This window comes from Salmo trutta, chromosome 10 (genome assembly GCF_901001165.1).
Source record: "Salmo trutta chromosome 10, fSalTru1.1, whole genome shotgun sequence".
Taxonomy (NCBI): Eukaryota; Metazoa; Chordata; class Actinopteri; order Salmoniformes; family Salmonidae; genus Salmo; species Salmo trutta.
Window position 1 is genome coordinate 13,145,569 of NC_042966.1, and position 119,611 is coordinate 13,265,179.

At 43.8% G+C, this 119,611-nt stretch overlaps 2 protein-coding genes across 7 annotated transcripts; both read right to left on the reverse strand.

Moving 5' to 3' along the window:
* Nucleotides 1-17,545: 17,545 nt before the first annotated feature.
* On the reverse strand, nucleotides 17,546-110,007 carry LOC115201133 (serine-rich coiled-coil domain-containing protein 2). Of its 5 annotated transcripts, none has more exons than XM_029764458.1 (12): nucleotides 109,417-110,007; nucleotides 75,563-77,077; nucleotides 75,096-75,301; nucleotides 62,813-62,915; nucleotides 60,724-60,808; nucleotides 59,892-60,051; nucleotides 52,386-52,472; nucleotides 50,760-50,846; nucleotides 43,278-43,403; nucleotides 32,728-32,815; nucleotides 31,171-31,199; nucleotides 17,546-23,737 (listed from the first exon to the last, which is right to left on the reverse strand). In XM_029764458.1, the coding sequence occupies exons 2-12, from the start codon at nucleotides 77,034-77,036 to the stop codon at nucleotides 22,982-22,984; spliced, it is 3,201 nt and encodes a 1,066-aa protein (XP_029620318.1). In that variant the 5' UTR covers nucleotides 77,037-77,077; nucleotides 109,417-110,007; the 3' UTR covers nucleotides 17,546-22,981. The 5 variants fall into 5 exon arrangements, with proteins under 5 accessions (XP_029620318.1, XP_029620317.1, XP_029620319.1 ...); XM_029764457.1 differs by having other exon boundaries at nucleotides 59,892-60,054; XM_029764460.1 differs by having other exon boundaries at nucleotides 23,542-23,737; nucleotides 31,171-31,210; nucleotides 59,892-60,054.
* An 800-nt stretch (nucleotides 110,008-110,807) lies between these two features.
* On the reverse strand, nucleotides 110,808-113,975 carry LOC115201135 (zinc finger protein 501-like). Of its 2 annotated transcripts, none has more exons than XM_029764463.1 (5): nucleotides 113,604-113,975; nucleotides 113,188-113,365; nucleotides 113,033-113,088; nucleotides 112,758-112,860; nucleotides 110,808-112,673 (listed from the first exon to the last, which is right to left on the reverse strand). In XM_029764463.1, exons 1-5 carry the CDS (start codon nucleotides 113,793-113,795, stop codon nucleotides 111,625-111,627), a joined length of 1,578 nt encoding a protein of 525 aa, XP_029620323.1. In that variant the 5' UTR covers nucleotides 113,796-113,975; the 3' UTR covers nucleotides 110,808-111,624. The 2 variants fall into 2 exon arrangements, with proteins under 2 accessions (XP_029620323.1, XP_029620322.1); XM_029764462.1 differs by having other exon boundaries at nucleotides 113,033-113,091; nucleotides 113,604-113,974.
* Nucleotides 113,976-119,611: the final 5,636 nt, after the last annotated feature.

Genomic DNA, 119,611 nt, shown 5'->3' on the forward strand with positions numbered 1-119,611 from the left:
ATGTATTGGATAACGACACAATCAATTGGGCTTTTTTGGGCATGGGCTCATTAAATGTCAATAATGTAAGGCTCATAAAATGTATTTAATATATGGCTCGTCAGGCTCAAGTAAAATCAGGTTTGAATTTTCATGCTGATCAAAGCTCTAATCAAATCCATACATTTATATGCTTTATAATGCTTTTAAATGACACTTCTGGTTTTGATGGGAAATACCAGGTTACCCAGGAGAAAAGTGATTTATTTTCAGGATGGAACATTTGTAAAATACCAGGAAAATATTCAACCCTAACCTGTACTGATAAAAATATTCCAAAACATGCATCCTGTTTGCAACAAGAAATTAAAGTACTACTTTTAAAAAATGGTGAAGCAATTCACTTTTTGTCCTGAATAATAAGTTATATTTTTGGGGCAAATCCAATACAACACATTACTGAGAACCACTCTCCATATGGTTCTCAGTGAGCACTCAGGACCTCAGATCTTCCAACAGGACAACAACCCTAAGCACACAGCCAAGACAACGCATGAGTTGCTTCGAATGTCCTTTAGTGGCCCAGCCAGGCCCCGAACTTGAACCTGATCGAACATCTCTGGAGAGACCTGAAAATAGCTGTGCAGTGACGCTCCCCATCCGACCTGACAGCGCTTGAGAGGATCTGCAGAGAAGAATGGGAGAAATTCCCCAAATACAGGTGTGCCAAGCTTGTAGCGTCATACCCAACATCATACCCAACCAAAGAAATTTGGCTTGTCACCTAAAACCTTGACAAACTTTTACACATGGACAATTGAGAGCATCCTGTCGGACTGTATCACCGCCTGGTACGGCAACTGCATCGCTCACAACCGCTAGGCTTTCCAGAGGGTGGTGCGGTCTGCCCTCCAGGACACCTACAGCACCTGATGTTTCAGGAAGGCCAAAAAGATCAAGGACAACAACCACCCGAGCCACTGCCTGTTCACCCCGCTACCATCCAGAAGGCGAGGTCAGGTGCATCAAAGCCGGGACCGAGAGACTGAAAAACAGCTTCTATCTCAAGGCCATCAGACTGTTAAACAGCCATCACTAACGTTGAGTGGCTGCTGCCTCAATACAGACTCGAAATCATTGGCCACTTTAATAAATGGATCACTAGTCACTTTAATAATGCCACTTTAATAATGTTTACATATCTTGCATTACTCATCACATATGTATATACTGTATTTTATACCATCTATTGCATCTTGCCTATGCCGCTTGGTCATCGCTCATCCATATATTTATATGTACATATTCTTATTCCATCCCTTTACTTAGATTTGTGTGTATTAGGTAGTTGTTGTGGAATTGTTAGATTACTTGTTAGATATTACCACACTGTTGGAACTAGAAGCACAAGTATTTCGCTACACTCGCATGAACATCAGCTAACCATGTGTATGTAACCAATAACATTTGATTTGAAGAAGACTCGAGGCTGTAATCGCTGCCAAAGGTCCTTCAACAAAGTAAAGGGTCTGAATACTTATGTAAATATGAAATTTGTTTTTTGTTATGTTTTTTTTCAAAACTGTCTAAACCTGTTTTTGCTTTCTCATTATGGGGTATTGTGTGTAGATTGATGAGGGGAAAAAAACTATAGAATCATTTTAGAATAAGGCTATAACACAACAAAATGTAGAAAAAGTGAAGGGGTCTGAATACTCTCTGAATGCAATGTACTTGACAATCTATGGCAAGACCTGAAAATGGTTGTTTAGCAGTGAACAACAACCAATTTGACAGAGCTTGAATAATTTTGAAAATAATAATGGGAAAATGTTGCACAATCCAGGTGTGGGAAGCTCTTAGAGACTTATCCAGAAAGACTCACAGCTGTAATCACTGCCAAATGGGCTTCTAGAAAGTATTGACTCGGGTGTGAATACCTATGTAAATTAGATATCTGTATTTAATTTTCAATAAATGTGCAAACATTTCTAAAAATATGTTTTCACTTTGTAATTATGGGGTATTGTGTGTAGATGGGTGATGAAAAAAAAAGATTTAATCAGTTTTTAATTCAGGCTGTAACACAACAAAATGTAGAATAAGTCAAGAGGTACTGTATGAATACTTTGAAGGCACTGTATCTGCTACAGCGTTTCAAAGGGAATAGGTGACATGCCTCACCAACCTCCATGTACTTTTACCACACCTCCAAGACCTTCATTTATTGAAAGAAGAATACAGTAGGCAATACATGCTAATTTGTTACACTGCTTGTGGAATGCAAGAACGATGCAATATGAGTCCTCAAAAATATAACCTCTCCCTTAGGCCTACAGTTTTGCAGTATAGAGATGGGTTGAAAATCAAGAGGCATTCTATGGCATAATATGACATATTCAACCACCCAAGGACAATTTCAGCACTCCTCTCCAAAGGGAATCGTGCTGAGCCTGTCACCTGGCGATTAGTGGGTGGGGTGGAATTTTTTATTAAATCCCAGAGTTCCCCTGCCTGTCCAGCACTACTGTCAGACTGGAGTGTGTCGACATTGAAGACATTTTCCAATTTTAAACTTTACAGAACCTTGTGAACCACTGATTGAAGTGTATTGAAGTGTTTCTAGCTGCCAGGAATAAGAAGCACTTGAGTTTACTTCACGGCCTGAGAGGCTTTAAACAAGATTTGTTTTGTATGAAGCTGAATTATTTCCGATGTTTCGGCAAATGGGGATGGAAATATTTTCAGAATCAAGGTCTTTAGGGTATGTAATCGTTTTAGGTTGACCACCATCTAGTACATTGTGAGTCCAGTGGAGGACGGGGAGGACCGTCCCCCTAAGTGAATTTCATAAAAATTGAAAAACACTGAAAACTATAATAAATATATTCAAATGTCAAAGAATTGATTAAAACACATTGTTTTGCAATGCAGGTCTACAGTAGCCTCAACAGCACTTTGTAGGGCAGCACCATGGTGTAGCCGGTGGACAGCTGGCTTCCGTCCTCCTCTTGGTACATTGACTTCAACACAAAACCTAGGAGACTCTTGGTTCTCACCCCCTTCCATAGACTTACACAGTAATTATGACAATTTCCGGAGGACGTCCTCCAACCTATCAGTGCTCTTGCAGCATGAACAGACATGCTGTCCACCCAATCATGGGATCAGAGAATTAAAATAGTACTGAAAGCATGCTACAACTAGTTAGCACTGCAGTGCATACAATGTGGTGAGTAGTTGACTCAAAGAGAGAGAAAGACAATAGTTGAGCAGTTTTTAACAAATGTATTTATTAAAAAATAAAGGAGAAGCAAGAGAGTGAGAGAGAGTCATTTGTTTTCACTTTCACTTACTTAGCCAGCAAATGCAGCTGGCTAGTTTGGTTACCCAAACAGAGGGATGCTATGTTAGCTAGCTGGCTATGAATATCCAACACAACACTGGAACTCTTCCAAGTCAATGTAAGCTTTTGGTTTTCTAAATGTATTGCCACCGGGGCCCGCCGGTGTAACTGCTTACTGACTATACACTGTAACGTTACTGCATGATTGTAGCGGGTTTACTAACGAGTTCGTTATATTAGATATGTTGACTAGGACGCTACTTTAGCTGATATGGGGACAACGATGTTGGCTGTGTGTAGCAGTTATGACCTGGTTTGGCTTGGAAAGGTTTTTTCGCCTGGTCACATACAGCTGATATGTTGTTTATTGAAGTCCACAAATGAAGGGAAAAGGTGAGAGGAGGAGAGTGCATAAAGGTGAGAAGGAATACAACGTGGCTGATATGAAATTGAACTGTGTCTATGCGTGATCGGGGTGTATTCATTTCACCAATTATGTTGAAAAACATTTCTTGAGCGGAAGCAAACAAAACAGGGATAAAAAAAAATACCTGAATTTTTCCAATAGAAACTCTTGTTTGCAACTGTTGGAAAAATGATTACACCCCAGATAAGCTAGATGCAGGCAAGTGTGTGCAAGGCAGGACTGAATGTGTCACTGTCCCTCCATGTGTCACTCTGTTATCTCAAATTTCTCTCGACCTGTGTGCACCTACGTTGTAGGCTAGGTTGTTGCAACCTCATGATAGGTATAGGGAAAATTTGAGTATCATGTAGTAGCCTAAACCTACATTTAGCTGGGTGAATGGAATATGAATGACAGTCATCCAACATGCTGTAATAGAAATAAGGCCATGCTCATGCTCAAACGGGACTGACCGCCATCATAAACGGGACTGACCGCCACTGTGAGTCACATCATTAAACTCGTATTAGTAAGAGGCACCAGTAAATAAAGATCTGTGGCATTTCTCAGGATCACAGTGAATGTTGTCTGTGTGGAGACTTTTGTAGGCAGAAAAAGGTTAGCTTCCAAAGAAGTTGAGAAACCAGAGTGAACATTGTTAAGTATCCTCAAGCTCTTGAGGTGAAAATTAGGTTTCCACCATATAAACCCTCCCTTTTCCCCTTTCCCCAACCCCTACAAATGAGCCCGAGTGAGTGGAACCCTTATGATGTAGCCACCATAACAAGACATCTGTGCAGCTAGAGAACTCTCCTGTAATAGAGTGAATCTCCTCGTCCCCCTCCTCCCCTACTCCAAAGTACAGTAGAGTAATTAGTGCTACATGCAGTGCCGTGTTCCAGTTTACGAGCCTCTGAACGTTCCTTTTGATTCCTTACGGCTTGATTCCCTCGATCTCAATCCTGCTCTCATTAGCGCTCGTCGCAGTTACACACTGCTTCATCAGATCATACAGAACTGCGGGCTGTGTAATTACACTCGGTAATTATATTTCATTACGCATCGACGACTTCCACCTGAACAATACACACGGTCACGTGACCCCACCTCAAATTAGGGATGTGAGGCGCTTGGTATCCACATGGAGGCTTCTTGATGGGCTCGGAAGGAGATAGAGTTTGTGTGAGTGCTGTATCGTACGTGTTTGGTACTTGGTATTACCGTTGGTTTTCCTTTGGGAATGCTGGCTGTCAGAAGCATCGGAAGCATGGCTTGTCTTGTCGCTCCTTGTTCAATCAGAGAGTCGGGGAGAAAAAAAAAGAATGTTTGTACCAGAAGAGCTCCCAGGGCATTATTTGTTTTCCCCAAATAAACAAGTGGATTATCCATTCGATAAGCAGGGAAAGAAGACCGATCTGGCACTCAGGGCGCTGATTACAGCAGAATTACAAGAGTTGGGACCTGTTTCCGCAGTGGGTTCCAAAAGTCTCTGCAACTGACTGTGAGGCTCACTCACGGAAAACAGAGATGCATTCATTCCATATATAACATCAAACATGAGGTGTGATTGCGAACATCATCATATGAGGAGCTGTTTTCGCATCAATCGCGTTAATCTAACCAAGACTGTAATGGGTTTTGGTATACAACACCCACCACCCAGCAGATCCAGACATCCGCACTCATAACATCCTAGCAATATTCTCTGACGCTCCAGGGGTCAGCAAACAGCAGCTCCCAGGAGGCCACAATGACACTGTACTGTATGAAGGTGATCAATGATTCAAACCCACTAGATAAAGCCACAGCCTACAAAAATAATAATAAGCTCTTTAAAAACATGTATTGAAACTATTTTCTATTCAGAGATACTCCAGGGGAAGAAAATTACTCAGACAGGGGGGAACGATTTCTAGTCCAGGCTTCATGCTTTTGTAATACAGATATGGACTGAATATTAAGGGACCATTAACGACTTGGAGAGAGTCCCCTATGTGGATCACTGCTCCTATGTCCCTTCCCCACATTGCGCCTGTGATATCGAACTCCGGAATATTTATCCCTTACACTTTTTACTATCGTCATATTTTACCTTTCGTTTTATTGCCGGATCTGGGGTGTTAATGCTATTCCCGCTGAGGTGAGGCCAATTATACCCAATCAAGCTTATGAGATGAGAATAGAAAGCATCATTAACAGGGTTCTTCATTAGTGCAGGGTGCAGCCGGGAGAGAGGCGCATGGACACTGGGTATGAATCAGGGTGATGCTGAACAGATGAGTGTAGGAGTCTCTGTAGGTGATTTACAGTGGTCTGTGGTATAGGCTTGCAGTGTGTGGCAGAGGCTGTAAAGGTTGTGCGTGTGTGTGATTTCAATCCAGCAGGATACCATCGCAGCCTGGGGGAAGGTGAGCATGGAACCTGCCTCACTCCCTGGGTGCTTCAGAGGCCACAACGGCTACCAAGACTCAGTGGAAAGCAGAGTGGGCCTGCCTGTCTGTCTGCCAGGCATGGATGGAATACCTCAAAATAACTTACACTCTCTGTGACACATGACAAGACCATCCATGCACTTCTGAAACGGTATGGGCCTGGCCACTAACCACTAAGCCTACCAACACATGGAGGTACATGCAGACTAGGTTGGGGTTTCCCAAACTCGGTCCTTGGACTCCAAGGGGTGCATGTTTTCGTTTTTGCCCGAGCACTATACAGCTGATTTAAATACATCAACTAATCATCAAGCAGTGTAGTGTTAGGGCAAAAAACTAAACGTGCGCCCCTTGGGGTCTCGAGGACCAAGTTTGGGAAACACTGGATTAGATCCACAGCCCAGGGGACTGATTCTGAGTGAATGCAGGAGGGAAATGGGGAACATCTATCTTACCTCATGTGCCGCTGCTCTATGGAAAACATCTCAATGAGGTCGATGGATTGTCTCAGGGTTTCACTGGATGAATGAGCACTCTTCCAAAATGGGGAAAGGGCGGATACCTAGACAGTTGTCCAACTGAATGTATTCCACATTTAACCCAACCCCTCTGAATCAGAGAGGTGCGGGGGGCTGCCTTAACCGACATCCACGTCTTCAGTGCCCGGGGGAACAGGGGCAGAAAGACAGATTTTTACCTTGTTAGCTCGGAGATTCGATCCAGCAACCTTACTGGCCCAACGCTCTAACCACTAGGCTGCCCAAATGCTACATATACCAATCAATGCTATTTATACAATGGGTGGGTCTAATCCGGAATGCTGATTGGTTAAAACCGCATTCCGGTGTCTATTCCATAAGTTACCATCAGCTACAGTAAATCTATGATGTTAAAATGCCTATTTACTCTGTTCCATCTGACTGTGCAATCCACTGTCTCATCAGCCCAGCCAGTCAATTTATAAACTTGATCTCCACTATAAAAAGCATCTAAACATTATCTCACATTTCTTTTAGACTAACATTTAGTTTTCACCAGCGCAGATTTGTATAAACCTTGCTGTCTGTCTCTCCGACATTTGCAAAATTGTTTCAATATTCAAATTCGATATCATGCTGTCCCATAGTAATGAATGAGTCGGGACGAGACAGACAGGCAGGCAGCGTTTATCAGCCAGTCGAAATCATGAATCAGCTGGCATAATTCTGATGGATACAGTGGGGGAAAAAAGTATTTGATCCCCTGCTGATTTTGTACGTTTGCCCACTTACAAAGAAATGATCGGTCTATAATTTTAATGGTAGGTTTATTTGAACAGTGAGAGACAGAATAACAACAAAAAAATCCAGAAAAACGCATGTCAAAAATGTTATAAAATGATTTGCATTTTAATGAGGGAAATAAGTATTTGACCCCCTATCAATCAGAAAGATTTCTGGCTCCCAGGTGTCTTTTATACAGGTAATGAGCTGAGATTAGGAGCACACTCTTAAAGGGAGTGCTCCTAACCGCAGCTTGTTACCTGTAAAAAAGACACCTGTCCACAGAAGCAATCAGATTCCAAACTCTCCACCATCGCCAAGCAGCTTGGTGAGAAGGTGACAACATTTGGTGCGATTATTCGCAAATGGAAGAAACGCAAAAGAACTGTCAATATCCCTCGGCCTGGGGCCCCATGCAAGATCTCACCTCGTGGAGTTGCAATGATCATGAGAACGGTGAGGAATCAGCCCAGAACTACACTGGAGGATCTTGTCAATGATCTCAAGGCAGCTGGGACCATAGTCATCAAGAAAACAATTGGTAACACACTACGCCGTGAAGGACTGAAATCCTGCAGCACCCGCAAGGTCCCCCTGCTCAAGAAAGTAAAGTGAAGTTTGCCAATGAACATCTGAATGATTGTGTTTGGACACATCCATTATCATTATTTGAATATGTTGGTAACCCGTTGTATAAAAGTGATAATGCCCTCGAAGCCGGTGTTCGGAGGATATATTGGCACAGTTTGCCGTTCCTCGACTTTGTCTCGGGCCTAACACCCGTGCCAATACATCCTCCAAACACCGGCTTCGAGGGCATTATCACTTAAGTTTGCACTGCCAATTAAGCTCATGTGATGGACACTTTACAATTACCTTTTGTTTCATGTTCAGCCTAGAGACGTTTTACATCTGCTTTAGATTCGCATAATATATGTTCTCCCTGTGTGGATGACAGCTCACCAAGACGCAAAACAGATGTAATTAAAACACATTCAATCATTGTGTCAACCACATTCGCTCCTATGTACAGTAGTAGCACTTGGCTCTCTCATGGTTCTGGGGGGGGATCAGGGGAGCTGTTATACACAACATCATTGTATAGAGAAATAGCCAGACAAGGATTAATCTGTGTAATATTGTGTTGTGATTGTCTCTGCACCAGTATGCTTACTTTATGGAAAGTTTCCACTGCCAGTACTTTTCTTATCTCCCTCACACAACACTGCCTCCCTAAACAGCATCTCCCAAATAAGCACCCCCTCCCTCCACCTTCCACAGGATAGATAGGTCAATGTGCAAAAGTTGCAGAAAAAGCAAACGAGGGAAATGTTGAAATAATAAGGAGGGAAGGAAGGAGAGGCCTGGCAGTTGTATCTTGGGAGATGATTATAGACGTGTTGTTCTGCTCAGCGCTACTTGTGGAACCAGCTCGCCTGCAGCCGCCTGAATATTTGAAAGTACAGCCAGAAGGTAGTATTGGAGATCTGGGGGTCTGTTCCAACGGTGCAGAATTATACAGTACATGCTGCAGGTGATGAGGATATTCACAGAAAATAGCCAAAACAGAGGCAGTTGCTAAGGTGTGTGTGTGTGTGTGTGTGTGTGTGTGTGTGTGTGTGTGTGTGTGTGTGTGTGTGTGTGTGTGTGTGTGTGTGTGTGTGTGTGTGTGTGTGTGTGTGTGTGTAAATGAACAGCTGTGATGTTGTGGAAGTAGTTCAAAACATTTGAAGATTAAGCTCTAGCGAGATGAACGTTTTTTGCACCCAACATTGTCAAGGACGCCAGCAAGATGGAGCGTCAGGACACAGAACCGTTACTTTTTGTCATCCTCAACCTGTCACAGCGAAATTGAGGCATTTTTCAGAATTTGGTGAGATATTAGGGACATCATGAAATGTAGGGCTACCTTGTTGTTGTTGGATGACCAGCATGTCTAGACAGAGGCTCTGAGTCAAAGTGAAAAAGCATGTTGTCTGAGTTTCTAACCTCTCTCTCCAGTTCCACACTGAACGCATAATTGCTAACTACTGTGTGTGCGCGTGTGTGTGTGTAAATGTAAATGAACAGCTGTAAAAATGGCAGGAGAATAGCTACTTCAGTAACCAGAACCTCCCATTTCCTGTTGTTCCATCTTGTTATTATCTTCTCTTCTACCACAAATGAGAAATTAACTCCAGGATCTTTCTAACTGTACTTCCCAAGGGGCGCTACTGATTAGCCTAAACACAATAATTACAGCTTCATCACAGTTCTATTGGAGTCCTACCCTCCTCTTGATAGCCTCCTAGACACACTGTGGAGAGGGAGATAGGTGGAAAGGCAGAAGGGACACAGGCAGGCATGGAGGCCCTGATCTCAATCTGTCAGTGGCGGCACCATCAGCCCCAGAACATCTCAATCTCTTCAGCTTGTCTCCTCTGGTCTCTCGGAGGGGCATTAAAGTTATTAAAGTGGATGTGGGGCCATGCGGTGGTGGCGATCGATAGCCAGCCCAGCCCTAATGGGAAGGGGAAATGTATGGAAGGGTGAGGATTAAGGAGGGGGTTTGTAAGTGCTCATGTCACAAGCGTTGAGAACAAAGGGAGACTGATCGACAGATGGCTGAAGAAGGCTTCATATAAACTTGTGGTAGATGACACAGTAATGATTGTTTGTCGGTGTTTTATGTTGGTACTGTATATGTGCAGTATGTGGAGTGGACTACGGGGAATCATTCGATATTTGCACTGGATTCACCAAAAACTGAGACTTGCTAATTGAGTACATCATGCATCCCCTTACGGAGAAAAATCTTTAAAATCCATTTTAGCCTTCTTGGAAATGGCACAGTGCTTTAATACATGCCATTGTTAGTCTGAGTTAATGATAATTATGTGTGTTTGTATTTCAAGTCTCCCTCTCATGCTGCTGAGAGGGGGCTACACGCCTTGGCCTCTTTGAAACATGATTTGCTGCAATCATGGAAATTGTTTGGTTTAATTGCCCAAAAATCCATTCATTCATTCAAGTTCTGGGTTAAGAAGTGGCTTATTCTGGGACTTGAGATTTTCTATTTCCAGACTGGACGTGAAGCATTCCAAAACATCCTCTTTCAGGTTTGTGATTTACTCCAAACAACCTGCTTTGCCTTCTGTAAAGACATAGATATATTCATGGTTTATCTGCTGATTTATTTTGTGTGTGTGTGACTGTCTTGTTACATGTCAGTTACCCAGGCGTTATATAAACTGACTTTACCAGTGTCTGACTGGACTGCAGGGCTGAATTCCCATGTCCGCTCACAGTGCTTGCTCTTCTGAAAATTAGAGCAAAACGAAAAGTGGGCCCTCATACAGTAGCACTCACTCATGACTCTTAACACTACTGTGCCACAGTAACCTATCAAAATATCGCTGACTTCTCAACTCATTTTCCAATCCACTGAAACTTTAAAAGCATATAATTCAACTGAAACTCTCGGGACACGGATTCTCTCTGGGTTCGAGCAGGGAATACGAAATGTGGTTTCTCATGTCAATCTATTTAATATATATGAGGAGCCCAGACCAGATCAATCTTTAAAGGCCCAGTGCAGTCAAAAATGTGATTTCCCTGTGTTTTATATACATTTCCACACTATGAGGTTGGATAATACTGTGAAATTGTGAAAATTATGATAATGCCCTTTTAGTGTAAGAGCTGTTTTGAAAATACCATCAGAAAATGTGTTAACCTCAAAGTCTAAGCTGGGCGGGACCCCTTTAGGTATCCATTTTTTATTATTATTTGATAAAATCAAGAATTTGGTCTTTACTACTATAGCCCATAGAAACGCATTGAATAACACATTCATAAATGTCAAAGAAAAGAGTAAAAAAATACATCATAAGGAATAAGGTTTTGAAGTGTCTGTCCTATATCTTGGTGATATATTAAGTTGAGGAATTATTTTAGTTTTTTAACTCCTTATTTTTGTTGACATGCTTCTATTTGTTCGTGTGGGTTACCTTCAGATGAGTCCCATGACACTTGTAGGGGTCGTAGATCAAACAGAGAACACCATCATTTTTATGAGTCTCCCTTTCCATAGAGTGGTCATAATAGTTTGGATGCTACAGACGTTTTCATGAGAAGACAGATTTTCGAGATGACTCATGGTCTGACAAATACTGCTGTAACTCGGCCACCTTCCACCGCAAATGCGGAAAGCCAACATAGGCGGATGCTGTGGATTGAGACGCAGCCCATGCAACAAATATCTGATATCTCTAGCTTAAACTGAAGGATTTTGATGGAGACCGTTATGTTACTTAGATTGACCAATAAGAAAGAGTTCCAAACCTCTGCCAATAGCAGATACTTTTTTGTTTCCCTCCCCACTTAGACCACTCAGACTGTCCTAGCAAAATTCTTGCTTGAGAAATTGCTCTTTGCTAAGAAGCTATTTTTGTTACTTTTTGACCATTTTCATTTCAACAATCACAGTTGTTACCCAGAAATGATTGATATAGAGATAAAGACAGCTGCATTGGACCTTTAAGGCCCATAGCACATCTGCTATGCTTTGGCCAATGGTGAGAAAGATAAAGCTAGTGAGTAATGGGAGCACTATGTGGGTTTTATTGCTCAGAGGTCTCCATTTAGCTTGGCCTCTTGTAAATCACCTGTACTGCTGAGTGTGGTGCCTGGGTGGCTGATGGCTTTGCTCTGTATAAAGTTAAACCAGATTTACACTGAACCAAAAAATGTAATCGACATGTAATGTGTTGGTCCCATGTTTCATTAGCTGAAATAAGATCCCAGAAATGTTCCATACGCACAAAGTTTATAATTATTTTCACATTCCTGTTTGGGCATTTCTCCTTAGCCAAGATAATCCATGCACCTGACAGGTGTGGCATATCAAGAAGCTTATTAAACAGCAGGATCATTACACAGGTGCACTTTATGCTGGGGACAATAAAAGGCTACTCTAAAATGTGCAGTTTTGTCACAACACAAAGCCACAGATGTCTCAAGTTGAGGGAGCATGCAATTGGCATGCTGACTGGAGGAATGTCCACCAGAGCGATTGCCAGAGAATTGAATGTTCATTTCTCTGCCATAAGCCGCCTCCAACATCTTTATAAAGAGTTTGGCAGGTCCCGTGTGGCTCAGTTGGTAGAGCATGGTGTTTGCAACGCCAGGGTTGTGGGTTCGATTCCCATGGGGGACCAGTACGGAAAAAATAATAATAAAGAAAATGTATGAAATGAATGCATTCACTACTGTAAGTCGCTCTGGATAAGAGCGTCTGCTAAATGACTAAAATGTAAAATGTCCAACCGGCCTCACAACCGCAGACCATGTGTATGGCGTCATGTGCATGAGCGGTTTGCCGACGTCAATATTGTGAACAGAGTGTCCCATGGTGGCGTTGGGGTTAGGCATAAGCTATGAACAATAAACACTTCCATTTTTTTGATGGCAAGTTGAATGCACAAAGATACCGTGACGAGATCCTGAGGCCCATTGTCGTGCCATTCATCTGCCGCCATCACCTCATGTTTCAGCATGATAATGCACGGCCCCATGTCACAAGGATCTGTACACAATTCCTGGAAGCTGAAAATGTCCCAGTTGTTCCATGGCCTGCATACTCAGACATGTCACCCATTGAGTATGTTTGGGATGCTCTGGATCGACGTGTACGACAACGTGTTCCAGTGCCCGTCAATATTCAGCAACTTCGCACAGCCATTGAAGAGGAGTGGGACAACATTCCACAGGCCAGTCAACAGCCAGACCACCTCTATGCGAAGATGTTTCCTGCTGCATGAAGTAAATGGTGACACACCAGATACTGAGCGGTTTTCTAATCCACAACCCTACGTTAAAAAAAGGTATCTGAGCAACAGATGCATATCTGGATTCCCAGTGATGTGAAATCCATAGATTACGGCCTCATTAATTTATTTCAATTGACTTATATGAACTGTAACTCAGTAAAATCTTAGAAATTGTTGCGTTTATATTTTTGTTCAGTATAATTCCTTTTACCATTAAACCTAGTTATTGGTTTACTTCCAGAGGTGGTGGCGTGGTGAAAAGAGACCTCCACTGGCACACCACACTCATGGGAACTTCTGGGAACAGAGAAAGTTAAAAAAGACCCTACAGCACTCTATTGAAAGAGAGGGTTTTCAATGACAACTTCCCCTCTTATGCCGAGATAAATATGCAACAGCTGAGTCCCCCTTGGAACTTTGCCCTCTTCCTGATATAAAGAATCGACCTGAATGCAAAACAACTATATAAACTTCTTATGCCTGTGGCAGTCAGCACGCCATTTCATTAGAGCTGGCAGGTAGAGCTGCAGAGAGAGCACTGTGTGTGAGTAGTATTGCTGCTCTTTGGGCTGTGTGCAGACCTCGTGCAGTTGTTGTATTTTCAAATCAAATCAAAGTTTGTCACGGGCGCCAAATACAACAGGTATTTCACCTTACAGTGAAATGCTCACTTACAGGTTCATACCAATAGTGCAAAAAAGGTATTAGGTGAACAATAGGTAAGTAAAGAAGTAAAAAGACAGTAGCGAGGCTATAAAAGTAACGAGGCCACATACAGACACCGGTTAGTCAGGCTGATTGAGGTAGTATGTACATGTAGATATGGTTAAAGTGACGATGCATGTATGATGAACAGACAGTAGCAGTAGCGTAAAGAGGGGTTGGTGGGTGGCGGGACACAATGCAGATAGCCCGGTTAGCCAATGTGCCGGAGCACTGGTTGGTCAGACCAATTGAGGTAGTATGTGCAGTGGGCTCCAAAATTACTGGCACCCCTGACTGGCAATGCACAAACAATACTTTAAAAAATATAAACAATATAATTATAGAGAAACTCAAAAATACCAACATGTGAGAAATACTGTACTTTAATGTTTCAATGGAACCAATAAAAAAATCATACAATTATTTAATACAAAATACATTTATCCAAAATCAAGGTTTCATAATTATTGGCACTCCTCATTTAGTACTTAGTGCAACCACCTCTGGCAAGGATAACAGCATGGAGTCTCTTCCTGTAATGTTTGACAAGGTTAAGGAACACATTTGGAGGGATTTTGGACCATTCCTATGCAGATCCTTCACATTCTTGGGTTTGCGCTTATCAACTGCCCTCTTCTACTCAGCCCACAGGTTTTCGATTGGATGGAGGTCCGGCGACTGAGATGGCCATGGCACAACATTGATTTTGTTGTCACAGAACCATTTCTGTGTGGATCTTGAGGTATGTTTCGGGTCATTGTCTTGTTGGAAAGTCCACCTACGGCCAAGTCCCAGCCTTCTGGCAGAGGCAACCAGATTGTCAGCCAAAATTGCCTGATACTTGGTGGAATTCATTATGCCATTAATCTTAACCAGTGCCCCTGGACCTCTGGAATTAAAACAGCCCCAAAACATCACTGACCCACCACCATATTTCACCGTGGGTATGAGGTTCCTCTCTTTCGACGTCAAACATGCCCATGCTGTATCTGACCAAAACGTTCAATTTTGGTCTCATCTACCCAGAGCACCTTCTTCCAGTCATAATTTAAATGACGTTTGGCAAACTGCAAGCGCTTGCATCTGTGTCTTGGGGGGTGAGAAAGAGCTTTCTTCTGGAAACCCTTCCAAAGAGCCTGTGGTTGTGAAGGTGGCGCCCGATGGTGCTTTTTGAAACCTGGTGACCCGAAGACGCCACCAAGGCCTGCAATTCTTTCACAGTGATTCTTGGGGATTATGTTGCTTCTCACCATCCTCCTTCCCATCCTGGGGTGCAAAATGCATTGTGTCCTCTACCCGTGAGGTTTAACTGTTCCATATCTTTTGAATGTTTTAATAATTGCCCTGACAGTGCTCAGTGGTATATTCAATCGTTTGTGGATCTTCTTGTAGCCATCACCAGATTTATGAAGGTCTACGACCATCTGTCTCTTTTGAACTGCCAGTGCTTTTGTTTTCTTCATGGTGTTGGATGACAGCGGGATATTGCATGTGTTACCTCATTTTTATACCCTAGTTAAACAGGAAGTGATGTAATGGCTCAATATAGTTCCTTAAGACTTAGATAAACTTAAGTGGAATTTAATTTGTGGTTTAATTTTGGTAGATGTCATTTACAATAATCTTTAAGGGTGCCATTAATTGTGAAACCTTGATTTGGAGGACATTGATTTTTAAATCAATAAATGATTTTGGTTGGTTCCATTGAAACATTAATAAAGTACAGTATTTCTCACATGTTGGTATTTTGAGTTTCTCTATAATTATATTGTTTAAGCATTGCCAGTCAGGGGTGGCAGTAATTTGAGCCCACTGTACATGAATGTATAGATAGTGACTATGCATATATGATAAACAGAAAGCAGCAGATTACCTGTTCAGGAATCTTATGGCTTGGGGGTAAAAACTGTTGAGAAGCCTTTTTGTCCTGGACTCTGGTACCGCTTGCCATGCAGTAGTAAAGAGAGCAGTCTATGACTGAGGTGGCTGGGGTCTTTGACAATTTTTAGGGCCTTCCTCTGACACCACCTGGTGTATAGGTCCTGGATGGCAGGCAGCTTAGCCCCAGTGATGTACTGGGCCGTACGCACTACCCTCTAGTGCCTTGCGGTCAGAGGCCGAGCAATTGCCGTACCAGTCAGGATGCTCTCGATGTTGCAGCTGTAGAACGTTTTGAGGATCTCAGGACCCATGCCAAATCTTTTTAGTTTCCTGAGGGGGAATAGGCTTTGTCGTGCCCTCTTCACGACTGTCTTGGTGTGGTTGGACCATTCTAGTTTGTTGTTGATGTGGACACCAAGGAACTCGAAGCTCTCAACCGGCTCCACTACAGCCCCATCGATGAGAATGGGGGCGTGCTCGGTCCTCCTTTTCCTGTAGTCCACAATCATCTCCTTAGTTTTGGTTACATTGAAGGATAGGTTGTTATTCTGGCACCACCCGGCCAGGTCTCTGACCTCCTCCCTATAGGCTGTCATGTCGTTGTTGGTGATCAGACTGTTGTGTCGTCTGCAAACTTAATGGTGTTTGAGTTGTGCCTGGACGTACAGGAGGGGACTGAGCACGCACCCCTGTGTTGAGGATCAGCGTGGCAGATGTGTTGCTACATACCCTCACCACCTGGGGGCGGCCCATCAGGAAGCCCAGGATCCAGTTGCAGAGGGAGGTGTTTAGTCCCAGGATCCTTAGCTTAGTGATGAGCTTTGAGGGTACTATGGTGTTGAACGCTGAGCTGTAGTCAATGAATAGCATTCTCACATAAGTGTTCCTTTTGTCCAGGTGGGAAAGGGCAGTGTGGAGTGCAATAGAGATTGCATCATCTGTGGATCTGTTTGGGCGGTATGCAAATTGAAGTGGGTCTAGGGTTTCTGGGATAATGGAGTTGATGTCAGCCATTACCAGCCTTTCAAAGCACTTCATGGCTACGGATGTGAGTGCTACGGGTCTGTAGTCATTTAGGCAGGTTGCCTTTGTGTTCTTGGGCCCAGGGACTATGGTGGTCTGCTTGAAACATGTTGGTATTAGACTCAATCAGGGACATATTGAAAGTGTCAGTGAAGACACCTGCCAGTTAGTCAGCACACCTCCTGGTAAGCCGTCTGGCCCCGTAGCCTTGCGTATGTTGACCTGTTTAAAGGTCTTACTCACGTCGGCAACGGAGAGTGTGATCACACAGTCATCCGGAACAACTGATGCTCTCATGCATGCCTCAGTGTTGCTTGCCGCGAAGCGAGCATAGAAGTGATTTAGCGCGTCTGGTAGGCTCGTGTCACTGGGCAGCTCGCAGCTGTGCTTCCCTTTGAGTGAATAAATACAGTCATCTCTACCTCTAGACCCATCTCACCCCACCCTTGCCCATCGATCCCTACACTCTCTTACTACCCTCACCCAAAAACCCATCCAAACCACTCATGTTCCACCACTTCTCTTACTGTACAAACCACATCTCTCTTCTCAGCCATGCGTCTCATCCCCTTATCCCCATCCCAAACCACCACTGACTGCATCTCTCCTTGGTTCCTACCCTCTCATGCCAACCCCAGAGACCTAACCACTTCATTTTCCCACCACATTGTCACTGTGTACACACACACACACACAGTAGATTGAGTGCAGTCTTTATTTGAGTGCAGTCTTTATTTGAGCGCTCAGCCACTCCGTAGCCTCAGAGACATCACAGCAAAAAGGGTGGGGAGCAGAATCAAAACGAAAAGTAGTTCAACACGTTTAAGTTCATTCATTCATATTCAGTCTCACCACAACCATTTAAAGTGCATTTCAGATTGAGATGTTTCTTTTTTGAAAAGCTCACAAGAATTCAGTGACAATTACACAGATATAGATATTGGATATCATAGACATAAATAATTAGTATTGTGTACAACAGTATGCTCTCAATCGTTATCATATTGCACATATTAAATAACAGTATAGCAAACATGGAATTAAAACAGAAGTGGCAGGAAGATAAACACAAACACATGAGGAAACACAACCGATCCTCTGAGCAGAGTCTCTGTTTTAATTTCCTGTCATAGGTGAGGAAAATAAGTTATACAGTACAATGTACAGTCAATGTGATGCTAGCGAGGTGAAAGAAACAGGACAGTAGTCATACAGTACATCTGCCATATTGATTAGTGTATTTCAAAACAGACTCATGTTATGGAGTTTAAGTTCACAGCAGTGATATCAGACAACAACAAAGCAGAAGATTATGGACCTGAACCCAGTCCTCACTGTCCATAAGATAAGTGGCCAGGACTTTGTAATTACCAAGTGACCTGACCAAAAGAATAAAAATAACATAAAAAAAACTGGGGTAGTGATAGCCCAATTTTTCCTTGGCAGGTCACAAGGTCGGGAAAAACTCCAGGCCGCAACATCTGTGAAATGGTGATTTACTTAAGGAGAGTCCTACTTCTCCAGAATTAAGGAGCAGTGCACGGAGGGAAGGGGGACAACTGCGTTCCAAATAGCACCCTATTCCCTATATAGTGCACTACTTTTGACAAGGGCTCATAAGGCTCTGGTCAAATTTAGTGCACTATAAAAGGGTGCCATTTGAGATAATGAGGAACATTAAACATGAATTTAACAGATCGTTATGAGCAGCAAACACATGCCTCTGTTTACAATGTAATTACATGAATAAACTACTGTTTCAACATTTCCATTTAAAAAAAAAAACTGAGGAAAAAAAGTAAAATGAGCTTAAAACAGATTTGTTCTAAATTCGGGAACAGACGAGCAGCACAGCGGCAGATCTACTTAAGACTACTCACAAGGACAAGGGGGCACACCAGAGTGCATTGAGACGGCAGCAAAGCAAATCTGAACACTTGAAATTCAAAACGTCAGAGCTGAGACAACACTGGAAGCATAGCTTGGCCTGCTTTTTGAATACAGAGGATGCTTCTGTAGTGAGACAGACAAACAGGTTTGCCCTTCCCAGTCAGAACGGGTTGACTGTGTGAGTCTGGGACAGTGAATACTAAGTGAGGCTGGCATGCTCACATCTGATAGCCTGGGAGAGCATAATGCATCCCTGTGTTGAACCCTGTAGAGGGGCGGAGGGAGCCCCACTGGCAGCCAGATGCAGCAAGGAGTGGGATTCACCTGTGGAACCCAAGGCAGACCTCCTTCATCAACACAGCCGGGCAGTGGGACCAAGCTCCAGAACCACACTCATCTACATACCAAAATGTTACGTTCAGGACTGTGGGAAAGGAAGTCACAAAAGCAGGCACTTCTGTAATACACAAGAACAGCAAGAGTGCTTTACGGTGAATACTGCTACGTGATGCTATCCCATGCAGTCATTTTGAGGGCAAGTTACGTATTTGACATTTGTTTAATCTACATACCATAATATGGTAAGCCAAGCAAAGCTAGACAACCGAAAAAACAATAATGATGCATGACTAACAAATCGCAACCCTTCTCCATAACTTTAAGTCACTCCTATTTTGGGGGTTTTGGGTGAGAATTTCTCAGAGATAAACATGTTAGGGTTTCTGTTAAGATCTCGTTAATATATTTAAAAAAAATATCCTTCCCCCTGAACATTCTAAATCCTTTAAGTCAAGGACTGACTGTCAAACAGGAATTGATTAAATTAATCTCTTCCTCATCCTGACAAACCTCAAATAGTTTGTTTGTTCATCATTGAAGAGATTAAATGTATAAAAAGTTTTGGGTTCTTATCTGGGTGGGACTGGAAGCAGCCGTGCATTCCAAATAGCAGAGTTGATTCGGGGTGCCGTTTTTCAGGTCCTGAGGCAGATTCAGATCAGGGTGATGTTGTACGCGTGCGTTGTAGGGTTGCTGCAGAAAGCACTTCAAAACGCTTGACAAAAACATATAAGGCGAGTCCTCGTGATGACCATTATGGGGCATGGCTTCTAATCATTTAGGAATGGGAAGACAAATACTTGGTGGCAGCAAAACAAGTGCTTTAGATATCAAGTACACTTACATCTGGCTTTACATATGCCCATAACGAGAAGGGTTCATGGAGGCAACCAGCTCATTGCCCATGACTATGTACCACTGTGACTTATCTTCCATGACTAGGGCACAACTGTGTTGCATAGAAAAACATGTAAAGCTTTAGTTGGGGAAGAAGAAATGCCAAATTAAGTTACAGAAATAGGCATTTTTATTCTCGTCTTTGAGACCGTTTTGACTGGGTGACGTTCCGCTCATTCTACAACGTACTGTCAGCCAACTGACTTGGGATCAAAAGATCAGTTATGACATCACCAAGGAAATAAGGACCTGATAGGTCAAGGGTAAAAATGGTGCCAATTGGCTACTACTTAAAGCTCTCAAGGACTAAACATAGTAACAGACCAGGAAGTAGTTAGACATGACTTTGAAGAAAAGCAAATGAGTCATTGTGTCCCTCTCCACCCTCCTTGACACTCTGACCCACCGTGATGCACTCATTGTAAGTCTATCACCTTTTGAGGAAGGAGTGAGAAGTAGTAGTGAACAATTTTTAAAAAAAATGTAAAAATGGAAGGTTAAGTCTTAGCAGATGTCAAAGGAGCATGCCTGGCCCTGCTGTCGACAGGGACACACTGAGCGTGTGCGTAACCCACTCGACATCCTCGTGCCACTCAGCCGTGTTACCATGCCAACTGGATCCGACTCAGAATCATTACGGATCACGTGGAAGTTGCCACCAGCCTCTGCATTACACCAGCAACATTGTTTCATGCTAGGAAATTATTTATCTTTCTTTCTGTCCCCTTCTATTCAGGGACCTGGCCTGAAGCACGTCTGCTGTGTAGTTGGGCTGAGAGGCTGAGCTCTTCTCTGGTGCAGCCTCATTAAGGTAGCATGTGGGTGACCCTCTACCCACAGACCAAACTAGACCTGCTCATGATGGAAGCACGAGGGGAACAAAGAAGGCTCAGAGAGCACCAATTGCACAAGATGGCTCCTCTGATCTCTTTGTTGTCCCTGTGTCGCAATCAAACTGCACCACCACACAGACAAAGACAGATACAGACTCTCGGTAGACAGAAGGGTACAGTGCAACATACAGCTACTTTTGAGAGTGCACTTAAAAACGTAAGGCATTCTCAGGGTACAAGGCAGAAATAATAAAGGTGTTTCAAAACCAGAGAACACAGGAGGCTGCTGAGGGGAGAACGGCTCATAAACCATGTGTTTGATGTATTTGATACCATTCCACTGATTCCGCTCCAGTCATTACCACGAGCCCTTCCCCCCCCAAATTAAGGTGCCACCAACCTCTTGTGAGAGACACACACAATACTGGCTGTGTAGCAAGGGGAACTTTAGAACATCACTCAGCAAGTAGAATCCCCCCAGTTTAGCCAGAGGGACAATATCTGATGTAACTAACTATATTCTCTAGTCTATACAACCAAATGTTCCCCTTCAAGTAAAAAGGGATTCTCTGTTCCTGTAACCGCTCAACTGTGTTATATTGTCTTAATCCCTCTACCACACTGCTACACAGAGATTATATCAGGTAAATGAAGTTCCTGTCTATAGAGAAATCAAAGTTAAACTAAGCCCAACCCCTACATACAGGCAGCTGTTTAGTAAGTTAAGCTCGGCTTGACATTAACTTTCTTAGCCACTTGGTCCTTCAGACAAGTAGGACTGATTTTTTACTTGTCCGAAAGCTCACGTCACTTGTTTATCTATTTGTAAGGTTAAAATATTCAGTGTTCAGGGAAAATCTTGACAGCATAGGAATTACTTGTCAATTAGGCTATTAAAAAAATATATTCTTAGACTTTGGCAGAATTACATGGCCAGTATTGAATAGGAGAGAATTTTTGCGCTTGCGAGACGGTTTTACAACCGGAGTATGCAGCATTGGTTTCATCAACTGCGCACCCATATCAACTGCGTGTCTTCCATTTGCGGTTATACACTAGCGCGGGTGGAAATAAGTTTTAAGCCATCAGACATAACATTAATACATGCTAATAGCTAAATAGTTAAGTAGTGAGAACAAGCCAATCTACACAATATGGCTGTTGTATATCATTGCTTTACCTGCTGCGTAAATGTCGCTCTCCTCTGACAAGGTGATGCAAAATTTTCCAGCATTTTCATTGTCGACCAAAAATGAGCTATAACTGGGCAAATAACTCACTAACTAGCAATGAATATCAACATGTGCACATGCGGCTAGGCTTGCTTTGATCTCAAAAACACATCTCGTGACTGCATGACTGAAAGATCGCTTGTGCCTGTCAATGCAGGCCTACAATAATTATACTCTAAAGCACTCTGCAGAGATTAGGAGGACTCATCCAATTCTGATCGGATTCGTCTAATTGTTTCAGTGGTTTTTTTTAATACTACATTTTTTTTTGTAGTTGTCCATTCGGACAACTTAAATCTATATTCTTCATAACCGATTTTTTAAAATATTTTTTTACTTGCCCTGGGAAAGCGGACAAGCGTTAATGTCGAGCCCTGTAAAGTTCAACCCAACTGAGTATGTATAAATAACCCTAAATGCTATATTGAGGCCAGATAATGCCGTGTTCCTACGCATGTTCATTATCTTGCGAAAAGTTTTGGCCAGAAAGTAAAGTTGTAATTGTAGCTTGTTGGGGCTGGAGGGAATATAAAGTTAAGCATCCTGCCAGTTCCCCACTTTGAAACAGAACTTCACAAAAACGACAACAATCTATGTATCTGCGCACAGACAGTGTTGAAGCAACTTTTTTGGAGGGGAAAAACAATAAGATGTTATGCTTGACTTCTTTATCTGAGACGATATCAAATGTGTACATGGGCCAATTTTTTTTCTGACCTTGAGTGATTCTTATTGGAAGAGGTTAGATAAAATATTATTTTGGGTTATATATTAAAGGATATAGTCTATTAGTCTGCATGTCATCCTTTCTCACAGGGTAGACATGGTAACCTTACTAAGGGGAGGTCGGAAGCCTCTAGACGAAGTCTGATCTTTTGGGTCTGAGTGGGTAGAGGGTGGTGCTGAATGGTCTTACTAGAGGGCACTGAGAATTAAGAGAGAGCAATCAGTGGCCTTTTGGCTTGGGGAGTCGTAAGAGGCTGGGAGGGCCTAGACCTCTGGCCTTGAGCCCACCACTCTCTGGTTCTCTGAGGCCTGGAGTCTGTCTGGGTGCTCTGGTCCGGGGGAAGGCGGGTAGGGCAGGGCCCAGAAAGGAGGCAGAGGGCTGGGGTGCGAAGCTGTAGCAGGGTTGACCTCTGGAGGCAGGTGGGAGCAGACTCAGCCTGGACTGTGGAGCTGTGTGGCCCGGCCTGAGACCACCCCGACCCTGGATTCCTCTCACCACCCTGGGGAAGCCTGCCATGGATGTCTGGGTGGTGGTGGTGGTTGTGGGGGGGCCTTCATGTGGCCTCTTAGGGATGGAGGCTTTCTTCAGAGAGCCGGGGGTCTGCGGGAGACAAGGGGGAGGGATCCTTTTGGCTGAGTCCAGCCTGAGTCTTGATCCAGGGTGGGGAGGAGAACATGTCCGGCCCTCCGGACCCTCGGAGTCACTGATCTTCAGTTGGGTGCTGAGTGAGAGGCTGAGTTCTTCTGGACCAGGGAGACAGCCAGCAGGAGGGGTGGAAGCAGGGCTAGAGCAAGCCAGGCCAGAGCAGGAGCTGTGCTGGGCCCTGCTGGCCAGACTGTCCCCCCAGCCACAGCCAGGGTTAGAGGTGGCCGGCTCACTGGGGGCCTCGGTGTGGGCTGAGTTTGTTAATCTTTCCTTGGAGTTGGGTTGGTGCACCCTGTTGGGCCATGGCCTGGTCGGCTGTAGTATTTGAGGCTGGGGGAGGAGAGAAACATACGTTAAGCATCTAAAACGGTATATTAACAAAACTATAGCTAGAATCATTGTACTCCATCATAAAAATAATCAACTCTAAATAATTTCTGTTCTTTGGCTTTTGAAACAAAATATTTTGTACAGTCTATTATGCCTAAGCAATGTTTTTCCCAAAACAGCAGTGTCAGTCTCTTGACAGTTGCACAACAAGCCCACAATTCCCACGAGGCTGTACAGTGTGTACCGTAACGCCTCTCCCTTTTCTTATGAAGGTAGAGAAAGAAACAAACTGCGCCGCATTCAACCATGAAACGCCGTCGGAGATGGCGCTTTTGATTCCGGGGACTCTTTGGAGTCTGCAGCCAGGCTTGTCACAGTGCTGCTGCGTGCTCCAGTACAGTAGTTGCAGTCTCTCTGCACTTATTAGCCATGATGTACCGCTGCAGAGGCTGGGTAGGAGAGGTCACCAGCACCATCAAAAGAGCCCTCCTCCTGCCTGCAGACTCGCTCGCTCACCTGACTACACGTTGCTTCCTCCGATGACAAATAAGGCAGACATAGGATGGCAGTAGCTCTCCCGGGCCGTGTCTGGCCACCACATACTTTGGCTAATAATAATACTTTTTTTTTTAAATAAGAGAAGCAGTAGACAGGCTAGCTGACAAAGGGAATTATTCTGTCATGACTCGTCTGTTTGGAGGGTGGGAGTTGGAGGCTGGCCAGGGCAAGAGGAAGATGTGTATTTAACACAGCTGAAAACATCAACAAATCCCCATGGAGAAGGAGGTAAGGAATTAACTGCCATTTTCAGGCGTTTATCGGCATGGCCGATTAATTAGGTCCGATTTCAAGTTTTCATAATCGGTCATTTTTGAACGCCGATTATGGCCAATTATATTGCAATCCACGAGGAGACTGCATCGCAAGCTGATCACCTGTTACGCAAGTGCAGCAAGAAGCCAAGTTAAGTTGCTAGCGAGCATTACATTTATAAAAAACAAATCAATCTTAACAATCACTAGTTAACTACACATGGTTGATGATATTACTAGTTAACTAGCTTGTCCTGCGTTGCAATCAATCACAGCCTACTTCGCCAAAAGGGTGATGATTTAACAAAAGCACATTCGTGAAAAAAAAACACCATCATTGCACCAATGTACCTAACCATGAACATCAATGCCTTAAAATCAATACACAAGTATATTTTTTTAAACCTGCATATTTAGTTAAAATAAATTAATGTTAGCAGGCGATATTAACTAGGGAAATTGTGTCACTTCTCTTTTGCTTTCAGGGCAAGCAGAGTCAGGGTATATGCAGCAGTTTGGGCCGCCTGGCTCGTTGCGAACTGTGTGTAGACCATTTCTTCCTAACAAAGACCGTAATTAAATTTGCAAGAATTTTACATAATTATGACATAACATTGAAGGTTGTGCAATATTTAGACTTAGGGCTGCCTCCCGTTCGATAAAATATGGAACGATTCCGTATTTCACTGAAAGAAACTTAGTTTTTCGAAATGATAGGTCATTAATATGGTCAAATCCAGAAACTAAGGCTTGTATTTCTGTGTGTTTATTATATTATAATTAAGTCTATGATTTGATATTTGATAGAGCAGTCTGAGCGGTGGTAGGCAGCAGCAGGCTCGTAAGCATTCATTCAAACTTTACTGCGTTTGCCAGCAGCTCTTCGCAATGCTTGAAGCACAACGCTGTTTATGACTTCAAGCCTATCAACTCCCGAGATTTTGTACTATTTAAACCAAATTGACCCGGTTTCCTTATTTATTTGAGACTAAATTGATTTTATTTATGTACTATATTAATTTAAAATAAATGTTAATTCAGTATTGTTATAATTGTCGTCATTATTAAATAATATATATAAATAATAAAAAATTAAAAAAATAAATAAATAAATAAAAATAAAAAAAATCGGCCGATTAATCAGTCTCAGCTTTTTTTGGTCCTCCAATAAAATCGGTATCGGCGTTGAAAAATCATAATCGGTCGAACTCTAATACTAACCTAATTGACAGAGTGAATAGAAGGAAGCCTGAACGTAATGAAAATATTCCAAAACATGCATCCTGTTTGCAACAAGGCACTAAAGTAATACTGCCAAAATGTTCCTGAATAAAAAGGGTTGTTTGGGGCAAATCAAATACAACACATTAATGAGTACCATACCATCCATACTTTCAAGCATATAGTGGTGGCTGCATCATGCTATGGGTATGCTTGTAATCATTAAGGAGTGGGGAGTTTTTAGGGTAAAAAATAAACGTAATGGAGATAAGCACTGGCAAAAACCTGGTTCAGTCTGCTTTCCACCAGACACTGGGAGATGAACTCGCATTTCAGCAGGACATTAACCTAGAACACAAGGCCAAATCTATACTGGAGTTGCTTACCAAGAAGGCAGTGAATGTTCCTGAGCGGCTGAGTTACAGTTTTGACTTAAATCAGCTTGAAAATCTATGGCAAGACTTGAAAGTGGTTGTCTAGCAATGATCAACAACCAATTTGACAAGGCTTGAAGAACTTAGAAAATAATAAAAATGTGCAAATATTGTACAATCCAGGTGTGGGAAGCTCTTAGAGACTTACCCAGAAAGACTCACAGCTGTAATCGCTGCCAAAGGTGATTCTAACATGTATTGACTCAGGGGTGTGAATACTTATGTAAATTACACTGAACAAAATATAAAACGCAACATGTAAAGTGTTGCGCATTTGTCCTTTGCCAAGATAATCCATCCACCTGACAGGTGTGGCATATCAAGAAGCTTTAAACAGTGTGATCATTACACAGGTGCACCTTATGTTGGGTACAATAAAAGGCCAATAAAATGTGCAATTTTGTCACAACAAAATTACACCGATGTCTCAAGTCCTGAGGGAGCTTGCAATTGGCATGCTGATTGCAGGAATGTCCACCAGAGTGATTGCTAGATAATTGAATGTTAATTTCTCTACCATAAGCCGCCTCCAACTTCTTTTTAGAGATTTTGGCAGTACGTACAAATCGGCCACACAACCGCCGAGCATGTGTATGGCGTCGTGTGGGCTGATGTCAATGTTGTGAAAAGAGTGCCACAAGCTACGGACAACGAACACATTTGCCTTTTATCTATGACAATTTGAATGCACAGAGATACCATGATGAGATCCTGAGGCCCATTGTCGTGATAATGCACTGCCCCATGTCACAATCTGTACACACTTCCTGGAAGTGTCCCATTTCTTCCACGGCCTGCATACTCACCAGACATGTCAACCATTGAGCATGTTTGGGACGTTCTGGATCGTCGTGTACGACAGCGTGTTCCAGTTCCCGGCAATATCCAGAAACTTCGCACAGCCATTGAAGAGTTGGACATTCCACAATCAACAGCCTGATCAACTCTAGGCGAAGGAGATGTGTCACGCTGCATGAGGCAAATAGTGGTCTGATCCACACGTCTTTCTTTTTTTAAGGTATCTGTGACCAACAGATGCATATCTGTATTTCCAGTCATGTGAAATCCAAAGATTAGGGCCTAATGAATGCATTTCAATTGACTGATTTCCGTATATCAACTCAAGTCAGTAAAATCTATGAAATTGTTGCATTTATATTTTTGTTAAGTGTAAATATCTGTATTTAATTTTCAATAAATGTGCAAAAATGTCTAAACATTTTATTATGGGGTATTGTGTGTAGATGGGTGAAAGAAACAATTCAATCAATTTTGAATTCAGGCTATAACAACAAAATGTGGAATACGTCAAAGGGTATGAATACGAATACTTTCTGAAGGCACTGTAAATGCAGTTATTCTTTTGATCCGTTGCACAGTGATCTTGTGTACATAAATATTCACATGTATAGCTTTGAGCTTCGACATCTCAGCAGATCAGACGCCTCAAAGTTTAGCCTTACCAGTCCTCAACTTATCACCACCATTCATTGACTATGGAGATGAACTCAGTAGTCCACACTGCCATCGGCTGGCCGCCGCTTTGTACTACACCACCTTGTCCATTTTATATTTAAGTCATTTAGCAGACAGTTTTATCCAGAGCAATTTACAGGAGAAATTGAGATTAAGTGCCTTGCTCAAGGGCACAGACAGATTCGCACAGGGATTTGAACCGGCGACCTTTCTGTTACTGGCTCAACACTCTTAAAATGCTAAGCTAACTGCCACTGGACCTAGCCCATCCTCTGGCACTGTGCTTAGAATCATTTACACACCACACTCCCCCTTATGTTATGTATTGGGCCGATCTCTGGCTTTAATGTCAATGCTGCTTTGATGGTCCTGGGGCTATTTCAACAGGAAAAACATTTTCCCCTAGAGTCCAGATAGTCAGGGACAGCAGGGCCAGGTTCAGTCAGCAGGGTCCAGGACCTAAGAATAGAGTAGGAGAGAAGAGGGGCCCCTGGCCCCTTTAGTAGTCTGCAGACTGACTGAAGGGGGGGGGGGGTCTGGCCCCTGGACGAGGCTTCATAAATATGGATGACAACTCAAGGGGATTAGGGAGTGGCAGCTAACGAAAGGTGACACAGCTTTCTTGAGCCCATCGCAGCAATGGAGAGGAGAGAAGGGGAGCCTGGTTTATAAAGCCCAGCAGGTGTTTCAAGGAGGGATTCACCTTGCCTTCCCCTCAAAGCCAGAGAGGGACACAAGTGCATGCGTGGGTGGGTGTGGGGATGGATAGTACCGATCTACTGCCAAACCAGAGCATTCCACTCGTCCACTCCCACCCACCGTCTCTCTCTCTGCATTCATCACCTCGCCACCCAATCACTGATATTCCAAATACCGCTCAGCTCAGCTAATTTTATTTTAATTCTTGCATGTCTGAATTGACTCCAAACACATTCGAATAATGACAATGGATACCCACAAGCAATTTCCAACGAGCACACAGGACTTCAATACTAATTAAAATTATAATAAAAAGGGAGGGGGAAAATACACTTTTTCAGACCATAATGGAGTCTGACGGATGACGAGACATGGGGGAAAGAAAAAACATTTGTGGACCAGTTCCATCTATCAACATCCCATGCATTCACCACATAAAAATAACATGACACCATGCAAAGAATTTCATTGCCAATGAAGGCCATAGAGATATGTTCAATTAATTTGTTTATGCGAACAAGTTATTGCCTGGTTTAGATCTTTTCTGTCGCAAATATATCAGTTTGTCTCTGTGGATGGTTTGTCCTCTGACAAGTCAATGCAAAGTTTCGGTGTTCCTCAAGGTTCCATTTTAGGACCACTATTGTTTTCAATATATATGCTACCTTTTGATGAGGTCATTTGGAAACACAATGTCAACTTTCACTGCTATGCAGATGACACACATCTGTACATTTCGATGAAACATGGTGTTTCAGACACATGGATGGTGGCACATTTCACTTTTAAATTCGGACAAAAGAGATCTGACAATCTCGTTGGTTGTACAGTCTTAAAAAAAAATTATTAACCTGAAGGATCTCAGCATTACTCTGCACCCTGATCTCGCTTCTGACGAACACGTCACAAATATTTCAAGAGTAGCTTTTTCCCCATCTTTATAACATTGCAAAAAACAAACTTGGACTAAAATTGACGCAGAAAAGCTCATCCATGATTTTCTCACTTCAAGATTAGACAACTGCAATGCTCTACTTTCCAGATACCTGGATAAAGCACTAAATAAACTTCAGCTAGTGCTAAATACGGATGCTAGGATCTTGATTAGAACCCGCCCAAAAGGTATCCTATTACTCCAGTGCTAACCTGGCACCCTGTTAAGGCTAGGGCTGATTAAGTTTTTGCTGAAGACTCATCTCTTCAGTAGGTCCTATGATTGAGTGTATTCTAGCCCAGGGGTGCGAAGGTGAACGGCAAGGCACTGGAGTGATGAACCACCCTTGCCGTCTTTGCCTGCCCTGCTCCCCTCGCTCCACTGGGAATCTCTACCTCTGACACTACTACGGGGGCTGTCACTGGCTTGCTGGTGCTCTCCCATGCCTTCCCTAGGCAGGATTCATCAAGTCTTGCCAGGCTTTTTTTCACTATACTCCACTTAAGTGGGTTGAGTCACTGATGTTATCTTCCTATCCGGTCTTGCGCCCCCATCGGGCTTGTGTGGTGGGGGAGATCTTCATGGTCTTTACTCCGCCTTTTCTCAGGGTAGTAAGTTGGTGGTCTGTTGATATCCCTCTAGTGGTGTGGGGGCTGTGCTTTGGAAAAATGGGTGGGGTTATATCCTGCCCGGTTGGCCCTGTCTGGTATATTTCGCCTGTCTTATCTGGTGTCCTGTGTGATTTGAAGTATGTTCCCTCTCTCCCCTTCCAGTGAACTTGAGCACTAGGACAATGCCTCAGGACTACCTGGCCTCAAGGCTCCTGGCTGTCCCCATCCCCAGTCCATCTGGTCGTGTTGCTGATCCAGTTTCTGCTGTTCTGCCTGCGGCTATGGAACCCTGACCTTTTCACCGGACCTGCTGTTGAGAGTCTCTCTCCGCCTCTCTCACACACACATACAGCACCTGCTGTCTCGACCGCTGAATGATCGGCTTTGAAAAGCCAACTGACATTTACTCCTGAGGTGCTGACCTGTTGCACCCTCTATAACCACTGCTTATTATTTGACCATGCTGGTCATCTATAAACGGTTGAACATCTTGAAGAATGATCTAGCCTTAATGGCCATGTACTGTTATAATCTCCACCGGCACAGCCAGAAGAGGACTGGCCACCCCTCAGAGCCTGGTTCCTCTAGGTTTCTTCCTATGTTCTTGGCTTTCTACGGAGTTTCTCCTAGCCACCGTGCTTCTACATCTGCATTGCTTGCACTTTGGGGTTTTAGGCTGGGTTTCTGTATAAACACTTTGTGACATTTGCTGATGTAAAAGGGGCTTTACAAATACATTTGACTAATTGATTCGAATCAGTTGCTGTAGGTAGTCTGCTTTTCTGGCAAAAAAATATCTAACTAATCTGACTGGATTATAAAATCGCTCTGGAAAGAAGCAGCTGCTAAATAACTTCAAAGTAAAATATAGAAAGGTGATTGATGCAAAGCCAGACCTGTAGGGGGAGAGGTGGAGTGGCTCAGGGGGAAAAGAGGGAGAAAGCGCGAGAGAGAGCATAGGAGGAGGTGGAGGGTGAAGAATGTAGGAAGGAAGAAGATGTGAATTGTTGTCAGAGTGCAGGCGATGCAGGATGACCTGATAGAAACACAATGAGAAGAAGCCTGTCAAACACAGATTAACTGTTCCGTCAAACTGCACCAGGGAGGGACAACACCAGACAAAGGATAGATACGGGCATCACCAGACCAGGACCAGGCAATCCTCATCATGCAGATGGGATAGATGGAGGGAGCAGAGAAAAGGAAGGAGGGATGGTTTGAGAGAAATATGAAAAGGGTACTGTACCACGCTGTATCGCTGATGTAATGCACAAGCTGTTCCACTCCTTGCCAAGGTCAGTGTGGGAGAGGCAGAGGGAGAGAAACAAACAAGGAAGAAGGGAGAGAAATAGGAGGAGAGTGATTTAGGTTAGGTTGATGGAGGAGTCCAGAATGGACGGGGGGGTCATCAGTCCATTCTTCATTAATAGATTGATCACACACAGGTATGTTTCACTACACAAAGACACTGAGGCATGTTGAGTACATGTGTACCATACACACACAAGCATGTTCATTAAGAAATAGACGTGTTCTGTGCCGTTCAATGACACACTAATCTCTCGTGGACAGAGGCAGGTATTCTAGCGTCTTTCAGCAGACTGTGGGATATGAAGACTAACAAGGAACTTAGTCACTGATCATTTGAGCAAATCACAATTTCGGCAGGGGTGTTTCAATCTTTCAAAGTTCGGAGGGGGAATTGACATTTGGCCCATGCTTTGACTGAGAGTTTACTTTAAGGGGTGGAGGGGGGGGTGGAGACTTCGTTAGTCTTGTTTCTCATACATCTCCCCCCCAGAACCTAATCAAGCATCTCACTCAATTACTCAAGATTTTAGTTCTGGGTTTCCCGAGACTAATGACACTGACAGCCTTCAATTACTCACAGCCCAAACACCTGGAACACTCACACCATACATAGAACACACACAGTCACCGGCAGTTATCCTCTTCAGTTACTCCCTCTAGTTCCCGGTTGCTCCTAAAAAGAGCTATGGCATCACTCAACCAATGGAGGGTGAAAAAAAAATCATTAAAAAATGAGTTCAATTACAGAGGGAACTATTCACTCATTAGCAGATGCGCGTGGAATGTCTCTTGACTGAAATGTGTGGGATCAAAGCACCACCGCTCTGTCGAGCGTGACGGAGAGAACGGCTGATTCGGGGCAAGGATGAAGAGAGGGATGAGGGGAGGGAGAGAAACAAAGGCTGGGGAAATTTTGGGCCTGAGGTGAGGGATACGGACCCATAGTCCTTAGCGACAGGCGTCTACCAAGTCCCACAGATAGAGATCAAAGGGCAAAACGGAATGAATTAGCGGAGAGTTTCTTTCTCTTGCTCTCCATTCCGTCGTCATTTTCTCTTCTACTGAATCTCTCCATCTTTTTGGTCTTAACCCATTTCTCAGAATATTGTAGGTGTCACTGTGCTTTTACTGCATTTAAAGAGTCTAGTGAGGAGACTGGAGCACTTAGACTTCTTACAATGAAACGCCAAGGCTACACAATAACAGTGGGTGCTAGAGAGATTACTACCAAGGCAGATTGTGGGTCTCAAGTCTGCTCTACAAGTCAAGTATTGGACTGGAAGAGCCTTTCAACATGTCAGCCAGTTTGAAAACTAGAAAAGTGGGTTGCGATGCCAACATGAAGCGAGCAACAGAGAGCCAGTCAGCATGATGCTCTAAGACTCTAGGGACTGAAGCAGGGTGGCAGGGTAATGGCATGGGGACACAGATGCAAGGCTCTATAGGGTATGGGTGGCGAGGGGTAGGGATGGGGGCACTGTTAGGGACTCACTCTGTCTGCTGTGGTGGGGCATGCATGCCCGCAGGGTCCCCTGGTGCGAGCGCTGCCAGGGAGAGAGGAAAGGAGCAGGCAGAACACCCTGTGCAGAGAGAAGACAAACACCAGAGGAAATGACACACACCAGAGAACAGAGAGATAGAGGATCGAACCCAGCCATCCCTCCGTGGAGTTGGTAAGTGAGTGATTGGTCTCCAGTCACACACAGGGATGGCATCTTAAGAGGAATAGAGGTGTCCTGGCATCTAAGGATCATGGATTGGTGTGTGTGTGTGTGCGTACACGTGCAAGTGTGTCAGTAAAGACCTACAGTGTCTTCAGAAAGGTATTTATACCCTTTGGCTTATTCCATTGTTGTGTTACAGCCTGAATTCAAAATTGAGTAATAAATAAATGGACAAATACCCTATAAAATGAAAATAAAAAATGAAATGTACACTGAACAAAAATAAAAATGCAACAGGCAACGAGATTTTACTGCGGTACATTTCATATAAAGGAAATCAGTCAATTGAAAATGAATTCATTAGACCCTAATCTATGGATTTGACATGACTGGGAAAACAGATATGCATCTGTTGGTAACACATACCTTTAAAAAAAAAAAAAAAAAAAAAAAAAAAAAAAAAGGTAGGGGTGTTGATCAGAAAACCAGTCAGTATCTGGGGTGACCACCATTTGCCTCATGCAGCGCGACAAATCTCCTTCGCATAGAGTTGATAGGGATGTTAATTGTGGCCTGTGGAATTTTGTCCCACTCTTCAATGGCTGTGGGAAGTTGCTGGATATTGGCGGGAACTGGAACGCGCTGTCATACTCGTTGATTCAGAGCATTCCAAACATGCTCAATGGTTGACCTGCAGTCAGGTCAAGCCCCTGGTGAGGACAACGAGCACGCAGATGAGCTTTCACTGAGAAGTTCTGACAGTTTGTGCAGAAATTCTTTGGTTATGCAAACTTTGTTTCATCAGCTGTCCGAGTGGCTGGTCTTAGACGATCCCGCAGATGAAGAAGCCGGATGTGGAGGTCCTGGGCTGGCGTGGTTACACATGGTCTGCGGTTGTGAGGCTGGTTGGACATACTGCCAAATTCTCTAATACGACATTGGAACGGTTTATGGTAGAGAAATTAACATTCAATTCGCTGGCAACAGCTCTGGTGGGTATTCCTGCAGTCTGCATGCCAATTGCACGCTCCCTCAAAACTTGAGACATCTGTGGCTTTGTGTTGTGTGGCAAAACTACACATTTTAGAGTGGCCTTTTGTCCCGAGCACAAGGTGCACCTGTAATGATCATGCTGTTTAATCAGCTTCTTGATATGCCACACCTGTCAAGTGGATGGATTACCTTGGCATCAGAGAAATGCTCACTAACAGGGATGTAACTAAATTTGTGCACAACATTATAGAGAAATACGCTTTCTGTGATTATGGAACAATTCTGGGATCTTTTATTTCAGCTCATGAAACATGGGACAAACACTTTACATGTTGCGTTTATATTTTCTTTCAGTATAATTTGCGTAAGTACTCACACCCGAGTCAATACTTGGTAGAAGCCCCTTTGGCGGCAATTACAGCTTTGAGTCGTCTTGGTTATGTCTGTATCAGCTTTGCACATCTGAATTGGGGATATTCTCCTTTCTTCCTTGCAGATTTTCTCAAGCTCTATTAAGGTAGATGGGGAGCAGCGGTGAATAGCAGTCTTTACACAGATTTTTTTTAATGGAATTCAAGTCTGGGCTTTGGCTGGGTCACTCAAGGTCTTTCACATTCTTGTTCTGAAGCCATTCCAGCATTGCTTTGACTGCATGCTTGGGGTCATTGTCCTGTTGGAACGCAAATCTTTGCCCCAGTTTAAGGTCATTTGCACTCAAACACATTTACATTTTAGTCATTTAGCAGACGCTCTTATCCAGAGCGACTTACAGTAGTGAATGCATACATTTCATTTCATACATTTTTTTTCCCCCTGTGCTGGCCCCCCGTGGGAATCGAACCCACAACCCTAGCGTTGCAAACACCATGCTCTACCAACTGAGCTACAGGGAATGCCACATTCTCAATGATTTGCCTTCATTTGCCTCCATTCATTGTTCCCTCTATCCTTACCAGTCTCCCAGTCCCTGATGCTGAAAAGCATCCCCATAGCATGCTGCTACCACCACGCATCACGGTAGGGATGGTGTTAGGACGGGGGATGAGCTGTGCATTGTTTTCTCAAAACATAGCGCTTCGCATTCAGGCCAAAGAGTAAAATGTGTGTCTCATCAGACCACATAATCTTTTGCCTATGCTCTCAGAGTCTTTCTGCAAACTCCAAGCATGCTGTCATATGCCTTTTTCTCAGGAGTGGCATCCATCTGGTATTTCCTATAAAGCCCAGATTGGTGAAGTGCTGTAGAGATTGTTGTCCTTCTGGCAGGTTCTCCCATCTCAGCCTAGGAACTCTGTAGTTCTGTCAGAGTGATCATTGGGTTCTTGGTCATCTCCCGGACCAAGGTCCTTCTTGCCCAGTTGCTCCAGTTCCTTGGACTTGGTCTAGTTTCTTGGTCTAGTTTCTGCTCTGACATGCACTGTCAACTGTGGGAACTTCTATAGACAGGTGTTTCTTTCTAAATCATGTTCAAACAACTAAATTCACCACAGGTGGACTACCATCAAGTTGTATTGACAAGGATGATCAAAGGTAATTAGATGCACCTGAGCTCAATTTGGAGCATATTAGCAGAGGTGTGTGAATACTTAGGTAAATGAGATTTCTGTATTTAATTTTCACAAAATTCTAAAAACATGTATTCACTCGGTCATTATGGGGTCTTGTGGGTAGACGGGTGGGAAAATCTATATTTACTACATTTTGAATTTAGGCTGTAACAACATGTGGAATAAGTCAAGGGGTATGAATCATTTCTGAAGGTGCTGTAGATTAGAGCACCATACTCTCAAACACAGGAGACTCAGACATGAGGACCAGGGAGGGGCATTCGTTGAGATGGACATTTCTCCAGCGCCTCAAATTGAGGAAACATGCTGGGATGGGGTGCAGCCACTAGCCTCACCACTGTCTCTCAGTCCATTCCTAGACAGGGTGCCTGCGATGTCTCCCTGTACAATACAATCACACTCACCCTCCACCGGTTCAGACGCACCTGCCAGGGAGTGATTTGACATGGGGGAGGAAGATGAGAAATGTAGACGACTAGGGTCACCTCTAAACTCATAGCTACCTGACATGACAGTGACAGGTACTGTTATTGAACCTGCAAGAGGCTCAGTGAGAGGGGATTGGTTGGGTGTTGAGCTTACCTTTGCTTTGGGGGGGTAGGGATGCGTTATTTGTGTACTGCCACTACAGATCAATTGTGCTCATTATGGTTGATGCCAGTTTCTCTGCAGTGTGGATAGACAGCATAATTTCACGAGCTCATTACAATGTCGCCTCTCAACCCTCCCCCTCTTTCATTACTCTAACACACCATCAGTATTTCTCCAAGACACTGTTGCCTGTTCCATTTATCAGTATTGATTAGTAGGACTATGACTAATCCGCTAGGGATCAGCTTTTCTTAAAGAAACATTTTTGCTCTAGAAACCGTTACCATGGTAAACAGGTGTAGCTGTGACAATGACGAACATTTTCCCTTGAGTTTCTGAATACATACAGCCTGATACGCAGTATACGGACTTGACTTTGACATCACACACACACCGCAAAGACAATCTTGTCGTTTCCATTGGTCCGTCAAGCCTGTCGCGCGGGGATGCCACAGAGGGAACCAGAGACACATTTTAGAATGTGGCTGAAATGGGTAGCCGCCGTTTTACGGGCTCCTGGCCAATTCCGCTATATTGTGTGTTTATTTGCGCTGATCTTAACTTTTCTGTACATAATGTTTACGCCATTGTTTCCTGTAATGAAAAGAGGTTCTGGACTTCAGAACAGCCATCACTAACCTCGATTTGAATGAAGATTCCTACTTCCAACGAGTCGGTGGCGCAGGACATACTGCTAACCCCAGACCAGGCCCTAATCCCAGACTCAGAAGAGACAGAGCAAGATAGGCTGACACATCTAGTACCGGGTTGGACCCCCCCCCCCCTTTGTCTCCAGAACAGCCAGAATTCTTTGGGGCATGGAAACATTGCTCAATTGGTATCAAGGGACCTAAAGTGTGCCAGGGAAACATTACCCACACCATTACACCACTACCAGCAGCCTATACTGTTGACACAAGGCAGAATGGGGCCATGGACTCATGCTGCTCACGGCAAATCTTGACTCTGCCATCATCATAACACAACAGGAACCGGATTTGTCAGACCAGGCAATGTTTTTCCAGGACTCAATTGTACAGGTTTGGTGATCATGTGCCCACTTGAGTCGCTTTCTTGTTTTTAGTTGATAGGAGTGGAACCCGGTGTGGTCGTCTGCAGCAATAGCCCATCCGTGACGAGGTCCGACAAGTTGTGCGTTCTGAGATACTGTTCTGCACAATCCTGTTGTACTGCATCGTTATTTGTCTGTTTGTGGCCCGCCTGGTAGCTGGCACGATTCATGCAGTTCTCTGACTTCTCATCAACAAGCTGTTTTCGCCCCAAGGACTGCCACGGACTGGATATTTTTTGTTTGTTGCACCATTCCCCGTAAACCCTAGACACTTGTGTGAAAAGCCCAGGAGGGCCCAGCCATTTCTAAGACACTGGAACCGGTGCGCCTGGCACAGGACGATCATACCACACTCAATCGTTTAGGTCACTCATTTTCCCATTCTAACTGTCGTGACGTTGTATTAGTTAATGTGCTCATCGAATGATTAACGGTTTATAATTGCGTGATTAAATGAATTAAGCAATGAATCAAGCAATTATTAACTCATTAACCTGGGGCACCATGGGAACATTGTTTTGATTGAGTTTCTATTTCCCAAATTAACTCAAAGGATATCAGAATATCGATTACAACAGTCGCTAAATTAATCAATTTCCTCTACAGTCTCAATCTGAACGTCGTACAATCCGGGAATCTGCACGGACCCGGGCTTTACCACTGAATTTACCACACCAATCTTAGTTGATTATTTATTTACTAGCAAGCTAAAATGATGATAAAAATACACACACAAAACACAGTCTTGCTATTGATTAGGACTTAGTATAACGGGCCAACACACTATGGCGCTTGTTACCCAAAATGGGGATTTTAAAGAGAGAGAAATAAAGGAAGTACACGAGAGAAATATACATTTGGGTTCATTTGTCAGCCATGCTTATTTAACTAGCCTTGCCCCGAACTGCCGCTCTTATGGGTCAGAATATAATGATGTAATTACGTGTTGGAGGACTCAGGTGGGAAGCTCCGCGTGGGTCGTTTAGGCTTCTAAATGACGCACTTCCCCGACGCAACTCTCTGGTTGTCCTCACGATGTCAGTGTCCTTCTTGGCTAAATGGTCTGATCCCTCGCCCTTGATCTGAAAGGGGTCTTCTGAGGACAGACAGCTCTGTAGCTCAGAGCTCACAGCTTCGGCCCGAACGGGGTCGATACCACGATTCAATGGAGTGTGGAGGCTGGGTGGTTCGGCTTGAATTCACCCGCTTAGACACAGCTACTCGTCCGTAGCTCGTGTAGAAAAATATTTCTTTGCCTTCAACCTTGTGTTTCGTTTTGGGGTTCGTCGACTTTGTTAGACCTTAGCTGCAGCTTGGGGTCAATAGTCTCCTAATTAATTCTTCACTCTCCTGTCTTATACCCTCGGGTCAGAAGTGGGTGTAACCGCCTTTAGGCAATTCTCTGGGCGGACCAAGTAAAGGGGGCAAGGCTTAGATTTGGCTAAAAATCCGATTTTAGACACTAACTTCACATTTCATCTTTACCAAAACATTCTGTTTGATTTGGATATTTTCCAAACAGCGTACAATGTATAAACATCAGGCATATACTGGGAAAACTCTTAAAGGTACAATGTTTTCATAATAACGTCATCTCTTAACCTTTAAAAACAAATACAAAAGTTACATACATTTTAATATTCCACTTTTCGTCATAACCACCATTGTGGCTGACGGAAACCATTGTTCCAAAGTCCCTTTATTGCATGTTTAACGTTCTAAGGCCAGTTCTCCATTGTTAGGACAAAGGAATTTCTCTGTGGCCTAAGTTTATTATGGGCATGAGGTGTCATAAAACCCCCACATCTTCAGACCCCTAGATCTCTCCTCCTCTGTTGGGGGTTTGGGAGATAATCTGTAGGGTGGTGGTCTCCTGTACCCTGACCTGATCAGGACAATCATGACATAACATTCAATCGAACATTAACTGAATACCTCAATGCCTGTCCAATCAGAGATTACGCGCCGAGTGGACGGCGATTTTAATGCAGGAAAACTGAAATCTGTCTTACCAAATTTCTACAAGCAGCTAGAGGCAAAACAACTCTAGATGACCTTTACTCCACACACACACACACACAGAGAGAGACACAAAGCTCTCCCTCCATCTCCATTGGGCAAATCTGACCATAACTCTACTCTCTGGATTCCTGCTTACAAGCAAAAACTCAAACAGGAAGTACCCAATACGGAAGTGGTGGTGGGCCTGACCACCGACAACGATCAGAGACCTGGCAGTGGGGTGCCAGGACAACAACCTCTCAACGTTAGCAAGACAAAAGGAGCTGATCGTGGACTACAGGAAACAGAGGGCCGAGCACAACCCCATTCACAGAGCTGTAGTGGGACGGTTTGAGAGCTTCAAGTTCCTCGGTGTCCACATCACTAAGGATCTATCATGGTCCACACACACACCAACACAGTCGTCAAGAGGGAACGACACCTCTTCCCCTTAAGGAGGCTGAGAAGATTTTGCATGGGCCCTCAGATCCTCCAAAAGTTCTACAGCTGCAACATTGAGAGCATCTTGACTAGCTGCATCACCACTTGGTATGGCAACTGCTTGGCACTCCACCGCAAGGCGCTACAGAGGGTAGTGCATCACTGGGGCCGAGCTCCCTGCCATCCAGGACCTCTATACCAGGCAGTGACAGAGGATGACCCGAAAAAAGTCTGGAACCAACAGGACCATGAACAGCTTCTACCCCCTAGCCATAAGACTGCTAAATAGTTTACCTAATCATCTGACTCTTTTTACACAAACCTTTTTTTGACTCATCACATACGTTGCTGCAACGGTCTATCCTGTTGCCGCGTCACTATATTACTAGTTATATGTACTTATCTAACTCAATTTCCACGTACCCCTGCACATCGACTCGCTACTGGTAACCATGTATATAGCCAAGTTATTAGTCGGTATTTATAATTATTTTTTACATGTTATTACTATTTTCTCTCTGCATTGTTGGGAAGGGCCCGCATTTCACTGTTAGTCTACACCGGTTGTCTACAAAGCATGTGACAAATACAATTAGATGGATTTAAGCTAGAAATACTAACTATGATTGAGTTCAGCACTAAGAGACAGCATGGTGTGATAAATCCCGTGCCTTTGAGACAGATGTCATTACGCCTCTGTCGGCTTGATTGTGTGCTGACGCTCACACTCTACACTTTCCTTATCTTGAGACAGCGGGGAGAATATTGTCACCGTTTCCCTCATAACTGAAGAATTAAATGTCAGAGGTATCACGTTTCCCCTTCAAAAAAAAAAAAGCGGTTACATACAAAGGAGAAACAATTAAAGAAGATGGGAAAGGCTTTCATTTCGGTGGCTCCTGACTTATCTGTGTGCTGATGGGCACTTGTGTGTCTGAACATCTGAACGCTGGCGAATTCAATTAGTGGCGCAAGGTATGTGCCTTGGTTAACGCAACTACAGCCTCGCCCGTCCTCTTATCTCCTCTTGCACCCCGGAAACGCACGTTTCCTGCCCTAGTCCCAGCACCAAAGCCCCTCCCCCCAGTACCCCCCCCCACTCCCTGCACACAACCAGGAACAACTTATCCATTACCTTCTTCAGGTGAAGTACAAACCCAAGCTGTAAACCTGAACCGAACCAATTTCCCTACAGTTTCCCATCCACACCTTATTCCAAAACGGTAAAGCAGGAGGGTGAATAAATCCAAATCATGGCGGGATAGAAAAGTGACCAGAAGTGCGCCGCCACCGGGTGTGGGTGTCTATGATTGAGCACCATGTCTCCCTGCCACCCACCTCATGGCGCCTCTCACCGGTATATGCTGGTGTCCAATGATGGCCAGGTGTAAAAATCTTATTTTTAAAATCTAAAAATCAGGCTTGTGCCGCTGCCTAACCCAACAAGCCTGTCCATCATGGAGCGGCTAGCAGCGTGCAAAAGCGATTTCCATGTTATTGCTGGCAGAGCGTTTTAGCCTAGGTGCTGCTTTGCTCTGGGCTTGCAGGTGCCCTTGGTTTATTTGGGCCAGGCAAACAAAAGGGCAGCTAACCCTCTGAATATGCATTATTGTTTGTCATTAGTGATAGTCCTGTGATTTATGCTGCCCAGGGAGGGCTGAGGCCCTGTTTCATCATTGAACACAGAAAGATAGCAGTAGTGTACCAGACAGACAGGCGGCTACGCAGCCAAATACACTGGCAGCCTGCTTAGGAGACAGGAGCAAGGGGGGGCCCATGGGCCCAGTCATCCCTCTAAACTGGCATTGTTCAGCCCACGCAACATCCTGCTCCAACAGGCCCCCAGGCTGCCTTACTGGTGGAACGTGCCGTCTGTCCAAGTGGCAGAGGCCAGAGACTCCTGGCTGCTTGGCTTGACCAGAGCGCTGGATGTCAGAGTGAAAAGATGACACCTACCTAGCTAAGTCACTATTAGGTGTCCTCCAGCAGCTACAGTGCCTTTGGGAAAGTATTCAGACCCCTTGACTTTTTCCACATTGTTACATTACAGCCTTATTCTAAAATGGATGAAATAAAAATAAATCTTCAGCAATCTACACACAATACCCCATAACGACTACGTGAAAACAGGTTTTGGGATTTTTACCCTTTGAAATGAGACTCGAAATTGAGCTCAGCTGCATCCTGTTCCCATTGATCATCCTTGAGATGTTTCTACGACTTGATTGGAGTCCACTTGAGGTAAATTCAATTGATTGGACATGATTTGGAAAGGCGCACTCCTGTTTATATAAGGTCTCAGAGTTGACAGTGCATGTCAGAGCAAAAATCAAGCCATGAGGTCAAAGGAATTGTCCGTAGAGCTCCAAGACAGGATTATGTTGAGGCACAGATCTGAGAAATGGTACCAAAAAAATGTCTGCAGCATTGTAGGTCAAAGAACACAGTGGCCTCCATTCTTAAAATGGAAGAAGTTTGAAACCACCAAGACACTTACCAGAGCTGGCCGCCCAAACTGAGCAATCGGAGGAGAAGGGCCTTGGTCAGGGAGGTGACCAAGAAACCGATGGTCAATCTGACAGAGTTCCAGAGTTCCTCTGTGGAGATGGGAGAACCTTCCAGAAGGACAACTATCTCTGCAGCACCCCACCGAATCAGGCCTTTATGGTAGACTGGCCAGATGGAAGCCACTCCTCAGTAAAAGGCACGACAGCCCGCTTGGAGTTTGCCAAAAGGCACCAAAAGACTCTCAGACCAAGAGAAACTGGTCTGATGAAACCAAGATTGAACTCTTTGACCTCAATGCCAAGCATCACGTCTGGAGGAAACCTGGCATCATCCCTACGGTGAAGCATGGTGGTGGCAGCATCATGCTGTGGGGATGTTTTTCAGCAGCAGGGACTGGGAGACAAGTCAGGATCAAGGCAATGATGAACATAGCCAAATAAAGGCAAATCCTTGATGAAAACCCGCTCCAGAGAGCTCAGGACCTCAGACTGGACCGAAGGTTCACCTTCCAACAGGACAACAACCCTAAGCACACAGCCAAGACAACGCAGAGCGGCTTCGGGACATGTCTCTGAATGTCCTTGAGTGGCCCAGCCAGAGCCCGGACTTGCACCCGATCAAACATCTCTAGAGAGACCTTAAAATATCTGCGCAGCAATGCTCCCAATCCAACCTGACAGAGCTTGAGAGGATCTGCAGAGAGAAATGGGAGAAACTCTCCAAATACAGGTGGCACAAGCTTTTAGCGTCATGTCCAATCGCTACCAAAGGCGCGTCAACAAAGTACGAAGTAAAGGGTCTGAATACTAATGCAAAGTTTAAGATTTTTTTAAATATAAATTAGCAAAATCTTCTAAAAATACAGTTTCTGCTTTGTCATTATGGGGCATTGTGTGTAGATTGAGGGGGAAAAACGTAATACATTTTTAAATAAGGTTGTAACAAAATGTGGAAAAAGTCAGAGGGTCTGAATACTGCCGAAGGTGCTGTATATGTTAGAGCTTTATAATAGCTTTAAAACGGCTATAAATGTTTCACAGCTCCTACAGATATTATGACTTGGAATAGAGAACACTTGCATGGTGAGAGTCCAACAAAAAAACAGTCCAAAGTCAAGTGCCCAACAGTAAATATGATAAAGACATGACAGTGGGATGGACACTCGCTCTCTCTCTCTCTGAGACATACAGGAAGCAGCACTCACAGCATGTCCCCTCCATGGTGGAGTCTGTGTGGCCTTGTCATGGTAGGTCACCATCACTCTTTCCACATCTCTTCCAGGTGGACTGTACTGCTGGCAGTGGCATCTCGTGGCCTTGACAGGAACAGCCTAATCAAGAGAGAGAGACACACACGTCATTCAGTTGAAACTTCACAGACACTAACACACTGTCATTCAGTTCAATCATGTTTGTTAGTTCCAAATGGAGTTTCAGGGGTCGCCTATTCAAAAGAGTCATTCAGTTGAAACTACACACAGATACCAATACAATCTCATTCAGTTCAATCATGTAGGCCTATTGGTTAGCTGCAAAATGATTTGCGTTGCCAAGAAGAGTTGTCGGTGCAGTGTGTGTTTTGAGTTGGTTGCATGTGTGTAAATAAACATTTCATTACAACTACTCAGTTTAAGATTCCTAAATCGTAATTATCTGTTGGAGTACTTCTTTAATGACCAGGGTGTTGGGGACACGATGACAGAAAAACACCAAATCAGGGCTAAAATAAAATCAGAGATCATATAAAATATCATAAAAACAAAATGTAAGGACAGAACCTTTCATAACATTTATAGTATAAGTGTAACAAGTCCATAAACTGCAATAAGCAATTAGTGTGTCTGCTTCCTTGTGTATGCTCATACTATACTCTAGCCCTCTGTTTAGTCCAGGCACACACAGGAGCAATGAATGGTATGAACACTTGTGCAATGGCCACTGGCCCCACTCAAAACAAGCCTGCAACAACAGCCCTTTTATTACCCAAAGAAAACACCCCGCAGCCCAGAAGACAAATGAAGCCCTGCAAGGTTCTCCATCTCACAACCTCAGAGGAGAGGAGAGCAAGGGTGGCCTTTGGCTGTGGCCCAAGTATGACACACACACACAAATGCAGACTAACACACAGATGCAGACGCACACACAGAGGACAGTTGAGAGGACTAAGCCACAGCCACTCTAAATCATCATGTACCGGTACGGTAGCAGTGTTCTCTCTTAGGACTCCCTCATCTTCCATTACCTATTCTAGGCCCAGACAGACTAGCTTTGTGTTTGTACCCTTTCAAGCATTCTTCAAAACCCCAGGGCTCTTTTTAAAAACACACGCGCACACAACCTTTCATCCCCATACTTCACTCTCATCGTTCTGATTACAAATTCATACAATTACCTGCGCAAACAATTATAGGCCTCTTAAGGGCTTATAGATTCCAGGAAATGCAAGCAGAGTGACGGATGCTCCATTCTTAAAGCTAGTGGGAGGACTGAAAGCACCATACAACACGGCCATCTTAAAACAGCAATATGCTTTCACAAAAGCAAACCCTTTCAAAAAAAGGTAAAGCGAGTACGCACGTCAAAGACACTACGGCACAGGTATCAAACTCATTCCGTGGAGGGCCAAGTGTGTGCAGGTTTTCACTTGTACTTGATTGGTCAATTAAGGGCATTGATTAGTTAGGAACTCCTCTCACCTGGTTGTGTAGGTCTTAAAATTGGGCACAAAAAAAAAAAAAAAAAAAACAGCAGACAATAGGCCCTCCATGGAATAAGTTCAACGCCGTTGCCCAACAGTATCAGGCGCAAGTGTTTGAACGCTCCCACAATGAATAACAACGTTTCAATCACTATGGCTCTTAGCATAGAGGGTGGAAACTCTCCCAGAAATGATTGAACTATTAAAACAGTGTACATGTTATTGTAAAGGAGAGGACTACAAGCCCTACAAAATCAGGGTCTGTCCAGGCTCTAACGCCCCGTTGTGTCGGCATACTACCAACAGGAGGATAAGTTCCTGAAATAAAACATTGCTCTATTTTGATCGATACGCTAGTTCAACTTCAAATGTGATATTAGCAGGAGAGAGAGGTGTGTTCCTGTGGTGAAGAAATAATGAATCCCCCTGTTGCCTCCACAGCTCCTCTGGACCTGAAATCATGCATCCAGGCTGATTCCAGTCATAAAGAATATCAGCTATGGCATGCTGAAATAAACCAACAGGATTCCCTGAAATAAAAAACAGTGCTCTGTTGTTTGATAAGCTAGTTCAACTTCAAAGGTGAAATTAGCAGGAAAGAGAGAGATGTGTAATGAATCTCCACTGCTGCCTACACAGCTCCTCTGAGCCTGAATCATGCATCCAGGCTGATTCTAGTAATAAAGAATATTAGCCTTAAATAATGTATCAATAAATGGTCTATGGAATGGGAAGAGGTTGCTAAGAATGCATGGCTTTTAATCAGGACAGAATAAATTATAACTTACTTTTTTAGACATAATATACAGTGCATTCAGAAGGTATTCAGACCTGTCGATATTTTCCACATTGTTACATTACAACCTTATTGTAAAATTGCTTAAATATCCCCCCCCCCCCAATCTACACACAATACCCTATAATGACAAAGCAAAAACAGTTGTCATTTTTGCAAATGTGTTAAAATTAAAAAACGGAAACATAAGTATTCAGACCCTTTATTCAGTACTTTGTTGAAGCACCTTTGGCAGCAATTACAGCTTTGAGTCTTCTTGGGTATGACGCTACAAGCTTGGCACACCAGTATTTGAGGAGTTTCTCCCATTCTTCTCTGCAGAGCCTCTCAAGCTCTGTCAGGTTGGATGGAGAGCATCGCTGCACAGCTATTTTCAGGTCTCTACAGAGATGTTCGATCGGTTTCAAGTCTGGGCTCTGGCTGGGCCACTCAAGGACATTGAGACTTGTCCCGACGCCACTCCTGCGCTGTCTAGGCTGTGTGCTTAGGGTCGTTGTCCTGTTGGAAGGTGAAGTTTTGCCCCAGTCTGAGGTCATGAGCGCTCAGGAGCAGGTTTTCATCAAGGACCTCTGTAATTTGCGCTGTTCATCTTCACCTCGATCCTGACTAGTCACCCAGTCCCTGCCGCTGAACAACATCCCCACAGCATGATGCTGCCACCACCATGCTTCATCATAGGGATGGTCCTAGGTTTCCTCCAGATGTGATGCTTGGCATTCAGGCAAAAGACTCAATTGGTTTCATCACACCAGAAAGTCTTGATTCTCATGGTCAGAGAGAGTCCTTTAAGTGCCTTTTGGCAAACTCCAAGCGGGTGTCATTTACTGAGGAGTAGCTTCCATCTGTCCACTATCATAAAGGCATGATTGTTGGAATGCTGCAGAGATGGTTGTCTTTCTGGAAGGTTCTCCCATCTCTACAGAGGAACTCTGGAGCTCTGTCAGAGTGACCATTGGGTTCTTGGTCACCTCCACGACCAAGGCCCATCTCAGATTGCTCAGTTTGGCCAGGGGCCCAGCTCTAGGAAGGGTTTTGGTGATTCCAAACTTCTTCCATTTAAGAATGGAGGTCACTGTGTTCTTGGGGACCTTCAATGCTGCAGACAACTTTTGAAACGCTTCTCCAGATCTGTGCCTCGACACAATCCTGTCTCGGAGCTCTACAGACAATTCCTTCGACCTCATGGCTTGGTTTTTCCTCTGATATGCACTGTCAACTCAGGGACCTTAGACAGGTGTGTGCTTTCCAATCAATTGAATGTACCACAGGTGGACTCCAATCAAGTTGTAGAAACATCAAGGATGATCAATGGAAACAGGATGCAGCTGACCTCAATTTTGAGTCTCATAAGCACAGCCAAGACAAAGCAGGAGTGGCTTCAAGACAAGTCTCTGAATGTCCTTGAGGGGCCCAGCCAGAGCCCAGACTTGAACATCTCTGGAGAGACCTGAAAATAGCTGTGCAGCAACACTCCCCATCCAACCTGACAGAGCTTGAGAGGATCTGTAGAGAAGAATGGGGGAAAACTTCCCAAATACAGGTGTGCCAAGCTTATAGCTTTGCATTGTCATTATGGTGCATTGTGTTTAGATTTATCGGGGGGGGGACTATTTCATACATTTTACATTTACATTTAAGTCATTTAGCAGACGCTCTTATCCAGAGCGACGAATAAGACTGCAACCTAACAAAATGTGGAGAAACTCAAGGGGTCTTAATACTTTCCAAAGGCACTGTATATGGGGAATACAATCATCCCAGCTCTGCAGATTTTGCTGTGAGGAGACAATCGTTAGATAATTTGTTTTGGTACTGTCCATAGGTAACTTGTTTTTCGTCACAGGTTCAGGAATGGCTTAAGAATTGCAACATTTACCTGGAGCGAACTCTGCAAATAGCACTGCTGGGTGATTTAAAAAGTCATCGTCAAATCGATTAATAATACAATAACTCTTGGCAAAAATGTGCCTTTAATTTACAATATGTTGAAAAGAAATGTTCAGAACTTTGTGAAACAGCACAGATGAAAAATATATGGCAAATAGAAATCAAAACTGGATGTGTTCTGAGATAGATGGGAGGGGTTGAGTGGAGCTGAAGGATGGGACTAAAAACAAACAAAAGATAACTATTGTAAACTGTGTCCATAAAATGTATATAGTATGTTAAAGCAGGAAGTAGAAGCCTAAGAGTTGTCGCAATTTGTGGATTATATTCGATTAGACAGATTGAAATTATACGTTAAACATCACAGAATAGTTGAAAGATATATGTTGAGTAGAATTCCGAAGAGGGTGGCCAGCAGAGATAGGTGGGATGGGCTTAGGATGTGCAATTGGAGACAAGTGGGAGTGGAGTTGCTGTGCGGGAGCTAGAATGATGGTCAAAGATAAGTCAAAAATAAAGTCAAATTAAAACATAAAAAGTTTGAATGACACTGAGGAGTACTGTTTTTTTTCAGCTAATGCCGGTTTGCCTGAGGCTGATGCCGTGTATGCGTTTGTACACATGCATATACACACACACACGTGCGCAATAGTGCCAGACATGCACTCAAACATATACAGTTGGCATTGCTGTTATGATTTTAGTTGACCTTAATGTCCTTTTTTCTTTTCTTGCATTGTTGTTTGCCGTTTTCTCTTTAGTTCATTTTCTTGGTTGTTGATGCATTGGGGGGGGGGGTTCTTGGTGGTGGGGAATGGAATTCATTGCATTTATTTTTTTTCTTGGGGGGGGTCTCGAATGGTTGAGGGACAGCTATTGGGGAACTGGGGGGGTCTTGGAGAGTTCTGGTCCCCGTTTACTTGGCCTGGTGGGACATCTGTCGAGGTACCCTTGAGCAGGGCGTTGACCCTGGATACTTCTGTGTATCGCTCTGAATGGGAGTCTGTTGGATGACTGGTGTGGTGTAGTTGTTGAGCAGCTTCACTGCAAGTATATTGTATATTTCAGATATTCAATAAAATAAAATAAAAGTTGTCCATTAGTTTACTCCAATTAGGGGAGGTATGGTAGGGGAAAATATATTTTTTTAAATATATATTTTATACAATTACAAAAAAACAAAAAGGGGGATTGGAAATGATGCAGATAATTATATTGATGGAAGCCACAATCCATCTTCAAAATGAAAGCTGATCCACCCCCTAACAATAAGAATGCATGGCTTGAAGTAGGGTTGTAGAGAGAAGATAATATCAAAACAGAAGGTAGATAATTCAACTTAAATAGCATATCTGTGATATGGTCATGTAAAAGGTAGATTTCAGGGTATTTGAAATGATGCTGGTAAATAACTGGATGATACAGAGTCTGGAGTCACATTATGCAGTAGTTACTTCGGGACGCAACAGAAGGAAATTACAGAATACTAGAAAAACCAATATTTCCAAATGTTTCTTTCAATGTTAATCACAAGGCGTGAAAAACAGTTTAACAATTAACATGTAAACAGCATCAAAACAGCACCATGAAATTAACAAAGTGTTGAAAAATCAATAAATAAAAAAGTCTAATTAAAGCAGTAAGTCTCAATCAATAAGACATTTACAGAAGCTCAAGGTTCTCATTTTCATTCAGTTTGATCAGGCATGGGAGCTGGAAAAGATCCCAGAGAGATAGAGACAGATCGAGAAAAAGAGAAAGATACTCAGTGTATGCCAAACGGTAGGAACACCTTCCTAATATTGAGTTGCACAAGCGTTGCACGGTCAGGGGAAGACTATTCAAGAGTGTCGTTCACTTGAAACTTGACACAGACACCAATACAAAAAGCATTCTACAGGGATGCTGGCCCATATTGACTCCAATGCGTCCCACAGTTGTGTCATGTTGGCTGGACGTCCTTTTGGGTGGCGGGCCATTCTTGATACACACAGGAAACTGTTTCGCAGGGAAAACCCAGCAGAGTTGCAGTTGACACCTACTACCAAAGCCCGTTCAAAAGCGCTTAAATATTTTATCTATTCACCCTCTGAATGGCACACACACAACCCTTGTATCAATTGTCTCAACGCTTAAAAATCTATTCTCCTCCCCTTCATCTACACTGATTGAAGTGGGTTTATCAAGTGACATCAATAAGGAATCATAGCTTTTACCCGGATTCACCTGGTCAGTCTACAGTATGTCAGGGAAAGAGCTGTTTTCAATGTTTTGTATACTCAGTGTAGAGAGAGACAGAGAAACTGACAACAGCGAGAGAGAGAGAGAGAGAGAGAGAGAGGATAAGAGAGCCACAATGAGAGACATTACTCCAAGCAAGGTGAAGTCTAATTTCACAGATCTACCCACAGAGTAAGAACCACACTACCCACACAGGACAGGTCCAATAATGATAGCCCTCTTCCCACTCTACCTCTGGGGCAGTAGCCGTTAGGTGGAGTGGCTCAGGCCCTGGAAGACACATCCAGGCATGGAAACAAGTACAGCTCTCCCCCACACTAGGCCCAAAGTAACATGAGAAGCTGCTCCTGCAGTTCTCAAGTCTTCACCCAGACTCAGAACAAGCCCGGGGATAGACCCAGTTGGGCCCTATGGAGCACATAGTTACTTAATGATCCCCACAGTGAGTGGATGGCAGAGGAGAGCCTTATAGAGTACTAGGAGCGGACATGTCACTATGTGGCTGGATCTATAAGTGGCCAACATGCTCTCACAGTCTCACGTCAGATGTAGACGTTCATCCATGTTTCTCAAACGTCAAATTGCAAAGTGTTTAAGATTAAGTTTAGGCATTAACTCAAAATTCTTAAGGTTAGGCATTAACTCAATGGTTAAGGGAAAGGTTTGCAAACTTTGGAATCAGAGGCAGATGCTTACGCCCATCCGCCATCCCAGCCCACAACGCCCGAGCAAAACCGAAACCTACTTGAAGGTAACAGCGCTCACGGTTGCCCCTAGTGGCCGGTTTCCTAGTCATCTCCAGACATCCTCAGACATAGATGGACATCGAATATGGACTTGTATAATGGGTGACCTGGCTGAAGGGGCTGTGGGTTTGGAAGAGGCTGGTAAGATCCTGGGGTTAGACAACACTTACTGTGCATGGGTCACAGTGGTAGCGACTAGCTAGAAGACTGACATGAAAATGGCGTGAGAAAGGTTGGAAGTCGGAGCCGATGAAGTGCACTGCGCTGAAATAGAGTTTGCGCATACGGCGTCAACATTTGTACAACAATAAGCACATACCATCTGCTGGGTCAGCTGAGAAATGGTCCAGTCTTTACTCCTCAGCTCCTCTCTCAGCTCCTGCACCTCCTTCAACAGCTCCTCCACCTAGAACACAAAGAAAGACAGTTCAGTACAGCCGCACGGATTTATTTGACCCCTAACGGCCTTAAAACACACATTTCTATTCCTGACTCATCTCCACCCGTCCACCGCAGGGCTGCCAAGATCTGAGCCAGAATCCAATTTGTGAATTCATCCAGAGGATGGCACGGAATAAGGGGGAGGTCGATCAGCCGATCACGGGCCAGAGTCACAAACCATGAACCCGGCTGTGAAGTCTCCCTGCAGGAGGGAGAGATGGAGGGAGCCAGTGAATGCGGAGCGCGTGCATGTTTAGAAAGCTAGAAGACGACGGAGAGAGGGACATGCCCTCGAATGAGAATTCAAACACCTGTCGGGAGGGGAGAGAGAGATAAGCTTGGTCCGCGGGCAAAGGCAGCACATCAGAGGCTCAGCGCCATGGAGGTACCCTGCATCTTTAATGGGCCTCAGCCAAACACAGAGCGGGAACCCGAGGACCAGGCAGACACGGTGCATTCTGATGCGCTCTCAGCCCAGCCGGGTTCCCTCTGACCCGGCCGCTACCCACTCCCTTCCCCGGTCCCTACACTCCATGCACTCCGGCCCAGACAATCACACAGTCCCTGCGTGACTGAAAAAATGTGTATAAATGGCTATACAATTTAATGCAGAAATGCATTGTAAATGCCTGCTGGCGCCAATGCCCCCTTCTCTGTCACTGTGTGACAGTGCATGCTAGAGAATATGGACAGCACTCAGGGTGAGCCAGTTTTGGAGGCTTCACCATCCATGTCAATGCGGTCGTACAGCAGGGCTCTGCTCGGTTCCATGGATAGGGATGAGAGGTGTGTGTTTGGGCTCTGCCAGGTTGTTAGGGTCCTTAATGTCTTTGTGGTTCAGGGTGGTTAATCCCCCCCCCCCTCCTCCCTGCCTCTCCTCCTCCCCCTCCACTGCCCCAGACAGACATGCTGGGAGGGCAAGGCTAAGCTGGAAGAGCCAGAAAACATTGGCCCAGCTGTACACAGGTTTGCAGTGTTTACAGGTTAGGTCAGGATGAGGTTGAGACATGGCCATTGTGATGGCAAGAGGAGAAGGAACAGAACAGACTACCCTTTGCTTGACTCCTTCGAGAGAGATTCAAGGTAAAAAAAAAAGAAGCAATGTGCCCCCGAACACGCAGGCAATTGCAAACACGCACAATAAAACACACACAATAACAGGAAATTGGATTCCAGGTTCAAAAAGGTAATATGCCTGGCAAACAAGCATACACACACACACACACACACAAACAGACCTAGAGCTGACACGGCAACAAAGAACCTGAGAATGGAGAACGTACAGCGGACAAAAACAGGGTATGCACACAAACAACAAAAAGGAAAACAAACCAAAGCGCTCAGGCCATGTGAACACAAACAGAAGATGGGCACTAGAAACACGAGGACAAACAGGGCCTTGGACAAACATCTATAACATGGGCATAATCCACTGTCTACACGGGGTTTGTTTGACAGTACACTTCCTACCACTGTGTGTGTGGTGTTAAACAGTGGGTCTTACCTGTCGAGATTGAATTGGGTCCCGTCTGGATTCTGGACTCAAGGTATCCAGAATCAGAGTGTCGTCCATATCACTACCATCCTCCATCTATACAAGAACACCAAAACATACACGGCTCATATAAGGTTTCTGAATTGCTGGGTAACTCAGATTTCAGATAGAGAGATAGCGAGAGAGAGCGAGAGAGAGAGCGCGTGTCTGTTAAATATGACTAAAATGTAAAATGTAATATTCATGTTGGCCAACTACCATATACCTTTGAGCTATTTTTTTCAGTATAAAGAGCCAGTGTTTGGCTGTGGCAGGGCTTATAACAGAAGGCTAAAGGCTGGCTCGCCAACAACAGGAACTGTAACCCAACATTATGATAGCTGCGTTTGTATCTTCGTGACTCTTACACACTGAACTGAATTAACTCTCCAAATCTCCTACCGCCTTCAATCCACCCCCTGGTCGGGCCAAACCATGCCAGGAGTGGTTTTAGCGTGTCAAGCTAACAAAAGCACTCAGAGTGCTCACACACTGCTCAGTGAGCCAGCGAGGGCCGGCAGTTTGAAGGCATCAAGTGCCATTTAACACAGTGACAGGGGCCATTTTTAGAGAACACCCTCAGTTTGATAGAGCCTTGGAGATGAAGAGTGATGTCAGTTGATCACTGAGATTTCCGTATGTTCCTACCAAGAGAATGGCCTTTAGCTATAACCCTCTTCTCTTTTAATAGCGGCTCGAGCAAAAAGAAAATATTCCTGCCTCACAAATCGACAGTTAATAGCAGTTCACAGGATTTTTTAAATTTTTTATCCCTTATATATTTCTATGAAGAAACCAAAGTAAGCTCTTTTACATGAATTACAAAATAGGCCTATTGCCTACACTAAACCGTTCCTCGCTTTCAAATTGTTCTTTTAAGACATCTTGATGTCTAGGGACGCGAGGTTATCGTTCCTCTTAGCATTAACATTGAGATTGTGCCATTTCCACGGCAACGTTTCAACCAACAGAGAGGTCAGGAAGAAATAGTGCATGAGTAATGACATGGCCTACAGCCGCTACATTCAAAGTGCTCTTTATGTCAAATCAGGCTTTCAATAACGCTACTCTGACACATTGTCGCGCGGTCCACATTTCAACAACCCACTAGAGCTACTAAACGTGTGACGGAGCTGTGGAGAAGAGGAAGATTTCGCATCATGAGAGGGATCAGTGTCAAAAAGTCTACCAGGGGTTGTGTCATCCCAGCGCATAGACGGGGGGGGAGTCTCCAAGCTGCTTTTTAGTTGGACTACGCTGCCCAGCGTCCACAAACGGAACTCAGCTCAGAGGTTTTTGGATCGGAGATCTGCAGATCATGATATTTCTATAATCGAGAGACATATGCCGAGCAGGGAGAAATGTTAAAATAATACAATAAGAAGAATAAAATCTACAGGCAAGGGCCTGTAGAAATAAAGGATCAATGAAATCCACACCAATATTTGTCCAGTCCAGCTCCCATCAGAGTCAGGCTGTTTCAAATGGCACCCTATTCCCTATATAGTGCCCTACTTTTGACCAGGGGTCATAAGGCCCAGGTCAAAGTAGTGCACTACGTAGGGAATAGGGTGACATTTGGAATGAACTCAGTGTCTCCTCTTCTGGCTCCCCATTGTCGTCACAGGCGGTTTTAACGGCAGGCCAGAAAACAAGCCGCGCGTCAACCAATAACAGCCTCGCACAAATCAGACGCCTCCGATTGCCACCACATTTATCTCCCATCCCTCGCAGACAGAGACACATTAGTCTTTAGCGGCATCTGAAATCTCACCACAGCCTTAGATATCGTGGCTGGAGTGTTGGGGAAAATCGGCTGCTTTCATCATTGATTCTGTCAGATTGTTACACCGAGATAATAATTATCCGTGGGACATGGATGGGGCCGTGTAAATCTATGATGCGAGTGTTGACAAGAACCCTATGGGACTGCAGTGGGACAAGAACAACAATCACTGTTTTGATGCAAAGATATATCAATGACAGGAGAGCAGTAGCCCTGCTATCAGGCTGTGGTCCTTGGAATAGTCCCAAATGGCACCCTATTCCCTATATAGTGCACTACTTTAGACCAGTCGTTACTGTAGTGAGCCTACTGTTATACACAGCGTAGGGACAAGATCCCCAAATGTCACATTAGATGTTGGTGGCCAGTCACTCTCTTCCTAAACTCACTATGTCCCAACTTAACATTGCAGATATGTACAAAACAGTGCCTGCTTCCCAAATGGCACCCCATTTCCAACAGTGCCTTCAGAAAGTATTCACACCCCTCGACTTATTCCACATTTAGTTGTTACAGCCTGAATTTAAAAAAATGATTAAATTGAGATAGTGGGGTATTGTGTGTAGGCCAGTGATACAATGTCAAAGTCATTGTTTTAGTACATTTTTACAAATGAATAAAAAATGAAAAGCTGAAATGTCTTGAGTCAGTAACCCTTTGTTATGGCAAACCTAAATACGTTGAGGAGCAAAAATGTGCTTAACAAGTCACATACGTTGCATGGAGTCTGTGTTCAATAATAGTCTTTAACGACCTCCTCGTCTCTGTACCTCACACATACAGATAATTGTAAGGTCACTCAGTCGAGCAGTGAATTTCAAACACAGATTCAACCATAAAGACCAGGGACGTTTTCCAATGCCTCGCAAAGAAGGGCACATAAAAACTGTTAGAGAATTTAAATGGCTGTCAAAGGAGAAAACCGAGGACGGATCAACAACATTGTAGTTACTCCACAATACTAACTTAATTGACAGAGTGAAAAGAAGGAAGTCTGTACAGAATTAAATATTTCAAAACATGCATCCTGTTTGCAATAAGGCACTATAGTAAAACTGCAAAAAATGTGGCAAAGAAATTAACTTAATGCCCTGAACACAGTGTTTTGTTTGGAGAAAATCCAACACCACATCACTGAGTTCAACGCTTTATATTTTCGAGCATGGTGATGGCTGCATGATGTTATGGGTATGTTTGTTATTGGCAATGAGTTTTTGGGTGGGATAAAAAGAAACGGAATAGAGCTAAGCACAGGCAATATTTTACTTGGTTCAGTCTGCTTTCCAACAGACACTGGTAGACAAATTCACCTTTCAGCAGGACAATAACCTAGAATACAAGGCCAAATATACATTGGAGTTTCTTACCAAGAGGATGTTGAATGTTCCTGAGTGGCCTAGATACAGTTTTGAATTAAAACGGCTTGAAGATCAAATGGCTAGACTTGAAAAAGGCTGTCTAGCAATGATCAACAACAAACTCCACAGCGCTTTCAGAATTAAAACAATATAGTAAAATCCAGGTGTGGAACGCTTACCCAAAAAGACTCACAGCTGTAAATCGCTGCAAAAGGTGATTTTAACATGTATTGACTCAGGGGTGTGAATACTTATGTAAATGAGATATTTCTGTATTTCATTTCCCAAAAAATAAGCAACAATTTCAAAAAACTTGTTCCCACTTTGGCATTATGGTGTATTCTGTGTAGATGGGTGAGAGATTTTTTTTTTGCCTGAATTCAAAATGGATTAAATTGTGACAAAATGTGGAATAAGTCAAGGGTTATGAATACTTTCTGAAGACACTGTATATAGTGCACTGCTGGTCAAAGGTAGTGCACTACATATGGAATAGGGTGCCATTTGGGACGTATAGAGTATTTGCCCCCCTGCTTTCTCTGGGTACTACGGGGGAGCGGGAGATAGATGACCAATCAATAGGAACACGGTTGATAATGCGCAGATGATAATAGTTACAGCCTGGAATTGCCTCATCAAAATACAGCGGGGTCAGAAATTGACACCCTTGTAGGATTTATGCCAAGAAGCATTGAAGCAGTTCTGGCTCGTGGTGCCCCAACGCCCTATTAATACACTTGGTATGCTGTATGCTCAACATTTATTTTAAAGTATATTATTTTATACGAATACGATTACTCTTAAGAAATAGATTTTGTTTAACAATATATACAGTACCAGTCAAAAGTTGACACCAACTCATTCAAGGGTTTTTCTTTATTTTTACTATTTTCTACATTGTAGAATAATAGTGAAGACATCAAAACTATGAAGTAAGCAAAGAAAGTGTTAAATTAAATATCTTTTAGATTATAAATTCTTCAAAGTATGACAGCTTTGCACACTATTGGCTTTCTCTCAATCAGCTTCATTCAACCAACCAGCATTCCAATTAACAGGTGTGCCTTGTGGAATGTATTTCCTTTTTAATGCGTGAGCCAATCAGTTGTGTTGGTATACAGAAGATATTTAGTAAAAGACCAAGTCCATATTATGGCAAGAAACGGCAGTACATCAATACTTTAAGACATGAAGGTCAGTGAATCCGGAAAATTTCAAGAACTTTGAATGTTTCTTCAAGTGCAGTCGCAAAAACCATCAAGTGCTATGATGAAACTGGCTCTCATGAGGACCGCCAGAGGATAAATTCATTAGAGTTAGAAGCCTCAGAAATTGCAGCCCAAATAAATGCTTCACAGAGTACGAGTAACTGACATCTCAACATCAACTGTTCAGAGACTGAATGAAATCAGGCCTTCATGGTCAAATTGCTACAAAGACACCACTACTAAAGGACACCAATAAGATGTTTCTTTGCCCATGCAAGTCTTCATGAGCAATGGACATGAGACAGGTGGAAATCTGTCCTTTGGTCTTGAGTCCAAATTTGAGATTTTTGGTTCCAAACGCTGTCTTTTTGAGATGCAGAGTATGTGAATGGATGATCTCCGCATGTGTGGTTCCCCCCGTGAAGCATGGAGGTGGTGGTGTGATGGTGCTTTGCTGGTGACACTGTCAGTGATTTATTTAGAATTCAAGGTACACTTAACCAGCATGGCAACCACAGCATTCTGCAGCAATACACCATCCCATCTGGTTTGCATGAAGTGGGACTACCATTTGTTTTTCAAAAGAACAATGACCCAACAACACCAGGCTGTGTAAGGGCTATTTGACCAAGAAGGAGAGTGATGAAGTGCTGCATCAGATGACCTGGCCTCCACAATCACCTGATTGCAGCCAAAAAGTGCTGAACATATGTGGGAACTCCTTCAAGACTGTTGGGAAAGCATTCCAGGTGAAGCTGGTTGAGAGAATGCCAAGCATGTGTAAAGCTGTCATCAAGGCAAGAGGTGGCTACTTTGAAGAATCTCAAATATAAAACACTTTTTTGGTTACTACATGATTCCATGTGTTATTTTATAGTTGTCTTCACTATTATTCTACAATGTAGAAAATAGTCAAAATAAAGAAAAACCCTTGAATGAATAGGTGTGTCTAAACTTTTGACTGGTACTGTATATATGTTAAATATATGTTTAGAAAGAAATAGCGCCCTTTGTGTGCACTGTTGGTAATGATGTATGTATGTATGTATGCATGCATGTATGTATGTATGCATGTATGCATGTATGCATGCATGCATGCATGTATGCATGCATGTATGCATGCATGCATTTCTCTCAAAAAAGGTAGGGGTCAAAATGATTGACAGCCCTGTTTCCAATACCTTTCAATGCGAGGATTACGAGGATATTGGAACTGAGCCCTTTTCTAAACGTTTCACAGTAGGTAGGGGGTTCTTTTCTGCACATTTCACCGCCAAACCCACCATTGGTGTGCGTGGCCAAAGAGCTCTATTTTCATGTAAACTGACCAAAGCACCGGTTCCAATCAAGTGGCAATGCTGTTTAGCAAAGTGTTTACATTTGTTGGATGACGTGACAATAGAGTTTGAGAACGTGGACGTCAATTAAGGCAGCCCCCCACGCCTCTCTGATTCAGAGGGGTTGGGTTAAATGCAGTAGAAACATTTTGGTTGAATGCATTCAGTTGTGCAAATGACTAGGTATCCCCCTTTCTATTCCCATAGATAGACAGGCAAGAAATGTGTTTATTTATATAATTTTTTGCCCCTTATTCTACACAATTGGTAGTTACAGTCTTCTCCCATCGCTGCAACTCCCGTACGGACTCGAGAGAGGCGAAGGTCGAGAGCCATGCGTCCTCTGAAACACGACCCCGCCAAGCTGCACTGCTCATTGACACACTGCTCACTTAACCTGGAAGCCAGCTGCAACAATGTGTCGGCGGAAACACAGTACAACACGCGCCCGGGCCGCGTCAAGGAGTAGCTAGAGTGCAATGGGACAAGGACATTTGGGGGGGCTGTGACACAACCCGGGATCGAACCCGGGTCTGCAGTCACGCTTCAACCACTGCCATGCAGTGCCTTAGACCGCTGCGCCATTCAGTAGGCCCTGGCTAGAAATGTTTTAACAGTTTATATTTCTTTGTGAAGCTTGCATTCAATTGCCACTCCCTGTTGCACACAAGCAGCTTCCATTCCCCCTGTCACAAGGGGATTTCTGGCTGATTTAAGATGAAATCGTCAACCCTGTTACAGGCAAACCTATTACTTCATATCGTACTTTTCTTTTTACCTCAAGATCTGAAAAAATGCTTTTTTATTAATTTCAACATGTGCTCTTTACGACAGAAAGTAAAACATTTGGTTATATCAAAGTTCCACCAAGTCGCTGCCTTTTGAGTGTAACGATCCATTTACAAAGGATCATAATACTCTCAAAGTACACTTCATGACCAAAAGTACGTGGACACCTGCTCGTCAAACATCTTATTTCAAAATCATGGGCATTAATATGGAGTTGTTCCCCCCTTTGCTGCTATAACAGCCTCCACTCTTCTGGGAAGGCTTTCCACAAGATGTTGGAATATTTCTGCAGGGACTTGCTTCCATTCAGCCACAAGAGCATTAGTGAGGTCGGGCACTGATGTTGGGCGATTAGGCCTGGCTCGCAGTTGGAGTTCCAATTCATCCTAAAGGTGTTCGATGGAGTTGAGGTCAGGGCTCTGTGCAGGCCAGTCAAGTTCTTCCACACTGATCTCAACAAACCATTTCTGTATGGACCGGGCTTGTTGCACAGGGGCATTGTCATGCCGTAACAGCAAAGGGCCTTCCCCAAACTGTTGCCACAAAGTTGGAAGCACAGAATCGTCTAGAATGTCATTGTATGGTGTAGTGTTAAGATTTCCCTTCACTGGAACTAATGGGCCTAGCCCGAACCATGAAAAACAGCCCCAGACCATTATTCTTCCTCCACCAAACTTTTGCTCGATTTTATACACCTGTCAGCACCGGGTGTGGCTGAAATATGCAAATCCACTAATTTGAAGGGGTGTCCACATACTTTTGTTGATATAGTGTAGATCTCAGTATGAGTCACCTCTAGTACAGACACAAATAGCCTGGAATAGTATAGTCACTGAGTAAGTGTGTTTGAATCCTAACAATTCATGGAAATAGTGTGATTGCTTGCATTCAAGTGTATTGTCCATCGTGTAGTGTGTGTTCTATCTACACAGATTGAGTGGAGCAGAAGCAGAGTTATGGTGTGTGTGTGTGTGTGTGTGTGTGTGTGTGAGACTGACCTGCAGCAGTAGTTTCAGGTGTTCTAGCTGGGCCTTTACAGAGCAGCAGTCCTCTGCCATGTGTTTCAGTGTCAGCTCATCCAGCTCCACAGCCTGGTGAGGGGCTGCCAAGCCTGTGCCCTGACTCTGGTACCCATCATAGGTCTGGAACACACAGTCACTACTGGAGAGGTAGAGGGACAAAGACAGACAAATAGAGAGAGACGGGCAGAGAGCGAGAGCGAGCTAGTCACTGCACGTGATACGGGGGTGAATCGGAGTGTTCACGGGAGGAAGCCTGGGACAGGTGAGGGGCAGGTAGGAGGACGAGACATGTTACCCGATTACCAGGGGACGAGTGGCTGTCTCCCACATCAGCAGTGCACACATACACCATTGACGTAGGCCTCTCAATTGGGGATGGTAGGGGGGAAAAAAATTGTATACAGTAGAGTATTGTGATTTTTGCCTTTTTATTTTGTCTCGGATGTTAACGTTAGCTAGCACTAGTCGGTGTGTACCTGGGTCAAAACTGGTATTTATCATTCTATAGCTAGTTCTCCAACTTGTTTTGAGCACTTTTACCACCCAAAATAATTTCCGCATGGCTTTCTCTTGTCCCTCTGCAGCAGAGGAGCAATAAAAACACAGTACCAAATCACAGTACATATAGAAATCGTGCTGTATATGGAATCGCAATACATATCGCATCGGCGCATAAGTATCATGACAATATCGAATTGTGAGGTCCCTGGAAATTCCCAGGCCAACTCTCAATACCAGAGGGCAAAAGGCGGAGACGGTCAGGATGTGTGTGACAAAGAAATGTAACTGAAAGCCCCCAGCAGCTCACATGTTGTCGTTGTGGAGTCGGTCGTCTACAGTCCAACAGAGCTGCCGTCTCCTCCACAAGGCCAGATGGGACATCCCATCAGTATCTACAACAGGAGACAAGACCACAGAGACAAAGTCATGGAGTCAAAATGAGGACCATACACGAGAACTACTACAACTTGTCGTGTATTTGAGGTTTTAAAAAAAAGTATAATAAAACACTTTTAAAAAAAGTTTAATCTCCACTTTGAAATTTCAGACTTGATTTTCCCTTACGAAAAGGTTTCTCAACCCCTACAAAAATGTCCATTAATTATAATCCATGTAAAATTACACATTTCCTGTTGCTGCAGGATTATTTTCCTGCTGTAGAAAACTGGCTCAAATTAAGATCCTACACCTGTAAGCACACACACACACACATTGGCATACACAGAGACACACACACACACAGAAACAAGTGTGCACGCACACACAATCTCCAAGCCACACACACTAAAGAAATTATGCCATCTTTTCTTCCTCAGTTCCTCCCCATGCTCAAAGTACTAAGGGCCTCCCGAGTGGTGCAGTGGTCTAAGGCACTGCATCACAGTGCTAGAGGAGTCACTACAGATCCGGGTTTGATCCCGGGCTGTGTCACAGCCAGCCGCAACCGGGAGACCCATGAGGCAGTGCACAATTGGCCCAGCATCGTCCGGGTTAGGGGAGGGTTTGGCCGGCTGGGATGTCCTTGTCCCATCGTGCTCCAGCGACTCCTGTGGTGGGCCCGGGCGCAGTGCACGCGGACTTCGGTCCCCAGCTGTAAGGTGGGGACCGACACATTGGGGGGGCTGGCTTCCGGGTTAAGCGAGCAGTGTGTCAAGAAGCAGTGTGGCTTGGCAGGGCCGTGTTTCAGAGGACATTTGGCTCTCCACCTTCGCCTCTCCTGAGTCCATACGGGAGTTACAGTGACGGGACAAGACTAACTACCAATTGGATATCACAAAATTGGGGAGAAAAAGGGGTTATAAAGTATAAAAAAAAACAAATAAACATAAAGGTACTAATGTACGTACTTTATAACTAGTGTTTTCAGATTGCTGGGAGCAGTCGAGAGCACAGCCGAGAAAGCTATCTGAACTAAGAGCCCATTACAAAATCTGATGCCTGAGACTCAGTATCTGCTCATCTATCTGGAGGTGTCTCACTAACACAAAGAGGCTAACTATAACTCTGCAAACAACAGAACACTTAAAAGTGAAGCCTTATGGAAATGATCCGATTTTCTTTTACCACCCCAGAACAGTCTCTCAGCACAGCTTCCCAAGCAAATCTGAGTGGGATGAAAACACGGCAAGAGAGAGACTGCGGTAGAGAACAAATTGATCCTCCCAAGCTTGACATGCTGCTACCAGAGATAGATAGATGGTTAGTACTGAGGCAACTACGAACACAGCCCTCTCTGCATTCCTTAAGCATCTGTTGTGTCTGGGTTCTCTGAAAATATGCATTCTTCCACCCACGATTAAGGTTCAAAACAAGACTAATAACAAAAAAAACAGACCTTGAAAGAAATAACCTGAGAGAGCGTGAATTTGTTGCTTTGAAAACTTCAACTCCCTAGTCTGGCTGTGTGTACTCGGATACGGCTGAAGAGGCTTGACCAGGAGGCAAAGGCTACGAGGCGAAGAGTGAAAGTGCCTTTGACGGTTTTCCTGTCAAGAGAGTGTAGAAAGCTAAGGCCTTCCCTTTTGCATACAGGTTTCGTGCCTCAGAAGGAAGCTGTTATAGGACCCCTCCCCAGTTATCAGGGTTATGACCTCCTTACTACAACTATGGTCAAACAGGAGGGAGGGCACCTTTGGCAGATTGACATGGCCTTATGCTAACTGTAACTATATGCTTCAACACATGATGCTGAGCTTGTGAGGTGCAGTCTTTCTGACAGAACAGCGCTCTCCTTGTTCAGGCCCCTTTTCCCCCCACACTCTCTCCCGTTAGAACTAAGTTGCCCGTCGGCACAGCACTAGGATGAGCTTTACTCTCCACCAAACCTAATCTTGATCATTAAAGGGAAAACTACAAAACTGCGCTGAGATCCGTGTCTAGACAAAAACCACACTCACCACCGTGCAAGGAGCCATCCTCAGGGAGGTCATCGTCCAGCATGAGGTCATCGTCGTCCAGGTCACACCCAGACTCTAGGTTGTCAAGGTTGTTGAGTATGTCCTAGCATTAGAGAGTGAGAGAGACAGCGAGATTAGTCAGTTTGAAGCCTCATTTTTACAACAGAAGCAGAGACGGAAACGATTTTGAAAGGGCTGTTCATCTCCCTCAAGGGAAATATTACTTGAAGAATGAGATTGAAAGACAGAATTGCATGGTAATCTATTGCTCAAAAAAAAATGACAGCTCCCAAGGAGCTTGTTCGATAATGTATGGGGTAAAACTTTTAATGTCTTAATGACCCCTCAAGACACAGGTTGAAAATGGTTACTTGTTTTATGCAAAACAACAATAGATCTGCTGGAGAAAAAAAAAAAAAGTGAAACAACCAATCCTTGGCCGTAAGAGAATCTGTCTATCTCCATATCGAGTATCGTTATCTTCAGGCCCATTCCCCTTTTGCTCTGGCCCCCTGCCTTCGCTTAGAGTGGGCTTAGTCACAGCACAGCGCTCCTGGGGAAATGACATTTCCCCATGGTACGCGCTCATCCATCCATAGCATGACATTACAGCCTAATCTCCTGCAAGAAAAAAAAAGAAAAAAAACAGGCGCTCCGAGGAGAGATCAATGGCCAAGGTCTTACGTTAGCTACATTTTTAGCGATCTCAGATCCCCTAAGCAGCCTTGTCGCTGTCGGCTTGCTCACTTGTCATCATAGCTTACAGACAGACACTCAGCCTCTATGTGGAACTGCCTGGAATTAGGGGCATCTCACTGAACTCTCCATTGCTGCTTTTCGACTAACACCAGTTTCACTAGTGTATACATCCGATGTTATACTAGAGAAATTGTGTTTCCATAAAGGCCTTACAGGGAGGACTTGCGAAGGGCAGAATCAACAACCTCTACATAATCAAAACAGTTGCTTTGTGAGGTGTTAACCGTCGAGTGTGTTCACACTTAGCCATTATGAAAACGCTCCCAAAAAGCCCCAGCGGTTTCGCCTTGGCCCCATGTTAGAGCAGGTCCGTTGGAGCCATGGCCCAGTGAGACATGGGTGCCGGCCTACGTACATGGAAACAGAAAAGTCTGAGCCTTTTACGTAAAATAGTGGGGTAAATTCTAAGTGGAAATGCACCGAAAGTAACTCAACATAAATGTGGCTGCACTTTAAAATCTTTTTCTATGGGCCTCAGTGGCGCAGCATTTTAAGGCATCGTAGTGCTTGAGGAGTCAGTACAGACCCAGGTTCGATCCCACTGTGCGTCACAGCCGGCCGTGAACGGGAGTCCCATAGGGCGGCGCACAATTGGCCAAGTGTCGTCCGGGTTAAGCCAGGATTGGCCGTCATTGTAAATAAGAATTTGTTCTTAATAGACTTGGCCTTGTTAAATAAATAAGCCCTGCCACAGCCAAACACTGGCTCTTTATACCCATAGTCCGGGTTAGGGGAGGGTTTGGCCCGTCGGGATTTCCTTGTCCCATCGCGCTCTAGACACTCCTTGTGGAGGGTCGTGTGCCTGCAAGCTGACTTCGGTTGCCAGCTGGATAGCGTTTCCTCCGGGTTATGCGAGCAGTGTGTCAAGAAGCAGTGCGGCTTGGCAGGGTTGTGTTTAGGAGGATGCATGGCTATCGATCTTCGCCTCTCCCAAGTCCGTAGGGGAGTTTCAGCAATGGGAAAAAGTCTAACTACCAATTGGATATCACGAAATTGAGGAGAAAAATTCTAAGTACAAAAGGTTCACCCGAGTTTGAGCTCTGAATGATAATTGGGTGCTGTCCCTTCAAGACCTCACGCGTGTGCGCATAAAACCGATCTAGAAATTGATCTTGAAAGCCCCCCCCCCACACTTTCATTTAACTCCACTGCACCCAATTCTGGTTCTTCATGTCAGATGGCCAGATAAGCCTACACTATGTGGCGTGGGTTCTTTGTTCTGGATCCTGTCCTTTCCAGGTCTGCTTTTTCCGTCCAACGGTCCTTCCACAAAAGGACCCAAGACAGCTGGGCTGGCACACTGAGCATTGCACTGACCTCGCTAACATTGGAGGACAACATCAGATGCCTCTACTTTATGCCACTTCTACAAGGTCTGTTTCCCCCTCCCATGTTTTCATTACAGCATCCTATTCAGGAAGTCTAAGGCCTGGTTTAGAGTAGCCTTGTTATTTCCACTTCAATGGTTTGTTTCTTTTATCTGTTTTCAGACTGCACTACTTTCCTCTCTGTGTGTCGTGGGATTTTTAAAAAACATTTTCATATTGCAGGGTTAATTTTTAACCTCACAATGGAGTGGCTTTTCAAACCGGCGGGTGAGTACAATGGCAGAGCTCCACACATGCAATCTGTGAAAACCTTGTAACCGAGGCTCTCTTTCATACCGCGGCACTTCTATGAGAATGCAAATACGAGCTTGCTTACTTTCTCCACATAAATTTCTAACTTTTCTACTAAATCGATAAGTAAAGTGGATGGAATTTAACCAATACTATGCTGGACTATATAGTACATAGTCAAAACCTGACCCAACCTTGTCTAAGTCCTGACATAGACGAGTCCGGCCAAAGACGGTCACTCCATCTAGGTTCTCAGAGGACACAGGAGGTAGAGATCTTTTTTTTTAGGCCATTTGTGCTCAAGAACAAAAAAACAAGAAAGAAACACCTACATTTTTGGTCACTCATTTACTTACAAAAATGTATTTGATGCAGCAAAGTTCGTGGCAAATTTGTTGCAAACAAAATGCCACAAAATGTTGCCAGGAGTGAATCTGTGAATTATATTGCCATTAGTGGCAAACAATTTGCCAGAGGCTTTTTTGGGCAAACAATTCTCTCAACAATCTATTTCAATTTTGTCAAACCTGTGGCTCATGTAATATGAATTGCCATATTAAACATAACTCAAGTCTGTTACTTTTCTTCAACCCAAGCCTTATACACCTGTCAGGAAGAGAGACAACTAGCACACAACTGGCTAGATTGAAGTCCCCAGTCTAGATTAAAGACAATTAGTTGATTCGTTTGAATCAATTGTGTTGAGGCATGGCCGGAGAAAAATCTTATATACTGTCGGCTCTCTAGGAACGGTTGGCCACACATTTAAAAAAAAATAATAATAAAAAAAAAAGTAGATTTAGTAGACCTTGGTCCCAGTTTATGCGAGCTACATTGTTTGTCTACATAGCATTTACACAAGGCAGAAACATTTACTTGCTGAAAAATATTGAATGCCAGTTTCAGTAAGAAGCATACAGTAGCAACATCAAGACAACTTTGTAACAGCTGACCCCGTTTTTCCAAGCAAAACCCACCCTTTAGCTGCGGAACCTACCTTTTGAGATGCCAAAAAATTAAAGGTTTTTAGTAATTGTTTTCAGTATACCAATGTTTCTGTGTGTTCTGATTGTTTCAGTCCATCCATTGAACAAACTTAGGACTAAGGATTTCAACAGAGCCACCATCTGCAAAGTTCACTCAAAAAGGCAATAGTTTTGAACTGGGTTTGATTTTGTTATTATTAGTTACATTTTGTTCATTCATTGCTCAGTCATGACTTTGCTCATGTCAATTCTGTAGTTGCTCCATTAAAAACATCACCAATGTGTTCACATTTCTCTCATGTAAATGTTATTTGGGAAATATTCAGTCTTTACTATTTTCTTCATTAGCATGCCAATGTCCAGTTGTATTGGGTTTTATTTGTATCTGTTTAGACATCGAATGCATGTTGTTTAGTATATTTAGTTCAGTTCTCTGTGAGAAGCAAGTTCATTTAAAGTTGCGATTTGGTTCATGTAGATTCATTTCAATGTTAATGTACAAAGTAACTTGAAACCTGATCTAATTTGCATACATAATGAGTTTGCAGCTAATTTGAAGCAAACAATAGAAAGTTCGACACAAGTTTCCCAGAAGTTCACAAGTCGCTAATTTTTATGTGAAAACACAAAAATTGGCCAAAGATTTGCCTCAACTGTTTGCCAGAAGCCAGTTTTTTCAGTAAGGTTCATCTCTTCCCAATATCATTTTGTGCCACTCCACTTGTTATATAGCTGCCCTGCCAGGAAAAATCACAGGGGCATTGCACCACAGATGCTGATGGGAGTTGAAGTCCAAAGCAAGTTTAAATCTATTTCATGCCTCCTCAATCTGGACTTAATTTACCAGCAGCCTGTGAAAAGCTGCTTTCATGTTTCACTTGATGAACACAGCTGTCGGAGTGAAACCACCCTCAAAATCTGACCCAACTGTTGGGAGTCACACACACTCATGCACCAACAAAGCACCCTCAGCTGAGTCTGCAACAACTGGATGCATCCGGTTTTCAGGGGAAAATAGAAAGAGCCTGTGACACGACTTCCACTTTTGGACGTTAACAAGGCGACACTCCATTTTAATTTACTGGATTGGTTGAAGTGGGCATATTTTTTTTTCTCACCAGTTGGGGTGGGCGGTATCTAGACTTTCATACTGTTTCTGTACGATCCCAGGGTGCACGGTATTACCAACAGCAAAGATAAATGACATTCCACCATTATTTCAAGACATGAAGGTCAGTCAATCTGGAAAATTACAATAACTTTGAAAGTTTCTTCAAGAGCAGTCGCAAAAACCATCAAGCGCTATGATGAAACTGGCTCTCATGAGGTCCGCCACAGGAAAGGAAAACCCAGAGTTACCTCTGCTGCAGAGGATAAGTTCATTAGAGTTACCAGCCTCAGTTTGCAGCCCAGTTCAAGTAACAACCACATCAACAGTTCAGAGACTGCATGAAATCAGGCCTTCATGGTCAAATTACTGCAAAGAAACCACTACTAAAAGAACACCAATAAGAAGAGAAACACGAGCAATGGACATTCGACCAGTGGAAATCTGTCCTTTGATCTGATGAGTCCAAATTTGAGATGTTAGATTCCAACCGCTATGGCTTTGTGAGATGCAGAGTAGGTGAACGGATGATCTCCGCATGCGTGGTTCCCACCGTGAAGCATGGAGGAGGAGGTGTGATGGAGTTGGGGTGCTTTGCTGGTGACACAGTCACTGATTTATTTAGAATTCAAGACACACTTAACCAGCATGGCTACCACAGCATTCTGATGCAATACACCATACCATCTGGCTTAGTGGGACTATCATTTGAATTTCAACAGGACAATGACCCAACACACCACCAGGCTGTGTAAGGCTATTTGACCAAGAAGGAGAGTGATGGAGTGCAGCATCAGATGACCTGGCCTCCACAATCACCCGACCTCAACCCAATTGAGATGGTTTGGCATGAGTTGGACCGCAGAGTGAAGGAAAAGCAGCCAACAAGTGCTCAGCATATGTGGGAACTCCTCATGAAGCTGGTTGAGAATGCCAAGCGTATACAAAGCTGTCATCAAGGCAAAGGGTGGCTATTTGTTTAACACTTTTTTGGTTACTACTGTACATGATCCCATGTGTTATTTCATAGTTTTGATGTATTCACTATCATTCCACAAAGTAGAAAAAAGTAACAAAGAAAAACCCTTGAATGAAATGGTCTCCAAACTTTCGACTGGTACTGTATATACACACCTTTCATAATATTTCCTCTAATGTTATTAGCATACCTCTATTGTTGCTTCATTCCTTCCTCGCTTTGAACAGTTAAAGGAAATACATTTTGACTGGTACTGTATATAAAAACTAATAAATAATGGATTTTTGGGGACGGTATTGAAAATTATACTGTCGGCATTTCTAAATAAGCGGGTATACAGTATACCTCCCAAATCATCAGGACCTGAAAGAAATAAACTCAGGCATTTATTTTATGCCTTCTACATTAGGTTACCAATGCACACGTACTGGACTGTTCGAGGGAAAGCACACGCTTCTTCTCTCTCATCAATATTTGTGGACACAGCTGTCGGATTGAAACCACCCTCAAAATGTGACACTATTCTGGGGGACACACACACACACACACACACACACACAAACAGCCTTAAATATGGTTACTGGACAGAGAGAGAGCACACTTCTCCCTCATCAATATTTCTGGACGGTCACCTTGACAATGGCGTGACAGTTTCTAAATAGGCAGGAAATACAGAGAGAACACAAGACTACACAAAGCCTTCTTTTGTGATGCGAGAGAGAGCGCAAGAGGGAGAGGAAGAAGACGAGAGAAGAGAGTCCACTTTGAGGATTGATGTCTGGTGGAGTCGTCACATTAACATTCAGATTACCTCTCCTGGTCGTGCGCCACGCATGAGACAAAGTGACAACTTAATGAGCAATGTAACCTCGAGGCTGAGCGAACCTTTCTTTTGGTGACGGAGTTGTTCTGTTTTAGTCCGATGGGCTATAGTGTGGAGGCAAATTGAACTGCAAGAGGATGCAGAAGAAAAAAAAGGAGAGTCCTACAGAGCGGCGTTGGCGCTGTCAACATCATTGACTCATCTGGGCCCTTTTCAGAGGCCTTGGGGTTCTCTCTCACTACAATGACGTCTCTGGAGGCTACACACGATGCTGACCCGGGCCATGTTTGTGGCACAGTCGCTAATATACGGAGATCTGCGACACGGACAGCCACTCACCACCAGTCAGAACTTTTTCCCTCACCCGTCCATCCTGGCTCTGGGCTGCCGTCTCAGGGTGGATAATAAGAGGAGGAGACCAATCCAGTTAAGAGAACCTTCCTCAATGTTTGCGCCAAACATTCCATATTATAAAAAAAAAAATTAAAAACAGTTTGCAGAATTTTGTATGGGCAGTCCTAGTCCATTCAAGCCTAACCCAGACCCTACTATAGGCCGACCGCACTAAAGGAGACGAGATCTGCCGCTTAGCGAATCAGTGTGCGATGTGGCAGTCAGTGTGGGAGGGGGAGCTTAGGAGGGAGGGAGAGCGTTGAAGGGTAATGAAATTGTCAAGCAGCATCAGTAAAGTGGAGGAAGAAGGTCAGGCCCATCGCGGGCGTGATTAAAAATTGGCGCTACACTCGCACAGTGAGTAAATCCTGCCTGTGTCAGAGCACTGATACCAGCGTATGCTTTTAAAGCCCGCATGGAGGAGGCGGTGGGTTGCAAATAAACCGGAGAAGCTTTGACGAGAGAATATCTGTAATGATCTGGAAGGAATGGAGCGAGAAAGAAAGAAAGACAGTTGGGGCGGGCGAGCGAGAGTTGGGGCGGGCGAGCGAGAGTTGGGGGGGGGGGGGGCGAGCGAGCGAGAGTTGGGGGGGGCGAGCGAGAGTTGGGGGGGGGCGAGCGAGAGTTGGGGGGGGGCGAGCGAGAGTTGGGGGAAGAGAGGATCTGGGGCATCAGCACACTGCAAGAAGAGGGAACTATTTGGGGGCTTGAGAACAGGTTTCTGACCTTGGATGGATCAAAAACAACTGTCTGCTGCTACTGTGCTTGGTATCCTTTACTAGACGTGGTCTGTAGTCTTTTACAAAACCTCAAGGGCAGATGAATACGACTCTGGCTACAGTTGCTGTTGAAATACAGGAGTATACTGCAGAGGAAACACATTTGTGATCATATTTTCAGTTAGTTTTCCTCAGCAGCATTTGCGAGCATTGGCAATACCATCCAACTTCGTGGCTTTATTTATTCAGATTGATACAACAACAAAAAGTCCAAGGAACTCCAGATAGTGTGAAGCAATGCAGAGAACAACAAAGGTTCTCCCCAGGCACACTCGTTCTTCTGGCCATAATGTGCTCCGCCTGCATATCCTCTGCTCTAGCAGTGGGGATGATTATGGAGGAGCGAGGTGGTGTGTGTGTGAAAGACAGAAAGAGAGCGCGCGAGAGAGAGAGGGTGGGGGTCTGAGCTGTGAGAAGAAGCATGAATGAGGGTGATGGTGACGGCCCTTCATGCCTAACCGGGCCTTCAGGTCTATAGACCTTCACCAGCCGTCACATCCAGCTTGGACCAACACTGCCACCCGGTGGCCTGTCTGCACACCGGTTTATTTACAGCACCCTTGTACTAACACGCTCTGCATCTTCCGCTAGCGACATACATGGCAAGAAGACCTTCTGGCAACAAGACCAAAAGAGCCAAATCAATAGTTGTCATCTCCGATAAGCATTTAGGGTGTCTAGTGTTGTGATCATGCGACGTCATTGTCAACATCTAAAATTGTCTTTCAACGCATACCGACATGTTGCTGCCTGATTTGAGCTGTGAATACGTATGCTATATGTCCCAATTAATCTACTGTAACACACCCACGTAAATGGAGCATCACAGCCTTGTGCACTGAAACATTAAGCCGATACCTTTCGGGCAAGTAAAGCAAGATGTGGCCTGTCCTTCTGTGAGGAGACGAGCGCAGGCAGACAGGATGGCCAGGCTTAGCAGGGCTGACGTAGCTGCTCAAAATGAGGGTTGAGGTGATGCCTGAGCATAACGGACGTTCCCACGCGAATAGGGACAGCAGGAGAGGGGACTGACGCCAGCATGGGGACATTAGTTCCAGGAGCCCAGCACACTGTCACTTCCCGGTCTTAACACTCCACTGGCTCCTGAAGTGAATGAGCATCCAGTCCTCCGTGTGTGTGTGTGTGTGTGTGTGTGACTATACTTTTGAGTCCCCACAAGAATAGTGAACTTTTTTTTTTGACCAACTGGGGACATTTTTGTTACAGTTTTGTCCCCACAAGGTAAAATACTATATCTAGGGGGGTTTAGGGATAAGGTTAGAAGTTGTGTTAGAATTAGGTTTAGGAGCTAGGGTTAAGGTTAGGGAAAATAGGATTTTGAAGGGGACTGAATTGTGTGTCCCCACAAGGTTAGTTATACAAGACTGTGTGTGTGTGCGTCAAAATCACCATTGGCCAGCAGATGGTCGTGTGAATGATGTTGGATGGATAGCCTTTGCCACACACCGATGTAATAATGAAAAATCTCATCAAATACTTCAGCCTTGCTCTCACATAAGGCAGCATGGTTCAAAGTTATTTAAAAAGGGCAGTCACTGTATTATGACAGCAGGCTTCCTGCACTGTCTGCTGGAGCGAGGGAGGCAATCAAATAGCTCCGGCTGAATTAGTCACGCCTCCGGGCCGGTGCTCTAACTAACACGCAGTCCCACACACTCCTCTCTCTCAGTCCCTCGTGAAGCAGCACTCCTCTCTGTCCCTAGTGAAGCAGCACTGCTTTCTCAGTCCTCTTTAAAAAAGAGAGTAGCACAGGAAGCCTTCATTTTTCAAAGCTAATCTGAAGAAACCGTTGAGGGAGCGGGGCCTGATCATGTCACAATCACAGACCAAATTAAAGTTATTTGACTTTAATCATACCCCCGCAGATATTCATAATACATTTAATTTCCTTCAGGAAGGCAATTCCCTCAGCGTGACGGGGAGCTGCAGACACGACAGTTTTAGAGCTGGGCAGCGTTGGCGTGGTTCTGTGTTAGTGCATTAGCACCTCTCCCCGACAGCAGGAGTCCTGCGGCTCCAACACTCACCAGGGGGAAGGGCTGCCTATCTGCCTGCCTGTCTGTTAGCTAGCATCCCACATCTCTACAGTCCCTCGCTCTCTTCTCCATCTCTCACACACAGTCTCTCCTTTCTCGCACCACTCACTCTCTTATTCACTCTCACCCCATCGCCCTCCTCCCTCGCTCACTTGTGTTCACTCCCTCTTTCCCAGTCTCCCCTGCGTCTCTCTAACACACTTGTTCGCTGCCTCTCCCCATCGCTCTCTTCTTCATTCCCTCCATTTCTCTATAATGAGCTCACTGCTGTCTTCGAAGTCTGTTTCTGTAAATGTGGTTGGAGGCAGGCAGGGGCCAAAATTGTGCTCCGTACCGCATGACCACGCGCCGCCCAAATTTTGTAACAACGCAGAGGGCACTGTATATTTCCACATTGACACGATTGGTTGATGGTAGGTGGGGGTGGGAGGTCCAGTATAAGCACAAACTCACTTCCTTGACAACAGCTCTGCGAATTGCAAGAAGTATAAATGCCTTGACTTCTGCAGAGGGCGTATCGCAGTAAATACTCTACGGCCACCGCAGACATCGGATTGACTATGCAGCGCCTTTTAGGGTGGTGACACCTTTGGTGGAAAACTATCCTTGACCGTTCAAGTTCAGACCGCAGGGAAATTAACTCCACTTGATGTTCCTGAATATTGAAGGAATCTCCTATATTGGATTTATTTCTGTTTAATTCTCTGAATTAAGTTTCAGAGCTTTCAACCACTGCCTCCGGTGTCGAGTTCAGTACAGCATTTCCAATAAATAAACTAATAACGTCGCTCATCTTCCCGACACATTTACTAACAGTAATAGCCTACTGTGTGTGGATACACTTGCTGATCAATGCTACCCTCTAGCTTGATTCTTCTGCACTGCACAGAGACAGCATAATGTAAAAGCCTACTGTTCAGAGTGCAACCGTTGCAGTACATAGTCTCCTGTAGAGGTCGCTCAAGTACCACTTTAAAAAGTAAGCTACCAAACGATTTGCACCAGTGTGTTTATGGCTCTGATTATTAGCTGCGGTCAGATATGAAAAGATTATGAGATCCCAATCCATGAGATGATTATAGGCTAATGTTTTTAGATTATATGGGTCACACAACTCCTTGACTCAAATGATTACAACTGTGGACAACGTCATATTAATATGTCTGTGCAGTCCAAAGGTGCGCTTCCTGGAAAATCCCCACATTATCAGACTAAATACAGCCTAACCCACAGTAAGAGACGGATTAGCTGTGCTGAAAAAAACACAGTATAGAGAAAAAGGAAAATAGGGAAAAAGCTGTGAACTAAGATCCCAAAACAGCTTTTAGAGGTTCTGACCCGTAAGGAGTTCATTTCCAACAAAGAAACAAAAGCAAAAGGAGCAAATCCAGGTCTTTTGCGTGACCAAGCTAAAACAAATGCCTGAAAATGAGAGCTGCAATGTGTATTGGAGCTTGTCTTCCTAAACTCTGCCGTAACCAGGGAGAGATGATTCAGCACTTTTCAGAGAAGTGCTTTGTGTCCTATACTTGGGTGGTTTCAGAGATGGAACACCCACTGTCTGAGTCACTGACTTATTATGAGCCTCCAGGAATACAGAATGACATCATTAAATGTAGTTTTTGTCCCCATATTTTCTCCATATAAAAAGGAGTGCCTCTGTCATTGATGAGAGGAGTGCCTCTGTCATTGATGAGAGGAGAAGGGTAATAAGCTGCTCCTGTAGGCCACGTCATACAGTAATAACTACACGGTCATCCTTCCGCTTCCCTCCGGTCCTGAGGCTGCGTCCTTCTCTCTGGCCAAGTGATAGGCTGCTGTGAAACAGCAGGGAAATCACATGGGGCAACAGCCAATGAGTTCCCTGAAGGAAAGATCATCGAACTGATTCCTTGGATGGAATCCAGGAAATTGGGTTCTTACATTCGGGAGGCAGAACAAGGCCCTGACTCCTTCCTTCAGTAATGACTGATCTGACACGCTGAGATTGGTGAAAGCAATAGGCTGGAGACCATGCGATCACTTTCAGATCAGTGACTAGCGAGGAAGGAAGGGTGTATTTTAAAAGCATTCAAATCAGATTAGAGGAACACAGACAACTACGTAGCTGTGTTGTACAGGAGCAGAGTGGTACAGTGCAAGGCAAAAGCCCTGACTGCATACAGTACACTGGTCAGAGATATAGCAGCACCTTTGAAGACCTGTCTTGTAGCTCAATGTCCTGAGTATTGACGTCAGATTGGGGACAGTGATACCGTGGGCAGAGTACCCACACAGAAACAGTGCCCGGCAGTGAGCTCATTTAGGTCAAAGCCAGCAGGACGACCCTTGCCCCTCTAGAATACAAATCACCTAGGAAATTGCACAGAATGGAAGTACTTGCCATCAACGGGGAAAGTGAAACACTGACTATTAAAAAAGGTGTGTAAATTAAAGTAAAAGTTACTTGGGCAAAGGTTAAACACATGACAGCCAGTGGGGATTAGGCAATCAGTAAAACATATCCTACTAGTTTTCCAACACACGTGCAGTGGAGATGAAAATCACTTTATTGGTCAATTGCACACAAGGTCCAACCGAAATTTGACTTCCACTTTTAACCCAACCCCACCCCCCCTACACGTTACTAACCAAAGTACTACTGAAGAGCGACGCCTACCATTCCAATGATGAATTAAATCTTAATCCATTCTTTTGAGAGCTGTCAATTCCATAGAATTACATTCTTTGTGGTCAACTCACTAGAAATGTTGAATACATTGTATTCTATCCAGACTTACCATGCTGTTGAGGTCTGAGTTGTAGCTCCCACAGGGCTGTGTGGTGGTCCCCAAGGGCTCCAGACCCTCCTCGTCCCACATGTAGGTCCCCCCCGAGCCTGAGTCTGAGGGAGACAGGTCGAGGGAAGAGCCGAGGGGGTAGTCTGCACCCCCGGACAGGGCCTGACTAGCACGCCGAGACAACGCCCCTAAACCCCCTCTACCCCCTATAACAGAGAGGAGAAAGAAGAGGTTTTACTCACCTGCTACCTAATCACTGAGGGAGATCTGGTTCATTTGCTTTGGTTAGTATTGTATGTCATTTCGGGCCCATTTCCCAGACACAGATAAAGCCTAGTCCTGGATTAAAACGCATCGTCGATGGATGTTCTCCATTGACAGCGTTTTCTAGTCCAGGACTAATCTGTGTCTGGGAAACCGTCCCTTAGACTTTAAAGTCAATTATTTGGATTCATATGAAATCTTACCAGTGAGTCCCATTCCGGCCCAGTCTACACTGTCAGACAGGAAGCTGTTTAGGCCCGCCATCGAGGTGCCACCGTGACGGTGGATGACGTCTGCGTTGTCATCATCTGCCAAGACAGAGTGCGATTGGTCGAGCCCTCCATCACGAGCAGGGAGCAGCAGAATGCCGTCTCCTCCGTTCCCCAGGTTGTCAAAGTCGTCCATGTACTCCTCGCTGGTATCATTGCGCTCCAGGGAGGAGGTGGAGGAGAGGGACATGTCCTCCAGGCCTTCCCCCAGGGGACGCACCCCGCTGGGGGCAGCAGGCTCCTCTTGCAGGCCTTCCGTTAGGCACTCTGGGGTGCTCCCTGGGCTGTCAGCGTTGCTGGATGGGTCTGGGGTGACAGGGGGCGTCTCCACCGAGTTCTTCCTCCCCTCGCTTTCCTCTGTGTTGCCCTGGACCTTCTCGGTGGAGGTGGCCAAGATGGGGCGAGGCTGCTTGATGAGGGAGGGCCGTGTGAGCCTGTAGCTGAGGGCCGAGGGCCTGGTGTTGCAGGAGGCTGAACTGGGTAGTAAGGAATTCCTCAGTGTGGTGGGGGGCAAGATGCAGCTAGCAGTTCCCACCACAGCCCTGCCTGGTGCTAGTCCATGTCCACCCTTACTGAGGTGTAGGCCGTTCCCTCTCCCCGCACTACTACTCAGCACAGGTGTCGGTCTGGCCAGGGGAGAAGTCTTGACCAGTCGGGACTTGGCTAGAGGCCTGGGTAGCTCCTTGGCCAGCTCCGAGGCCCTGTTGAAGGAGTAGGAGCGGATGATGGGTGGCTGGGTAGGGGAGGGGATCCTCTTGACGTGGGTGAGGCTCCGGGAGCGCACCATGTTCTCCTCCGAGGCGGTCTCCAGGCTGTCGCTGGACTGGGAGTGGGACAGGCTGCTGGTCAGGTTGCTGTGGGGGGAACCACAGCTCTGGCCCTGCCTGAGGGAACCATTCCCAGACCCAAACCGTCCATCACCACCCGCCTGGCCGTTGAGGCCCGCTTTGCCATTGCAGAGACTCTGTCCAGACAAAGCCTGTTTGGGGATGGCCCTGTGAGGCCCAGTTTTGGAGGGTATAGTTCTAGGGCTGGTGGAGGATACCACAGAAGCACACCCCCGTATCTTAGCCGTGGCAGGCATGGTGGACGGCTTTTTAATCTCCCGTACCGCCGCTGGCGAGCGCTGCAGTTGTCGGTGATGCCCAGCTCCAGTTCCGCCCTCCTCTCCCACCCCCATCTCCACAGCTTCTCCTCCTTTCCCCTTCAGAGAGAAGGAGGGCGGCATCCGCATTGTCCCGTTCTGCCTGGTGGTGGCAGTGGGTAACCCTTTGCCAGTGGTGCTGGAGATGGGTTGGTGGTGGGTCCCATTGGTCAGTGGGGCCGTGCAAGCCACAACCACGGGGCGTGAGCCAAACTTGGGCAGCCTGGAGACCATGGTGGGCACGTTGGGAACCGGATCTTCCATCAGCTGCCTGCTGGACCATGGGTGTGCTGGGCTGGCTTGAACTGCAGAGAAATGGAGGACAAGAGAAGGACAGAGAGAGAAATGGGAGTGAGAAGAGAGGAAAAGCGAGAACAAGAGGAAAAAGAATGAGAAAGGGGACGAGAGAAAGCGGTGAGAACATGTCGTGCTAAGATAAGAAATAACATGTTTAGGGGTGTTAAACACAAATTGACATTTACAGAGGTAGACGTGAAAGTAACTGTCCAGTGTTTCCAGATTTCTATGAAATATGACCTATAATTAATTACAATATGAGTGAAATAGTTTTCCTTCCAAATTGTATGTCAAAAACATGCTTTGTGTTGGAAAGGTGTGGGTGTACCCAACAGAATGGTGTTGGCTTATAAATCAAATGTTATTTGTCACATGCGCCGAATACAACTGGTGTAGACCTTACAGTGAAATGCTTACTTACAAGTCCTTAACCAACAATGCAGAGTAAGAAAATGCTAAATAAAGTAAAAGTTCAAAAAGTAACAAAATAATAACAAGGCTATATACAGGGGGTTCTAGTACCAAGTCAATGTGCGGGGGTACGGGTTAGTCGAGGTCAAATGTACATGTAGGTAGAAGTAAAATGACTATGCATAGATAATAAACAGCGCGTAGCAACATCGTAAAAAAGGGGGTCAATGCAAATAGTCCAGGTAGCCATTTGATTAATTGTTCAGCAGTTTTATGGCTTGGGGGTAGAAGCTGTTAAGGAGCCTTTTGGACCTAGACTTGCAGCCCAGTAGCAGAGAAAACAGTCTATGACTTGGATGGCTGAACTCTTGACAAGTTTTAGGGCCTTTCTGACACCGCCTGGTATAGAAGTCCTGGGTGGCAGGAAGCTTTGCCCCAGTGATGTACTGGTCCGTACGCACTACTGGGGCTGTTTAGGAGACCATATTACCGCCAACCTGGCAGTCATGAACGTAGTAAGATTCTACATGACTGTTGAGTCATGGTAATCTCCTTTAACACACTCTGGTACTCAGGGCTCTATTGTCCCTCTAGCCACTGACAACAATGCATCAATGCAAATACAATGGAAAATCACAAACGCTTATCAAAACAGTATGTGCTTTTAAAACTCAACACACGGTGATTGATTAATTTGAAGAAAGAAGCTCAACAATAGGTTGAAACGGAGTGGAAAGCATGGTCGTTGTGGGCTAACAACGAAATGGACAGCGATTTCTAAGTGGATGATTCATTCAAAACACCCATACGCATATTAGAGTTTATGCATAAGCCTATACATGAGCCCGAAAAAAAAATATATATATATTAAAATAATGATTGTGCCGTTGTAACATAGCCAACAGTATATCACACATGGAAGAAGAAAAAAAATTAAATACTAATTTAAGATCTTTGGTACATAATTTGTCTAGCCCAAATTAAACAAAATCAGATTTCACATACAATTGGCGAATTTGTTTTAGATTTTGAATAGCCTAGTAATAGGGCTTTTTTCCCATAATTAATAGACTGACATTACTTTTAGCTACAGCAACTCTCACCGTGTTTCCATCTCCGCCCCTCTCCCCTTCATTCCTTTCTCCAGCTCGCAGAGAGAGGGGCTGTCAACAGTTGATGAAATATGTAGCGTTGTGAAAACATGTTACTATCGATGTTCCCGAACAGATTTCACTTGGTTTCCCAAGTGAAGCACTGGGTAGCTAAAGGAACAGGGTTGGAGAGCCCATGGCATACACAGTTAGGGCGGAATATCACCTGTGGCACAACAAAATAAAATCGGCGAAGCCTACCCAACATGAGAGAAAAACGTACCCGCAGGAAAGTGGCCTCCATTCGCTATTCCAGTGTTAACAGATGACATGTCTTTTATGTCTTGATGGGGATTTGGGCTTGGTCCTACTTGATAAATGGGCCATTCTAAATCTAAACTAAATTATACATATTAGTAAAGATTACATTCAATTGAGAACAGTCAATGGGTGAAAATATGATCACTTGATGAGAGAACAGCGTGTGCAGCCTGAGGCAAGGAACAGAGCCCAATCTTTCTTTTCCAATCATCAATAGCCCAGTCATTTTTTTGGGGGGGTGGGGAATTTTTTTGGGGGGGTGGGGAATTGCCTGTTTATTTTGGTATTAATACGTTTCACATATCAGTTTGCAAACAATGTCAAAAATATTATATTTATATATATATCATTAAGTTAAAGCCACATACAAACATGGTCTCTTTTGTTTCCTAAAGTAAGGCAGCTCTAGAATGCAGGTGTTTTAGCCCAGCTCAGTGCTTTCTGTAGTGGGGCAAGCCAGAAGAAAAAATACAGAGTGTTCTATCACTCATAGGGAAACTACATCACCGCGAAGTCTAAGGGGAGACCAAGAATTCGAGCCCTTCGGGAATTGACATAGAATTACAATAGAAGTGCCCATCAAAGAAGGCTCAAGGTCATTGGCCACAGATAAAATGACATTGTGTGTACAGCAGCTTTGATTGGACTGATCATGTCAACATCATACTTTCAAAAAAATCTTAGCTAGCAGTCATCATGAATCAAGTCCACAATCTACTGGCAAATCCTTTTCAAAAATACTCATACGAAGATAAAAAAAAACAGAAATTACAGATAAAACGTATCGTGCTCATCGGCCATAAACATTAAACAACCAGTTGGAAATCGCAAATTCAACAATGAGTGGTTTGGAAGGAAGTGAGCACAACAAAGTGAGTCCAAAAATGTCTTGTATGCTGCTGCATAAATTATGTAATATGCCAGGGAGATATGTATATTGTAGCTAAGAAAGTAATACTAAGTGTATGTTGTGTAGTAGCCCATGTGCCTCACGCTAATAATTTGGTCCCTTTTCCCCTCTTTCACCTAGTGTTCTGACTTGGTGTACAGGAAGAACACTAAGAATGGCCCATGTTCTGAATTCTGTCGATGTACATTTCAACGATTGCCTCTTATCTGCTCGTCGTTCCCTTATGCCATAGTTTGTACATCTCAAATTGTCAGTAGAAACCACATTTGTTGAAGCAAGTCATATGTTTTTTATACTTTTTTAAAGGCAGTAAATGAGGCTGAATGAACTGTAGCAGTGGTAAGGTGTTGGGACTCTGGTGTTGGGACAGATTTATGTTGGCCCTAACAGTTTCTGGGCACAGTGTGTCACCGTTATAGAGCAATTCATGTATTGTTTAGTGGCTTTGCTGGCATGCATACATTATTTTATTTTTTGCCCCACCAAGATTTACATGCTAAAATTGCCACTGCAATAGCCTATAGTCACATCATGCAGCCCATATATCTTTTGATTTCTAAGGCATTCTACGGTTTGTATCATTCACAACTAAAGTTGTCAAATAACTCAAAATCTAGCATATAGAACCTGTTTCAAATTATCACTTCTACGCTCAATATTGCCACTTTATTATGTGCGCACTCTCGCTCTGGAATGGGAAAAATATTCAATCCATTTTATTTAAGCTAATTTCAATTATATTCTTCTTACTATAAAATCATAATATAAGAATGTATTTATAAGCATATCTTGTCTACTAAATGAACAAAACTTAGAGCCTAAGGCATGGCACATAGCCAGATAAAACAAAATATGACTTGGCCTAATCCGAAATGCATTTTTTTCATATGTTTCTTTAAACCTGCCTAAAATAAATAATGCACTCATTGTGCGTGTACATTCAATTTATTTACTCAACTTAAATGTTCCAAAGGCGCGCTTCAGAGGCTTGTATGCTGCTTGTAGAGTGGAGCATGGAGATGCTAAACATGTTAATGTTAATTGACGGTCAGTTACAGTGAGTACGACAGTCTTTTGCATGACAATAACAAGCTGACAATTTAATGACCGTCACAGCCCTACGCACTACCCTCTGTAGAGCCTTACAGTTGGATGCCGAGCAGGTGCCATACCAGGCAGTGACGCAACCAGTCAGGATACTCTCGATGGCGCAGCTGTAGAACCTTTTGAGGATCTGAGGACCATGCCAAATCTTTTATCTCCTCAGGAATAGGCGTTGTCGTGCCCTCTTCACGACAGTCTTGGTGTGTTTGGACCATGATCATTTGTTGGTGATGTGGACACCAAGGAATTTGAAGCTCTTGAACCGCTCCACTGCAGTCCCATTGATGTTAATGGGGGCCTGTTCGGCCCGCCTTCTCCTGTAGTCCATCATCAGCTCCTTTGTCTTGCTCACGTTGAAGGTTTTTGTCCTGGCACCACACTGCCAAGTCTCTGACCTCCTCCCTATAGGCTGTCTCATTGTCGGTGATCAGGCCTAATAACGTCGTGTCGTCGACAAACTTAATGATGGTGTTGGAGTCGTGCTTGGCCATGCAGTCATGGGTGAACAGGGAATACGGAAGGGGACTAAGCATGCACAAGGGGCCCCTGTGTTGAGGATCAGCATGGCAGATGTGTTGTTGCCTACCCTTACCACCTGGGGGCGGCCCTTTAGGAAGTCCAGGATCCAGTTGCAGAGGGAGGGGTTTAGTCCCAGGGTCCTTAGCTTAGTGATGAGCTTCATGGGCACTATGGTGTGGAATACTGAGCTATAGTCAATGAACAGCATTCTCACGTAAGTGTTCCTTTTGGACGGGTGGGAAAAGGCAGTGTTGAGCACAATAGAGATTGCGTGATCTGCGGCTCTTTTGGGGAGGTACGCAAATTGGAGTGGGTCTAAGGTTTATGAGATGGTGTTGATGTGAGCCACAAACAGCCTTTCAAAGCACGTCATGTCTACCAGATATGAGTGCTACGGGTCGGTAGACATTTATGCAGGTTACCTTAGTGTTCTTGGGCACAGGGACTATGGTGGTCTGCTTGAAACACGTAGGCATTACAGACTGGATCAGGGAGAGGTTGAAAGTGTCAGTGTAGACACCTGCCAGTTGGTCAGCGCATGCTCAGAGTACACGTCCTGGTAATCCGTCTGGTCCTGCTGCCTTGTGAATGTCTTACTCACATCGGCTGCGGAGAGCATGATCACACAGTCTTCCAGAACAGCTGGTGCTCTCATGCATGCTTCAGTGTTGCTTGCCACGAAACCCGCATAGAAGTCATTTAGCTCATCTGGTAGGCTCGTGTCACTGGGCAGCTCGCAGCTGGGCTTACCTTTGTAATACGTAATAGTTTGCAAGCCCTGCCACATTCGACAAGCATCGGAGCCGGTGTAGTAGGATTCGATCTTAGTCCTGTATTGTTGCGTTGCCGGTTTGATGGTTTGTCAGAGAGCATAGCGGGATTTCTTATAAGCGTCCGGATTAGTGTCCCGCTCCTTGAAAGCGTCAGCTCTAGCCTTTAGCTCAGTCCTGATGTTGCCTGTAATCCATGGCTTCTGGTTGGGATATATAAAATCAGTAAAAGAAACATCCCTTTTTCAGGACCCTGTCTTTCAAAGATAATTCGTAAAAAAATCAAAATAACTTCACAGATCTTCATTGTAAAGTGTTTAAACACCGTTTCCCATGCTTGTTCAATGAACCATAAACAATTAATGAACATGCACCTGTGGAACGGTCGTTAAAACACTAACAGATTACAGACGGTGGGCAATTAAGGTCACAGTTATGAAAACTTAGGACACTAAAGAGGCCTTTCTACTGACTCTGAAAAAAACCAAAAGAAAGATGCCCAGGGTCCCTGCTCATCTGCGTGAACATGCCTTAGGCATGCTGCAAGGAGGCATGAGGACTGCAGATGTGGCCAGGGAAATAAATTGCAATATCTGTACTATGAGACGCCTAAGACAGCACTACAGGGAGACAGGACGGACATCTGATCGTCTTCGCAGTGGCAGACCACGTGTAACACCTGCACAGGATTGGTACATCCGAACATCACACCTGCGGGACAGGTACAGGATGGCAACAACTGCCCGAGTTAAGCCAGGAACGCACAATCCCTCCATCAGTACTCAGACTGTCCGCAATAGGCTGAGAGAGGCTGGACTGAGGGCTTGTAGGCCTGTTGTAAGGCAGGTCCTCACCAGACATCTCTGGCAACAACATCGCCTATTGGCACAAACCCACCGTCGCTGGACCAGACAGGACTGGCAAAAAGTGCTCTTCACTGATGAGTCGCAGATTTGTCTCACCGGGGTGATGGTTGGATTTGCGTTTATAGTCAAAGGAATGAGCGTTACACCAAGGCCTGTACTCTGGAGCGGAATCGATTTGGAGGTGGAGCGTCCGTCATGGTCTGGGGCGGTGTGTCACAGCATCATCGGACTTAGCTTGTCGTCATTGCAGGCAATCTCAACGCTGTGCGTTACAGGGAAGACATCCTCCTCCCTCATGTGGTACCCTTCCTGCAGGCTCACCCTGACATGGTCCTCCAGCATGACAATGCCACCAGCCATACTGCTCGTTCTGTGCATGATTTCCTGCAAGACAGGAATGTCAGTGTTCTGCCATGGCCAGCCAAGAGCCCGGATCTCACTCCCATTGAGCACGTCTGGGACCTGTTGGATCGGAGGGTGAGGGCTAGGGCCATCCCCCCAGAAATGTCTGGAAACTTGCAGGTGCCTTGGTGGAAAAGTGGGGTAACATCTCACAGCAAGAACTGACAAATCTGGTGCAGTATATGAGATGCACTGCAGTACTTAATTCAGATACTGACTTTTTTTATTTTGACCCCCCCCCTCTCTTTGTTCAGGGACACATTATTCCATTGTTAGTCACATGTCTGTGGAACTTGTTCAGTTTATGTCTCAGTTGTTGAATCTTATGTTCATACAAATATTTACACGTGTTTATGTACCATCACTGTGGGGACGACATCATCGATGCACTTATTGGTGATGCTGGTGAATGATGTGGTACTCCTCAATGTAATCGGATGAATCCCGAAATATATTCCAGTCTGTGGTAGAAGAACAGTCCTGTAGCTCAGCATCTCCATCATCTGACCACTTCCGTATTGAGTGAGTCACTGGTACTTCCTGCTTTAGTTTTTGCTTCAAAGTAGGAATCAGGAAGATAGAATTATGGTCAGATTCGCCAAATGGAGGGTGAGGGAAAGCTTTATATGAGTCTCTGTGTGTGGCGTAAAGGTGGCCTAGGTTCTTCTCCTCTTCTGGTTGCACATGTGACATGCTGGTAGAAATTAGGTGAAAAGGATTTAAGTTTTCCTGCATTAAAGTCCCCAGCCACTAGGAGTGCCACTTCTGAATGAGCATTTTCTAGATGGCCTTATACAGCTCTGAGTGCGGTCTTAGAGCCAGCATCGGTTTGTGGTAGTAAATAGACCGCTATGAAAAATAGATGAAATTTCAAATAGTTTGGTCTACAGCTTATCGTGATGTACTCTACCTCAGGCGAGCAAAACCTTGAGACGTCCTTAATATTAGAGATCGCGGACCAGCTGTTATTAACAAATCGACACAGACCGCCACCCTTCGTCTTACCAGACGTAGCTGTTCTGTCTTGCCGATGCACAGAAAACTGTAGATTGGCTGTAGATTATCCATGTCATCTTTCAGCCACGACTCATGAAACATAAGACATTAGTTAATTTCTCATTGGTAGGATAGTCTCGAACGGAGCTCATCCAGTTTATTCTCCAATGATTGCACGTTGGCCAATAGGACGGATGGTAGAGGGGTTTACCCACTCACCAACAAAGGAACCCGGATCTGCACCCCCTGTATTGGAGTCTCCTCTTCATGTGAATGACGGGAATTTGGGCCTGGTCCGGGAAAAGCAGTAAACCCTTCGCGTCCGACTCATTAAAGAAAAAAATCTTAGTCCAGTTTGAGGTCAGTAAATCGCTGTTCTGATATCCAGAAGCTCCTTTCGGTCATAAGAGACGGCAGCAGAAATATTATCTACAAAAGAAGCAACAAACAGGAACACACACAAAATAGCACAATTGGTTAGGAGCCCGTAAAAACGGCAGCCATCCCCTAAAGCACCATTATAAAAAGGGTCATTACAAATATTCATGCGACTAGACCGCTGGAAAAAGCAAGCATTTTTTAAATGGTCTGTTTGAGATACAAGTTTGGGGGGGGGGGGGGGGGGGGTTAAAGTGTTTTATCAATAATTTATGCTTTGGCAACAAATAGAAGTATAGGGATGAGTCAACAACATTATTTGGGTATGAATTAACAAAATATTAACTTTTTAAATTGAGTTTCACTGGACAGTTACAAGACTATCAAATGCAATAAAAATAACACAGTCGGCTACTTTCGCTGAATATTCTATTCAGCCTAACGAGAAACATAGTAAGCTCTAAATGATTTATAACATCTGTTCTGGGAAAGCAGTCGTTCCTGTGCCATCTAAACGTGCCCATTAAAGTGCCCTGCTGTTCAAAAGACTAGGCTGTGAGCAGACTTGGGATGGGCAGGAACAGAGTCAGGGCTTGTCGGAGCACAACCACATCTCCAAATACATACCAGATACCACACCCCTAATTATCCCAATGCTACTCAGCCAATGGGAGCCTAGTTCGAGTGTATCTTAACCTTTAGGCTAAATCCTTCTGTCACCCTCGCATGCAATGTCAAAGTTACAGTATATATATAAAAAACATTAAAAAAACAGATTCAATGTACTAACATGCATGAAAGTTCAGTGATGGATGTGGTTGAACAGGATTTGCTACTCTGGGGACAAGTTGAGCACAGCCTGAAGCTGTGGGGAGACATACAGTGAAGACGAGTAAAGTCTACGGTGACGTTCCAAATGGCACCCTCTTCCCTATCGGCTCTGGTCAAAAGTAGTGCACTACATAGTATACGCATCCCAAATAGCACCATATTCTCTATGTCTACGGGAGACCGGCAGGTAAGCGTTTGCCTACTATCAATGACAACTACCACCATGTGGATGATGCCCAATGGGCATGGAGGATGATAGGCAGGCGGGTAGGGGCTGGCATGTGTTCACAGGGGTACCACCAAACAGGGGCCTTTATTTAAAAAGGTACCGTATGATGACGGTAAATCATTCCCAAGGGGTTCCGAGCACAAAGTATCGATTCAGTAGAGAATGAAGATCAGGCCATCGGGCCCCTCAGGTGGTTCTCCAAAACATCCATAGGCCTATGTGCAGCCACCCTGTCTTATTGCAAAATACCACAGCAGTGAGAAACTCAAACTGTCTCTGTGCATCGTTTACCTTGGTTTCTGTACCAATGACTCTGCAATGAGCTCTGTTTACAAAGAGAGGCGATAGGGATTCAGTAACGAGAACTTGTACCACTGATATCAAAACATCTCCCTATCACTGCTTCCTACACAATCAATATTCAGTTGCATTTGTGAGGTCCTTACTAATATGCACAAGTGGTAACTATATAGCACATTTGATTAGCTACTAGTGCTGCTGAGGCACTACGACTATCTATATATATAAATAACACGGCAGAGGAGATGTGCTCACCAACTGGGGAAATCCATTAGGGGACCACTCAGCAATCAATGTAGGCTAGCACTGGCTCAAAGCCATCAGCCCCTTCTCATCAAGAGTAATGGCAGTGGGCAGGGGTGAATGACAGAGACAGAGGAAGTGTGTGTGTGTGTGTGTGTGTGTGTGTGTGAGTAAACTAAGCTATGCTGCCAACTGCAGGGGAAATTTGCTGTGTTGCAAGGTTGGCCAAAGACAGGGATTGCTTGCAGATGAATGGGTTTGCACAGGGTGCCAATGAGCTTAAGCCTCCACACTCTACACAGGGCACATGGCTGAAACCAACACTCTCCACCTCAGGGGTTCCCAACCTTTTTCCCCCCAGGGGCCCCTTTTTCACATTTGAAAAATGTGGTTTATTGAGATGGCCTATATTAAAATACACCACCAGCTTGACTTTGTTTAATTTCAGGAAGAACTTTTAGGTAGGCTAATATATTAACAAATTATTATTATTATTATTATTATTATTATTATTATTATTATTATTATTATTATTATTATTATTATTATTATTATTATTATTATTATTATTATGATGAAATCAATTCTTGACCTGATTTTCCCAAATGTTATTCTGCTACCAAATGTTTTATTCAAACGTAGATCAACTCAATTTAATTATACATACTCTTTTACAGAAAGTGAATAGATAAATTGAGAGCGACAGTCACATTGTGTAAGATCACTTCCCGAGCAAAGTCCAATTTCTATGACTCCTCAAATTTAGAAGCTTCTGAATGTCAGAGCCAAACCAAATATATTCCCGTGTGCATCAGTCGCGTCTTCCTCAGGAATTTTACAGCTCGTTTCTAGCTTAAAGCATTTGTGGATATATGTGTCGTTTGAGATCGGTAGAAAAAAACTTTTTTACCCCTCAAATCAAGGAAGGTGCAGTGACCTCCAGGTTGCAGTGACCTCCAGGTTGCAGTGACCTCCAGGTTGCAGTGACCTCCAGGTTGCAGTGACCTCCAGGTTGCAGTGACCTCCAGGTTGCAGTGACCTCCAGGTTGCAGGCAGCACATGAGCACAGGACTGCATGAGCAGTGAGATATTTTGCAGCCATCCATAACACTTTCACAGGTCCAGGATTCACTTTTCCACTGCTTGCAATATGAGTAAATGTGGAGCTTAGAGGTCAGTTTGACTCTCCTTCCATCACCTTGGCTGTTAGAAATATAATAAATAGTGATTCTATGACTAAGGTTACAGTATTCACTTCTCTCATATGACAAGGCTGCAGGCGTTCAGCCAGTATCGTTAGTTTGCGACCGACCCCAACATGGCTTGTGACCAATGAGGCCAACTCTAGTGGCACACACTGACCCACTTCTCTCTCACTCCTTCTCCCCACTTAAGTTAAATTGAAGGTCCAACGTACGATACACCAACACCTCCTACTACTAGCCAGCAGAGTTTAACCCCACTTCAACGGTAGGTCAGGCTAAACCAGGTCACAGGCAGGCCAGCCAAAGCCTCAATAACAGAAATTCCAGGGGACATCACTCTTTCACAGGAATCAATGTCAATATCTCTGCGACAGATCGCCTTAAAAAAAAAAAAAAAACACAGCACACGCACAGTACAGCAGGAGAAACAGCTTCACCAGCACACACACGGCATAGAATGGGCCAGAATGCCACACAGAAAGCCCTTGAGAAGTCTAGACAGTTGGGCAGAGGTACTATTGAGCAGTGTGAGATCTATTACAACTGTGGGACACATTAAAGCTTTCAGCAACACAGGAAGATGTGATGCTTTATGCTCATATATTCCTCGGAACCCTGCTTCGCCAATGAACCCCCCAGTGATGACTTCCAGTGGTACGGCAACAAGAATCATGTGGTGGATGAATCCAGACATGGGTTAATGGATGAATAGGCACGGGGGAGGATCAACGCAGGCCTACAGTCTCTCGGACTATAGATTTGCACTTGAGGCAGCCTGGCGTCTTACGTTTTAATACCTGAACTATTGTTTCACCACAAACAGCCTACTGAATTGGGAATGGTGTGGATGCCCATCAATGCTTGCCCTCTACTTCATTCCCATTTCAGAGACAGTCATGCCATCATCGTCATCATCATGACCGTGCCATCATGTCTTAAGACAGCAAGGTGTAGGCTACCTGCGGCCAAACCACAGGGAAACGAAGCCCACTAAGACCATTCATCTGTCCCTATCAGGAGGTAGACAATATTCTGACGGGAGTTAAGCCTAGATATTGGATAGAAATAGTCTTGAAAAGTTTAAAGCTGGATAGATAAGCACTGCATGGGCACAGAACAGTTGGCTCCCTTCAGCCCTATGACTCCCACTGGTCACATTGTCAGGTTGAGCGCAGCAGCAGACCAGCAGCCTGGCTGGAGCCATGATTTTATCGACCAATGCCTTTTTATATGCCCAAGTGTCTGCTTTTCAGAGAGCATTTAAAACATGCTTTTCCAGAATGTCTGTCTGACTCAACAGCGCTCTGTACACACACACACACACTAGAGTCAACCAGAGACGTGAAACGAGTTCTCTTTTTAAAACCATATCCTTTTACTTCAGGGTTCAAGGTTAGAATTGTTAAGACCATTTTTTTATTTTTTTACTTTGCGCATCACTTTCAGAGTTCAAATCAACATATCAGCGGATGTGGTTCGCTCACAAAAAACCCAATGTATTGAGTGGCTGTGATTGAACATCCTGTCTACTAGACATTTACAAACCACAACAAGCACAAACCACGATGGCCACAATGACTCGACGCAACAGTACAGAGGATGGGCCCCGGTCAAAAAGGAGTGCAGAAAACAGGGAACAGGATGCCATCTGGGACTTAACCCAGGTCTTTGTTCAATAAATAGATCAAAAAGACCTCTTCATCATCCCCTGCATTGTAAGAGTCATTGTGTCTAATAGTAGACATTGCACTGTGCTGACGTGAATGCCATGTTATTTTAGGGAACCTTTCTTTCTGGGACTGTGTGACAATATGGGATTGTGAAGTTCCTCTGATGATCAGGGCTCCCGAGTGGAGCATCGGTCTAAGGCACTGCATCTCAGTGATAGAGGCGTCACTACGGACCTTGGCTTGATTCGAGGCTGTATCACAACCGGCCGTGATTGGGAGTCCAATAGGGCGGCGCACAATTGGCCCAGCGTCGTTCGGGTTAGGCCGTCATTGTAAATAAGAATTTGTTCTTGACTGACTTGCCTCGTTAATTAAAAAAGGTTAAAAAAAATAAAAATAAAAAAAAAAAATTATTTTTATTTTTAAATCAGGCAAGCTAAAATACCCAGCAAACTAACCCCTGCCTTGAGCGCACACACACACACACAAACACAAACATATCGTGCATGCCCTGCCCACTTAGTTTGAAGGGTGCAAAATAAACTTGTCACATAAATCGCACTAGATTGATTGCGTTAATTTTACTCCTGTGACTCTTCAATACTCTTGCTTGTGCGTGACGTTTTTTTCATGAACGTTACGGCCGCGGAAATGTTTGTAATGACCTGTCAAGCACACCCGGTGATGGCTGAAATGGGCTCAATGGAATACATTGTCTTACTTTGCATCTATAAGAATGCTGAAGCCTTGTCTGGAAATTAACGCATCATCGACACTTACATCACAAGAAAGAGAAGGTAGATAACTATTTTGATGGTGGTTCATTTTTTGTGGAATTTAAAAAAGTAAATAATTTAACGCTGTTCCGTCCCTTTATGTTAGAGAAGGATCTCATGTTAAATACTGTTGAAGTAATATGGCTACAGGTTCATCTGCCTCATCTAAAGCCCATTCTTGTGGGAAGCTGCTATATACCACCAAGTGCTAACAGTCAGTATCTGGATAAGGTGTCAAATGCTTGATAAATGTATGTGATCTCAACAGAGAGGTATATTTTCTGGGTGATTTAAATATTGACTGGCTCATCAGGCTGCACACTCAAGAGAAATCTTCAAACTGCAACCAGTGCCTGCAACCTGGTTCAGGTTATCAGTCAACCTACCAGGGCAGTTACAAACAGCCCAGGAATGAAATCACCAACTACAAAGGCTCAAGCCATAGACAGAGCTAGGTCTAAAAGAGGAAGATTGTCATATGAGAATGATAAGACACCCAGCAGCTATCCAGACGAGGAAGAGCCTAATAACGACGTTAGGAAAGACTTACTCTAACCACTCTGTAAAAAAAAAAAAGGGGGCCTTAGCAGCTCTACAGCTACCAAGACAGACACAGCCTCCAACTCTCCTTCACCAAATAGACAACGTCCTGGATGATGTACCACGGATCTACACCGGCCCACTAGTTGTACTGTTGTCCCACTAGAACTCCATATGGCTTCTGACTTCAGTGCGACTACTGCTGAAGCTGTGACTTTTGATAAATCGTCTTTATCTGTAATTCAATAAGAACAGGAAACTCGGATAGGGTTCCACTTGATGCATCAGTTCATTAGTCTGCTTTCAGTGGAAATGAGGCTATAATGTGCATCTTTCCCCTCTGAATTCTCAAGACTGTCGTCTTGTCGATTACAAACTTGAACACTGGTTTGGCGAGTTAGAGAGGCATTACCTTGCCTGTCCTTTTTCCTTCAGAAATAGAAACGTGACTCTGTGTGGCAAACTCTGGAAAAACAAGAGTAAGTCTTTCCTGACCACCTCAGTTCAGAGATGTTGGTTTGACTTTAAAAGGTTATGAATGATGGATGTCTTGTCCCAGTCAGACTCCCCAGTTGGCCAGACTGTCTGGGAGAATGGGATCCCAGCATGAGGCTGAGGAAAACAGGTGCTTTAATATTTGATGATGGAGCTTGTTGGTCGGGCTAGGGCCCCGCCCAGGCTGAGCAGAATTGGACAGGGAGAAGTGTCTGACTAGTCAAGCTGACAGGATCATAAGCAGTGGGTTGTAAGGATCCAAAGCAAAGCTACCTATGGACCTGCCCTGATGTATTAGGGGTCTACAGACATAGCCTAGGCCTGCACGTCGTGTCCATCCAAGCAGACACCGATATGAATCTGTAACGTTGGTTAGCCGATTAAAACACAGCGTAGGCAAGTCCTTCTCAGCATTCGGTATACCCCTCCCAGTCACCACCCTACATCCTTTGAGGAAGAGAATTTATCATGCTCTAATTCATGGCAGTGACGTAAATGTAACAGAAGTCCCCTCCCTTAGGAGGAATTGAACCATGTACAATTTGTATAATCTTTTTTGGAAAGGATGTGGTTAATGACAACAATATGGTCTATAATTTATGCTTGACTTCATCTTTGAACTGATATGGTACGGTCATGGTGTAAAGACAGCCTTTTCCAAGCCATTTGATTATTGATGATGTTGACCGTACAGCAAAACCATGAAAGAAAGCAAGGCCTTTTACAGTTAACAGAACTTGAGTCCAGGCCACCGCTGAGGCAAGCACAGATGGTTGTGTAGCTGGTCTGAGGAGCAGATGGTAAGAACCCCAGGCTGTGTCCGGCCAGCCGGCAGACAAGTGACCAGTGAGCCAGGTTCTGAGGTCAGTGGTGTGTATCTTTCACCTCTAATAGGGCTGGGGGAAGGGTGGGGGAGGGTCTGAATCCATACTCCGGCTAGCAGCTCTAGATGGCAGAATGATGCTTCTAACTCTTTAGTTGACGAAGCAAAATGCATCAACATAATCAACAGTAAATATAACAAAACACAGAATGACATGACATCCTCATCTATTGATCAATAGCGTAACACAGCAAACAGAAATTAAGTTATTGATCCACCCATTGACCTGCTCATGATGCCTGCTGTTCTTAGTTTCTCATGGCCAATTGGCCAAAGCCATTAAGTAGTAGAAGAGTCGAGTTGTGCGCACCCTGAAATAAACAGTCAACAACTTGAGTGGGATACAGCTAAGCCCTTGTTGCATAACACTGTTTGTTTATTGTGTCTGAGAGAAAGAAGTGGTCATTGTCCCATGAAAAAGTTTGAGTCTGAAGTCAAAGCACAATAAAAGGATGTAACCAGGCTACTGTTGGTCGCCTACACAGTTTAGCAGATGTTATAGCGGGTGCAGTGAAATACTTATGTTACTAACTCCTAACAATGCAGTAAAAGGTCAAACAAGTGCACAAATAATTAATATATCTTTAAAAAAAAAAAAAACAGGCTACTGTGTTATGCACTACCGTGTGTTGGTGTTACGCTATTTACACACTTCCCATGTTGCAAATGAGACGAGTAGGGCAGGGGTCAGCAAGAGGCAGCCCGAGGGCCAAGAAAAAGTTTTTTTTTTTGTGTGAAATTTAAGACTACAATCCCCAACAATTTTGCAAAAAAAGAGTTTAATTTAGGAAATCTGTTCCCAGGTATTCACACGCATTAAAGAAAAAGAAACATGTGATCGTATCAATGTCGTCAAGGTATGAAATGATTGTATTTGAAAATAATCTCTTTTTGGGCTTAAATGTGGTCAATTTGCAGTGCACAAACTATTATCATTATGTGTTTCTGCACCCCGGCTATCCGATCAGACAAATCGTCCCGGGGATGAATCTGGTTGCCTACCCCTGGAGTAGGTTATATAGTGTAGTTGTGGGGTTAAATCAGCATACACAGTGCAGAGAGAATAATGTTAATTTATTTAACCTTTAACTACGCAAGTCAGTTAACACATTCTTATTTACAATGACGGCCTACCAAAAGGCCTTCTGCGGGGACGGGGGCTGGGACAAAACATTTTAATATAGGACAACACACACATCACGACAAGGGAGACAACAACACTGTATAAAAGAGACACCTAAGACAAGATGAGGAAAGAAGTGTGTTGGGAGAATTCTCTTCTGCCTCAGAGAGATAGGCTTATGGTAAATCAATAACCTGTCCATACTTTCATCCCTTCTCTCCTCTGTGCCATGGAAAGAGGAGTACACTGCTATTCGTAACAGAGGACACAGGATGCCTTGTGGTGGATCTACATGTTCTGTACACATTCGGAATATACAGTAAATTGATCCCTGCATCCCTATTCTAGTTCACATTCCATATCACCTCAAAGGAGCAAGATGTTAATAACACTATGACGGATTTACCCTAAATAGCCACTGAGACAGAAAAGGTAACATGTACCACATTGTATGCTCCCATCAGGAGAGAGAGAGGAGCATAGAATAGGATACATCAGTGCCTTCTTTCAGATGGTCTGTCTGCTTGCAAGCCTCCCCCCTTTTTCCTCCAAACATAACGATGGTCATTATGGCCAAACAGTTCAATTTTTGGTTTCATCAGACCAGAGGACATTTCTCCAAAAAGTACGATCTTTGTCCTCATGTGCAGTTGCAAACTGCAGTCTGGCTTTTTTATGGTGGTTTTGGAGCAGTGGTGTCTTCCTTGCTGAGGGGCCATTCAGGTTATGTCGATATAGGACTTGTTTTACTGTGGATATACAGTCGTGGCCAAAAGTTGAGAATGACACAAATATTAATTTTCAAAGTCTGCTGCTTCAGTGTCTTTAGATATTGTCAGATGTTACTATGGAATACTAAAGTATAATTACAAGCATTTCATAAGTGTCAAAGGATTGCATTGACAATTACATGAAGTTGATGCAAAAGAGTCAATATTTGCAGTGTTGACCCTTCTTTTTCAAGACCTCTGCAGTCCGCCCTGGCATGCTGTCAATTAACTTCTGGGCCACATCCTGACTGATGGCAGCCCATTCTTGCATAATGAATGCTTGGAGTTTGTCAGAATTTGTGAGTTTTTGTTTGTCCACCCGCCTCTTGAGGAGTGACCACAAGTTCTCAATGGGATTAAGGTCTGGGGAGTTTCCTGGCCATGGACCCAAAATATCGATGTTTTGTTCCCCAAGCCACTTAGTTATCACTTTTGCCTTATGGCAAGGTGCTCCATCATGCAGGAAAAAGCATTGTTCGTCACCAAACTGTTCCTGGATGGTTAGGAGAAGTTGCTCTTGGAGGATGTGTTGGTACCATTCTTCTTTCATGGCTGTGTTCTTAGGCAAAATTGTGAGTGAGCCCACTCCCTTGGCTGAGAAGCAACCCCACACAAATGGTCTCAGGATGCTTTACTGTTGGCATGACACAGGACTGATGGTAGAGCTCACCTTGTCTTCTCCGGACAAGCTTTTTTCCAGATGCCCCAAACAATCAGAAAGGGGATTCAGAGAAAATGACTTTACCCCAGTCCTCAGCAATCCAATCCCTGTACCTTTTGCAGAATATCAGTCTGTCCCTGATGTTTTTCCTGGAGAGAAGTGGCTTCTTTGCTGCCCTTCTTGACACCAGGCCATCCTCCAAACTCTTCGCTTCACTGTGCATGCAGATGCACTCACACCTGCCTGCTGCCATTCCTGAGCAAGCTCTGTACTGGTGGTGCCCCGATCCCGAATCAACTTTAGGAGACAGTCCTGGCGCTTGCTGGACTTTCTTGGGCACCCTGAAGCCTTCTTCACAACAATTGAACCGCTCTCCTTGAAGTTCTTGATGATCCGAAAAATGGTTGATTTAGGTGCAATCTTACTGGCAGCAATATCCTTGCCTGTGAAGCCCTTTTTGTGCAAAGCAATGATGACAGCACGTGTTTCCTTGCAGGTAACCACGGTTGACAGAGAAAGAACAATGATTCCAAGCACCATCCTCCTTTTGAAGCTTCCAGTTGGTTATTCCAACTCAATCAGCATGACAGAGTGATCTCCAGCCTTGTCCTCGTCAACACTCACACCTGTGTTAACGAGAGAGTCACTGACATGTCAGCTGGTCCTTTTGTGGCAGGGCTGAAATGCAGTGGAAATGTTTTGGGGGGATTCATTTCATTTGAATGGCAAAGACGAACTTTGCAATTAATTGCAATTCGTCTGATCACTCTTCATATCATTCTGGAGTATATGCAAATTGCCATCATACAAACTGAGGCAGCAGACTTTATGAAAATGTATATTTGTGTCATTCTCAAAACTTTTGGCCACGACTGTAGATACTTTTGTACCCGTTTCCTCCAGCATCTTCACAAGGTCCTTTGCTGTTGTTCTGGGATTGATTTGCACTTTTCGCACCAAAGTACATTCATCTCTAGGAGACAGAACGTGTCTCCTTCCTGAGCGGTACGACGGCTGCGTGGTCCCATGGTGTTTATACTTGCGTACTATTGTTGGTACAGATGAATGTGGTACCTTCAGGCGTTTGGAAATTGCTCCCAAGGATGAACCAGACTTGGAGATCTACAATTTTTTTATGAGGTCTTGGCTTATTTCTTTTGATTTTCCCATGATGCCAAGCAAAGAGGCACTGCGTTTGAAGGTAGGCCTTGAAATACATCCACAGGTACACCTCCAATTGACTCAAATGATGTCAATAAGCCTATCAGAAGCTTCTAAAGCCATAACATAAATTCTGGAATTTTCCAAGCTGTTTAAAGGCACAGTCAACTTAGTGAACGTAAACTTGTGAATCAGGTGAAATAATCCAGCTAAACAATTGTTAGAAAAATGACTTGTCATGCAAAGTAGATGTCCTCACCGACTTGCCAAAACTATAGTTTGTTAACAAGAAATTTGTGGAGTGGTTGAAAAATGAGTTAATGACTTCAACCTAAGTGTATGTAAACTTCTGACTTCAACTGTATATGCGCACACACACATATACACACACCTGTTCTGAAAGGCCCCCCGAGTCTGCAACACCACTGAGGGGCAGTACAGATCAGGGTTGGGTTATAAAAAAATATCTTATGCTTTGAACATCCCACGGAGCACCATTAAATCCATTATTAAAAAATGGAAAGAATGACACAAACCTGCCAAGAGAGGGCCGCCCACCAAAACTCACAGACCAGGCATTGATGGCATTAATCAGAGAGGCAACAAAGAGACCAAAGATAACCGTGAAGGAGCTGCAAAGCTCCACAGCGGAGATTGGAGTATCTGTCCATAGGACCACTTTAAGCCGTACACTCCACAGAGTTGGGCTTTACGGAAGAGTGGCCAGAAAAAAAGCCATTGCTTAAAGAAAGAAAAATACGCAAACACATTTCGTGTTACCCAAAAGGCATGTGGGAAACTCCCCAAACATATGTAAGAAGGTACTCTGGTCAGATGAGACAAAAATTGAGCTTTTTGGCCAACTTGGAAAATGCTATATATGGGGCAAACCCAACACCTTCCCCACAGCGAAGCATGGTGGTGGCAGCATTATGCCGTGGGGAAGTTTTCCATCGGCAGGGACTGGGAAACTGGTCAGAATTGAAGGAATAATGGATGGTGCTAAATACAGGGAAATTCTTGAGGGAAACCTGAGATTTGAGACTGGGACGGAGGTTCACCTTCCAGCAGGACAATGACCCTAAGCATACTGCTAAAGCAACACTCGAGTGGTTTAAGGGGAAACATTTAAATGTCTTGGAATGGCCTAGTCAAAGCCCAGACCTAGGTATGCATGCTCAAATTCTGTTTTTGTCTTGTTTCTTTCACACACACAAAAATATTTTGCATCTTCAAAGTGGTAGGCATGTTGTGTAAATCAAACTGATACAAACCCCCCAAATATCAATTTTAATTCCAGGGTGTAAGGCAACAACATAGTAAAAATGCCAAGGGGGATGAATACTTTCGCAAGCCACTGTAATTGTCACTAAGGACCCGTACACAGAGACCCCGATCCAGACAGAGTGAATGCTCTTTCTTGTTAGCCACATGAACCCACACACACAGGGATGCACAAACAGCCACACACTCCTTCCATCTCTAGTCTCCAATCTGAGATCATTCATCACTTCCATTGGAACAGAACCACAAGTAACAGGACACTAAGCATCCAAAATGGACTACAAATAAAATATATATAATCATAAAAATAAAAACATTTAATTTAAATCGATAGCAGTCTATAGCTTACTTATTGATCTCCAAATGGCACTCATATTCCTTTACTACCCACAGCTTCTCTATTGGCAAAGGCACAGCTGGACAAAGTCCCTCGTGTTGGGGTTGTGTTCACTCGGCTCCGCGCTCTAGCTTCAGCGCATCAACTCCCCTTCACTGGACACAGACAAAGGAGGCCATTCTCTCAGCCGCCACTCAAGGGCTCTCGCTAGAGTTCCACAACAGTGATAGGCCTAACGTTTGCTGCTAGACACGTTTGCTGCTAGACATGTGCCGCTGCACTTTTACGAGAATGGTGTGCCAAACTAAGAATGTGTTAGGTGGTAGCTTACTCGTGTGTTCAAAACGTGTATTCTTGTTGAGAGATTAATTTAGACCGGCCTGCCTGTGAAACAATGACAATGTATACAAATAGACAATGACTTCATTCTGTGGAGATGACTAACATGTACAGAACCATGAATAATGTCTAGAGAAAGGCATTGATTTCAGTTGGGTCTACTGTATGCATTCCAGTGCATCAGACAGGTGTCAGTAATGTGGGTGAAAGGAGAAAGGCGTTATGCTAAATTACAGAGACAGCGAATCTTGGGGGTTAAGCCAGGCAGGGTTGTAATCAATAGGCGGGCCTAAGTGTTTTTTCTGGTCGTCTATGTCCAAACAGTGTAAACAAATATAATTTTCAGGATGGAAAAACGCTTTAAATGTAAACTTAAACGATTAAAACCAGATATAAAGTATGTAGAAAAGATAATGGACCTATACAATTTTTTTATAATATAATTTGAGAACTAACAGTCAACAAAATAAAAGCTTGACAGTCCAAAAACAATTAACTTAGCAGTATTCATTTTGTTATTATGTTTGAGAAAAAGAAAAATACAGCATTATCCACGGCATTTAAACTGCATGGCAAAATGTGTATAATTGCAGGAAATTAGCTTTAAAACTGCAAAACAAAATCTGTGTGGAACTGCAGGAAATTGGCTTTGAAATGCTAAAATCTCTCTACAGGGCCAAGATGGGTGCCTCTAAAATGGCACGCCAACCACCTAAGCCCCTTTTTGATCTATTAAAAACCCTGCCAGGGCCAAACCAGGGTTAAGCCAAGGACAGCGAGTTACCATGGATTATCACTACTAGCATCATCACAGCCCCAACTCACACTTAGTTTCCACCATCTTCAGTACTCTTTCACAGCACCATACTAACTGGTAGACACTACCCACAAAACCAATGTCCTCACTCAATAGCGGTACAGCTGCCCGTGCCGTAAACAAACGCATGACAATGCACTCATCAGTGTTCACACAATACACAAGGCTCTAGAGCACCAGCTGGGACAACAGACAGAGAACAACTAAAAAGACAGTCAAGAGTTTGAGAGCTCAGGTACAGGTTCATGAACCCTTAACATAGAAACACCAGCCTAAAAGCTGACTTCATCTCTGACTAAATAATGAGAGAACAATGTGTCACATAATATGCGTGCGCATTCCCATTATCACTCCTATTTTGTCAGATTGTGACTCAACCTATGAGGTTCACACCTCAGATAAACACACAGGTGCAACAAACTTATGAATGGACCCTGATCTGTGAGTGTTGTGAAAAACATGGCAATACATACTCTTCCCAGGCTACTGATGATAACATCACCCTAAATGTCTTACAGTGCAGTCAGAAAGTAATCAGATTCCTTGACTTTTCCCACATTTTGTTACATTACAGCCTAATTCTAAAATTATTTTTTTTCCTCAATCTACACAGAATACCCCATAATGACAAAACTAAAACCAGGTTTTTAGAAAGTTTGGCAAATTTATAAAAAATAAAAAAACAGATTACTTAAGTAAATAAGGTTTCAGACCCTTCGCTATGTGACTCGAAATGGAGCTCAGGTACATGCTGTTTCCATTGATCATCCTTGAGATGTTTCTACAACTTGATTGGAGTCCACCTGTTGTAAGTTCAATTGATTGACCATGATTTGGAAAGTAACACCTGTCTATATAGGGTCTAACAGTTGAAAGTTTACGTCAGAGCAAAAACCAAGCCACAAACTCGAAGGAATTGTCCGTAGAGCTCTGAGACAGGATTCTGTTGAAGCACAGATAGAGGGAAGGGTACCAAAAAAAATTCTACCGCATTGAAGGTCCCCAAGAACACAGTGGCCTCCATTATTCTTCAATGGAAGAAGTTTGGAAGAGATCAAGACTCTTCCTAGAGCTGGCCGCCCGGCCAAACTGCGCAATCGGGGGGGGGGGGGGGAAGGGCCTTGGTCAGGAAGTTGACCAAGAACCCGATGGTCTCTCTGACAGAGCTCCACAGTCACTCTGTGGAGATGGGAGTTAAAACTTTAGTTAATACAAAAGATTTACAAAAAGATTGAGAACCTTCAAGAAGAACAACCATCTCTACAGCTCTCCACCAATCAGGCCTTTATGCTAGCCACTCATTAGTAAAAAGCACATGACTCAGCTTGGAGCTTGCCAAAAGACACCTAAAGGACTCTCAAACCATGAAAAACAAGATTCTCTGGTCTGATGAAACCAAGATTGAAATCTTGGCCTGAATGCCAAGCGTCACATCTTGAGGAAACCTGGCACCATGCCTACGGTGAAGCATGGTGGTGGCAGCATCATGCTGTGGGGATGTTTTTCAGTTGCAGGGACTGGGAGACTAGTCAGGAATCAGGATAAGACAAAGATCAACAGAGCAAAGTACAGAGATATCCTTGATAACCTGCCCCCGAGCGCTCAGGACATTAGACTGGGGTGAAGGTTCACCTTCCAACAGGACAACAACCCTAAGCAGACAGCCAAGACAAGGTAGGAGCGGTTTCGGGAGAGGTCTCTGAATGTCCTTGAGTGGCCCAGCCAGAGCCCGGACTTGAACCAGATCCAACATCTCTGGAGAGACCTGAGAATATCTGTGCAGAGACACTCCCCATCTAACCTGGCAGTGCTTGAGACGATCTGCAGAGAAGAATGGGAGAAACTCCCCAAACGCAGGTGTGCCAAGCTTGTAGCGTCATACCCAAGAAAACTTGAGGCTGTACTGTAATCGCTGCCAAAGCTTCTTCAACAAGGTAATGAGTAAAGGGCCTGAATACTTATGTAAATGTGATGGTTAATTTTTTTTAGATAACATTTCTTTAGATAACATTTCTTAAAACCTGTTTTTGCTTTTAATCCATTTTAGAATAAGACTAACGTCACAAAATGTGGAAAAAGTCACTCCGCCATTTCCTGGTTGCAAAAATTCTAATAGTTCGCCTAATTTCAGTTTGTGACAAAACAAGCTAGAGTAGAGAATCATTGTATCATCTAAACCACTGAGAAATATATTTTCCATAACCAAAAACATTGTATTTTCAGTTGGTGTACAAAACTGAAGGGAAAATCCTCAGATGAAACTTAAGGGAAGCATAGAAATACCACATAGAACAGATCTACCGCTTCACAGATTTGCTTTTAATGAGAATGACAGATCTATAAAAACATTTCTGTGAATTTGGTCAGGTGCCCAAAAAGTTACATATCGCAGCTTAAAAAAAAATAGCAAACAAGTCACTGGCCAAACTCCTGAGGGGGCATTTATTTTAAGATGTATTTTCTCAATTTCCTCTGATCACAGCTGGGTAGGTAATATGCCAAGCTGTGTTTCTCAGACAGACAGCCCTCCCTAGCTAAAGGAGGCCATGCAGAGTTGGCAGCAGACAGACAGCCAAACCCCAGCAGGAACAGAGGCCCGGGCCATTAATTATCTATGGGTATCAGATAGGCTAGGCTAGTCCACAGGGAAGAGCCTGGAGGAGAGGTGGAACAGAGAGACGAGATAGAATGGGGAGTGCCAGGCCAGGGGGCAGGGAGGGAAGGCCTGCTCTTTGTGTTCTTCTTTCCCTGCTCCAGGACCTCATGCTGCCATTTTTTAACCAAATCACAAACAAAACCAGAGGACAAATTTGAATGCCATTTTCAAGAGGATTAGCCTAGCCTAGCCTGCTCTCCAAGTAGAGCTGCTGGGGAAGCGCTGAGAGCATTTAAGCTCATGTACTAATCCAGCTTCAACGATTCTGGGCAAGATGAACAACTGGACATCCACTGTATATCAGGCTCGTGTCCACTCTCAACGCTGGCGGGACATTTTAAAGCAGAATCAACATTGGCTAATTGTTAATCTTGTTAATGAGCACTGGGGGAGCTTTAATCCCTTCCTCTGAGTGATTAAGAGAGACACCAGAGAGCTCAGAGTTCAGGAGCTTATGCAAGAGGGATGCAACGTTATACAATTTTCACATTGAAACAGCCTATATATCATGTTTAACAGACATTCTTCATTGTCCTGGAGAATAAGCAAGCACTCATGTGAGCTCTAGCCCTAATACATTAGCATTAGGGCTGACCCCATTAAATTACCTGGTTGGTTGATTGGTCGGTAGGCTATTGGTCAACCGAGATTTTTTGTTGTTGAGCAGTGGAAAAATTTAAAATATATGTCACGAGGCACCTGCCTGATTCACGCCTGTCTCAGTGGATTAATCCATTGGAGGCCACGGGGATGGCCCACCAGTAGTACATTTACCGTTAACTCCCATAATTTCTAAATCTACAATGTTTGTTTGGTTACAGTCATTTCTGTTAATGCAATCAATATTATTATTATCACAGTTTTACCGGTGAAATTGTAGGCTACAATTGTGAGTGTATTACATTTGTCAATTTATTCATTGTCTTGTGCTCCTGTCAATCTTGAGTAACGACACGCACCTCATTACGCAAAGAAGTAGGCCTAGGCTACCTGGCCTGCACAAAATGTGCTGTAGCCTATAAAATGTCCCCATTTGGAGATCTGATACCATTTCTGATTGTCTTAACTCACCATCACTGTAGCTTCTAAAACTACATTTTGTTTCCTCAAACAAACTGTTTTCACATGCATTGAGAACTGAATCGGGGGAATGTCATGCTCTGATCTGGTGGAAACATATCAGGACTACCAAATTACTTCTTAACCCTAGCACAAACCACCTACAGCTGTGTCTGTCTGTCCAGAGCTCACTGAAACAGGAAACAGAGGGTCCAGAATATTTTATAGAATGTTGCAAGTTTGCTAGCACCAGCTTCAGGACAGACCAAGTTAATACAATGTTTCAAGTTCCTTGAAGACAGGCCATGAGTAGCCAATGTGATTTATAAGATATGTATAGAGTTGAAGTCAGAAGTTTACATACACCTTAGCCAAATACATTACTCGGTTTCACAATTCCTGACATTTAAATCTAGTAAAAAAATCCCGGTCTTAGGTCAATTAGGATCACCACTTTATTTTAAGAATGTGAAATGTCAGAATAATAGAAGAGAGAATGATTTATTTCAGCTTTTATTTCTTTCATCACATTCCCAGTGGGTCAGAAGTTGACATACACTCAATTAGTATTTGTTAGCATTGCCTTTAAATTGTTTAACTCGGTTCAAACATTTTGGGTAGCCTTCCACAAGCTTCCTATAATAAGTTGGGTGAATTTTGGCCCATTCCTCCTGACAGAGCTGGTGTAACTGAGTCAGGTTGTAGGCCTCCTTGCTCGCACACGCTTTTTCAGTTCTGCCCACGAACTTTCAATGGGATTGAGGTCAGGGCTTCGTGATGGCCACTCCAATACCTTGACTTTGTTGTCCTTAAGCCATTTTGCCACAACTTTGGAAGTATGCTTGGGGACATTGTCCATTTGGAAGACCCATTTGCGACCAAGCTTTAACTTCCTGACTGATGTCTTGAGATGTTGCTTCAATATATCCACATACATTTCCTGCCTCATGATGCCATCTATTTTGTGAAGTGCACCAGTCCCTCCTGCAGCAAAGCTGCCCCACATCATGATAATGCCACCCCCGTGCTTCACGGTTGGGATGGTGTTCTTCGGCTTGCAAGCCTCCCCCTTTTTCCTCCAAACATAACGATGGTCATTATGGCCAAACAGTTATATTTTTGTTTCATCAGAGCAGAGGACATTTCTCCAAAAAGTACGATCTTTGTCCCCATGTGCAGTTGCAAACCGTAGTCTTGCTTTTTTATGGCGGTTTTGGAGCAGTGGCTTCTTCCTTGCTGAGCAGCCTTTCAGGTTATGTCGATATAGAACTCGTTTTACTGTGGATATAGATACTTTTGTACCTGTTTCTTCCAGCATCTTCACAAGGTCCTTTGCTGTTGTTCTGGGATTGATTTACACTTTCCGCACCAAAGTACATTCATCTATAGGAGACAGAACGCGTCTCTTTCCTGAGTGGTATGATGGCTGCGTGGTTCCATGGTGTTTATACTTGCATACTATTGTTTGTACAGATGAACGTGGTACCTTCAGGCATTTGGAAATTGGATGAACCAGACTTGGAGTCTACAATTTTTTTCGGAGGTCTTAGCTGATTTCTTTTGATTTTCCCATGATGTCAAGCAAAGAGGCACTGCGTTTGAAGGTAGGCTTGAAAAACATCCACAGGTACACCTCCAATTGACTCAAATGAAGTCAATAAGCCCATCAGAAGCTAATAAAGCCATGAAATCATTTTCTGGAATTTTCCAAGCTGTTTAAAAGGCACATTCAACTTAGTGTATGTAAACGTCTGACCCACTGGAATTGTGATACAGTGAATTATAAGTGAAATAATCTGTCTATAAACAATTGTTGGAAAAATTACTTGTCATGCACACAATAGATGTCCTAACCGACTTGCCAAAACTATAGTTTGTTAACAAGAAATGTATGGAGTGGTTGAAAAACGAGTTTATGACTCCAACCTAAGTGCATGTAAACTTTTGACTTCAACTGTAGATATCTATCTATCTATCATTCATATATATATATATTTTTTTTTTTACATCACTACATTTTCTACCTGCAGGCTGCTATGTTTTAATTTGTTGGCCAGATCTATGTAGGCTATTTTTACATCGTTGGCAATGGCAATAGTAGTTACATTTAGATACAATTTTGATTAACCACATGAGTGACAGATATGAAGACCATTATAAATTAAATGAAACTGTTCCACGAAAAAGTGCATATGAAAATCATAACTGGCTTGCAGATCAGTCAAAATGGAATGATAACTTGTCACTCCAAATGGAGAAGGTTGCCGACCACTGGTGTGGACTATTACCGGCAACTTCAGGAGCTTAAACAGCAGAATCTGTGAAGGCCAGCAGGAGGGAACAGATTTTTTTCTTCTGGTTAGGCAATACTGATCTGAATCCCTCTTTTTTACTTCATTTTTAAATCGCAGTGCTTAATAAAAAGCTTCAGACATGCTCAGTAGCCTACATAATAGTTCATTTTATTCAAACATAGCTTGTCTATATATGAAAAAAAAAGTTTGAAAATTTTGACCAATGGATTGGTTGAAAGAACAGACGACTGTCGACAAAGATTTTTTTTGGGGGGGGGGGGGGGGGGGGGGGGGGACAGCCCTAATTAGCCTACACATTTTAGGTCTACAGCGTTTCACCATTCTTAACATGTTACACCCCTCAACACAACCCAGATATCCCAACATAGATACACCTCAACCTCAGAGGAAAGAAAACACCATGGCTAAACTATTTAACAGCTAGGATGGTTGTATAGCCGACTGTAAAGGGCGACTGTAAATCATGCACAAACAAATGACAAGCATACATGTCAGAAACACTGACAAACATTGTTGTAATAACCTAACATCAAGAGAACACCAACGAGTCAACATACCTAAACCTGACTGACAAATATCCACTAACAACGTAGGATACAGTAGCCTAACTAGGACAGGCTTGAGGGCTAATGGTTCTCTGCGTCAGTGCATGCAGATATCTCTCATCTGTATTCTGTGCTCTGGCATGCAAGTCTACCAGGAGACTCACATTACCCCCAGGCTGCTTGGCTCCACTGGGGCTCACTGACCTCCATAACGCCATGCAAGGCCTTCCATCTCCCTCTGTAATGGTTGAGTTTACCATGATAATGTACCACTGGGAATCAAGGTTCTTCATGTCTTTTTAACCATTATAGAGCCAAATCCATACATGAAATCCAACATTGTGTTTAGCTGCAGACCTTGACACAGGGTGGAGTGTGTCTGTCCTCTGACGACCACCACACAGACAAACGGTCAGAGACTGTGGGGGATTTTACAATGACAAGGCCACAACAATGACACTTCCATCAGTCAGTGTTTTACAAGTTGCAGTTAGACTCACTTCCAATTGAAGTATGCATGGCATGCTGGTTTGGAGAGGAATGTGTAGGGGTAAAACAAGGGATTCTTTACCTCTGGGCCAATGTGACTGGAGCCTTTAAGCCAATGACTGTATTGATGAATGGACAAAGCCATCACATGACACCATTCCTTCCTATGTGAAGATTCAATAACGCAATGAAGCCAAATTAGGTCGGTTAAGATGGCGTCTCATGGAGACGTAACATGGGCAGTTTGAGCTACTCCAGGAAGTGACGTTGCAGGCTAGCTCAGCGCTCTCATTACCTCATGCCTGGCCAGCAAGGGGCCATTTGTGCCTGATGCTCATTTATGTTTTTGACGTGTTGTTACATGCTTAAAGTAGCCAGCACATTCCTACCCTTAGGCTGTTTACTCTGAGTTTCAATGGGGTCGGAACGCAGTCATGGTTAAATTAAGATAACGCGAAAAATGTACCTTAATGCAAAGGATGGGATGTTCCGCTGTACTCCATATTCGACCGACAGAACAAGTCAAAAGTTTGGACACACACTCATTAAAGGCTTTTTTCTTTATTTTTAGTATTTTCTACATTGTAGCATAATAGTAAAGACAAACTATGAAATAACATATGGAATCATGTAGTCACCAAAGAAGTGTTTCATATTTCAGATTCTTCAAAGTAGCCACCCTTTGCCTTGATGACAGCTTTGCATTCTCTCAACCAGCTTCATGAAGTAGTTACCTGGAATGCATTTCAATTAACAGGTGTGCCTCGTTAAAAGTTAATTTGTGGAACTTATTTTCTTCTTAATGCGTTTTTGCAAGTCAGTTGTGTTGTGACAAGGTAGGGGTATTACACAGAAGATAGCCCTATTTGGTAAAAGACCAAGTACATATTGTAGCAAGAACAGCTCAAATAAGCAAAGAGAAGCGACAGTCCAGACATGAAGGTCAGCCAATCCGGAAAATTTCAAGAACTTTGAACGTTTCTTCAAGTGCAGTCGCAAAAACCATCAAGCGCTTTGATGAAACTGGCTCTCATGAGGTCCGCCACAGGAAAGGAAGACCCAGAGCTACCTCTGCTGCAGAGGATAAGTTCATTAGAGATAACTGCACCTCAGATTGCAGCCCAAATAAATGCTTCAGAGTTCAAGTAACAGACACATCTCAACATCAACTGTTCAAAGGGGACTGCGTGAATCAGGCCTTCAAGGCCGAATTACTGCAAAGAAAACACTACTAAAAGGACACCAATAAGAAGAAGACACTTGCTTGAGCCAAGAAACACTGGTGGAAATCTGTCCTTTGGTCTGATGAGTCCAAATTTGAGATTTTTGGTTCCAACCGCCATGTCTTTGTGAGATGCAGAGTAGGTGAACTGATGATCTCTGCATGTGTGGTTCCCACCGTGAAGCATGGAAGTGGCGTGATGGTGCTTTGCTGGTGACACTGTCAGTGATTTATTTTGAATTTAAGGCACACTTAACCAGCATGGCTACCACAGCATTCTGCAGCGATACGCCATCCCATCTGGTTTACGCTTAATGGGACTCTCATTTGTTTTTCCAACAGGACAATGACCCAACACACCTCCAGTCTGTGTAAGGGCTATTTGACCAAGAAGGAGAGTGGTGGAGTGCTGCATCAGATAAACTGGCCTCCACAATCCCCCGACCTCAACCCAATTGAGATGGTTTGGGATGAGTTGGACAGCAGAGTGAAGAAAAAGCAGCCAACAAGTGCTCAGCATATGTGGGAAAACCTTCAAGACTGCTGGAAAAGCATTCCACATGAAGCTGGTTGAGAGAATGCCAAGAGTGTGCAAAGCTGTCATCAAGGCAAAGGGTAGCTACTTTGAAGAATCTCAAATATGAAACACTTCTTTGGTTACTACATGATTCCATATGTTATTTCATAGTTGTGATGTCTTCAATATTATTCTACAACATAGAAAATTGTAAAAATAAAGAAAAACCCTTGAATGAGTGTGTCCAAACTTTTGACTGGTAATGTATATCCAAACTGATACGGCAAGAAGATTGAAATGCTGCTAGTTTTTTAGCAATCGTTCTCTCTTTTCTGTATAACAGTTGGTATAATGGGAGAATTCGGTGTACAACGCAATTTCTCATCCCTGGATTGAGGTACGTTTTTGGGGCCATATCTCGCGCTGGCTCCGTAGTGTCTTAACCATGATGGCGTTCCGACCCCAGTGCAGCTCAGTATAAACTAGCCCTTGATAAATGACACTCAGTTCCATTACATGACACATAAGTGTCATTGGATGAAGGCATCTTCTGTACAGGGTATTTTGTTAAGCGCCCCCCACGCTTGGTCTGAACATTAGCATGCCGCATCACTTGCGGTACAGTTTTGGAAGCATAAGGACCTTCTTTCATATCAGCAAGAAATAATTTTCTAAAAGAAATATGGTTAAATTGATACACACCTTTACAGGGTTAGTGTTCCCACCTGGCCATATTTCCACGTTACAGCACTTGTTTACGGAAAACAGACGGAAGAGTCAGAAATAGTGTGCAACTGCAGCCTGCAATTTGGAGCATTCCTGCAAGTGGGTATTCCTGCATCTGCAGGAACACCTACCCCTCGAGCACCCCATTGGTTCCTTCATGAACACCCCTCCTCGAGTATCCCATTGGTTCGTTCATGAACACCCCACCCCCTGAGAAAATGTTCATGCTTGTGCGACACTTTTGAAGACAGGTCAAAAGGGAAATAAAAGTTATGAGTTTTCCCGCCGGTAGACAGTGTCCTTTGCTCCAGCCTGCCGAATACTTGCCTTCACCATCGTAACCAAAACTGCAGAAAAAAAGTGCCCCGACAGTACAGCAGGATGAAGCTACACTGTGTGATAGCTAGCTATCACATGGTATCGCCTCTGCCTCCCACCTGCTGTGTACCGGAGAAAAATATACCCGACAGGCAGGGGCAAAGCACACTGCCTACCGCTAGCTACTTCGGTACACAGCAGGTGAGAGGCGGGGGCAACACTGTGCTAGCTAGCTTGCTAGTTAGATTGCTAGCACATGGTGTCACACCCCACCTCCCACCTGCTGTGTACCAAAGTCATCCCTAGGACTAGCTGGCTAAGCTAGCATACAGTGTCCTTCGCGCCCACCTACCGAACACCTGCCCTCGCCGTCATTAACAGAACTGTGGAAAAACAGTGCCCAAGAGGAGGGGGCGAAAGACACTCTACCCGTGTGTACTACCTATAGCTAGCTACCGTTGTCGGCCCCGCCTCTTCCTCCTGTGGGGTTTTATCGGCAGTTGTCATCGAACGTTATAGTGCATTACCGCCATCTACTGTACTGGAGTCATAGCATAAAAAGGCCCAATAGAAGTATAAAGAGGGGTTCCTGCAGATGCAGGAACGCCCCAAATTACGGGCTGCAGTTGCACCCTTCTCTTTGCTAATTAGCCATCTGCGTCGCTTTACACCTATGTGTAAATGGAAGATGGACGCCACAAAGTGTAGTCACTGAAATATACTCCTGGCTGCAACGGTTAATTCAAATTTTGCAGTTATTAAAAAAAAAATGATAATGAAGTAGAGGGATTTGTTTCTAGAACCGTGCCGCAATTGAGAATCGATTCACGTTTAGGTTGAGTATTTGACCGTTTTGGCTTTCAGAACAACGTTAGACCATTATTGGGTACGTGTAAACAAGCGTAAGGGTAGGGTCTGAATCTGCTGGCTAATGACTCAGAGTACTGTAAATTAGGCATTACTGTAACTTAGCTGCTGGAACAGGCCTGAGAAGGGATAGTTAATGTCATGACAAGAAAGGACTTCCACTGAAAAACTGACAGACAGGTCACTCAAACTCGTACTTACCTATTGAAACAGACGACGCATCAGCTTGCGCTACCGCAAATTCATGAATTGAAAAGTAGAGGCAGGATGATTGAATATGAAGTGCTGGTCCAATTGCTAACGCTGGCTAGTAAGTTAGCTAACTAGCAAGTTCAAGGCAGTAGTCTGGCTAGCTCGCTAAATTATTAATGTTCAGTTAAATAGCCTTACACTGTTTGCTGAACGAAGCCCATCCACTAAATTTTTAAACTTACGACCATATGACTGAGAAAGTCAAATCCACATTAGCTAACTAACGTTAGAGTGCTTTCTCTGAAGCAGGCGTTTTTTTTTCTTCAGCCAGGCGTATGGTCCACCAATTCAACTAGATTTTCTCGTCGCCTCCCTCCTGGTGTTCATTTCCATGTCTTGTCAAATAAACATTGTCTGAAAAACCGTTTGTTTCCGCTTGTTTAGTAGCTAGCTAGCTAAAGGTCTCCTTGTTGCTAAGCTCGGCGCTGTCAAGACCGTGCTCTCTGTTGCTCACTCGAATCTCTGAATCATCCACACGCTCACCGCTTCAAGCACAGCTGACCCTGACGTCAGACATATAAACATACCCTCCCCTTAACCCCAACATTTGAATTTAATGTCAACCTCAGAAATAGCACACTTTTCTTGCTAGCGTTTCGGTGATACTGATGATTCACATTGAAATAATTTACTTTCCATTTATCAAATGTTATTGAATAAAATTATTTCGGCCAGACCACCAGGTGGCAATATAATCATTATTTTTTTTCAATCAATTAAGGCTTTCTTTGAACAGATCAAGTTACCAGTTTTGCAACAGCAACACTAGATAAACATACTTCTCACGTCCTTAAATAATAGTAACAAAATAAATTTGACAAAATAAACAATGAAGCAAACAAAATCAGTCATATGAGTCACACTTTTTTAATTTTTTTTATTTCACCTTTATTTAACCAGGTAGGCAAATTGAGAACAAGTTCTCATTTACAATTGCGACCTGGCCAAGATAAAGCAAAGCAGTTTGACACATACATCAACACATGGAGTAAAACAAACCTACAGTCAATAATATAGTAGAAAAATATGTCTATATACAAAGTGAGCAAATGAGGTGAGATAAGGGAGGTAAAAGGCAAAAAAAGGCCATGTTGGTGAAGTAAATACAATATAGCAAGTAAAACACTGGAATGGTATATTTGCAGTGGAAGAAAGTTCAAAGTAGAAATAATGGGGTGCAAAGGAGCAAAATAAATAAATAAATACAGTAGGGGAAGAGGTAGTTGTTTGGGCTAAATTATAGATGGGCTAAATTAGATTATGCGCCTCAAAGTGCTGCAACAGCAAATGTCAACCTTTCAACTGAGTTTAGCAGTGAATTGGGCAATAATAAAGCAACATTGTAGCAAGGTTTCCATTTTAATGTGAATCCATAACAAAGTTCACACAGAAGAAATGGCCAAAATTGCATCATTGCATGTCTTGATTGATTACATTCCCGTAATTTACTGTGATTCGTTTTAACCAATTTGTTCCATCCCACTAAATACCAACCATGTGTTGATTTGTCTCTTTTACATAAAGTATATAAAAACAACAAATGCTATAAAATAGCAAATATTTGAATTATAAATTCAAGTCTGTGGAAAACAAACCTTAAGAAACAAGTACATGTGGTAAGCAATAAATACAAATGGACTGATGTTTTGGAAGTACAGACTAGCCAGCCAAGCAATTCTGTTAGAACAAGACAATCTACAGATTTTTTTGTATCCCAAACACCAGTTTAGGTTTTATTGGCTTTTTACAAATGATATCAATACATATCAGGCTGCAAAATGTTAGCTATACTTTAATTTATGCTAAATAATATTTCTTACATATTTACAAAAGTGCTATTATTATATACACTAACATGAAAACATTATTTAAATTAAATATATTTTATTTCTGCATTTTACTTTTCATAATTTGCCTAAATGGGAACAAAAACTAAAATACCTAGCCCCTGACAGCAAGTCCTATTCCATAATAAAAACGATACATTTTTGCTAAGGCTAAAATCAAGTTGAAAGGGGTTTCCCTAGATTCGCCTGCCAGGCTTCAAGGCTCTTTCATCAGAGACACATCTGGTGATTCAACCAACAGGCATAAAAACAGCAAAGCAAAGGACAACAAAAGCCTGTCAAAGAATGAAACCGTTTGCCCATCACAATGTTAGATTGAGGCATAAACACATTTGTGCATCTTAAGATTCCGTTTGTCTGAATACCTCTTCCCACATTTATCACAGATGTACTGTTTCCCTCCTGCGTGGACATGCTTCTTGTGAGTTCGGAGATGACTGCCCTGACTGAAGGTCTTCCCACAGATTTCACAGCTGTACGGCTTCTCTCCTGTATGGATTCTCTGGTGCAACTTCAGACTGTTAGTGTTGTTAAATCTTTTCTCACAGAAGCTACACTCGAAAGGCTTCTCGTTAGAGTGGGTGCGTCCGTGAGAGATAAGACTACTCTGCTGACTGAAGGTCTTGCCGCATTCTGTGCAGCCGAATGGCCTCTCTCCAGTGTGGATGCGCTTGTGTATTTTCAGATTCACTGATTGACGGAATGTCTTGCCACACAAGTCACAGCTAAATGGCCTGACGCCTGTATGAATCCGCTGGTGGTTCTTCAGATTGACAGAATGACGGAAACTCTTGTCACACTGATTACACTGGAAGGGCTTTTGTCCAGTGTGAATGAGTTGATGGCTCTTCAGTGTTACAGCTCGTGTGAAGCCTTTTCCACACAGCAAACAGGTGAAGATTTTCTCTCCTGTGTGAATTTGCTGGTGTCTAGACAGATTTTGAGCCAGGTTGAAGCTCTTGCCACACACCCTGCAGCTGTAAGACTTTTCTCCAGTGTGTATTATCGAATGGGTCTTGAGGTGTGCCTGCTTGCCGAAACATTTCCCACAGACCCCACATATAAAAGGCTTCTCACCTGTGTGGGTGCGGATGTGGTCATTACAACTCTGTTTGTGGGCAAAGGCTTTGTTGCAGAACATGCACACAAACGGTTTCTCGCATGTGTGAAGTCGCTGGTGGGATTTGAGGTTACTCTGCGTGGAGAAACTTTTCCCACACTCTGTGCAAATAAAGAGCTTCTTTTGGGCAAACATAGACTCCAATAGGATGTCTGTGGGGTTCACCGGTGGGTCATTGCTAATCATACAATATCGGTTCTCTGAGGAAGAGTTTGCGGCAAAAGCATCATCAGCAGCTCCTGTAAGACATGTATAAAACATCTAATTTTAGGTGGCAGGAGATAATTTGATATAGGCTGTCAAAATACTGGCTTTATACTTACTCTCTGCAATGGCCCCCAGGTGTATTTGCCCATACTCGTCTTTGACAGAGACAGCCAAGACGAGGGGAGATTCTGGTGTGTCCACTTCCTCCACATCTGCAGACTACCGGCACAAACACCTTGATTAGGTGTGAACTTTAGGAACATAATTGGATCGTGTTATAGAAATGGCACAGAATGGGCACAGACTACAAACATTTCACGTTTTGCCTATTGAAACCAGCAAAAGTGTTTGCAGAAACAATGGCTCTTAAAGCAATCTGCAAAGTGTTTACCTGCATTGAAACAGTTTGCTCCACAGTTTCAGAAGTTCCGCCATAAGAATGTTCCTCTGCTACACCAAAGAAAGAAGTGAGGCATTAGAAAGATAAATAGGTAATTATTCTTGTAGAGCACCAGATAAAGCAATACAAACATCTATGCTACTTACCCATTCCTCCAACTGACAGAATATTCAAGATGCTTGCTTGTGGTTGAGCTTTTTTCCCTCCATGTCCTTTTAAGGTCTTGGATTCAAAGTCCATCAAAAACTTAGTATCATCCACAATTTTCATTATTTTACCCAATGCCTCACTGCCCAGTACCTCCATGAGTGTTGCGAAGTGTGACTGTAAATTTAAAAAAAGAGATGAGCAATGCTTATTAAAAAAAAATGAATATTTAGAGGGTGGCTTTTCTATTCATGTATGGTATCCGTCACGTGTATCTGTTTATAAACATGGTAAGGCCAACAGGTCAGCTGATCTGTGAATGTGACATGGGCAAAACACTAACAGCTACCTCAGTTCAGTATCCTAACCAGCTGCTAGGCAGGGCCTTTCCCCTCTCGCACTCATGGTGACTTACCATCTTATTCTGACTCTCAGTCTGTAGTTTCGCAGATAATTTGTCATCCTCGCAATGCTCCTGGGTCCGTTCCAGGCTGAACACGAAGACAGAGCTGTCTTCTATAAATTTACCCAGTTCGGCCACCGCTGCGTGAACAAGGGTATCCATGACGGAGGCCAGCTGGGTCTGCAGCGCGATGAAATGTGACATTGTTTGTTGGTATTTATCACGACTTCAGCTCATTGACAACTCTTTCAAATTTGCATTGATGAAAGATTGAGCTAGTAGCTATATCAATACTTTTTATGAATTAGGATTACACAGACTTCTTCACACGATTGCAACGTAAATAGTGTCTGTGCCCAGTCGGAAGTATTACGTGAAACTCCCAAATCGTAGTTCCGGTTTAGAAATGAAGTGGGTTTATTAAAGAGACAGCTACTTTATCTTTATGGGAAACACTCTTCACGTCACTTTCGTAGCAGGTTAGGTGAGCATTTTCGCTAACCCCAACCTCAGTCTTCTAACCTGCTACGTTAATTATCTTAACCTGCTGCGTAGGTTCGCCTAACCTGCTACGAAAAACACTCATATAAGTGGAGTGAAAATAATATTTATACCAACTGGTTTCCAACCCCAGGGGGTACTTGGCTTATCCACAGGGGGTACTTGAGAAGACTCATGCAACCATATGCCTACTGGTGAAATGCACATGAGTGGGTATTCAGAGGTACTCCCGGCAGAGCAAAAATCAAATTGTATTTGTCACATGCGTCGAATACAACAGGTGTAGACCTTACCGTAAAATGCTTACTTACAAGCCCTTAACCAACAATGCAGTTCAATAAATACAGTTACGAAAATATTTACTAAATAAACAAAAGTCAAAAATGTAATCAAAAGTAACACAATAAAATAACAATAACGAGGCTAAATACAGGGGTACCGTTACCGAGTCAATGTGCGGGGATAAAGGTTAGTCGAGGTAATGTGTACATGTAGGTAGGGGTAAAGTGACTATGCATAGGTAATAAATAGCGAGTGGCAGCAGTGTAAAAACAAAAAGGGGGGTCAATGTAAATAGTCCGGTTGGACATATTATTAATTGTTCAGCAGACTTATGGCTTGGTGGTAGAAGCTGTTAAGGAGCCTTTTGGACCTAGACTTGGGAGCATAGAGAACAGTCTATGATTTGTGTGACTGGAGTATTTGACAATTTTTTGGGCCTTCCTCTGAATTGATACAAACCAATGACTGTAGATACAAACACACCGTAGCTAATGTGGTATTTTCAGAATACTTTACTTTATAGCAAACCCCACACGTTTATTTACTTTGGCATTTAAAAATATATATTTTTTAATTACTCTGTTATTCATGATTGTCAGTAAACATAACCTAACATAACCACACAGCTAACATTACTCCAAATCCTAACTTTAAATTAAGACCAAAAAGCAAATTTTTCATGAATTTTTAGGATTTATAGCCAATTTTGACTTTGTGCTGTGAGAACTAGTGACAAATCAGGGGCATTGAGAATATTTGATGATAAGGCCACAGAGTTTCTAAACCCAGAGTCACAACATCGCAAGACTTCCGGGAATGCTTGCAAAACAGACCGACAGACCAGGCCAGGGTTTGGGGTTTGAGAAGTCATTTAGAGAACTGAAAGATTCTTCATTAGATGTTGATTTCCTCAAAATCTAAATGTGCAACCTAGATTCAAGCCAATGTCTTAAGTAGCTGAATATGTTATTTTTATGGATTTTTACATTTTTTATTTCACCTTTATTTAACCAGGTAGCCCAGGTGAGAACAAGTTCACATTTACATCTGCGACCTGGCCAAGATAAAGCAAAGCAGTGCGACAAAAACAAGAACACAGAGTTACACATGGGATAAACAAACATACAGTCAATAATACAATATTAAAATCTATGTACAGTGTGTGCAGATGTAGTAAGGTTAGGGAGGTAAGGCAATAAAATAGGCCATAGTGGCAAAATAATTATAATTTAGCATTAACACTGGAGTGATAGATGTGCAGATGATGATGTGCAAGTAGAGATACTGGGGTGCAAAGGAGCAACAAAATAAATAACAGCATGGGGATGAGGTAGTTGGGTGTGCTATTTACAGAAGGGCTGTGTACAGGTACAGTGATCGGTAAGCTGTTCTGACAGCTGATGCTTAAAGTTAGTGAGGGAAATATAAGTCTCCAGCTTCAGTAATTTTTGCAGTTCGTTCCAGTCATTGGCAGCAGAGAACTGGAAGGAAAGGCGGCCAAAGGAAGTGTTGGCTTTGGGGATGACCAGTGAGCTATACCTGCCGGTGCGCTTGCTATGGGTGGGTGTTGCTATGGTGACCAGCGAGCTGAGATAAGGCGGGGCTTTACCTAGCAGAGACTTCTAGATGACCTGGAGCCAGTGGGTTTGGCGACGAATATGTAGCAAGGGCCAGCCAACGAGACCATACAGGTCACAGTGGTGGGTAGTATATGGGGCTTTGGTGACAAAACGGATGGCACTGTGATAGACTACATCCAATTTGCTGAGTAGAGTGTTGGAGGCTATTTTGTAAATGACATCGCCGAAGTCAAGGATCGGTAAAATAGTCAGTTTTACGAGGGTATGTTTGGCAGCATGAGTGAAGGAGGCTTTCTTGCGAAATTGGAAGCCGATTCTAGATTACATTTTTGATTGGAGATGCTTAATGTGAGTCTGGAAGGAGATTTTACAGTCTAACCAGACACCTAGATATTTGTAGTTGTCCACATATTCTAAGTCAGAACCGTCCAGAGTAGTGATGCTAGGCGGGCGGGCAGGTGCGGGCAGCAATCAGTTGAAGAGCATGCATTTAGTTTTACTAGCATTTAAGAGCAGTTGGAGGCCACGGAAGGAGTGGTGCATGGCATTGAAGCTTGTTTGGAGGTTTGTTAACACAGTGTCCAAGGAAGGGCCAGATGTATACAGAATATGTCGTCTGCGTGGAGGTGGATCAGAGAATCACCAGCAGCAAGAGCAACATCATTGATATATACAGAGAAAGGAGTCGGCCCGAGAATTGAACCCTGTGGCACCCCCATAGAGACTGCCAGAGGTCCGGACAACAGGCCCTCTGATTTTACACACTGAACTCTATCTGAGAAGTAGTTGGTTAACCAGGCGAGGCAGTCATTTGGGAAACCAAGGCTATTGAGTCTGCCGATAAGAATGTGGGGATTGACAGAGTCGAAAGCCTTGGCCAGGTCCATGAAGACGGCTGCACAGTACTGTATTTTATCTATGGCAGTTATGATGTCGTTTAGGACCTTGAGCGTGGCTGAGGTGCACCCATGACCAGCTCGGAAACCAGATAGCATAGTGGAAAAGGTACGGTGGGATTCGATATGGTCGATGATCTGTTTGTTAACTTGGCTTTCGAAGACTTTAGAAGGGCAGGGCAGGATGGATATAGGTCTGTAACAGTTTGGGTCTAGAGTGCCTCCCCCTTTGAAGAGGGTGATGACTGTGGCAACTTTCCAATCTTTAGGGATCTCAGACGATGTCGAAAAAGAGGTTGAACAGACTAGTAATAGGGGTTGCAACAATTTCGGCAGATAATTTTAGAAAGAGAGGGTCCAGATTGTCTAGCCCAGCTGATTTGTAGGTATCCAGATTTTGCAGCTCTTTCAGAACATCAGCTATCTGGATTTGGGTGAAGGAGAAGCGGGGGGGCTTGGGCAAGTGGCTGTGGGGGGTGCAGAGCTGTTGGCCGGGGTAGAAAAATGCTTATTGAAATTCTCGATTATCGTAGATTTATCGGTGGTGACAGTGTTTCCTAGCCTCAGTGCAGTGGGCAGATGGGAGGAGGTGCTCTTATTCTCAATGGACTTTACGGTGTCCCAAAACTTTTTGGAGTTAGTGCTACCGGATGTAAATTTCTGTTTGAAAAAGCAAGCCATAGCTTTGCTGACTGACTGTGTATATTGGTTCCTGACTTCCCTGAAAAGTAGCATATCGCGGGGCTTATTCGATACTAATGCAGTACGCCACAGGATGTTTTTGTGCTGGTCAAGGGCAGTCAAGTCTGGAGTGAACCAAGGGCTATATCTGTTCTTAGTTCTAAATTTTTTTAAATGGGGCATGCTTATTTAAGATGGTGAGGAAAGCACTTTTAAAGAATAACCAGGCATCCTCTACTGACGGGATGAGGTCAATATCCTTCCAGGATACCCGGGCCAGGTCGATTAGAAAGGCCTGCTCGCTGAAGTGTTTTAGGGAGCATTTGACAGTGATGAGGGGTGGTCGTTTGACCGCGGGCCCATTACGAACGCAGGCAAAGAGGCAGTGATCGCTGAGATCCTGGTTGAAGACAGCAGGGCTGTAATTAGAGGGCAAGTTGGTAAGGATGCTATCTATGAGGGTGCCTGTGTTAACGGATTTAGGGTTGTACCTGGTAGGTTCCTTGGTAACTTGTGTGAGATTGAGGGCATCTAGCTTAGATTGTTATTACTCCAACTTCATGAATCTGTCATGTTTTCATTTTCATCAAAACAACTTTATATCAAGGAGTGCCTTTGACTTGACGGACTACACATGCGCATTTTGGCGTGAGACGCCCGTTAGACCCGATTACGTGTTTCTACACATGCCTTAGCTAACCAACATCGCCTACACACTGTACTGTTATACTGTACTGTCTTTCAGGCTCTATTTGGAAAATCTGTGGCGTGCTCATATGAATTTACATGGTGACGCAAAAAGCTACCAGGCCAAATTTTGGAGAAAGGTGCTTTTACTTGTCGACAACTAGGTGCTTGACAGCTACATATACACTGAATGTACAAAACATTAAAGACACCTGCTCTTTCCATGACATAGACTGACCAGGTTAATCCATGTGAAAGCTATGATCCCTTATTGATGTGACTTGTTAAATCCACTTCAGTCAATGTAGATGAAGGGGATGAGACAGGTTAAAGAAGGATTTCTAACCCTTGAGGCATGGCCTGTGTATGTGTGCCATTCAGAGGGTGAATGGCCAATATAAAATATTTAGTTTAAGTGCCTTTGAACGGGGTATGGTAGTAGGTGCCAGGCACAAGAAATGCAAAGCTGCTGGGGTTTTCACGCTCAACAGTTTCTTGTGCGTATCAAGAATGGTGCAACATCCAAAGGACATCTAGCCAACTTGACACAACTGTGGAAAGCAATGGAGTCAACATGGCCCGGGAGGGCACAGCTGGCTCCATGTAAACTACAATCCAGCCACTGTTTAATCCCAGTGCTCTAAATGCAAATATGCCTTACCGTAATTTCCGGACTATAAGCCGCAACTTTTTTCCCACGCTTTGAACCTTGCGGCTTAAACAATGACGCGGCTAATATAGGGATTTTTCCCGCTTTCACATTTTTTTCTCCAAAAAAACACATTCTGTGATGTGCTCAGTTTTTGGTGGCATGAAGCTTTCATTAGACCAATGAAATTGCCGAACGGGTTAAGGTCAAACAACTTTTTTGTTTGACCTTGGTGGTCCCGTGTGGCTCAGCTGGTAAAGCATGGTGTTTGCAACGCCAGGGTTGTGGGTTTGATTCCCACGGGGGACCAGTATGGGGAAAAAAATGTATGAAATGTATGCATTCACTACTGTAAGTCACTCTGGATGAGAGCGTCTGCTAAATGACTAAAATGTTTATGTTTAGATTAAATCGAGCGCTCTCAAACTTCCCATCATTCTGATTACGGTAGTCATTTTGTCACCCTCATCATGGCAAAGACACGGAGAAATGCATATGATGCAGCTTTCAAGTTGAAGGCGATTGATCTGGCTGTTGGAAAAGGAAATAGAGCTGCTGCACGGGAGCTTGGTCTTTAATGAGTCAATGATAAGACATTGGAAACAGCAGCATGAGGAATTGACTCAGTGCAAAAAGACAACTAAAGCTTACTGCAAATTTCTTTTTTTGTTACAAGCCGTGTTTCGTTAAAGCCTATTTATTTTTGTTACAAGCCGTGTTTCGTTAAAGCCTGTGTAAAGTTCA

Bases quoted from the DNA above. Each gene is read 5' to 3' on its own strand.
- LOC115201135 (XM_029764462.1), bottom strand. From the start codon at position 113,795: ATGTCACATTTCATCGCGCTGCAGACCCAGCTGGCCTCCGTCATGGAT. The intron at 112,861-113,032 runs GTAAACACTTTG...TTGTGCCGGTAG, and splicing joins AGCAAACTGTTTCAATGCAG to TCTGCAGATGTGGAGGAAGT. The intron at 112,674-112,757 runs GTAAGTATAAAG...CATGTCTTACAG, and splicing joins CCTGGGGGCCATTGCAGAGA to GAGCTGCTGATGATGCTTTT.
- LOC115201133 (XM_029764457.1), bottom strand. From the start codon at position 77,036: ATGGAAGATCCGGTTCCCAACGTGCCCACCATGGTCTCCAGGCTGCCC. The intron at 60,809-62,812 runs GTGAGTGTGGTT...CTCCTGTTGTAG, and splicing joins GGATGGCTCCTTGCACGGTG to ATACTGATGGGATGTCCCAT. The intron at 31,200-32,727 runs GTGAGTCCCTAA...GGAGTGGAACAG, and splicing joins GCCCCACCACAGCAGACAGA to CTTGTGCATTACATCAGCGA.